The sequence below is a fragment of the Homo sapiens genome, chromosome 2, assembly GCF_000001405.40.
Source record: "Homo sapiens chromosome 2, GRCh38.p14 Primary Assembly".
NCBI lineage: Eukaryota > Metazoa > Chordata > Mammalia > Primates > Hominidae > Homo > Homo sapiens.
In genome coordinates, this window is record NC_000002.12 from 155,242,744 (window position 1) to 155,361,438 (window position 118,695).

The 118,695-nt window shown below is 35.3% G+C and overlaps 2 long non-coding RNA genes and 8 pseudogenes across 4 annotated transcripts, besides 3 other annotated features; 7 read left to right on the top strand and 3 right to left on the bottom strand.

The window, feature by feature from the left end:
* Window positions 8,204-8,323: a silencer, noted in NCBI's record as "silent region_12015". NCBI's record gives its function as "represses an Ori minimal core promoter by ATAC-STARR-seq in GM12878 lymphoblastoid cells {active_cell/tissue: GM12878}" and the evidence as "EXISTENCE:reporter gene assay evidence [ECO:0000049][PMID:35858748]".
* MTCO1P45 (MT-CO1 pseudogene 45) lies at window positions 20,715-20,981 on the bottom strand (annotated as a pseudogene).
* On the top strand, window positions 20,884-39,238 carry LOC105373698 (uncharacterized). Of its 3 annotated transcripts, none has more exons than XR_007088687.1 (4): window positions 20,895-20,957; window positions 23,505-25,140; window positions 37,805-38,039; window positions 39,201-39,238. It is a non-coding gene; the product is annotated as an uncharacterized LOC105373698 (long non-coding RNA). The 3 variants fall into 3 exon arrangements; XR_007088686.1 differs by having other exon boundaries at window positions 39,198-39,237; XR_923493.1 differs by lacking the exon at window positions 23,505-25,140 and having other exon boundaries at window positions 20,884-20,957; window positions 39,198-39,237.
* Window positions 21,154-21,448: a silencer, noted in NCBI's record as "tiled region #11721; K562 Repressive DNase unmatched - State 24:Quies". NCBI's record gives its function as "represses a minimal TATA promoter and a strong SV40 promoter by Sharpr-MPRA in K562 cells {active_cell/tissue: K562}" and the evidence as "EXISTENCE:reporter gene assay evidence [ECO:0000049][PMID:27701403]".
* Window positions 21,420-22,080, bottom strand: MTND2P20 (MT-ND2 pseudogene 20; annotated as a pseudogene).
* On the top strand, window positions 26,888-27,294 carry ATP5F1AP2 (ATP synthase F1 subunit alpha pseudogene 2; annotated as a pseudogene).
* A 27-nt stretch (window positions 39,239-39,265) lies between the features above and the next one.
* On the top strand, window positions 39,266-42,245 carry LOC124908061 (uncharacterized). The gene is made up of 2 exons (XR_007088688.1): window positions 39,266-39,608; window positions 41,839-42,245. It is a non-coding gene; the product is annotated as an uncharacterized LOC124908061 (long non-coding RNA).
* MTND4P28 (MT-ND4 pseudogene 28) lies at window positions 68,334-68,675 on the top strand (annotated as a pseudogene).
* On the top strand, window positions 68,911-70,684 carry MTND5P30 (MT-ND5 pseudogene 30; annotated as a pseudogene).
* Window positions 70,697-71,215, bottom strand: MTND6P9 (MT-ND6 pseudogene 9; annotated as a pseudogene).
* Window positions 71,323-71,625, top strand: MTCYBP9 (MT-CYB pseudogene 9; annotated as a pseudogene).
* Window positions 87,678-87,784, top strand: RNU6-546P (RNA, U6 small nuclear 546, pseudogene; annotated as a pseudogene).
* Window positions 108,152-108,653: an enhancer, noted in NCBI's record as "H3K4me1 hESC enhancer chr2:156207407-156207908 (GRCh37/hg19 assembly coordinates)". NCBI's record gives its function as "activates a minimal SCP1, AML or CMV promoter by ChIP-STARR-seq in primed H9 embryonic stem cells {active_cell/tissue: H9 hESC(primed)}" and the evidence as "EXISTENCE:reporter gene assay evidence [ECO:0000049][PMID:30033119]".

Below are 118,695 nucleotides of genomic sequence, written 5' to 3' on the forward strand. Positions count from 1 at the left end.
TGCAATGTATTAAATGTCGTATTAGTGGATAATAATTTAACAGACAAGAAAGTACAGTGTATTTATTTTCTTTTGCTTCTGTAACAGATTGCCACAATCATAGTCCCTTATAATACTTCAGAATTACACTCTTACAGTTCTGGAGATCAAAAGTCTAAAAACAAGGTGTTAGTAAGGCTGTGTTCCTTTAGGAGGCTTCATGGAAGAATCTTTTTCTTTACCTTTTCCAGCTTCTAGAAGTCTTCTCATTCTTTGGCTCATGGCTCTTCCTCCATCTCCAAAGCCTATCACTCCTACCTCTCCTTATGTCCCAACTCCTTTTGCCTTTGACCTTTTTACCTCTCTGCTATAAGGACCTTGTGATTACATTGGGTTTACCTAGACCCAGGATAATATCTTTAATTTATTCACATCTTCAATGTCCCTTTTACCATTAAAGATAACATATTCACAGGTTCTGGAAATTAAGAAGTAGACATCTTTGGTCTCAAGCTCCTGACCTCAACTGATCCATGCACCTCTGCCTCCCAAAGTGCTGGGATTACAGGTGTGAGCCACTGCACCTGGCCTAGAAGTACACATCTTTGAGAAGCCATTATTTTGTCTACCACACATCAGTCAGAGATATAAAAATCTTGCCAATGTCACCCAATTTCTTACAGAGCAGAGGTCCACAAACTCAGAACTGTAAAACTACAAATCATGTGCACCCAATCGCTACACCTTGCTGTCCTCCCAGATAGGTCTTACAGTCTCCATCCTTCTTAAAATTCCTACCTACATTGACTCCCAATAATAGTGTCACAAAACACATATACTTCATATATTGAGGACTTTAGAAATGGAATCACTGTAAGAACACCTGTTTTATTCCTTCAAGAAAATTTGGGCATATACTACTTGTCTGTAAGCCTTACTATGCTTTTTTATATTTCGAATTTTTCAGTGTCAGACACAAAAGAGGTGATAGAGCTGAGTTGTTTGATCTTGACTCTATAATAGAAAATTAAACAAAACAACACAAAATCTCTTTGTTGCTTCATGTTCTTGCTACCTGTATTTTCACCTAAAGCCAGTGTGCTATGCCCTTTTGTATTTCATATTCACATAATGGCCTTAAAAATATATCCAAAATACATTATTTATTTCAGAGTAATGGATATCCACTTTTAAGTTATTGAATGTGAAGCCTTAAAGAATTGATGTAAATACCAAAGCAAACACAACAGTCAACTACAGAACTCTTGTCAAGATAGGGTAAATTATTTTGTCACTGACTTCTTAATCTTTCTGTTTTTATATATGTTCCTTTGGTGTCATGAATATCTCCATGTGCTGAGCAGAATTTTATATCTAAGAAACGAGCATCGGTACAATATCAGATTTTTAAAAAATTGAGGAGTTGATTCTGGGAATGAGAGGGGTGTCTCCAAATACTTTTAAGAATATATTCCCAAGCTACACAGTATCTTGAAATAATATTTATTAGACATTTAAATTAGAAATTAATCTGTATAGAGTCGCAATATCTAACTATTAATAAGTTTATGAAATTCAGCTTCCTAACTCTCAGATTCTGACGGTTAATTGTTGTTATATTTTGGATATTCCCAATCTTTAACATATACTTCTGTTGTTAAAAAGAGTGGGTCCTTAAAATTAGCCTATGCAATCACATTGCACTTAAGTATAAAATTTCTATAGATCATAATGTGACCTAAAACTTCTGGATCATTTTAGTATATTCTTCCCCACAACCTTTCATTTTCAACATTGTCAAAAAATTATTTAATGTAGCAATGGTAACATTCCATAAATCTATAAATTCATGTGCATTCTGATATTCTACGCCCTAATAGCATCATTGCTCAACAATGTTGTGTAAACTCAGAACTTTTTTATGCGTAGCACTATTTTGAAATTATTTTGCTTCTTTTTCCCTTTTATTGCTTTTTCATATTTTCTTAGAACAACAAATTCTTAGTTCTCCTTTTGTATTTTCTAATTATACTTGCTAAGATATGCCATTGTAAGCTAACACAGTATGAAATGTAAGGTTCTTCATGATTTCTTTTTTTAAAATGTTAGAAAGGAAAACAATCCTATACTTTCTTTTGAATAGAATGTTAATCATTTTATCTGAAAGAATAAGAAATAAGTTTAAAATAGTATGTCAAAAAATTGACACAAATAGTCTCAAATGAACTTCATGTCATAATAGCTTTGCTCTTTATTGCATTAGTAATATTATAATTCAGTTTGGCACATTTTCTAAATTAGGTTGATTGCATCAAGACCATCAGATAGAACATGCAGCTTTTTTGCATAAAACCAGAAAATAGATAAACTGTATGTTACTCAGCGTGCTCACATTTTCCACAATTGTTGAGTTCTTAGACCTTATGTTCCAGATATAGATAAGCATGGCTATTATTATGCTAGAGTCTAAAACAGGAAAAATAAGAAAATTGTCATGCCTCAATTAAGGAAACACCGTCAGACTATTTTAAAAGATGTTTTTACTTATTATATTTTTACTTTCTGGAAGGAATGTGAAATAAAATAACTACCAAGGAGCACATGTTCAAATATAGTGTAGTTACTTATTAATCTGTTTAATACTATGCTTTTAAAGGGAAGTATATTATTGGAAGTTATTACATTAACTTTAAATGCACCACTAGGATTAAGTAATTTATACAGTATGCTGACGCAGTGCCAAAATAGAGGCCCAATTAATTTTTCTAGCACAAAATTTTTCCATATGTAGTATTTATTTATAATTCTCCCTTTTACTGTAATTTGTTGTTTGTATTTAAATAATTTAAGCATGACCCAGCTTCTATATAATAGCTCTTACCAGAAGGTCAGTTGATACTTACTTGAGGGAATATGTTATAAATGCATTTTGTAAAAATTGTGTACTTAATAATAACATAGATAGTTACCATTTTTAGTAGTTTCTATGTATTTGATATTGTAATATATGCTGGTGTTCACAATAATCCTTCAAAGTAATGGTCTCTCTGTTTCAGATTAATAAGGTGAAGATCAAGGAATTTAACCTGACTAGTAGACTGCATAAGTTATTTTAATGTGCCTAGCCTTTTTAGCAGCATGAAAAAAAATCTAGCATTTCCAAACAGTAGTGATCATGATGAAAAATCCACTTAAACTTTCATCATATAAAGACCAACTGAAAGTTTCATAATATTTAGAGTGCATTTTGTCAGTCTTACAATAATTTTAAAGGCAGACATATTGTATAAGGCTTATATTTGTTCTGAATAACTCTAGAAGATATCACAATTTAAACATATTTATGGAATATTTTGTCAGACACTATGCTCGATATTTAGTCAATTCAGGCTGCTATCACAAAGTATCATAGATTGAGTGGCTTATAAACAACAGAAATCTATTTCTCACTATTCTGGAGGCTAGAAGTCTGAGATCAGGGTGCCAGCATGGTTGGGTTCTGGTGAGGGCCCACTTCCCGATTGCAGACTGCTGTCTTCTCATTGCATTCTTATATGGTAGAAAGGGGACAGGAGAGCTCTCCAGAATCTCTTTTTACAGGCGCACCAATCACTTCAAGAAGCCTCTACGATCATTACCTAATTACTTCCCCAAATTCTCACCTCCTAAAGCTATCACATTGGGGATTACGATGTCAAAATATGCATATTGAGAGAACACAAACATTCAGTTGATAAAATTTAAATCTGTATTAATCGGGGTTCTTCAGGGAAACAGAACCTATATATATGTATAAAGTTATTCTTACCTTTCTATGCATATATTTGACATATGCATTATGGACATTAAAACCAAGATGATGATTAAACATAATAGGTAGCAGGCCTATATGAATAAGGTTTTACGTATAATTATTAATTATATTTTTGTTTGTGGTATATAAGATGTATTCTACAAGTTCACTAAACTTGTTTAATAGACATCTCATCTCTATCTTAGGACATATTTTTGATAATTTTTTATAATGTAATGATTTGACACAGCTACACAGCTGAAGAAAAAGGTAGCAGCATACCCATTTATATTACAGTATTTCCTCACCATATGATAACAGAAGTAAAATTTAAATTCTATCACAAACCGCATATTCAATATAAATTGAAGGCAGAAATTGCTGAAACCTCAAAATGACTCTAAGTAAAAAGAAAAAAATCACTAAATCCAGCACACAATCTTGCATGCTACATTCCCCGTCCCAACCCACTCTAAGACTATGCAACAAGCAAAGGCAATTAGGAAAATTGCAAAGAAGACAAAAGAAGAAACTTAGAAAAAGACAAAAGACTAAGCCCATCCTAAGTCTAAAAATACTGAAAATTAAAACAAAAATGATCAAATTACAGTATGATTAGAGCATGGGCTACAGAGAAGGAATGCCCAAGTATATGTGATGTAAAGGGGCAGGCATGGCTTAAATCAGCACTCTTGGAAACATGCAGCTTCTGAGAAACTTAAAGATGAAAAAGGAGAAATAAGCACCTTTTGGCAATTGGGTAACAAAGGGAAAAGAGAAGAAAAGGGAAGAATTTGAAATTCTTCAAGACAAAAGGCAATCATAAAAATTAGAATCATAAACCCATATGCCTACCACAAAAACAAAAAGACAATGCTGTACTCTCTCTTCAAACACACAACCTAGTCAAATTACCTGGAGTTTGCTTTGCTGGCAAACGAAGGTAACCATTAAACTAGGAACCTTGCAAAATGCTACAACATCACAAAAATGAACAGGAGAAAATTTAAGTTCATTCAGAGCTATTGCAGAAGATGATTTGGAGAAAAAAAAAATCTCAATATAAAAAGTGAATTGTAGGCTAGGCACAGCGGCTCACATCTGTAATCACAGCATTTTGGGAGGCCAAGGAAAGCAGATCGCTTGAGATCGGGAGTTCGAGACCAGCCTGACCAACATGGAGGAACGCCATCTCTACTAAAAATACAAAATTAGCCGGGCATGGTGGCACATGCCTGTAATCCCAGCTACACGGGAGGCTGAGTCAGGAGAATTGCTTGAACCCGGGAGGCAGAGGTTGCAGTGAGCTGAGATCACTCCGTTGCACTCCAGCCTGGGCAACAAGAGCAAAACTCATCTCAAAATAAATAAACAAATAATTGTAAAATTCCCAGAGGAAAATAGTTGCAAAAGTAAATTTAGTAAGAGGCATCAGAGAAAAGCAGGAAAACAATTAAGAATTAAGAGAATGATATAAAGAAATAAGTAAAAATGGAAAGCATGAAAGTACTGGAAATAGGAAACAAAGAAGAAAAATTGTTCATAATATTGCAGTCTCTGAGAAAAACTTAAGAGTACTAATATTTAAAACAATAATATAAACAAATATTCTAAAAATTTTAAAAAGACTTCAGTCTACTCATTGAAAATGCTCATTGGATACCTGGGAAAATTAACACAGAAATGTTTACCCTGAGACACATCTTACTGAAATCATTCCATTTCAAAAGATAAAGGCCTCAATCTCACCAGGCATAAAGAGTAAATGACTTACAAAGGTAAAACAAATAGACAAACATCAGTTTTTTTTAATACCAATATTCAAAGCAAGGCAATAAACTTAATAAGAGATCTAATGAGAAAATATATTTTGCACCATACATTTTATTTCCAGCCAAGTTTTCCTTCAAGTATCAAAGCTATAGCTAAACCATTTTTTAAAAAACATACAAGGCTTAGGGAATTGTGTCCCCATTAGATTTCTAGATGACAAACCTCATCCAACCCAGTGATGATGGAAAATTTACGCAAAAGGATGGGTAGTGGCAATATAGACATTATATAAATGTACATCTAAGACAAAAGCAATGGTAGACATGAGGGTGGAAGACTAATAAACAAATGTAAATATTTCGACAAAATAGAAATAAAGCAAATACAAAATGGGAGGAGAAAGGAGAAGGAAAGAGGAAAAAAATATAATAATCTGTTGTAATAAAAGAGCATAAAGTGTACCATATTTTAAAAAGAAACTAAAAGATTAAATAAACAAGCAGGAGCCTAAAGGCATTAGAAAGATTTTAAATATAAAAGTAACCACTACAACACACACACACGCACACACATGTGTATGCCACATCTCCCAGAGGAAAAATATAGTTATTATTGCCAAAGAGATATAATTATAATATTTTATGACAGAGTTGAGATCAAACATAGTCCTGCCAATAAATCTGAATTAGTGTAACTTGCCTAACGAGAGAAAAAAATTTTAATTTAAGTCTTAAATCAAGATTCAAGTATACACTCTTTACAACAGAAAACAAACCTGAAACAAAATGATCTATAAAAGCTAAAAATAAAGGTGCGGACAAATACATCTTGGAAAATGAATAAAGAGAACTACAGCAGCAATTCTACTACCAAAGTACAAATCAATCCCAAAAGCATTAAATATGAAAAGCAAGGACATTCATGAACGTTAAAAAGCCAGTATTAGAAATAAAGATAAAGTAGTAATACCTGTGCTGTGGAGAGCAGCCAGGTGTCAAGGCGGTCAAATAGAATAATAAGTAGCCAAACTGAGAACATGGGAAGTTCCAGTGGGTCAGTGCACATGACTGGGGAGGTGGCAGGCGCTGGCATACTGCTGAGAACTTAATGACAACCCTCTCTAGAGACTACAGCACTGCACAGAGTACTGTGTGGGACGGTGGCTTTCACCCATGAAATGTGCCAGGTAAATCCTTTGTTATTGTTCATGTTTGGACCTTAAAGATCCCACATAGGATTTTGGCCTGCAGCCACACTCATATGTAACAATCATGTTTATGAAGTTAAAACTCTACAGGAGGTACAAGGAGACATAGAAATAAACATTAACATATAGGATACTTTAAAGCATCATTTTAGAACAAAGGTCTAAAACCCAGTAGAAAGCAAAATGACAAAGTCATGAAAAGACAAATACACACACACATGCAATACACTCATGTTATATGAAACGTATATATTTTATATATGAAAAATATTCAAAATCTCTCATAATTAGAGAAATGTAAATTAAAACAACATCTAAATACCATTTCTCATCCATCAGCTGGCAGAAATTAAAAAGTAAAACCAGAAATTCTGTTGGTAAAGCTGTGGGAAAACAGTAATACTTCTATATTGTTGGTGGAAATGCAAACTGCTACAATTTTTCAAGAGAGGAATTTAGCAATATCCAACAAAATTACAAATGCACCTAACCCCTTTGATCCAATAACCCCACTGCTAAGAAACTTTCTTAAAGATATGCCTAAAACCATATACACCAACAGGTTAGTCATCGCAGCATTGTTCATGAAAACTATTAGACACATTCAAAATTCCAATACCTAGAAGAATGGTTGACTAAATTATGGTACATCTACACAATCAAGTACTATTTGTCTGTAGGAAACAATAAGGTAATCTCTATAAACTGACTTTATAGTGACTGGAGTCACTTTCAGGACATACAGTTAGGTAGAAAAAAGCAAAAAGCAAACAAGTATATATAGTACGCTATCCTTTGTGTAAGAAAGAAAGAGATGTAAGGAAACAACGTGTGTGTGTGTGCACACGTGCACACAAATACACTCATTTGTACAAAAGAAATGCATGAAGGTTAAACCAGAAACTAAAGAGATTTGTTAGTTACAGGGCCCAGATGGGAAGAGTGAAAACAAGGAAAAACTAGGAATTGAGTAAAAGAGATGAAAAGAAGGGGACACTGCTATGATTATAATTTGTGTAGCATTGACTCTGAACCATATTAGTGTTCACATATCCCCTAATAAATAAATAAAACCAATCAGGACGTGCTGGGAACCTGTAAAGGAGTATAAGCAGTCAAAAAAATAAACCCAACTGTATTAAGAATGAATTCTATCACCATACTGAAGAAGATAAGGAATGTTTAAGGTTAAAAAACTTTAGATAAGTCTTTGACCCAGAAGGATTTGCAGGTTCATAAAAATAGGCTCATCAGGCTCCTACTTCAACAAAAGCTGTGATTAACTGTTGTTATTCAAAACAGCACTAGACCACGTTTGTTACAGAATACACTTTTAACGAATGAATGAACAAATGAATGATAAATTTGAAAATGTAAGGGTTAGATCTTTGGTTCTCATTGGCTGGGATTTTGACCCTCAGAAGACACTGGGCATTGCTTAGAACAAAGGCTTTGATTGTCAAAACAAATCAAAGAAGGTAGTTGCTATTGCCATCTAGTGGATAGCTCCTGGCATCTAGTGGGTAGAGGCCAGGACTACTGCTAAACATCCCACAATCTAGAGGGCAGCCCCAATCAACAAAGAACTATCCAACCCCAAAGATCAAACTGCCAAGGGTGAGAAATTGATTTAGACCAAACACAGTTGTTATAACTAGTAATAGTGAGAATCTGTATGTTTCTAATATGTATATGAAAAATGAGTATTCAAGATAGTCCATGATATCACAAAAATGATTTATATAAATCTAAGAGAACAATGATAATTGCACTGATCTTGAACACTGCGGTAAAACAATCCCCTTTCTGTTGTTTTACTGTTGTGGTGAAAATCACATACATTAAGTCAGGTTTTCCCAACATTTGATCAGAGAACTATATGTTCTCTTTTTGGAAGTGAAAATATCTTTTAAAACTCATCAAACATTCTAATTACTCTATTCTTTGTTCTGCACAAAAATTAACCACAGCTTCCTGCAGAAGACAAGGATGCAGATGTTGCTTTTACATTCAGCCAGATGATTTCATTAAAATCAAATTGTAAACTCAAATATATGTTTCAATCTCTTCTCTTCCCTATGGCAACAGCATTTTAAGTCCTAGATTATCAACTTTGTATAAAACATAGGCTAACAAATCAGTTTAGAAATATCACATTAAAATCAATGCAAGAAAAGCATTATAATTTTATGAAGGGTAGTCATGTATTTTGAAATCAATTTTTCACATTTTATGCTATTAAGTATATTTCTCAAGTGGAATTTTTAAAAGTTCTGAGGACATTTTGAATTCAGGGAGCTCAGCATACTAACACGTTTAAAATCTCTTCCGATAGCAAGAAGGCTCCACTATTTTTCTAGCAGAACATTTATTCCTCATCTTCCACTTGATCCTGTTAGCCATATATATTGAGTGTGAATACTTCACAATTTATAGTTCATATGTGTTCTCTATGATCACATACCACCAGTATATTATAAACTGTCTTTTTCTTTTCTTTTCTTTTCTTTTTTGAGATAGAGTCTCGCTCTGTCACCCAGGCTGGAGAGCAGTGGCGCGATCTTGGCTCACTGCAACCTCCACCTCCCAGGTTTTAGAGATTGTCCTGCCTCAGCCTCCTGAGTAGCTGGCCCAAGAGGTGCATGCCACCATTCCCGGATAATTTTTTGTATTTTTAGTAGAGATGAAGTTTCACCGTGTTAGTCAGGATGGTCCTGATCTGACCCCGTGACCTGCCCCTCTCGGCCTCCCAAAGTTCTGGAATTATAGGTGCGAGCCACCGCACCTGGCCTCTACTGTCTTTTTTTTCTAAGTAATATAAAAGTAATTTATTGTCACAATTTGTTTTTAAGTATACAGTGATTTGCGAGTTTTCCAGAATTCTCAAGTGGCTTAGTCACAAGTGGAATGGTTTGAGAAACATTCAACTAGGCAATGCATATGATTTGGACTCAAATGGATTATTTATTTACTCGCATATTCCTGTGAAAGGAGATAAGTGGCACTACAATAGAGAATATTCAAAGGAAGTGTTTTTTACCTAAATGTTACAAGATCACTATATACATATATATATATACACATATATATATATGTGTATATATATATTTTATACTTTAAGTTCTGGGGTACATGTGCAGTTTTGTTGCATAGGTATACACGTGCAATGGTGGTTTGCTGCACCCATCAACCCGTCATCTACATTAGGTATTTCTGCTAATGCTCTCCCTCCCGGAGCCCCCTACCCCCCGACAGGCCCCAGTGTGTGATGTTCCCCTCCCTGTGTCCATGTGTTCTTATTGTTCAACTCCCACTTAAGAGTGAGAACATGCGGTGTTTCGTTTATATTTAAACTGATATTATAGTTTATAGCATTTGAACTCTAAATAGGATTAAAAAGATGCATAAAAATGATCACTGTGTTTGGGGCTAATAATCATACAAACAGCAATAGAAGCTACTATTTACTGACCATCTGCTGTAGCACTATGTTCAGAACTTTACAGATACTGTTATTACCTCAATAATATTGACAATAATTGTATGAGGTAGGTTTGAATTGCTCCATTTTACCTATGAGGAAATCGAGATTCAAAGATGGTATAAAATTTTCATGAAGTTATACATATATAAAAGCATATAAAAGGTAGTTGGAGATAAAGACAAATCTGTCAAATTTTAAATCCATATTATTGCCACCAGACTAGCCCACCAATTTGCATTCTCTGTCTTTACTACATCCAATAAGGCTTTAAGACAAGAGGATAGCCTAGAAGGTTTATAAGTGTCAACAATTCAAATTAAGACAAATCGAGGGGCAGTATTATTGTGTTTTGAAATTAGTTCTTGGACAAAATACAGTCACTTTTCTAAAGGCAGTATATAAGATGGTGACTCAAATCACATCCTTGGGTTCAAATCCCTGTTCTGCCACGTATGCTGTGACAACTGGAACATTACTTAATTCCTTAGTTCCTCAGATCTCTCATTCCCACACTCATAGAGTTACTGCACTATTAAATGTGATAGTATATGTAAAATATCTGACATATAAGGTGTATGCAATTAACAGCAGCTTCTGTTGCTGCTGCTTTCTTGTTGTTGTTGCTATTATTATTATTATTATTGCTCCAGGATAGCGTAGAACAACACATAATTCTATTTAATATCCTTTGCACACATCACTAAATATGAGCTAGAGTTATCTTGTTAATGACATTTGTACCTTTAGTTCTCACATCTTGTGATTCTCAGAAAAACTTTCCATTTCTAGTTCTTTCATTTTCTTGATACTTCGTACGTCAGGAATTCTAAAGCTATTAAAAGAATCATACTTTTTTAAGAACTTGATCTGTACCTTGTGTAACCAGGTAGGCAAGAAAAATATCAGAAAGTATCAACCAGGATTAATTTTAGGGGTAAACATTTGATTTCCCTTTCAAAAAAATCACAAAATGATAAAGTTTTCAAAATTATTAAGAATGTCAGAATTTCATGCACATGAACTCTTGTCTTCATGCACCATTTGCTTCCTTGCTGTTTTGGAGAGCAAGGAATATCTTTCTCATCAGGAATTAACATTTGTCTTACATCTTAGACATAACTTTTAAGTATTAAATTTAATTTTAGTTTATTGCTATGCTAACACCTTCTAATAATGGGTATAAAATTATATAAATTCTAATGTAACTTCAAAAATCACAAGAAAAACCTTTTTAATAAGTAAAATTATTAAAATCTGTAGATAGCACATATGTTTTGATACTTCATAAATTATTACTTAGAATTCATGCATAAAGGAATGTCTATCAAAATGTATTCTTAATTGGATTATTTACAGCAACAATTAGTTTATTATTATTCATTGTTATTCATGTTATTTGTTATTTGTTTTGCTTCTCTGACAAATTTGTATAATTGCTATACAAATAATTTTTTATATAATATAATATTTATACAATTTTATTGTATATTTTAATTTATATATTATAATTTTATTATTGTTAAACAATAATACAAATTTAATATCATAGAGTATTTAGAATATCTGAAAAGTACACACGATACTTTTATGTTTAAACCTAAGTCTGAATTTCTAACGTTTATTCACAACGTAGATATTAAGTTTTTATTCAGTATTTTCAGGATTCATGATCTATCTCAGAAAATAATAGCACACCTGAGTCCCAGCTATATTAGCCCATAACTCTTTAGTGTAAAGCTATCACCATGAGGTATGCTGTTTTCCATATATCTCTGTCATCTGGAATGAAAAATATGCTTAGATTGAATTTCTTATATTTTGGTACTGCTTTTTCTCTCTGTGTCATAATCTAGCTATGTAACATTTTTCCATAAATGCATTTGGTTGTCTAAGAAAGACTATTTCTCCTTCACTTATGAAGGATAATTTTGCTGCATATAGTCCATTTGCATGGCAGTTTATTTTTTTTTCTTTTAGCACTTTGAATATATCCAGTCTTCCTTGGCATGTGGAGTTTCTGCTGAGAAGTTCATTGTTAGTCTGATGGGGGATACTTTTTTAATTTTTAATTTTTGTGGGTACCTAGTAGATGTATATATTTATGAGGTCCATGAGATATTTTGATACAAGAATACAATGCATAATAATTACATTATGAAAGATAGGGGTATTCATTCTCTCAAACATTTATCCTTTGGGTTACAAACAATCCAATTATACTCTTTTTGTTATTTGTAAATGTATAATTAAATTATTATTGACTATGGTCACTCTGTTGTGCCAGAAAATATTAGTTCATATTCATTCATTCTAACTATTTTTTGTACCCATTAATCATCCCCACCTCCCTCTCCCTGCCCCTTCCCAGCCTCTGGTAATCATTCTATACTCTCTATCTTCATAGGTTCAATTGTTCTGACTCTTAGATCCCACAAATAAGTGAGACCTTGTAATGTTTGTCTTTCTGTGTCTGGCTTATTTCACTTAACATAATGATCTCCAGTTCCATTCATGTTGTAACAAATAACAGAATCTCATTTTTTATGGCTAAATAGTACTTCATTGTGTATAAGTACCACATTTTCTTTATCCATTTATCTGTTGATGAACACTTAGGTTGCTTCCAAATCTTAGCAATTGTGAACAGAACTGCAAAAAACATGAGAGTGCAGATATCTCTTTGATTCATTGATTTCCTTTTTAGGGGATATAGACCCAGCAGTGGGATTGCTGGATCATATGGCAGCTCTACTTTTCAATTCTTTGGAAACCTCCCACAGAAGAGAATATTTTCCTAAAGATGTTCTCTATAGTGGCTGTATTAGTTTACATTGCCATCAACAAGTATATGAGGGTTCTCTTTTCTTTACATCCTCACCAGCATTCATTATTACCAGTATTTTAGAATTAAGCCATTTCAAATGGGGTGAGATGGGGGATTTCTTATACGTAAATAGATGCTTTTATTTTGCTAATTTTAGATTTTCTCTTTGTTGTTGACTTTAGACAGTTTGACTACAATGTGCCATGGAGAAGGCTTTTTGGATTAAATCTCATTGGTGATTGCTGGGCCTCCTGTATGTAGATGTCTTAATCCCTTGCCAGTCTTGGGAAGTTTTCATCCATTATTTCATTTTCATTAAATAAGTTTTCAAACCCTTTCATTCTTTTTTCACCTTCTTGGATACCAATAATTCATATATTTGTTTGCTTTATGGTGTTCCATATATATAATGCAGACTTTATTCATTCTTTTTCCCTTATTTTTGTTTACAGGGTTATTTCAAAATTTCTGTCTTTAAGTTCTAAAATTCTCTCTTCTGTTCGGTCCAGCCTATTGGTAAGGCTTTGAAGTGTGTTCTGTATTTCATCCAAGGAATTCTTTAATTTCAGAGTTTCTGGGTTTGTTTTTTTTTAATAAGAATTATCTTTTTGGTAAATTTTTCATTCATATCCTGAATTTAAAACAAAAAAATTGTATTGTTTTTCAGAACTCTATTGAAACTTACTCAGCTGCTTTAGTATCATAATTTTGAACTCTTTTTTCAGGACTTCATGCATTTCTTTTTGGTTGGGCTATTTGTTGCTGGGGGATTATTGTGTTTGGATGTGTCTTTTTTTTTTTTTTTTTGCTTTTCCTGCTTTCTTATCCCTACATTGGTATCTGCACAACTAGTGTAGTAGTTACTTATTCCAATCTTTTGAATTTGGTTTCACAGAGGAGAGTATTTTCCTAAAGATGTATTAATGGTGTTGGTTGGGTATGGCCCTTTGTCTTTGACTCTGGGTGTATGCAGAAGTATAGTCTCTGTATGAGTTCTTCAGTTGTAAACAGCATCAGTGGCACCTGTGATTTCTTATTGGTTTAGGTGTGATTATTAGTGTAGGCTATGGTGAAGGTTTGATTGGGGCAGGGATGTTGGAAGGCTTTGTCTTAGGACCCAGTGGTGGCAGCAGTGAGCAGATCACGCCTGACCTTGGACTCCAGGTATGCGTACCCCGGCATTGTTGTTAGCAGGAACAAGCGGGTTGGTTCTCTAGCCACCAGATGGCTTACTCAAATGCCTGTAGTGGCGGCAGTCGGCCAGGCAAGTGAGTAGGTTCTCAGGCCCCTGGGCAACCAGTGTGGTGTAGCAATAGCTGCCCCCATGGCAGGATGACCTTCTGGGTCCCAAGTGGTGTGAGCTGATGTTGGCTGTGGCTACAGTGTGGGGTAACCACACTCAGCCCCAGCCAAGGAGTCCTCGGGCTCTCCTGCTCTCTGTGGCAGTGTCCTTAGATTTTGAATAAAATAGTCTATTAAGTCAAACCCAGAAATTAATTAAACAGAAGTGCTTTTTTTCCTTCAAAGATTTTATGTATAAAAGATGTAATATACTCTATTGCAACATTACTGACGTAAATACTTTCATGAACAGCAAGGCGTATAAAATTCTAGACAAAAACAAGGAATTCATATGAGGCTATAAGTGCAAATATATTAGTTTAATGGGATTGGGATGCTATCTTCTATCTAATTCACTATCCTTATTGTTAGTTTTCTTTGGAAAGAAAGCATGATTCATATCTGGCCTCATGTCCCCTTTTGTTCTGACAGTTTTCTGATTCTTCAATAATTCTTTCCCTTAGAACATTTTCTAAATGGTTTTATTCAAAGAGATTGATATAATTATACTCATAAATTCTAAATTGTTAAGTGGTATCATGAATATTTATTTTTTAAATCAATTCATTTGTTTAATAGTATTTCCCCTTTCTAGCCTTTCTAATAGCAAACTATTTTTTACTTTATTTGCGATTTTAATCTGTGTGCACGGTCCAAATAGCATCTAAGCTGCCTTACATTGTTCTGCACTGCTTATAACCACAGCATTCCTGGAAACATCTCAATTTAACAAAATTTGTGACTAGAAAGTTTAGTAAATAACAGAAGTTGAACTGATTAGCATTGCTCTTTGTAACACTTTGAGGCAACTCCTTTCTTTATACATATACACAGATAATAAATGAAAAAAAATTGGAAATATATGACTTTCAAAAAGAAAGTTAAATATTTCCATGCAGTTGAAACTGAACAAACTATTTTACATGAGTGATCTGTGGGGATTTTTGACACTTTAGGTCTACTTAGCTCTGTGTCTGGGTGGAAAGAGATGTGGCCAGAAGATTAGTTCCTGAAGGATAATGTGGACAACAATTGTTCATTTTGAAGTGGAAAGCAAAAGTCAGTCAGAATTGAAAGCCTGTGTCCTCTGAGGAGAGGCTGGTGATGGGGTCTCCAGTTTATGAAGATACAAAAAGAGCAGTTACCAACCACTTCTTGGGGTTCGGGTCTATAACAAAGTATGGCACCATATTCATAGAAAAAAGGACATATAATTATGCAACCAGAAATTAAAGCTATAATGTATCTGGCTGCTATTTCAAAATTCCCAAATCCATGGAGATGCAGAAGGCCTAAATCACCAATGCTGCAGTCCCAAAAATAATAATGACCACAAAACCACATGAAATTTTAAGAGCGAATATGGTTGAGGTGGGCAGCAATGGAAAACCTTCTTCAAAATATTTGGTAAATCAAATTTCCAAATGACATAAAGAAATCTATTGCTAAGAAACACAGCAAAGAAAACAATTTAGTGTAAATGAATGTAAATGTTGAATAGTCTGACAAAATAATTTAAATATTTAGAATAATTACAGAATAAATATCATGCATAAAAATACAAAAAAGATAAAATATTATGAAGAACTTTCTGCTTATAAATTTGATAACTTGGAAAAAAGGGACTAATTTTAAAAACATAAATTACCAATGTCCAGTTAAGAAGAAATAGATGAAATCATGCATATGTCAACACAAAATACACTAGTTTCCTTTTATCCTCAGTTACACTTTCCATTTTTTTTTTTTTTAACCTATGCTCAGAAATGCAATAGTAGGCTAATGCTATAACACAGCACCTACATTATTCACTTCACTTTATCTCATTATATAAGAATTTTGTGATCTCATATCATCACCAGATGGGTGAGTCCAGTACAATAAGATATTTTGAGAGACTAGGGGAGAGAGAGAGAGAGAGATGCCCACATAGCTTTTATTGTAGTATATTATTATAATTGTTCTATTTTATTATTCATTATTTTTAACCTCTTACTATGCCTATTTTATACATTACATGTTATTGTAAGTATATATACAGAAAAACAATATATATCCGCTTTGGTACTAGTCACGGTTTCAGGCATTCACTGGGGTTATTAGAATGCAGCCCCCTCTGATAAGGGGGAAACCACTGTATCTGTAGGCACATGTTTAAAGTGGCTCTATTTGTAATCACCAGAACTTAGAACATTTGTCCTTCAATTGTTTAATGGACAAATTAACTATGGTATATTTTTACAATGGAATACAAGGTTACAATAAAAAGAAACAAAGCACTGATATGGATGACGATGGATGTGGATGAATCTTAAATACATTTTGCCCAGTCATAATGCCAAACTCAAGGCTACATCCTGTATGATTCAAGTTCTATGACACTCTGAAAAAGGCAAAATTAAAGGACAGAAAATAAATCAGTGTTTGTCAGGACATGGCTTTTGTGGTAATGGATTTATTGTAAAAGGGCACAAGGGAATTTGAAAGGTGATGGAAATATTCTCTATCTTGATTGCAGTGGTGTTCATACAATTGTCTTATTGTTTTAGCTAGGACTTCCAGTGTAATGTTGTAGTGGGGATAATGGGCATTTAATCTTGTTTCTGATCTTAAAAGAAGGCTTTCAGTCTTTCATCAATGAGGGTAATAGGATTTTTGGTAAATGCCTTTCAAGATGTTAAGTTCTGTTCTATTCCTAGTTTGATGAGTGTTTTTATTATAAAAGAGTGTTAAATTCTGTTAGATGCCTTTCTGCATATATTGAGATGATTCTGTGTCTGTATGTATATGTTTGTGTGTGTGTGTTCATTCTATTGATGTAGTATAAAACATTGATTGATATCATATGTTGAACAACCTTGCATGCCTGAGATAAATTCCACTTGGTCATAGTTTATTATCATTACAATGCACTGTTGGATTAGGATTCCTAGTGTTCTGGTGAGTATTTTTTACAACTGTATTCATAAGGTATATTAGTCTGCAGTTTTCTTTTCTTGTGGTAACTATGTCTCGCCTTGATATCAGGGTAATGTTGGCATCATAGAATGTGTCAGATGTGCCCTCCACTTCTATTTTTTTGGAAGAGTTTGAGTAGGACTGATGTTAATTCTTTACATGTTTCATAGAGTTCACCATGGAATGTTTTCTGGTGGTGGGCTTTCTTTGCTTTTTATTTTGAATAAATTGATTATAGTATGTCTTGGTATAAATATCTTTGAATTTATCCTTCTTGAACTTCATTGCAATTCTTGGATATATAGCTGCCTTCCTCAAATTTAGAAAGTTTTCATTTATTATTATTTATATATGTATGTGTATGTACATACATATAGACATGTTAATGTGAAGATTATGTCTATATGTGAATATGGATATTTGTGTGTGTATATACATAATCACTATTATAATCTGTTCATTCTCAATCTCTTCTCCTTCTGGGATTTACACAATGTGTACTTTGGTAGTGCTGGTAGCGTCTCTTGGGTCTTTTAGGCCCTGTTTATTTTTTCTCATTGTTTTTTTTTCCTACAATTCTTGGAATTGACAATTTCCGTTGTCCAAATTTTAAATTCACTGAGTCTTCTGTCTCCACAGGTCTGCTGTTTGAATCCCTATAGTGAACTACTGTTTATTTCAACATTTGAGGAAAAGGAGACAGGCACAAAAGTATACATACTTCATTATTTCTTTTCACTAAAGCTTAAAAATGGGCAAAACTATTTAGTATGAGTTTCTCTTAAATAATAAAACACAATAACCAAACAAGAGCGAAGCAATTTTTTTTCAAAACCATAAAATTCAGGAGAGTGGAAACCTTTACAGAATGAGTAGAATGTGATAAGAAAGGTAAATAAGGTAGGGGAAGAGGGTTCTGAGGTGTCATCAATATCTTACTTCTTGTTCTGGACAGTAATTATATGGATATGTACCTAATATTAGATAATTAAGTTAAATATTTATATTTTATTCACCTTCTATTAATGATATATGTGTTGTACTCAAAACTCAAAAAAGTGTAAGAAATTTTATCACTACGAAATTTGAATGATTTCCCTCAGAAAATAAGGGGTAAATTTACCAGCCTGCATGTGAAAGTTTGTAAATAATAATCAACACCAATAAGGAAAATGAAATTAAATGAGGCACCCTGACTTTTCTCTGACTTTTCTTTTTCCTGACTTTTCTCAACATTTGTTAAATAAATGTGCATATTTAGCTTAAGAAATCACTGTCCTTTCAGTCTCCCTGAGTTAAGTTTAAATGACAGAGGACCTATGAACAGCTGGCCCATTTTCCATTCTATAGATGTGTTTCAAATAGGAAGTTATTCATTTCCATTACATCAGTTAATAGACTACCATATCAAACACTGCTGTGTTTCCTCTCTTGGTAACATTTCTGTGATTTACATTTCCCTTTATTGAAGGTTGTTATTCATGAACTGTGGGTCCTTCCAAAGCTGATTTTCATCAAACATGACCTTTCATGTTTTTCCGTTGTAATGTAATGCAACTTACTTAGTGTAAGATTAGCATTCATGTCAATCACAAACCTACTCACCATATCTATTTTACTCAGTCATCAACCAGAAGACACATACATTTCATTCTAAATATAAAATAATCTGTCTTGTGTATGTGAGAAAAGAAGTCCACCTCCTTTTGCACTGTCTTTCATTTTTCAGTTTCTTTAAGTTAAGATTACAGATGATGATTTTCTATAGTTTTAGGTCCATGGTAGTTTCTGATCCAATTATGCCACAGAGTATTAGGAACCCTAAACCCAATAAGCCTGGTTAAGTTTTCTAGATATGATATCGTGGTAACAATCATGATTGTCTTCCTCCAACCTCAGAACTAGTATCTAATCCAACAGAGATGAGCCATGAGTTTCAACACTTGCTAAGATTGGATCATTCAAGTTACAACAATTTATGTTCCAATCAGTCTTAAGTCTTGTTTACAGTGTGAAAAGTCACACTGCCTAGTCACTCTTAGGAACTGGTCAATCTCTGACTCGTGTCTTCTGACTAGGACCATGGCATCTGACTAGTTCCTTTTGCCACCACACTTTTTTATGAAAGCTGAATCATATCTTCTGTACATCCTACCCTCCCATCAATCCCGACCCCTGGAAGCACTGCTGTGCATGAAGATTTTGTCAGGAATGACTTTCTCTCACTTAGTTCCCAATCCACTTTTAATTAGCTAACTTCCAATTTGTTTATATCCCTAATAAATCAATGTTCTCTAGAGGGTCACAAACAAACTTGCAAAGTACAATGCAGTGGTCTATTCTAAACCTTTACTTCTTTAACCACTTCAGTGCATCTGATTTTTCAAATTCTTTTCTCTGGCTTTTCTAGCACTGAAACAATCTACCTTTGGAAATTTTGTTATCCATCTGTTGTCTACTTTTTCCCAGACTCAAGATGTGGGAATTCCATTCTTAGTTCTCTTCTCTGATCTATCTCCATACCTTGACAAACTCTTAACAATTTTAAGTCTATATGTATAACTTGAGTAAAATATCAGGTGGCAATAAACACAAGATTCAGTGGTAGATTTCATCTAAAGTTGATCTTAACTGAAAAAGCAAGAAAATGCATGTAGAATATGCAGTTAAAATATTTCATGTGACTTATATTTGAATAATAATAGTAATGATAACAGATAAAACTAACATGTAATAGCGCTAGCTGCTTTATTTAGACCTATTTACTAGATGTGTCAGTATTATTCAAATCCACAGAATAAAGGACTGAAGAACAGAGCATTTAGCTAAATTTTCCAAAGTTACTCCTATATAAGCTTTGGTACTGGGATTTAACACCTGGCATTATGGATCTAAAGTGTTGTGTTCTTGATCACATTTTCAAGTAAATACTTTTCCCTTTGGAAACTAAAAACGACGAGGGAGATAATAAAGGTTTGCTATCTAACAACTAATACCCACTTCATCTTAGTTAACTTACTAACCTCCCATCATTTGTCCACATATTAGAAGGCAATTTATAAGCGGAAATATAAAAATATAAGAGAACGATTTTCTGGGAGTCAAAAGTTTTCCATTATCATGTGTTTGTGTCTGTGTGTGTGAGAGAGAGAGAGCGACAGAGAGATAAAGAGGAGGAAGGAGAGGAGAAGAATTATAAGAGGAGAGGAAAGAAGGAAAAAAAAAACAGAAAAGAAGACAGAAGAAAGGTGAGGAGAAGCAAAGAGAGGTCCCTAACTTCTTTCATTCTGATTTGGTACAATACTGTGTACAATTGGACCCATGATAGCAATGTTCTATGACCACAGGGAGAGATGATATTATTTATGAGGGGAAATGCTATGTCGGGGGCACCAATTATTAGGGGGACCAGTCAATTGCCAAAGCCTCCAATTATGATGGGTATTACTATGAAAAATATTATGACGAATGCGTGGGCCGTGACGATAACATTATAGATATGATCATTACCTAGAAGGTTGCCGGGTTGACCTAGTTCAGCCCGCATAAGGAGGCTTAAAGCTGTGCCTAGGACCCCAGCTCAGGCACCGAACAACAGGTATAATGTTCCCATATCTTTGTGAATTAGTTGAGAACAATCAGCGGTTGGTGAATATAGGTGGGGGGCGGGGGGGCGTAAAATGGCTGAGTAAGGCATTAGACTGTAAATCTAAAGACAGAGGCTAAACCTCTTTTTACCAGCCCTGAGGTGATTATCATGTTGAATTGCAAATTCAAAGGAGCAACTTCAATCCTGCGGGGGCTTCTCCCACCTTTTTCTCCCCGCGGCGGAGAAGTAGATTGAAGCCACTTGATTAGGGTATTTAGCTGTTAACTAAATTTTTGTGGGTTTAAGTCCCGTTAATCTAGTAAGGGTTTAGCTTAATTAAAGTGGCTGATTTGCGTTCAGTTGATGCAGAGTAGGGTTTTGCAGTCCTTAGGTATTGCAGAAATTAAGTATTATTTACTTACTGAGGGCTTTGAAGGCTCTTTGTCTTGTTTAACCTAAGTTTCTAGGAGATAGATAAAGTGGGGAGATTGGTAGGAGGAAGGTGGCGAGGATGGTTAGTGGGGGGAGGAGTAGTATGGGTTTTGTGTTTTCAAATTGTCACTTTATTTTTACATTGTTGTACATGGGGAATAGTGTAATTGAAGCAGAGTAGATTAGGCGTATGTAAAAGTATAGGTTAAGGAGGTTATAATAGCTATAGCAGTAGGAATGGTAAGGTTATTATTTTTTGTAAACTCTTCATGATAATTCATTTGGGTAGAAAGCCAGTTAATGGGGGAGGGCCTCCTAGTGATAGTAGAATAGATGGGATCATGGGTGTTAGTCAGGTTAATTTGTTTCAGATGCGAGATAGTAATAGCGCTGTAGTGCTTGAGTTTAGGTTGAGTACTAGGAATGCGGTAGTTGTTAGAGTAATATATATGGCCAGGTTAAAAATGGTAATATTTGGGTTGTATATTAGCACTGCCATTATTCAGCCTGTATGAGTGATTGAGGAGTATGCTAGGATTTTACGTAGTTGTGTTTCATTAAGTGCACCTCAGCTGCCTGCCATGATAGATAAAATTGAAAGGGTAAGGAGAATATTTATGTTTACTAATCAGGAGATTTGATATATAATTGAAGTAGGGGCTAGTTTTTGTCATGTGAGGAGTAGGCCAACACACAGAGGGTGGTAGAGTGGAAGTTTATAAAAGACTTGGGCCCGTCCATGGGACCAATTATCTCTATAATTTCTAAAACATGAGGAACATAGGCTGCTGTTGTTTATAGCACCATTAATCAAGTGTCCTTTTACTTGCATCTGGAGAGACTCTAACATAGGTCTGAACACTGCTACTTTGTGCCGTCAGATACTGTGTTACAGAGACAGTGAAGAATTTAAGATGCAGAAGCAGATTGCCTTTAAAAACTTATGTGAGCATCTCAACCCACTCCTTACACTCCAGCTTCCTCAATTACAAAATGGAAATAATTATAGTAAATAATTTGTTTTTATTTTTATTATCAGCATCATATTCCTACCTTTATTTTTATTGTAATTATTCCTTTGTGGCTAAATTTTAAATATTCCTTTCTTGCCCTGATGTTTCATCTACATATTTCTAATCACCTTCACATTATACGTAACAGATTGCTGTTACATTGTCTTTAAACATTTTATATGCAAGTTAAATATGGAGACAGTTTTAAATCAGCAGATTATGGATGTCTGTTTGAAGGCACACAAGTGAAAAATTTCCACGAAAAGTCTTGATTGGAGAATCTAGAGATTGTTTAGTAAGTGATGGGATCCTGAAAACTAGCTATAAAGCCCAAAGAGAAATGACTGCTGAATAAAGATGTAGTTTCCCCAAATAGTAAGAATTAAACATCAAAGGCCACAACATTGCTATGAATAATTATATTGACTATGCAGAATTACACTGAACTAATTAAAGTACCTTGAGCCTTGACGTTTTCATTTTTGTGACAAGAAATGCTCGTCCCCTTATCTATGTTCACTAATTAGTGGTAAAATTTGCTGGTAAGAAAAATGTCATGCAATCAGTTCTGTCTGTGAAGTATTTCTCTTTGATATGGTTTTCTTCTGAACATTTTTACGTAACATCTTTTTTATCATAAAATTTAAATGGTTAAAATAAAATTGTTATTTCCACCCTAAAATAACAATAATTTAAAAATCTGACTCCTTGTCATCTACCCATTCAGTCTCGATTGCTTAGAGTCATTTAGTTTTTCTCTTCTTCATGCACCCTATCAGAATCGTTCTCAGAACTTTTCTTTTTCCTTTCAATCTCTGAATAACCTTCTTTAATTTCTACTACTACCACACTCAGATCTATATTACTTAATTCTTAAATTTACCACAAAAACCTCTACCTGCTTTTCCTTATTCTAAGCTCTGTACTCTCCAATTAAGATTATCCTTCCTAGTGTGACTTCCTCTCCTTGAAAGTCAGTTGAAACTTTCAGTCCCAGAGTTAATCTATCACAATTATAGAATACTTTAAATAGCAAACATATACCACCATATCTACCCTGACAGATGACCTCAACCTAACATCTTTCTGCTTGAATTATATAACAAAACAGGGTTGTCAGCCTCTGCACCACAGCTGATCCTCAGGAGACCCAGTCTCAGTTTCGGCCCTTCTCACTGCAGTTGCAGAATCTATTCCACCTGTGAAGTGACCTGCTGAGAAACAAGCACCCATCTGAACCAATGAGATGTGCTGGGGCTGAACAGCCTCTATGTAACAGCAGATCCTGAGGGGGACAGTCTCAGCTCTAGCCCTTCTTTCTGCAGTTGGGAAACCTCTCTGCCCCTGCAAGGAACTACTAGAAGGCACATCCATGTAGGCCATCTGGGCACACTCACTAGCTTTCATCCCACAGCACATCTTGGTGGTCCAGTCCTGGCTCAGGGTACTCTCTCTGCAGTCCCAACTGTGCAGAGTAATCCTGGGAGACACTCCAGTTTGGGCCCTGGGACAGGCTTACAGGCAAGGGTCCTGGCCAGCCTAGGTACCCTCCTTGTTCTTCCCCAGGTGATAAAACCCAGATGGAAGAACCATGCCAATCTCGGAGCCCTAGCAAGATTCACAATACACATGGGCTTAGAGCACCCTCCAGTGCTGAGACAGCTGCAGTGTCCGTGGGCTCATGGAACATAACAGTCTGCTTAGAACCTCTGGAAGACCCACCGAAGAAGGTCAGACACAAACAAAGCCAGAATATGAATATTAAAATATGGAATCCCTCCATGTGGAGAACATATTGCATGTCCATAAGCATAAAGAACTTTCAGAGAAATGTGACCTCACCAAACATACAGAATAAGGAGTCAGAGACTGACCTTAAAGGTATGAAGATATGTGATCTTGCAAACAAAGAATTCAAAATAGCTGTTTTAAAGAAGTTCAGTGAGTATCAAGGAAATACAGAGAAATTATTCAAGATTATCAGAGAAATTTATCAGAGATATTGAAATAATTTTTTTAAATTTAACAGAAATCCTGGAGTGAAAAATACAATGACTAAATAAATAATGCAATAAAGAGCATCAACAGCAGAATTGTTCAAACAAAAGAAAGAATCAGTGGGCTCAAAGACAAAATATTTGAAAATACACAGAGAAGAAAGAAAAAAGGATAAAAAAGAAGAGAAAAAGCTTATGAAATCTATGGTGCCACATCATAAAAGCAAATATCTGTGTTATTGGATTTCAAGGTGGAGCTAAGAAAGACAAAAGAGTAGAATTATTATTTCAAGAAATATTAGAAAGCTTTCCAAACCTAGAGAAATGTATAAATATCCAGGTCAGGAAAATCAAAGGTCAGTAATCAGATTTAACCCAAATAAGACTACCTTGAGACATAATCAAACGCTTAAAGATCAAAGACAAAGAGAGGGTCCCAAAATCTTCTGAGAGAAAAGAGGTAAAAAACATATAATGTAGCTCCAATACATCTGGCAGCTGACTTCTCAGCAGAAAACTTGCCAGCCAGGAGGAATCATTCAGAATGATGAAGAAGGGGAAAGAAGCTTCAACCAAGAATTCTGTACCCAACAGAGCTATCCTTCAGAAATGAAGAAAAGATAAATATTTTCCCAGACAACCAAAGTTGAAGTAATTCATTACTACTAGACATGTCATACAAGAAATAACGAAGGAGGTCTTCAAACTGAAAGAAATGCACACTAACCTGTTACAGAAAAACATTTGAAGGTAAAAAATTCACTGGCAAAACTAAGTATATAGACAAAATTAGACTTACTTTAATACTTATTCTAATACTATTTTAGTGTTATGTAAGCAATTATATAATTATATCTTTAGTTTGATGACTAAAAGACAAAATTATTAAAAATGATAATAACGACCCTAACTTATTAAGAGATAGGCATTATAAAGAGATGTAAAATGTAATATCCAAAATTCAAAATGTGGAGAGTCAATGCAATTAAAGAGGACAGGTGTTTTTGTGTGTTTGTGTGTGTGTCTGTGTGTGTGTGTGTGTGTTGGTTATTCCTAGCCTTACAATTAAAGTTAAATTGTTATCAATTTATAGTAACTTGTTATAACTATAAGATGTTTTGGTAAACTTTATGGTATGCACAAAGCAAAAAAATAACAAATACACTAAAATTAAAAAACAGCAATCAAAACACACTATTAGAAAAAACCATTTAACCAGAAAGGATGACAGACAGGGGGAAAAAAAACAATCTACAGAACAACTAGAAAATAAGAAAAAACAAAACCAGCAGGATTAAGTCCTTACCCATAACAATTATTTGAATATAAATGAATTAAATTCTATAATTAAGGAACATAGAATGGCTGAATGGATTAAAAAAATAAGACCCAGTTACATGCTTCCTATAAGAAGGTCACTTCACCTAGACACACATAAATTGCATGAATGTGATAAGATATTATGTGTAAACTGAAACCAAAAAAGGGGAAGAGTAGCTATATTTATATCCTATAAAACAGACTTTAAGTCAAAAGTAGTACAAAAGACAGAGAATGTCATTATGTAATGATAAGCATATATAATAATTTTAAGTAAACATGCATAAAACACTGAAGCACCTAAACATATAAAGCAAATATTAATAACCTACACAGAGATAAACCTCAATACAGTAATAGTAGCAGACTTTAACATCCCACTTTCAGCAATGGATGTATCATCCTGACAGAAAATCAACAAAGAATCCCCAGAGTTAAACTCTACCCTAGACCAAATGAACCTAACAGACATTTACAGAACATTCCATCTAACATCTGCAGAATATACATTCTTCTTACAGAAGATAAAACAGTCTCCAGGATAGACCATATGTTAGATCACAGAACAAGTTTCAATGAATTTTTAAAATGCAAAATTAAATTAAAATTTTTTTCTGATCACAATGGAATAAAACTACAAATCCAGAAACTGTACAAATACACTGAAAGTAAACAACATGCTCCCAAACAACCAATGTCTCAAAATTTTAACATTTCTTGAGACAAACTGAAGTGGAAACACAGCATACCAAAATCTATGGGATTACAGCAAAAGCATCTCTAAAGGAAAGTTCATAACAGTGAACTCTTACATCAAAAAGCAAGAAGAGGCCAGGTGCGGTGGCTCAGGCCTGTAATCCCAGCATTCTGAGAGGCCAAGGTGGGAGGATCACTTGAGGTCAGGAGTTTGAGTCCAGGGTGGCAACATCATGAAACACCGTCTCTACTAAAAATACAAAAATTACCTTGGCATGGTGGTGGGTGCCTGTAATCCCAGCTATTTGGGAGGCTGAGGCAGGAGAATCGCTTGAACCTGGGAGGCAGAGTTTGCAGTGAGTCGAGATCAGGCCTCTGGATTCCAACCTGGGTGACAGAGCGAGACTCCATCTCAAAAATAAAAAATAAAAATAAAAAAGTAAAAGAGCTCAAACAAACAAACTAATATTGTACTTCAAGAGTGGTGTGCGTCTAACTGAGTTGCTGAAGCAAGGACAGTATTCTCCCATGGCTATTGAAGAACAAGTGGCTGTTATCTATGTGGGTGTAAGGAGGTATCTTGATAAATTGGAGCCCAGCAAGGTTACAAAGTTTGAGAATGCTTTCTTGTCTCGTGTTGTCAGCCAGCACCAGGCCCTGTTGGGCACTATCAGGGCTGATGGAAAGATCTCAGAAGAACCAGATGCAAAGCTGAAAGAGATTGTTAACAAACTTCTTGGCTGGATTTGAAGCTTAAACTCCTGTGGATTCACATCAAATACCAGTTCAGTTTTGTCATTGTTCTAGCAAATTAGTTCCATTTGTAAAAGGGTTACTCTCATATTCGTTATGTACAGAAGTCACATGAAAAGTAAAGGTTCCATAATGGCAAAAAAAAAAAAACTAGAAAATTAAGATCAATGAAACCAAGCCCAACATTAGTAGAGGAAGAATATAATACATATCAAAGCAGAAATGAACAAAAAAAAGAAAAAAATACAATAGATTAATGAAATAAATAATTCATTTTCTAAAAGAAAAAAGAAAACTTTAGCTGGAAGCTAGACTAAGAAAAAAAGAGAGACTACTCGAGTATTAAAATCAGAGATAAAAAAATAAGACATTTCAACTAATACCACAGAAATATAAAGGATTATAAGAGACTATTATGAACAAATATACACCAACAAATTGGAAAATTCAGAAGAACTGAACAAATCACTGAACACATCCAACCTCCCAAGACCAAATTATAATGAAATAGAAAACCTTAACAGACTAATGATGAATAATTGTATTGAATCAGTAATAGAAAATCTCCCATCAAGTAAAAAAAAAAAAAACACAGGACATAATGACTTCACTGCTAAATTCTACCAAACCTGTATAGAATAACTAATACCAATTATACTCAACCTCTTCAAAAAAATTGAAGAAGAAGGAATACTTCTAAACTCATTCTACAAGGTCACTATTACCTTAATACCAAAACCAGACAAAGACATAGTAAAAAAGGCGAAACTACAAGTCAATATTCTCGACGAACACAGATGCAAAAATTCTCAACAAAAGAGTAGCAAACAGGATCCAAAAGCACACAAAAAAGATTATTCATTATGTTCAAGTGGGATTAATCCCAGGGATGCGAGGATAGTTCAAAATATGCAAACCATTAAATGTTACGTTAACAGAATGCAGGACAAAAACCACATGATTGTATCAATAAATGCAAAAAAGCCTGTGATAAAGTCCAATATTCCTTCATCATAAAATTCTCAACAAATTAAATATAAAAGGAATGTCCCTCAACACAATAAAGGCCTTATATAAGAAAAACACAGTTAGTGTCATACTAAAGAGGCAAGTGGAAAGCTTTTACTCTAAAATATGGAATAAGACAAGAATGCCCACTTTGATTACTTTTATTGAACATAGCACTAAGAGTCCTAGCCACAGAATTAGGCAAGAGAAAGAAATAAGGGACATCCAAATGAGAAAGAAGAAAATTAAATTGTTCCTGTTTGCAGGTGACATGACCTTATATATAGAAAATCCTATAGACTATACCAAAAAAAAGTTAGAACTAATGAATTCAGTAAAATTGCAGGATACAAAATTAACATACAAAAATCAATACCATTTGTACATGCTGATAATGAAAAAGAAATAAGAAAGCAACCCTATTTACAATAGTGGCCAAAAATATAAAATACCTAGGAATTAATTTAACTGAGAAGATAAAAGATCTCTACAATGAAAACTACAAAAAAATCTGTGAAATAAATAAGTAGAAAAATATTTTGTGTCATGGATTGAAAAAAAATAATATTGTTAAAATGTTCTTACTACCCAAAGTTATCTATAAATTCAGTGGAATACCTATCAAAATACCAATGAAACTCTTAACAAAAATAGGAAAAGTTATCCTAAAATTCATATAGAACCATAAAAGACCCCATATACCCAAAGTAATTTTGAGCAAAAAGAACAAAGCAGGAGGTACCACTCTACCTGACTTCAAAATATACTAAAACACTATAGTATCTATAACAGCCTGGTATTGATGTAAAAACAGACTAAAAATAGAACAAAATGAAACAAAATAAAGAGCCCAGAATTAATGCCATGTATATCCAACTGGTCTTTGACACGAGTGCCAAGAACGCACACTGGGGAAGAACAGTTTCTTCAATAAATGGTGCTGAGAAAATTGGATATCCATATGCAGAAGAATGAAACTATCTCTCGCCACTTAAAAAAATCAACTAAAATGGACTAAAGACATAAATGTAAGATCCAAAACTGTAAAACTACTAGAAGTTTTTAAGGTCTTTGCCAAAAAGCCACTTCCCAGACCAGTGTCCTAAACCGTTTCATCTAGTAGGGCAGCATCAATAATTTCTAATGGTTTTACCATCATTCTTCTTATTTCTATTTTTTCTTCTACTAGTTTCTACAACCACTGAAATCTGATTTCTATTACAATTTTACTGAAATCACTTTTGCTACAATCATTCACAATCTTCTGATTATTAATAGCCATTTTTAATTCCTTTATACTCTGTGGCCTAATTTGATGCTGATGATTTAATATCAACTTTTTCTGTATCTTTTTCTACTATTCTGGTCACTTGATTTTATTCTCCTTTATAAGCTATTTCTTCTATGCTCCATTTTACGATATGATAATTCCTAGTCTTCTTTATACCCTTTTGTTTTTAATATATCCTAGGAACTGGTGACCCACAAACATGTCAATGTACAAGAGCATTTTGTATTTCCACTCCTGTGTTTCTGATTTTCTATTAAATATATCCAAGTACATGCATCCAAAAGCTGTAACACTTGATAGTTCCAAAATGATTCCATCAATTTTTGCCAGCAGGCATGAGAAAGCAAACAATATTATAGAAAGATAAGATGGTCTATGTGGCCCATGATCCATGACTATGTGAATGTTATCTCCACTTCCTCAAATGTCAATGCCTGAAGCCTGAGCCTCCTCCTAAAACTCAAACTTTCCTCAATCTCTACAAATATAAAGTCAACAATGATTAAAAATTTTACTTCTTTTTTTGTACTTTTTTAATTTCCAACTTTTATTTTAAGATCCAGGTTACATGTGCAGGTTGTACAGGTTTGTTACATAGGTAAATGTGTGCCATGGTGGTTTGCTGCACCTATCAACCCATCACCTAGATATTAAGCCCAGCATCCATTAGCATTCTTCCTTATGCCTTCCTTTCCCCTTACCCCCGACAGGCCCCAGTATGTGTTGCTCCCCACCATGTGTCTGTATGTTCTCATTGTTCAGCTCCCACTTATGAGTGAGAACATGTGGTGTTTGGTTTTCTGTTCCTGTGTTAGTTTGCTGAGGATGATGGCTTCCAGCTTCATCCATGTCCCTGCAAAGGACATGACCTCATTCCTTTTTATGGTTGCATAGTATTCCATGGGATATATGTACAACATTTTCTTTATCCAGTCTATTGTTGATGGGCATTTGGGTTGATTCCATGTCTTGGTTATTGTGAATAGTGCTACAATGAACATACACGTGCATGTATCTTTAAAATAAAATGATTTATATTTCTTTGGGTATATACCCAGTAATGGGGTTGCTAGGTCATATGGTATTTCTTCTTCTAGATCTTTGAGGAATCACCACACTGTCTTCCACAATGGTTGAACTAATTTACATTCCCACCAACAGTGTAAAACTCTTCCTTTTTCTCCGCACCCTCACCAGCATCTGTTGTTTTTTGACTTTTTAATAATCACCACTCTGACTGGGGAAAGGTGGTATCACATTGTGGTTTTGATTTGCATTTCTGTAATGATTAGTGATGTTGTACTTTTTTTCGTATGTTTGTTGGCTGCATGACTGTCTTCTTTGGAGTAGTGTCTGTACATGTCCTTTGCTCACTTTTTCATGGGTTTTTTTTTCTTGTAAATTTGTTTAAGTTCCTGGTAGACTATGTATATTAGACTTTGCCAGATGGATAGATTGCAAATTTTTTCCCCATTCTGTAAGTTGTCTGTTCACTCTGATGATAGTTTCTTTTGCCGTGCAGAAGTTCTTTAAAAATGAATCAATATAAGCTACTTAATGCTACATTGCTGTATCTCTGCATTCCTCTGAATAGCTAACTCTTTGTAGTTTCTAATACTTTCATCTTCAGGACACCTCCCCCACCTTGTTTACCCTAGCACCTTAGCTATTATTACTTGTGTGCTATTCAAAAGGCAATTCTTCATTCGTCCTTACTTGTAATTCAGCTACAGTGAGCTGTCCCATACCTCCATTTCTCTGCTTTAGATTTTTGAAAATTAAAATTCCAATTACACACAAGAAATATCTATATCCTTCATAGGTAGCCAAGATATACACATCTATTTTTTCTTAGTTTTTATTTAAATGGCATTTCTTCCTACCTTTCCATTATAACAGATCTTGAACAATGCCCAGGGTAAGGGAAAAGCAATTATGAGTAGGATGAAAATATTAATAAACTCAAGATTGAAAATAAAACTTTTCAAGCTTCCCCATTTTTTAGATTAAATCATTTTCATTCAACAGGTATATATTTAGTAACTGACATTTACCAAGCACAGTACCAGAGCTAGGAAAAATAAATGCAAAGTGAACTGAACTGCACTTACACACAAATAAAAAAATGTAATGTAATCTGCTCTTTTTTTATGGTATCTCTTTACATACAGTCAAAACAGGCTGATATTGTAGAGTTACTTTCTTAAATTCTTATTTTTTATTTTTGTGGGTACATGGTAGGTGTATATATTTATGAAATACATGAGATACTTTGATATAGCCATGCAATGCACAACAATCATATGAGAGTAAATGGGCTATACATCACCTCAATCCTTTATCCTTTGTGTTACAAACAATCCAATTATACTCTTTTAGTCACTTTAAAATGTATAATTAAATTATTATTGACAATAGTCACCCTGCCATGCTATCAAAAATATTAGATTGTATTCATTCTTTCCATTTTTGGCATGCATTAACCATCCCCACATTCTTCACTATGCAACCCCTCCCAGCTGCTGGTAACCACCCTTCTACTCTCTATCTCCATGAGTTCAATTATTTTAATTTTTAGTTCCCATAAATAAGTCAGAACATGCAAAGTTTGTCTTTCTGTGCCTGGCTTATTTCACTTAACACAATGAACTCTAGTTCCATCCATGTTGTCGCAGATACCAGAATCGCATTTTTTATGGTACTCCATTGTGTATGTGTACACATTTTCTTTATCCATTTATCTGTTGATGGTCACAGCTTGCTTCCAAATATTGGCTATTGTGAATAGTGCTGCAATTAACATGGGACTGTAGATATCTCTTCAATATCTTAATTTCCTTTCTTTTGGGTTTATACCTAGCAGTGGGATTGTTGGGTCATATAGTAGTTATATTTTTAGTTTTTTGAGGAACTTCCGTGTTGTTCTGCACAGTGGTTGTACTAGTTTACATTCCCCCCAGTAGTGTATGAGGGTTCCTTTTTATCCATATGCTCGACAACATCTGTTATTGCTTTTGGATAAAAAACATTTTAATTGAGGTGAGATGATATCTTATTGTAGTTTTGCTTTTCATGTCTCTGATGATCAATAATGTTGAGCACCTTTTTATATACCTGTTAACTATTTGTCCTCCTTTGAGATATGTCTATTCAGATCTTTTGCCCATTTTTAAATCAGATTATTAGATCGTTTTTCTATATAATTGTTTGGGCTCCTTATATGTTCCAGTTGTTAATCCCTTGACAGATGAGTAGATTACAAATATTTTCTCCCATTCTGTGGGTTGTCTCTTCACTTTGTTGATGGTTTTCTTTGCTGTGAAGAAGCTTTTTAACTTGATATGATCCCATTTGTCCACTTTTTGTTTTGGTTGTCTGTGCTTGTGGGGAATTGCTCAAGATATTTTTGCACAGTCCAATGTCGTGGAGACTTTCTTCAGTATTTTCTTTCAGTGATTGCATAGTTTGAGGTCTTAGATTTATGTTTTTAATCCATTTTGATTTGATTTTTGTATATGGCAAGAGATAGGGGTCTAGTTGCATTCTTCTACACATGGATATCCAGTTTCCTCCTCACTATTTGTTGAAGAGACTGTCCTTTCCCCAATGTATGGCCTTGGCATTTTGTCAAAAATGAGTTCACTATAGATGCATGGATTTGTTTCTGGGTTCTCTATTCTGCTCCATCAGTTTATGTGTCTGTTTTTATGCCACTACCATGCTGTTTTCATTAATATAGCTCTGTAGCACAATTTGAAGTTAGGTAATGTGATTCTTCCAGTGTTGCTATTTTTGCTCAAGGTATGTTTGGCTATTCTGGGTCTTTTGTGTTTCCATACAAATTTTACAGGTTTTTTTTCTATTTTTGTAAAGAATATCACTGGCATTTTGATAGGGATTTCATTGAATCAGCAGATTGCTTTGGGTAGTATGGACATTTTAATAATATTGATTCTTCCAATCTATGAACATCGAGTATTTTTTCATTTTCTGGTGTCCTTGCCAATTTATTTCATCAGAGTTTTATAGTTTTCATTGTAGAGATCTTTCACTTCTTTGAATAATTTCATTCCTAAATATTTAATTTTATTTGTAGCTATTGTAAATGAGATTACATTATTGGTTTCTTTTTCAGATTGCTCACTGTTGGCATATAGAAATGCTACTGATTTTTGTATGTTGATTTTGTATATTGCAACTTTACTGAGTTTATCACTTCCAATAGTTTTTGTATGTAATCTTTAGGGTTTTTTTTAAATATAAGATCATACCATCTGCACACAAAAAAATTGGCTTCTTCCCTTCCAATTTGGATGTTCTTCATTTATTTCTCTTGTCTGATTGCTATAGCTAGAATTCCAGTAGTATGTTGAATAACAGTTGCAAAAGTGGGCATCTTTGTCATGTTTCAGATCTTAGAGAAAAGGCTGTTAGTTTTCCTCCACTCAGGATGATACTGGCTGTGGGTCTGTCATTGGTGGTTTTTATTATTTTGAGGTATGTTCCTTCTATATCCAGTTTTTGAGGGTTTCATCATGAATGGAAGTACAATTTTATCAAATGCTTTCTCAGCATCAGTTGAAATAATCATATGCTTTTTCCTTCATTCTGTTGACATGTTGAATCATATTGATTGATTTACATATGTTGAACCATCCTTGTATGTCTGGGATAAATCCCACTTGATCATGATGAAAGATCTTTTTAATGTATAGTTAAATTTTGTTTGCTCATATTTTGTAGAAAATGTTTGCATCAATGTTCATCAGGTATATTTGGCCTACTTTTTTAAAGACTGTCTGATTTTGGTATCAGAGAAATACTGGCCTTGTAGAATGAGTTTGGAAGTATTCTCTGTTTCTCTATTTTTTTAATAGTTTAAGTATGATTGATATTAGTTATTTCTTAAATGTTTGGTAAAATTCAGCAGTGAAGCCTTTGTTTCATGGGCTTCTCTTTGCTAGGCGATTTTTTATATGGTGTCAATTGTTATTCCTTATTGCTCTGTGCAGGTCCGTATTTCTTCATGTTTCAATCTTGGTAGCTTGTATGTATCTAGGAATTTGTCCATTCCATGGTATTCCAATTTATTGGCATATAGTTGCTCAAAGTAGCCTCTAATGATCTATTAAATTTCTGTGGTATTGGATGTAATGTGTTCTTTCTCATCTCTATTTGAGGCTTCTCTGTTTTGTTTGTTTGTTTGAGACGGAATTTCACTCTTGTTGCCAAGGCTGGAGTGCAATGGCGCGATCTCAGCTCACTGCAACCTCCGCCTCCTGGGTTCAAGCGATTCTCCTGCCTCAGCCTCCTGAGTAGCTGGGATTACAGGCATGTGCCACCACGCCCAACTAATTTTGTATTTTTAGTAGAGACGGGGTTTCTCCATGTTGGTCAGGCTGGTCTCGAACTCCCAACCTCAGGTGATCTGCCTGCCTCAGCTTCCCAAAGTGCTGGGGTTACAGGCATGAGCCACCACGCCCAGCCTGTTTTTTTTTCTTAGTTTGGATAAAGGTTTGCCAATTTTGTTTATCTTTTCAAAAAAGCTGCTTTGGGTTATACTGATCTTTTGCATTGTTTTCTTTTTTTCAATTTCATTTATTTCTGCTATATTTTAATTATTTCCTTTCTTCTACTAATTTTGAACTTGGTTTGCTCTTGCTTTTCTAGCTATTTAAGATGCATCATTAGGTTGTTTATTTGAAGTTTTTCTACTTTTCTTATGTAAGCACATATAGCTACAAATTTCCATCTTACTATTGCTTTTGCTGTATCCTATAAGTTTTGGTATGCTGTGTTTCCATTTTTATTTGTTTCAATACATTTTTAAATTTTTTTCTTAATTGATTCATTCACCTGTTAGTCATTCAGGAGCTTATTGCTTAATTTCCATGTATTTGTATACTTTCCAAAATTCCTCTTGTCATTGATTTATAGTTTTATTCTATCATGGTCAGAGAACATGCTTAATATTATTTCAACTTCTTTGAATGTTTTAAGACTTGTTTTGTGACCTAATATATGGTCTATCCTTGAGAAATGATTCATGGGCTGAGAAAACATCATGCATATTCTGCATCTGTTGGATAAAATGTTTTGTAAATATCTATTATGTTCACTTAGTCTAGACTGCAGAATAAGCCTGAAGTCTCTTTGTTGATTTTTTTGTCTGAAAGATCTGTCCACTGCTGTAAGTGAGGTGTTACAGCCTCCAGCTATTATTTTATTGAAGTCTATCTCTCTATTTAGCTCTAGTAATATTTTCTTTATATATCTGGGTGCTCTAGTATTGTGTGCATATGTATTTAAAATTTTCATATCTTCTAGATCACTTGAGCCCTTTATCATTATATAATGACCTTCTCTGTCTCTTTTCATAGTTTTTGTCTTGAAATCTATTAGTGATACAAATATAGCTACACTTTTTCTTTTTTGGTTTCCATTGGCATGGAATACCTTTTTCATCACTTTATTATCAGTGTATGTGTGTCTTGTTCCTATTTGGTTTTTTTTTTTAATCCATTCAGCTACTCTGTCTTTTGAATGGGTAGTTTAGTCCATTTACAGTCAATATTATTATTGATAAGTAAGGACTTACTCCTGCCATTTTTGTTATTTGTATTCTGATTGTTTTCTGGTCTTGTCTTCCTTTTTTGTTTTTCTTTCTTCCTGTCTTCCTTTTAGTGAAGGTGATTTTCTCTGGTTATGTTATTTAGTTTCTTGCTTTTTATTTTTTGTGTATCCTCTGTATTTTTTTAATTTGAGATTACCATGATACTTGCAAATAATATTCATTATTTTAATCTGATGATGATTTTACACTAACTGCACACACAAACAAACAAGAGAAAATGAATAACAACTCTACACTTTGTCTATTCACTTTTTAAGATGTTGTCCTTTGTATTTATATCTCCTTGTACTGTTTATGTCTTGAGAAGTTGTAGTTTTTATTTTCAATTGGTTCATCTTTCAGTTTTTCTACCCAGGATGTGAGTAGTTTACACATCACAATTACAGTGTTATAATATTCTGTGATAATATTCTGTGATTTTTTGCTTACCTACTATTACCTGTAAGTTTTGGACCTTCAGATGATTTATTATTGCTTATTAACATTCTGTTGTTTCAGATGGAAAAACTCCTTTTAGCATTTCTAGTAGGTCTGATGTGGTGTTGATGAAGTCTCTCAGCTTTTGTTTGTCTGAGAAATTTTTTATTTTTCCTTCTTTTTTGAAGAATATTTTCATTGAATATGCTATTCTACGGTAAAATATTTTTTTCCTTCATCATTTTAAATATGTCATGCCACCCTCTCCTGGCCTGTAAGGTTTCTACTGAAGTCTGCTGCCAGATGTGTTGGAGTTCCTTTGCATGTTATTCATTTCTTCTATCTTGCTGCTTTTAGGATCTTTTTTTTTGTCCTCAACCTTTGGGAGTTTGATTATTAAATACCTTTGGGTTAAATTTTCTTTATGTTCTATAACCTTCTTATACTTGAATATTGATATCTTGCTCTAGGTTTTGGAAATTCTATTTTATTATCTCTTTGCATGAACTTTCTGCTTCTATGTCTCTGTCTACCTCCTCTTTAAGGTTAGTAACTCTTAGATTTTCTCTTTTGAGACATTTTCTAGAACTTGTAGACATGTTTCATTCTGTTTTATTCTTTTTTCCCCTCTTCTGTCTGTGTATTTTCAAAGAGCATATCTTCAAAGTCACCAATTCTTTCTTCTGCTTGATCAGTTCTGCAGCTGAGATGCTGATGCATTCGTCAGTGTGCCAGTTGCATTTTCAGCTCCAGAATCTCTGCTTGATTCTTTTTAACTATTTCAATTGCTTTGTTAAATTCGTATGATTGGATTATGAATTCCTTCTGTATGTTATCTTGAATTTCATTGAGTTCCCTCAAAACAGCTATTTTTAATTCTCTGTCTGAAAGATCTATCTTTCCAGAATTGGTCCCTGGTGCTTTATTTAGCTTATTTGGTGAGATCATGTTTTCCTAGATGGCCTTGATGCTTTTGGATATTTGTCAGTGTCTGGGCATTGAAGAGTCAGGAATTTTTGTAGTCTTCATTGTCTGGGCTGATTTGTACCCATCCTTCTTGGGAAGGCTTTCCAGGTATTTAAAGGGATTTGGGTGAAGTGGTAACTTCAGTCACTCCAACTGTATCTGCACTACAGGGCACCTTTAGCCCAGTAATGCTTGGCTCTTGCAGACTCAGAGGTACTGCCTTGGTAGTCTTTTATAAGACCCAGAAGAATTCTCTAGATTATCAGAGAATTCTTGTTCCCTTCTCTTACATTCCCCCAAACTAATGATGTCTTTTTCTCTTTGCTGAGCTGCCTGGAGCTATGGGAGGGGCAATAAAAGGACTGCTGTGGCCACCACAACTGGGACTGCACTGTGTCAGATCTGAAGCGAGCACAGCCCTGAGTCTCATCCAGAGCCCATTATAACCATTGCTTGGCCAACATCTATGTTTGTTCAAACCTCAGCGCTCTACAGTCAGCAGATGGCAAAGCCAACAAGGCTTTTCTCTTTCCCTTTAGGGTGGAAAGTTTCCCCCCAGCCCAGGTAGGTCCAGGGAAGCCATCCAGAAGCCATGCCTGGAGTCCAGACCTTAGGAATTTACCTGGTACTCTATTCTACTGTGGTTGAGCTGACACACCAAAAGACAAAGTTATTCCCACTCTTTTTTCCCCTTTCCACAAGCAGAGGATCCTCACTCCACGGCCACTGCCACCACAGTTCCACAGGGAATACTGCCAGGCTACCACCAATGTTCAATCAAGGCCCAAGGTCCCTTCAGTCAGCTTGTGGTGAACGTTACCAGGCCTAGGTTTACCCTTCAGGGCAGTAAGCTTGCCCTCTTGTCCAGGAAAGGTCCAGAAATGTCATCCAAGAGCCAGTGCTTGGCACTGGTGACCCTAAGAGACCACTTGGTATTCTGCCCCATTGCAGCTGCCAGACAAAGTCACTTTACTCTTCTCTCTGCTTTTCTCAAGCAGAAGCAGTGCCTCCCCATAGCCACCACAGCTGTGAATATGATGAGTGACACCTGAAGTAAGCACCTCTCAGAGTGTCACCTAAGGCCCATGGCATGTACTAACTGACTAATGCTGCTGATTATTCAGGGCCCAAGGGCTCTTTAGTCAGTAAGGGATAAATTCTGTCAGAATGTGGTCTTTCCCTTCAAGGTAGTGGGTTTTCTTCTTGTCCACGGTATGTCTATAAATGTCTAGGAGCTAGGGCCTGAAATGGGTGCTTTGGGACTCAGTCCAGTGCCTCATTCTACTGTGGCTGAGCTGGTATCCAAGTTGCAAGACAAAAATCCATTTACTCTTCCTTCTCCTTTTCTCAAGCAGATGCAAGGAATCTCTTTTGGAGCTATGAGCTGTACTGCCAGGAGTTGGGAGAGGGGTGGCACAAAAGTACGCCTTTGGTCACTCCCAACTGGTGTCTCACTAGGTTACTTGTTCCCCACATCCACTGGCTCTGAGCCCCACACAGCACTAGGACTTGTCTAGGAGTTGCAGTTCTTGTGGCCTAGACTGCCTTTCTTTCTTTTTTTCTTTTTTGAGATGGAGTCACTGGACTGCAGTGGCACAATCTTGGCTCACTGCAACCTCTGCCTCCCAGGTTCAAGCAATTCTGCTGTCTCAGCCTCCCTAGTAGCTGGGATTACAGGCACAGGCCACCTTGTCTAGCTAATTTTTTTGTGTGTGTTTTTAGTAGAAATGGGGTTTCACCGTGTTGGCATGCTGGTCTCAAACTCCTGACCTCAAGTGATCCACCCGCCTTGGCCTCCCAAAGTGCTGGAATTACAGGCACAAGCTACTGCGCCCTGCCAGCCACTGCGCCCAGCCTGCCTTGCAAGTTTAATTGGAATGCCAGAGCACCTTAGCCTACGGCGGTGAGGCTTGCTGAAACTCAAGTTCCAAACAAGGAGACGGACAATTTCTCTTTGGCTAGAGGTTCTAAATGCTCCCTCTGTGGTCATCAGCTGAGTTCTGCAAAGTGTTGTTTTCCACTGTGACAGGGCAGCAGTGAATTCCAATGCAAAGTCCCATAATCACTGCACTTCTCCTCCCCCAAGCATACAGATTCTCCATATCATGCAGTTCCTGCTAAGGAATGGAAAAGGTATGGTGTCAGCAATTCAAGACTATCTCTCCTACTCTTTACAGTGTCTCTTTCAGTGATATCAAATTAAAACCAGGTGATTGCTCACCTGATTTTTGGTTCTTATGAAGGTGCTTTCTTGTGTAGGTAGTTGTTACATTTCATATTCCTGTGGGGAGGACAACTGGTGGAAGCTTATATTTGGCCTTCTTGGTAATATAATTTTTGTAGCAATAGAAGTATGTGTATTTCACAGAAATGACACATAATTTAAACTGATGCTCTCAGTAGTTTATAATCATTAGGAAAGCAGCATGAAAGAAGTGACTCCTAAGCAAAATTGCAGGAGATCAGTGGGAGTGCAAAGATTTACATAAATTGGGAATTTTAGAAACTGGAAGTAGCAAATATCAACATCAGTATGCGGATGGCTCTTTTATGATTTTGTCTCGTTTAGCACCTGATGAGTACAATAGACAAATAATATACATATTTTTATGTAAGAGAGAGAAACTGTGGTAACAGGTGAAAGGTATGACCAACATAGATTTCATAGTTATGAAAAATGACATTCTTCCTAATCCTCATATTATATAACTGAATCTGTTTTGCACTGGGACACTAGATTTTTCTATCTCTTTTATTTATTTATTTTTGAGACGGAGTCTTGCTCTGTCGCCCAGGCTGGAATGCAATGGCACAATCTTGGTTCACTGAAACCTCCACCTCCCGGGTTCAAGCAGTTCTCCGGCCTCTGCCTCCTAAGTAGCTGGGATTACAGGTGTACACCACCATGCCCGATTAATTTTTGTATTTTTAGTAGAGATGGAGTTTCACCATGTTGGCCAGGCTGGTCTCAAACTCCTGACCTCAGGTGATCTGCTGGCCTAGGCCTCCCAAAGTGCTGGGATTACAGACGTGAGCCACCGCGCCCAGACAGATTGTTCTATTTCCAATAATTATCAATATTGCCTCCTTCATTCAAATTTATAAGGTAAGTCTTTCTATGTGGCTACATCTTAATACCACTGCTTTACTCGTATATTTAAGCAGAAAGGATTGGACATCCCTTTTCTGTTTTGGTGGGCTGGTTCCAGAACACTATATAATATATTAGAGCCATGAGAGGTGTTAAAATCCTTAAAATACAGAGCCACAATCCCTCTCTAATAGGTTTGGGAAATCTCTACCTAACAGGAGATAACAAAGTAAGCAGATTCCTGAATATCACACTTGCTTCTCATATTTTCCTGAAGAATGTGGCTGAAATAAATATCACCAATGACCATTATAGGTTTCACTTTATTAGCCATCGAAATATTTGACAACTACTTAATCAATCAAGAATAGGTACCACACAAGAGAGAAACAATTTTTCTAGTTAAAGCAGAAGCTTAAAAAAAGTGTAACTCATTTCAAGAATCTCAAATTTCATGGTGCATAAGAAAATTTACCTATTCTTACATATGCTATCCTATGTCCAGGGAAAGATTCATCCAAAATATTGTACTAGTATCAAAGATTGGGAGAAAGACCCAAAAGGTAATGGTTCTTCTAATGTCTCAAATTTTAAAAAATGAGAGGGAAAATCTCTATAAAAGTTACACATTATAAATCACATTTTCCTGGAACAAAACACCACTTACCTTGGAAATTTTCTCTACAAAATATATTGTCTCTCTTACTTACAAAAAGCAAAATAATAATTACCTGACAAAGAACTACAAATATTTGATTTGCTTAATTACAAGCTCCATCTTTGGTAGAAGCTTTGAACAGGATTTATGTAAACCTTCACTTAATTTGAGAAATATGATTCAGGATTAATTTAGAGTAAGAGAATGCCAAATTAAGTCTTGGGATGAGGTCACACATGAATCTCCAAAGCTGGCTCAGTTCAAGGCATATTTTCATGAAATTGTACATTGTCTTTCATAAAAGAGGTTCTTGAAATGAATGTAACAGATTCATTCATGAATGAAAGGAAAAAATAGGAAAGCAGAAAGATTTGAAAAGAAGCTCATTAAATGTATTTATTTTAAATTAATAACATTGAACAGTTACCATATTTTTATAATCATAACATAAATAATTGAAGTCATGCAGTACAACAAAAATCAATTTGATGAAATAAGGCATCTAATGGAATATGAGTTTTGAAGCAAAATCACATTTTATAATACAAAGATAAAAGTGAAAGCAGATAATACAGAATAAATGTATATAAATGATAATTTGGATTATTTTTCAGATAATTTCACTGTCCTTTCCCTCTCATTGGGAGTGAAATAGAATTCCTTCCTTTAGTAATGTTCAGCTTGGCCATGTGACTCACTTTGGCTAATAGAAGGTAATGATGTTGCTACAAGCAGAGACATGGCTTGGATCCTATTATGATCTTACGGTTTACCAGGAGAGGAATATATCCTAGATTGTCTGAACCTCACAATGGAACATGAAGAGACCATTTGCCTTGTAGGTGCGGGTTCAAGGAAGATGAGACAAATATGGAATAAGCTTGTATCCATTCCTGGAGCCTGGAGCCTGGAGCCTGGGGCCCAGATACTGAAGCCTTGAGTCTAATTTAGTCCAGCTGATTTTCAGCTAACCCTCGCACACATAAACATGAGAATAAATGAGTTTTCTTTCAACTCAAAATAATTTGTCTCTAAGAATTTAATTTGTCTTTAAGAATTAGAAAGAAAAAGAATAAAACCAGGAAGAAAATGTAGTATTGGGATTTTTATGGACAAAATTATTTCTGTCCCAGTTTTTTATATTTATGCCTTTGTTCACTGTGATTATTCTGCAGTTGATTGGTGAAAAAGCATATCTGTATGCTTTTTCAAGATGATTGTTCATCAATGTGTTATTTTAAACAATTTTGATTTTATGTTATATTAAAGAGAATAGCTATAGGAAGCAAAGGGTTGTGTATAATGACCTAGTATTATTTAACAATGAGCTTAACATTTTTAGATAGAAACACAGCCTGATACTTTAAAGGTCTTCAAAACCTGGTACTAATATGTATAAGTTACTCAGTTAAGAAAATACAACAATTTAGGAATGAGTGACGAGGAGAATTAAGGCATATGATAAATGGAATTGCCAGTGGTTGATTTAGACATGTGCAATTGACTATAAAATCAACCATTGGTTTGTAGTTTTATTGCAATTCCATTTCTTCAGGAACAGTCTTGACATATAAAACTATTGAATATTATAGTCAGTAAGATATCATATAATATCTACTTTGTCAAAAAAAAGTATACTTTCTAAATTAATGAACAATTTCCAGGTGAAATACAAAGAGGAGAAATGTGGCATGGCTAACTTTTACTCAAATCCAAGGAGATTTGCTTGTCTTCCACACACATTGCCTTGTATTTAGAGTTATATCCTATAATTAAATCCAGAGGGAATGAGTTGAATTCTCTCTGGTAACTCATCTTTCAATGTTTTCACATAAATTTCAGGAATGTCTTGGTATAATAAAACTAATTGGTCTCCGTGGGAAATACAAAAGTGCATTTTGAAGAGGTTTGCTTTCATTTTACTATGAGTTTTGTTTGGTATATTATTAATATGTAAAATAAAGAAGTAGGTATCTATACATATGCAAAATCAGTCCTATAATCCAAATATTATAATAGATGTATTACATGAGGCCTGTTTCAAGTCAGTTCTATGGAACACAAATTGTACTTTTCAGAAAAATAATGGTATCCCCAAAGATTATTATTCTGGACAAGACTGAAAAATAACTATCTAAACTCCTAAAGCAATTTAAATCCTCCTTGGAATAAGGCAGGGGACAATAAATAAATAAGAAAAAACAAATAAAGCCTAATGTAAATGACTAATAGACTATGTATTAACAATGTTAACATGAAAAAGTAATAAAGAATTTCACTTTTATTTTCAGAAAATTAATGATCTGTACTCTAATTCAGGCATGAACTGGGAGATTCTAGTTTGAAAAGAGGTAAACAAAGTAAACATGGTATTTGACTGTAAAAATTTTAAGTATGTTAGAAGAAACTTAAATTTTCACCGAAGTAGGGCTAATGGCAAAAGTACATTATTTGAGACATTCTCTATAGTGGCAGGACAAGCTGCTGACAGCAAAATTGATCTGGTTGCAAAATGGAGCTCAAGAGAAAATTTAAGCAAGAAGAAAACCATTGGAAACTATGGAATAGGCAATATCTTGAGAGTCTATGAGTCAGGAAAGATGACAAATTCCCAGCAGCAATTAATGGACAGAAAAAGATCAACTAAGAATTTCCTGCCTATATGCCTGCTGAGATAGAAAATTAATCTGAGGGGTTTATTTAAAATATATGGGTTAATGGCTTACTCTTTGTAGCTGAATATAAATGACTTCCTTGATAAAATTAGAACAACGTATTTTTACCACAAGAATATATTTTAAAATAAGTAGTTCAATTAAGTTGACTAGAACTGTCTCCAATGCTTAGCACAGTGTTCAAATCTAGTATGTTGAGAAGAATATAATGGATCATCAATAAATATCAGATAAAAATTAATTTAATTAATATTTTGGGATTAAAAATTAAAATATTAGACATTAACATAATTGTTAATACTATTTTTGACATATTTTAACATACTTTTTAGAAATAATTCTTAGTAATTTTTATGTTGCTGTAATAAATGATATATTTATCTGAAATTCCAAAAAAACAACAACTGAGGTTTAGTGTAGTTTGGTCACAAAAAAAGAGCTAGTAGATAGCAGAGAATATATGCAGATTTAGACTGGCACCAGAGCCTGATCTTTTAGACACTATTCTATATGGGTTTTGAAAATTGAAACAAAGTCCAAATTTGAATCTCAGTCAGATTTCAGACCTGTCTGCACATAACCAGTAAAATAATGGGCAAATCCTTTGGATGTCACTTTTTAAGAAGAAGAGAATGGGAAAGTAATTTGGCAAGGGGATTAGTGGAATTGTAATGTCAGAAAGGTTTCTGCTCAATATCTTTGCCCAAAACTAATGTACCTGTGCCTGAGCTGGTCATCAGGCTAAAGCTTCATTTTCTACTCAGGAAATCAGGGCTGGAAAAAGTAAAAAATTAAGTTTTATAATCTAACTTCATTGACCAAGCATTGGTGTCAGTTGCCCTGAAAATAGAGCATAAACTTGGGTCTGCAGCTTCTTTCCAGTAAGCAATTGAGCTGTGAGTTTCAGCATTAGTCCTTGCAGAACTTTAAGAAATCTTTAATTCTATCCAAAAGGAGATATCTACAACAACTTACTAACTGAAGGGCCATTGGCCCTTGAATAACCAGCAGTGATAACACGGATACGACACTGAGGGACTTGGGTGTGGCTCTGATATTTAATGACTTCAGGTGAAACTCAGCACATTCCCAGCTGTGGCTACAGGGCAAGACTCCTGCTTGAGAAAACAGAGGTAACAGTAAAGGGGACTCTTGTCTTGCACCATACGTACCAGCTCAGCCACAGTGGAGTAGAGCACTAAGTGTCTTCTTCGGGTGCCTGATTCCAGGATTTGGCTCTTGGATGGCATTTTTGGACCTGTTTTGGGCCAGAAGGGATGCCACTGTCCCTGAAGGGTGTCACAGGCCAGGCAGCATTTAGCAGAAGCTTACTGAAGGGCCTCTGGGCCTTCAAGAAACGTCAGTGGTAGTCTCCAGTACTTCCCATGGGCCTGTGGTGGTGTTGTCCACAAGGTGAAGCTCCTCTGTCTTTGGAAAGGGGAAGGAAGAGTGGGATAGAGTGCATCTTCTGGTTTGAGTGCCAGCTCAGCCACAATATAATAGAACATCAGGTAGACTTCTAAGGCTTTTGACTCTAGTTCTTGGCTCCTGAATGGCACCTCTAGACCCAACTAGGGCCCTGGGTGACCTCATCACCCTGAAAGAAAGAACACAGATCTGGCTTACTTTGCCACCTGCTGACTGTATTTCCCAAGGGCCTTGAGCGAGCATAGGCAGTAGCCAAAGAGTAGTTACAGCAGGGTGAGACCAAGTGCTGTGCTGGCTTCAGGTCTGACCCAGCGCAGTCATAATGGTGGATGTTTGTGTTATTCCACTCCCAGGTTTAGGTGGTTCAAAACAGAGACAGAGACTCTGTTTGTTTAGGAGAAATTGAGGGAAGTGAGCAAGAGTCTCTGCCTGGTAATCCAGATAATTCAACAGATTTTGTCAAAGAACATCAAGGCAGTACCTATACAAGTCTGCAAGAACCACAGCAGTACTGGGCTGGGGTGCCACCTAAAGCATCTACAGCTTAGATCAGAGCACCAAAGTCCTTCCAAATATCACCAAAGACGGACTGGTACAAACAAGACCAGACTGCAAAGACTAAAATAAATACCTAACTCTTCAATGCCCAGACACCAAAGAACATCTTTGTTCTTTGCATCAATGCCATCAGGGAAAACAAGACCTCACCAAATGACCTAAATAAGGCACCAGGGACCAATCCTGGAGAAATAGAGATATATGACCTTTTAAGACAGAAAATTCAAAAATAACTGTTTTGAGGAAACTCAAAGAAATTCAAGATGACACAAAGAAGGAATTCAAATCTGATCTGACAAATTTAACAAAGAGATTGTAATAATTAAAAAGAACCAGGCAGAAATTCTGGAGCTGAAAAATGTAACTGGCATACTGAGGAATGCATTAGTCTTTTAACAGCAGAATTGATCAAGCAGAAGAATGAATTACTGAATTTGAAGACAGACTATTATAAAATACACAGATGAGACAAAATTTTTTAAAAAAGAAACATGCATAAAGGATTTGGGAAATGGCCTCAAAGGGGCAAATCTTATTGGTCTTATAGAGAGGTACAGAAAGAGAGGGGTAAAAAGTTCACTCAAAGAGATAATAAGAGAGAACTTTCCAAACCTAGAGAAAGATATCAATATCCAAGTACAGGAAGATTACAGAACACCAAGCAGATTCAACTCAATTAAGACTGCCTCAAGACATTTAATATTCAGACTCCAAAAGATCAAGAATAAATAAAGGATATTAAAAGCAGCAAGATAAAAGAAACAACATACAATACAGCTTCAATATGTCTGGCAACAGATGTTTTAGCGAAAATCTTACAGGCCACAAGAGAATAGCATGACATATTTAAAACACTGAAGAAAAAAAATTTTACGCTAGAATAGTATATCTGGTGAAAATATTATTCAAACTTGAGGGAGAAATAAAGACTTACAGGTTAAACAAAAACTGAGATATTTCATCATCACCAGATCTGTCTTACAAGAAATACTAGAGATAGTTATTAAATCAGAAAAAAGGACATTAATGAATAATAAATAATCACCTGAAAATAAAAACTCACTGGTAATAGTAAGTAAACAGAGAAACACAGAATATTATAACATTGTAACAGTGGTGTGCAAAATACTCTCATCCGAAGTAGAAAGACTAAATGATTAACCAATCAAAAATAATTACCAGAACAACTTTTCAAGACATAGAGAGTACAATAAGATATAACTAGAAACAACAAAAAGTTATAAAGTGGAGGCACAAAGTTAAAGCATAGTGTTTTTATTAGTTTTCTTTTTGTTTGACTGTTGATGCAAATAGCATTCAGTTGTTATCTGTTTAAAATAATTAATTGTAAGATAGTGTCTGCAAGTCTCATGGTAACCTCAAATCCAAAATCACACAAGAGATACACAAAAAATAAAAAGCAAGAAACTAAATCATATCACCAGAGAAAAATTATCTTCACTGAAAGGAATACAGGAAGGAAAGAAAGAGGATAAGACCACAAAACAACCAAAGTACAAATTAAAAAATGGCAGGAGTAAGTTCTTGCTCATCAATAATAACATTGAATATAAATACACTTAACTCTCCATTCAAAAGACAAAGACTGGATGAATGGATTAAAAAAAATGACACCCAGTGATCTTTTGCCTACAAGAAACATGGTTCACCTATGAAGACACATTTAGACTGAATTAAGGGATGGAAAATATATTCCATGCCAATGAAAACCAAAATTAATAATTTAATTGTACATTTTAAAATAACTAAAAGAGTATAATTGGATTATTTGTAGCACAGGGCATAAACACAGTTCTCCATGATGTTAGTATTATATATTGCATGTCTACATCAATACGTCTCATGTACCCCACAAATATATACACCTACTATCTAACCACAATAATTAAACCTTTTTTAAAAGGTGAGTTAAGAATAGATTGTTTCAGAAAGCCAATGGACACTTTGAAAAATAAATAAATAAAAGTGATAAACCTCAGGCAAGTTTGATCAAGACATAAAGAAAAGACAGACACACACGAACTATACAACAGGAATGGCACAGGTGAAAGAACTACATAGCTGAGACATAAACAAGACAAAAGAACGTTATGAAAATAACCCTGTTCCTGTATTGGTTTGCTGAGAATGATGGTTTCCAGCTTCATCCATGTTCCTGCAAAGGACATGAACTCATCCTTTTTTATGGCTGCATAGTATTCCATGGTGTATATGTGCCACATTTTCTTTATCCAGTCTATCATTCATAGGCATTTGGGTTGGTTCCATGTCTTTGCTATTGTGAATAGTGCCTCAATAAACATACATGTGCATCTGTCTTTATCATAGAATGTTTTATAATCCTTTGGGTATAGATCCAGTAATGGGATTGCTGGGTCAAATGGTATTTCTAGTTCTAGATCCTTGAGGAATTGCCACACTGTCTTCCACAATGGTTGAACTAATTTACACTCCCACTAACAGTGTAAAAGCATTCCTGTTTCTCCACATCCTCTCCAACATCTGTTGTTTCCTGAGTTTTTAATAATCACCATTCTAACTGGCATGAGATAGTGTCTCATTGTGGTTTTGATTTGCATTTCTCTAATGACCAGTGATGATGAGCTTTTTTTCATGTTTGTTGGCCACATAAATGTCTTTTTTTGAGAAGTGTCTGTTCATATCCTTTGCCCACTTTTTGATAAGGTTGTTTGTTTTGTTCCTTGTAAATTCTGGATATTAGCCCTTTGTCAGATGGATAGATTGCAAAAATTTTCTCCCATTCTGTAGGTTGCCTTTTCACTCTGATGATAGTTTCTTTTGATGTGCAGAAGCTCCTTAATTTAATTGGATCCCCTTTGTCAATTTTGGCTTTTGTTGCAATTGCTTTTGGTGTTTTAGTCATGAAGTCTTTGCCCATGCTTATGTCCTGAATGGTATTGCCTAGGTTTTTCTCCAGGGTTTTCATGGTTTTAGGGCTTCACTTTAAGTTTTTAATCCATCTTAAGTTAATTTTTGTATAAGGTGTAAGGAAGGGGTCTAGTTTCAGTTTTCTGCATATGGCTAGCCAGTTTTCCCAAGACCATTTATTAAATAGGGAATCCTTTTCCCATTGCTTGTTTTTGTCATGTGTGTCAAAGATCAGATGCCTGTAGATGTGTGGCATTGTTTCTGAGGCCTCTTTTCTGCTCCATTGGTCTATATATCTGTTTTGGAAGCCTTGTATCCCAAAACCATGCTTCTTTGGTTATTGTAGTCTTGTAGTATAGTTTGAAGTCACGTAACATGATGCCTCCAGCTTTGTTCTTTTTGCTTAGGATTGTCTTGGCTATACAGGCTCTTTTTTGGTTCCATATGAAATTTAAAGTAGTTTTTTCTAATTCTCTGAAGAAAGTCAATGGTAGCTCAATGGGGATAGCATTGAATCTATAAATTACTTTGGACAGTATGGCCATTTTCACGCTATTAATTCTTCCCATCCATAAGCATGGAATGTTTTACCATTTATTTGTTTCCTCTCTTATTTCCTTAAACAGTGCTTTGTAGTTCTCTTTTAAGAGGTCCTTCACATCCCTTGTAAGTTGGATTCCTAGGTATTTTATTCTCTTTGCAGCGATTGTGAATGGGGGTTCACTCATGATTTGCTTCTCTGTCTATTATCAGTATATGGGAATGCTTCTGATTTTTGCAAATTGATTTTGTATCTGAGACTTGCTGAAGTTGCTTATCAGCTTAAGGAGTGTCTGGCCTGTGATGATGGGGTTTTCTAAATATACAATCATGTCATCTGCAAACAGAGACAATTTGACTTCCCCTCTTCATATTTGAATACGCTTTATTTCTTTCTCTTTCCTGATTGCCCTGGCCAGAACTACCAATACTTTGTTGAATAATAGTGGTGAGAGAGGGCATCCTTGTCTTGTGCCGGTTTTCCAAAGGAATGCTTCCAGCTTTTGCCCATTCAGTATGATATTGGCTGTGGGTTTGTCATAAATAGCTCTTATTATTTTGAGATATATTCCATCAATACCTAGTTTATTGAGAGTTTTTAGCATGAAGGGTGTTGAATTTTATCAGACCTTTTCTGCATCTATTGAGATAATCATGTGGTTTTTGTCATTGGTTCTGTTTATGTGACGGATTACGTTTATTGATTTGTGTATGTTGAACCAGCCTTGCATCCCAAGGATGAAGCTGACTTGATCGTGGTAGATAAGCTTTTTGATGTGTTGCTAGATTCGGTTTGCTAGTATTTTATTGAGGATTTCGCATCGATGTTCATCAGGGATATTGCCCTGAAATTTTCTTTGTTGTTGTGTCTCTGCCAGGTTTTAGTATTAGGATGATGCTGGCTTCATAAAATGAGTTAGGGAGGAGTCCCTCTTCTTCTGTTGTTTGCAAGAGTTTCAGAAGGAATGGTATCAATTCCTCTTTGTACTCATAAGTGGGAGTTGAACAATGAGAACACATGGACATAGGGAGGGGAACATCACACACAAGTACCTGTTGGTGGGTGGGGGAGCTAGGGGAGGGATAACATTAAGAGAAATACCTAATGTAGATGACGGGTTGATGGGTGCAGCGAACCACCATGGCACATGTATACTTATGTAACAAACTTGCATGTTCTGCACATGTATCCCAGAATTTAAAGTATAATATAAAATAAATAAAATAAAATAAAAAAAGAAAACTGAAAAGAACGTAACTATTAGAATTAAAAATAATTTAACAAGATTACTAGATTTAAAAAAATCAACATATAAAATTCAATTTTTAAAATCATTGAACTACAAACTTATTTGTGCTCTCTTATGTATGAGTATTATAGGTCAATAAAAAGTTTAATTTCTAAAGATGTGTATTTCTAAATACCAGGAACAAATAATTTTTAAAGATTTAATCTATTTTAGTAGCATTGAAAGTATAAAATATCTAGGAATAAATCTAACAAATAATAACCAAAACTTTTTAAAAATATTATAAAACTTTATAGAATTACATTCAAGAAGACTCAAATAAAGAAAACCTAAATTAATAAACTATGCTCATTGATTTTAAAACTAAATATTTGAATAAACTATTTTTGACTTATTCAGTATAGATCCAAATGCAATTTGAAAACAATGGTATTTTTGTAGCAATGTAGAAACTGAATCTGTAAATGCACATGGAAAAAAATGAACTGAGAATAACAGACACTCATGAAGAAAAGGAACAACATAAATGACTTCACCTTACCATATACTGAATATCATTATAAAACTAAAAATTAAATTGTAGTATTGCCAAAGGCAAGACAGAGAGATTCGTGGACACAGAATAAAGATCAGTAATAGATATTTGTAAATATACACTTGAGAACTTGATTAAAACAGAGCTGATTTTGCAGACTACTGTGTAATGGATAGAATCTTTGATAACTGTCGCTAGAACAATTAGTTGTCCATATAGAAAAAAAAATAAAGCCAGACTAATACCTCATATCAGAGACAAAAGTAAACATTATCTTAACTACAAAATTACATGTGAACAACTAAATTATAAAGCTTTGAGAAGACAATAGAGGAATATGTACTTATTACTTCAGGACTAAGAAGAATTTCTTTAAAAATATATAAACCAAAAACCATTTAGGTCATTGTTTGGGAATTAAGGACTTCTGCTCACACCGAGACAGCAAAACAAACCAAAAAACAAGCAACAAATGAGAAAAACATATTTTCAGTTATATAAGGGATATAAATGTTTGTGTGCATGTATCATAATATATATATTATAAATAAAGAATGACTAAACAAGGAAAAGATAAGTGATCCAATTAAAAAACAGGGAAAAATATTGTGAAGACACTATATAGGAAGAAACAACTAGTAACTATTAGGTTGGTGCATTAAAAGTAATGACAAAAACCGCAATTACTTTTGCACCAACATAATTTTTAAAGATTTACTTTAATCAAATTGAAAATTAGAAGAATCAAAAATAAAACCACAATAAGATGTCATTTCACACATATACTAGATAGGCAAGAATATTAAAATCTGAAAATGTCAATTATTAGAAAAGATGTGGAACATTCAGAAGAACAAATAGCTTATGATAATGTAATATAGAACAACAAGCCTGGAATGACATTACATAATAAATTTGAAGATATGCAAAACACTTCCATTCCTGAGAATACACCCTAGAGGAATTCTTGCTATTTATATGCTCCAAGAGTCCTGCTCAAGAATATCAATGGGCATACATTAGAGACACCTGGGAAGAACATTACTGAGCACTGAAAGAGGAATGACCTAAAGGTTCCACCTGTATTTACAGGCTAGAATGTGAGACAACACTGAAAATGAATGCATTACAGCTACGCACACCAACAAAAACATGTTTAAAATCTTAGCTATGACCGAGAAACACAAGTTATAGGAGAATACAGGAAGCCTAATTCCTTCATATACATATAAAATTGAACTATATAAAGTATAGGAAAAGAGCACATAGAATTATGATGAAAGGCAAGGGAATCTTAAACACAACATTCAGAACAGTGGTGTGGCTTTTCACCTGACTGAGAAAAGAAAGGAATGGACGAGGCAAGGAAGAGAGGAAATTTTAAAACAAGTAATATTATGTTTCTAAACCTGGATTATATTAATTGAATCACTGTGATTTATACTACTTACATTTTAGAGTTTTTTGCGCCTACAGATAATTTAAGCAAAATAAAAGAGTTTTTATTTCACTCTCATCTCAATCTCAAAGCATTGTCTGGTGCTCCCACTTGGAGGATGCCTACAACAGAATAAATAAGGAAGATGCTTACCCATCTTCACCGGAATTCCTGTTGGCTCCCTGAAGGCATATGTTTAAACAGATTGTGGAGTCTTATTGCACTATGTTCTTTCTTTCTCTACTTTCTTGTATAATTGATTAATGCTGATTAGTCCCCCTTCAAAGGTATTTATTTCTTTCCCTCCTCTTTAGCTCTCATAAAGGACACAAACTGACATGAGACACACAAATGTACTCAGCGCTAATCCATTTCCTTTTATCCTTCCCTAATAACTTCCTAAAATTTTATTTGTTCAATTTCATATATCCTCCTTTTTACCACCTGCTTTAACTGTTGTTTATAAAAACATACATGCTCAAAACCAATTCAATTAGGGGTTAGCCTTTCCACACATGGTGCTGGAGTAATTTACATCTATTGGCAAAGAAAAAAAAAAACTTTGACATAAATCTCACGTCCTGTACAAAAATTAATTCAAAATGCATAATAGACTTAAACATAAAACTATAAAACCTTCTGTAGAGGACCTTCAAGATCTGGGGCCAGACAAAGAGTTCTTATACTTTACAACAAAGGCACAATTCATAAAAAGAAAAATTGCTAAGTTAAGCATCATCAAAATTAAAAACTGTTGACTTGGATAAGACCCCGTTAATAGAATAAAAAGATAAATTACAGAGTGGAAGAAAATATTTACATACTAGGTATTATACAGAGGACTATTATGTAGAATATGTATACAATTTTTTAAACCAACAATAGAAAAGTAAGCAATCCACTTAGAACATTGGAAGGACAGGAAGGAAGTGGGTATAGCTATCTTTACTATATCAATGTCAATATCCTAGCTGTGATATTTTATTGTACTTTTGTGAGATACTACCCTTGGGGGAACTGGGATAAAAGTACACGGAATCTCTGTTTCCTTTCTTACAACCGCCTGTGAATCTACAATAATCTAAAAAATAACAAATTTTAAGCTTGGTGCACTTGGTGCATGACTATAGTCCCAGCTACTCAGGAGGCTGAGGTGAAAATTTGAGGCTTATACCCGGGAATTTGAGGCCAGTCTGGGCAATACAGGAAGAACTTGTCTCTCAAAATAAGAAAAATTTAATTAAGGAAGAAGAGCATGTGCTTTCAGAAGGTAATCGAATTAGTCCTAACAATTAAAATGTATACATTCTGATATTAGAACACCTTCTTGTTGAAAGAATAGTTTTATCTTTTTATGCCTCTGACACATTAAAATGTAACTCAATCGGGAAGATGATAAAATCACATTAATTTTATTACAGTTATTCATCATCATTCATCGTCACTATTCCCTTCCTTATTCACTTATAATTAATAAGCCATTTAACTTAACTGCTGAAAGTGACTTCAGTCAGAAATACAGTCTAATCCCTCATTTCAAATGGGGTATCTAAAGCAGAGCATCTCAAACTTTAGGGGCATGAGAATCATCTGGACAGTGTGTGTTAACTTACAGGTTGCTAGGTCTCACCCACAGAATATATAGTTCAGCAGTTCTGGGCATCCCTTGAGAATCTGCACTTCTATTAAGTTTCCAGGTGTTGCTGGTGCTGCTGATGCAGGTGATGAAGGCATTGGTCCACAGACCTCATTTTGAGTGGTACTCTTTCTGAGACCAGAGGACTTAAGTATTTGTCTAAAGGCTGCACAATTCACAATAGCTAAGCACTAGTACATTCTTTACCACTACTTTATTTTGAAATTTTGCTTATTTTATTATTTAAAAAAAATTATAAGGAAAATCCTTTTTTATCTCCACTGATTGGAATAATACGTCATAAACTAGAATTCCCACTTCTACAGCACATGTATATCTCACTAAGTGTTGGCCAAATTTTATAAAAAATCACAAAGGTTGAAGTCACCGTTTGAACTGTAGTTTAAAAAGATAGAAGTACTTGAGGTTTTGTGTAAGATGTATAAACTTGTCATAAAATGGCTTTCAAGCACAGCATGTTTAGCCCCACACAGCAGCATTGTCTTGCACACAGTCATCCTTAAACTATAAGGTAGCATCCATCATAAATCTTATTTTAGAACTATGAAAATAAAAAAGCAGCACTATTTCTCTCAGCATTGCATAGAAGTAGATTCAAAATTCCAAATATATATTATAATATTGCCATCTAATGGATAATCCACAAAGAAAATATAAAGTTCATAATTAAATGTGCTGCTGCTGTTGAAATTCTGCTATAATCCAGCATAAAACCTTAGATTACAAGATCAAAGATTGCTAAAAAAAAAAAGCATACTAATTTTTCTCTGATATGGAAAATAGTGACGTAAGTCACGAACCAATGCATGTGACAAAACATTTTCTTCTTTTTTCAATAAACATAATATTTCCTATTTTCCAGGAAACAAACGGGAATAAAATTTTCATTTTTTATTATTTCTAAAACTAAAAGGTCATTCTCCTTCAAAATATTTAATCACTAATTGTATTTTTTAATAAGATAGTTTGTAGAATTTTTTTATAAATTAGAGAAAACATCATAAATAAGGGAAGGAAATTTACAGTGACTGCCTTGGTCTTTGTAAAATAAGCAAGGGGTGGAGATCACAGTCAAGAGCACAGAACCAGCCGATAGTTATTATCTGACTTAAGCAAATAGACTACTGTTTTATCACTCACAAAATAAAGATTTGAGATCAAATAATCTTTAAGAACTTTCCTGATTTAACATTCATGATGAAATACTTTTATTTGAGTTTCAGTTCCCTTTCTTATGGAAGGTAAAAGTTGATTGCAGTTGAAAAATTACTTTCAAGCAAAGTTGAAGCCACAATCACATTTGCTTTCTCAGGGATTTCCTAACTGCTTTTCAAGGCTCTGGGGTTAAATATATATATTGTTTTCATTTTTCACACACCAGAGTTACATGTAATGTGAAAATGTGTTTTCCCACCCAGAGTCACCAAGGCCTTAGGAAATAAAGCCTTCCAAGTATGATTTCCTCTTAGTATAAATTTTCAGCAGCATATACCAAAGATAAAATCAGAGTGTCTAAAATTATATTACGTGTAAGCTTTCCTAGGGTTACTTACCTAGGGTTCCTCATATGTTTTAAAAGTTTTTGTTTTTTCTTTATCAAAAAACAAATGCAGAACAACAGAAGTAAGACAGAAGGAGAGGAAAAAAGGAGAAAGGGAGAAAGACTTCTTACAAAACCAAACTGCAAATGTAATGGAAATACTTTGGGACAATATTATTTGTGTGTGCTATATGTCAAATCATAAATGTTACAAAATTTGTGCCTAAATACATAAATATTTTCATAGTATATGTTCTTAGAAGTGAAATTGGTAATTTAGAGAATAGGCAATATTTACATTTTGATTGATACTGCCAAAATAATCTAGCTACAAAAAATAATAATGCAGTTTTTGTTTTCTTTCATTTTGTTTTTGAGACAGAGTCTCATTCTATTGCCAAGGCTAGAGCACAATGTCACGATCTTGGCTCACTGCAGTTTCCACCTCCCAGGTTCAAGGGATTCTCATGCCTCAGCCTCCTGAGTAGCTGGTATTACAGGTGTGTGTCACCACACCTGGCTAATTTTTGTAGAGACAGGGTTTCACCATGTTGGCCAGGCTGGTCTCGAACTCCTGACCTCAAGTGATCCACCCACAACCTCCCAAAGTGCTGGGATTACAGGCATGAGCCACCACAGCTGGCCAATGCTGCAGTTTTGATTGCTGTTGCTGAAAATGGAAAATACAGAGGCCACAGAAGCTAGATTGCCTTTATTAAGAAAAAGTTCATACTTTTGGACCTAGATGTAGCCCCCATCTCTACTACCATGATCACATACCTCTGCCTATTGTAACAGATTGGCATGGCCAATGATGAAGCCTGGCTAACTTTATCTGGCTGAATAATTTTGTCTACTTGGTTGTTTAGTGATTCTTCCATGTTAGATACTTTCTGAGAAGTAATACAAAATCTTCAAAATTCACATATACTATCATGTGTTCATAGACATGCTTCTACCTTAGATCTCTGTCTGATATCTACTAATTATTTTGTTGTCATGTCCCTGAGAAATTGACCAGGCCAGTGGCCACTGCTCAGGTATTTGTATACACTCTTGATTCAGGGCCCCATGTCTCCTCTGCCCTAATTGCCTGACCAGGTCACCACTCACATCTCCACTCATCTGTTATTGGTTTTCATCCACATAGTAGCTGACACATCTGTAAAACAAACTTGAGCTTTCCTTTCTCAGTTGGTGATACATGACCCTCATATGTCCATGGTTGCAAGCTGAGGAAAGTGTGCCTATGCACATGTAGAGTAATACATGGATTTTATTTACCTGATCACGCAGCTTACTTGTGCTATCAAGTCCTATCTAGATTCAATCTTAGATGTTCCATTTAAAATGTACAAGTATGTGTAAATTTACAACTTGATAGGGCTGACAGAACCCAGCTCATTACTATCAGTTTAGATGCATAGTTACTTGGTTCTGTTATCAAGTGTTTAGTCTCTACCAATAACATGCCAAGAGAGATTTCTCAAAGTCCCTACAGTTCTCTGTTGAGGTTGACCTAGCTTTGCTGTGGAATCACAAATTTCTGCATTTTCACTATAGAACTGGGCTTTGTCATAAGTTCCATGTAGCATCTTTTTCTATCACCACCACTTCTAATACCATAGACTCTTTTGGAATGTATGATTTTATCGGCATTGCTTCTTGCAGTGTGACCTGGATCTGCTACAAAACACTTTCTTGCTTCAGGTTCAATTCTAAACTTGCAGCTTATTTCTTCCAGGTGTGAGATGGTTTACCACCAGGATCCAAAGAGGCTCACCTGGTTCAGTGGTTTTTCATTTTGGTAATGGATGCAAAATGCAACTGTTTGTCTCTGACTTTGGAGAAGTTATACTAGATTATTATTGATCACAAGATCCCTAAATTCTACCAATGTGGCAAGTGCTTGTATCTTCATAGTGATTATCTTTCAGCCTGTAAAATACATGTGTTTTCCTAAGGCCCCTCCAGTGAACTAGCCACCTATTTATCATCCTGTCTAATCAGCATAATGTCACCAATGTAATGGATCTATGAAATGGCAAGGTGTGCCAGATAGTCTTGTATAATATTAGTACATGCTGGTTGCAGTAGTTCACTCCTGTTATCCCAGCACTTTGGGAGGCTGAGGTGAAAGAATCACTTGAGGAAAGAAGTTCAAAATCAGCCTGGGCAACATAGTGAGACCTGGTCACTACAGTTTTTTTTAATTAATGGGTCACTGTGGTGTGCACCTGCAGTCCCAGCTACTCCAGCTACTCAGGACGCTGAGGCCAGATAATTGTTTAAGCCCAGGAGTTCGAGGGTACGGTGAGCTATGATAGTACCAATGCACTCCAGCCTGGGCAACAGAGTGAGACCTGGTCTCTAAAAGATAGATGAATAAATAGAAAGATAGATAGGTAGGTAGGTAGATAGATAGATACATACATACATACATACATACATACATACATACATACATACTTATATATATAATTACAGTGGGCAGGAAAGTTAACATAACTCTGAGGAAAGCCTGAATAATTGTGTCTATCCCATGTAAATGTGAAAAATTTCTGATCCCTTTTTAAACTTGAAATAAGGAAGTGATTCACCAAATCAATGGCCACATATCATGTAGGTGAGGCCTTATTTTTCTTCTCTAGCAGTGATACCACATTTGCCTCAGTGACTGGGATTGGGTTTACTACTTGGTTAAGCCTGCAATAGGCTACAATAATTATCCAAGAGTTACTTACCATATTTTTTCAGGGGCCAGACTAGAGAATTAATCAGATATATGACAGTGACCACCATTGCTTTATCCTATAAGTCTACAATAATCTTACTAAACTTGATCACCCCATCCCCCACCACCATCCTCCAGGATATGATACTGTTTTTTGTTTTTACCTTGGCAGGCAGAAGGAAGTTTGAGAGGTTACACTTAGCCTTACTCATCATGTATCATAACTTATTCCACAGGCCAGGAAACCTGAAAATCTCTGTAGGTTTACTGACATTATCTAACACTCCATGGATCTCTGAACCATTGAATACAAGACTTTTCTCACTCTCCATGGTGCTTATAAAAGGTAATATGGGCAGGGTGTGGTGGCTCATGCCTGTAATCCCAGCACTTTGGGAGGCCAAGGTGGGCAAATCACCTGAGGTTGGGAGTTCGAGACCAGCCTGACCCACATGAAGAAACCCCGTCTCTACTAAAAATAAAAAATTAACCAGGTATGGTGGTGCATGCCTGTAATCCCAGCTACTTGGGAGGCTGAGGTAGGAGAATTGCTTGAACCTGAGAGGCAGAGGTTGCGGTGGCCTGAGATCACACCATTGCACTCCAGCTTGGGCAACAAAAGTGAAACTCAGTCTCAAAATGTAATAATAATAATAATAATATGAAGAGGACTGAGGATAGAAAAAGCTATTCCAGAAATCCCCCTTGAGTAGTTAAGCTTTCAGATATCATAATGAGGCTCACTTTTTCTTCTGTTTTTAATCAAGTTATCTCTTAGGGGAAAATAGGAGCCCAAAATCGTAGTAGCTAATAGGTTTTTGTTTTGTTTTGTTTTGTTTTGTTTTGAGCCATAAATATAATACTAGTCACTGGAGTCTATCCAGTGACCTGTTCTTGGTCATGTCATCCTGGTCCCCACTACAACATATTAACCAGGTCCTGAATATCTTTTGGTAAATATTCCATTTTTGTTTATATCAAGAACACTCTGAGCCCTTCCTAGGTCATGCTGAGATCTGAACCTAGTTATTTAAGAAGTTCGAGGATTACATTTTGAAGCATCTGCCCAAAGCAAGGTCTTTGTTGAGTCTCCAAGAAATAGGATGCCTTATCTCTAATTAGGGAATCTGCTAGCTTATTAGATACCAGAGGGAACAGGCAATCTACAAATTCAAAAATTTTATATGTATCTCCCCAAATGTCCTCAGCACAGTTCTCAGAATTGCTCTTCTTTCCTACTAGGGTCGTGATTAAAGTCAGGCCTACATTAAATTATAGGATGGGAATCATTAAATATTTTTTGGAAAGGGCTAGATAATTAATATTTTTACCTTTGCAGGCCATATGGTGTCTGTTGTAACTATTCAATTCTGTAGAGTGTTGAGTGAAAGCAGTCATAAAAAACAGGCTAATGAATGGTAATGGTTGTACTCCCATAAAATTTTATTAAAAAAAAAAGTGGTAGGCTGAATTTGACCTAAGGGCCATAATTGTCTGACCCCTACATTAGATCCTTGCCAGGACTATGAATATAAATTCCTTTGTTACTATGACACTTTATGATCAAATCTTCATTTTTATTACCAATACAAATCTGCCTTCTAGCTACAGAAAATGAGAGTTCTGTCTTTTCCAGCATGCCCTGAGTTGGTAGTTGACTAATCAAATCCTCTTTTTTTTTTCTTCAAGGTCTGTTTGGTGGATAACAAAAGTCAATCCAGTCCCTAACTGTATATCTAGTTGTCATAATTATTAATGTCCTTTTATCTTTCGAGTTTTAGAGCTATTTCTTAAGGTATATATTACATCCCAATATGCTCCAAATGATGAAAGTTTTAGTAATTATACCAAGCTAGAGATCTCAGCAGCAACTGATTCCTTGTTGCCATCTGTTTTGTTTGTTTTTAATTTTTTTTAATAAAAATAATTTCATTAAGGAAAAAATGAAAAGTAACAGTTTAAAGATTTTTTTAAAGAGGCGCATGAAAAATTAGGCTTATCCATTCTTTGACCTTTGTTTTGATTTTACACAAATGGTCTAAAACATCAAAATAAGCCTTAGTTGAGTTTAACTGAGTAGAATAAGACAATTATATTCTTTACATAAATCACAACATAATCAATGAATCTCTATTTGACTAAACCATGTAAATATAATTTCAAGACTTAGCTTCTCTATATTCCATGAAATCATGGATAAGAACTTGTCAAGCTAATTCTGAGTTCCCCAAATGCAGACTTTATATTTTACTATAAAAACAACTTCAGTAATCATACAGAAACAAAGCTCACATTGTTATAATAATTAACAAGGAACCAATTTATTTTTACTATCCAAACAACTAATTATTTAGCCTTTAAGATTTTTTTCTGTATTATCTCATTACAGTAAAAATGCATTTGGTTCAGAAATTATAAAAACAAGACCTTATCTTTCTTAAGTATACATATCTACTTGATTTCTTGTTGCCATATGAACAGTGACCGAATTAGAGGTTTTCAAGTGTTATGTCTGCTCACTGAGTTCTTTCCAAAGCATTTAGGTGAATGTAATTTAATCAGTGAGTGAACATAGAGGGCATATGAGGTGAGGAAGTGAGGAAGTAAGACAAAAAAAGATAAGAAGCTCAATAAAGGAAGCATTGACGATGAGCAGGTAGGAACTGCAGCTAAATTCTGATAAGAGCCCTCTGAATGACTAAAGAGAATACATTTCAGAATTGTCTCAATGAAGGAGAAAAAGTTGTGATCACCTACCAGCTCCCATCCGTCGTTTGTGGGAGGTTGCATCTTTGCACTAATAGCCCACCTCTACCCAGCCCCTCCAGACAGCTCTGGGACTCCCTGGGCATTATCTAGTGGAAGAAGAACACCCTCAGGCAGGAAGACGCAGGAAGCTATTGCTGTGTGTAGGAACTGTCTACTGAAAACCTCCAGGTGAACTGGGCTAATGTGTTCAGAGACCAACAAGATCTCTTACAAACGTATTTCAATGGATTTGTCTGGAGAAACCACAACGAGGAGTTTAACATCTGAGTAGTGACTGATCCACAGAAACACACTGTAAGAACAATAAAATAATTTCGAAAGGTTACTGTCACTTATTTTTTTAGTTAACAAAAATACATAGTGAATAAATTAAAATGGAATTTGGGGTAGGTGGCTATACAATCATTTGCATGTATTCAGGTATCTTGGTGATCTAGTCAGGGTGTCAATGCCCTCTATCCAAAGACCACTAGGAACACACTTGTATTTGAACAAGTTGTGATTATTGCTCCTTGAAGCAAAGGAGAAGACACACCGTGAAAAACCGTGGGCCATCAAAGCAACAGTGTGTTAGAAAGGACTGGTTATAAAATTTGGGTATGTGTTAGGTAATTTTGGGAAATATTTCAAGAAGCACACTTTGCTCTGGACGAAATGCTATCAGGAAGCAGGAGTAATATTATGACTGCATATTTGAATAAATCTTAGCTAGGAGGGCGGTAGACTAGAACAATTTTTTTTTTTTAGGCGGAATCTCACTGTGTCGTCCAGGCTGGAGTGCAGTGGCACAATCTCAGCTCACTGCAACCTCCACTTCTCAGGTTCAAGCGATTCTCCTGCCTCAGCACCCCAAGTAGCTGGGACTATAGGCACGTGACACCACGCCCAGCTAATTTTTTTTTTGTATTTTTAGTAGAGACAGGGTTTCATTGTGTTAGCCAGGATGGTCTCGATCTCCTGACCTTGTGATCTGCCCGCCTGAGCCTCCCAAAGTGCTGGGATTACAGGTGTCAGCCACCACGCCCAGCCCAGAACAATTTTAAAACTGTAGTTAGTAAAGCAACAGTCACTCACACTAGTTATGAGTGGGGGAATAGTTGGTCCTTTGTGGCAGAGGCAATGGCCACGTGTTGTCTGTGTTCAGATATGATTATGGAATGTTTTTGTCTTGACCCGTCAGATCATAGAATGGCCTTATCTGATGTTGATATTTTGTGAAATTGTTTATGTTTAACAGAACACCAAGGCACATCTCTGAATAGAAGGCCAGCTCATATCAGCAACAAGGCCCAGCTGATAGAAAAAGGCCAGATCCTGGATATCAGGGCATGCTTTCTTTCTCAAAGGCACAAACATAGTGGTACAGATTGCAAAACAGCTCATTCAAATCCATTTCATTTTATGAAACGACATGTGTTTTTTGAAACAAAAGTCATTAACTGATATGGTTTCACTGTGTCTCCACCCAAATCTTACCTTGAATTGTAGGTCACATAATGCCCATGTGTTGTGGGAGGGACCCAGTGGGAGGTAATTGAATTATAGGGGATGTTACCCTCATGCTGCAGTTCTTGTGATGGTGAGTGACTTCTCACAACAGCTGATGGTTTTATAAGGGGCTTTTCCCCCTTTTGCTTGGCACTTCTCCTTCCTGTTGCTATGAGAAGGACGTGTTTGCTTCCCTTTCCATCATGATGGTAAGTTTTCTGAGGTCTCCCCAACCATGCTGAACTGTGAGCCAATTAAACCTCTTTCCTTTATAAATTGCCTGGTCTGAGATATGTCTGTATTAGCAGCATGAGAATGGATTAATGTATTTACAAATGAGTGTGAATGGTAGATTTAAATTATTTGGTTGAGAATTGATAAGCAAGAATTGTTGTTTGTGTTTACATTTCTAAATCTTTTCAGTTTATGATATGATTATTTTTCATATTTAGAAACATCCACACATTTAAAATCTAAAATTATTATATTAATTTAATATAGTCTTTAATCATTTAGCATGTATAAATTAATATAAAAGTTCTCTAAGATAGGTCATTTTTAAAAGTCTTTATTTACTACCACCTTTAGTATCCACTTACTTGTTTATAAAAAATGTTGCTGAATTTCAGAAAAAAAAATTTATTTAGAATTTTTTACAGTTTGACCATACTGGGCATATTTTTTTCTACTGAAGATGAAAAGAGACTTCTATATGTATTCTGGAAAGCATCTTTACTTTTGTATTCAGTGTTATTGTGAAAATGAAAATACTGCTAAATAAAGATGAGTTTCTCACCATATGAAATACTTATCTTTACTTTCAAAATAATAAAATAGTGTAGGCAAAGTCATATTTGACATTTTCTTATTCTATGCCATCAAAATATAAAGAAAATGATAACAAAAATTATATAAAAATAAATTATACTGCTCAGAAATTAAGTCTCTTAAAAACATGAAATCATTTTCTTCCTACATTTCAGCGAGATTAGATAACTGACCATACAAGTTATAATTTTTATTTTCAAAAGTTTAAATTACTAAATGTGAAGTTGATCAGAAACACAACAAATTATAATTACTGAATCAGATAAGATCAGTTAATTTCTCTATTTTGTTTACAAACTGTATAAAATAATACATTCTGAAACATTTTAATTTGAAATATGTTAAGAATACAAATTCTTGGAAATATGATGCTTGAAATGTATTTTAAACTAATCAGATTAAACTATTCCCCAATTATTCCAGTTACATAAGATTTGGCTCTAGCACAGAGGAACCAAATAAGAGGTACAGGTTAATAATATAGAAAGGTGAGCAGAAATCATTTGTCAGTTTTCTATGACATGTCATCCTGGAGTGCCACTCAGAGGGGAAATACTGATATTTGTTATAGCTCAGTTATACCCTTGTTTTATATAAACATATTTTGTTACCTCTATTAATATTCCTGACAGATGAGTAAAGTGTACAGCTGTCTGTTTCTTATGGCTCTGGCTGCTGCACCTGGACAGCCTTTGTAATTAGCTAGGGAATGCCTCTTTTCCATCTGTCACTGCCATGATAACCAAATTTAGTGCTCAGTAGAAATTTGTTGTAAAAAAGAAATGATAAACAACTAAAAGAAAATGTACATATAAAACTATATTTTACTCTTCCACTTAAATCATTATACGAACACGCTGTTAAAAATAATTCTGCAAATCACATATTTAAGTAACCAAAGAATAAAATCTTGGTGTACATATACACACACTATCTATATATTATAGAAAAAGTTAAAGGCCTTTGTTTTACGTGAAGACCTGAGATTAGCATATCCTTAAAATTATTTCTAGGTCTACTATTCCATAATTCTAATATAGAATATTCTAACAAGGATAATGTCTAGTGGAGTCATATAGACTAAGAGGGACTCACATGTCTCAGAAATACTACCTCTTATTTGTATACACAAACCATAGCCTACCTCACGATGGGAAATCCTGGGGTAGTAGAAAAAATACAAGAGTACAAGCTTATTCCCAAATATTCTAGGAAGCAGTTAGCAGTAAGCTCCCCTCTTTATGCCCCTGAAAAATAGAGAACACATGTGTCACAACATTTAAGAACCTCACAGCAAAGAGAAAATATTTTAGCAATTTTTATTCTGGAAGTTGCAGTAAGACTGAAGTTGAGACTGAAAGTCTTTTTGCTGTGTTTTATGTCTAGATCAGAATTACATCATCACCTTTAATAGTGATTAGCAAAATTACTTATAATGAAATTTTATTTCTTAGAATCCTACTACCTAACTGGAGTCATTTCTCTTATTTGAATTTCATTCCATGGTTCATGTGAATTTTTTTGTTGTTTTGAGCATTTTTCTATAATTCCAAAGCTAAGAAGCTTATTAAATGGGGCCAAATATTCCCTGACACCAATAATATTAATTCCAAAATTCACTTTATTTCAAGTTTTTTTCTGATTTAAACATTCCCAAATAAATGTTCATATTGGCGGAAATTAAGGGCAGAATAGCTCTCTCAGGAGATCCTTGTCTACTGCTGAGAAAATAGTTTTCTTTAAGTCAATACAAGGGATTCATAGTCTTTTTATTTAAAGAAAACTTCTATCCATATAAAAATGTATATTATTATTATACTTTTCCTTAATATTAATTTTATAATGCTTAAAATAAAGTTAGTTAATTGCATTATTCACTCATTAATCTTTAGCAAATATCTTTTAATTTTTACACATCTTCCCCATTTTCCTTAAATTATTACATCAGCGAAATATTCTCCAACATGTTTTCATCTATTTGCATACACAAGCATTTTATATATTGTATATATTCTATATAAAACCAATTCTAAATAAAAGTATTTTATATATATTTCTTTTACTAATACATATTTTCTGAAAGAAAGTATACCATCTGTATCAGTTTTTGCAGTGTAAGAAAACCACTTCAAAGTCACATCTAAAGTTGGTTGGGCAGGTTTTACTGTCTTGCCTGGGCTCAAATATGTATCTTAGGTTAGATAGAGGTCTGTAGTTCTGCTAATATTTGCTCAGCTCTCTAATATGTTTGCGAGTGGGCTGACTAATATCTGCTCTAGTATGGCTTCATCAGAAGGGTTGGGATGACTTGCTGCTTTACCAAATGGTCTCTTATCATGGAGCCTAGGATAGTCTTATCCTAGCTTTCTCTTCATGGAAGTGCCAGGGTTCTGAGAAAGGGCAGAAGCACACAGGGAATCTTGAGGCCTAAGTCTGAAACCCACACATCACTTTCACTATATCTATTTGCCAAAGCAGTTCACAGGACAGCCAAGAGTCAAGAAATGAGAAATAGATTCCACTTCCTTAAAGGAAGAGCTTTAAAGTCACACTATCTTTGAAGCATTGGGTGAAAGATTAGAGCCATTTTGTAATTAATCTACCCTATTATCTAATATTATGTGCAATATAATTCAATTTCATTCACCATTGTATGTTTAGCACCTGGAAGACTACCTGGAACATATAAGAAATAAATATTTGTAAGACAAAAGAATGTAAAATCCCACCCCACTTGGAGGACTACTACTTATATGGAAAATAATATTGATTGTCTTGCCCAGCATTTATTCCAACAAGTGACCACCATGCTTTTCCAGAATGCCAATGTTTGAAAACTAAACCCTTTATTCCACAAGCAGTTTAGTACTTAGTTTCTTGATGGAGGCTTGGTTTTGCAAAACAAGCATCTCCGAGAGTTGACAGAAGAAAATAGTGTGAGGCGGTGCCCACTCTAGGAAATGATTCTTCTTTAAGCAACTCTGATGTATACTTTTCACTTCTTCTTCTTCTGAGACATACCTAAAAGTTTCTGGTGTCTTGTTCTTAGGATCATATTGAAGCAGTAGCAGTTAGGTTTCTACATTTGAATCTCTGATTTGTTTCAACTTTTTTCCCTTTCAAACAAAAATTAAAAAAATAAATTATAAATGCCTGTGCAAATAAGTAATTCACTTTTATCTTTTACATTTTTAAAGCCATTAAAAATACATTTTATATTTGTTCTGATTATTTGTTCCAAAATGAATCACCAGGAGTGGGTAGCAATTAATGAGCATTGAGAGGTTCTACATCACTTGTGAAATGCAAGCTTCAGGAAGACAGAATGTCACCTAATTAGTCATGTTAGCGCTAACTAAGGCCTCCTCTCAGCACTTCAAGAGAGACAGACAGTCACCCAACAACCACTATGTATTCACAACTCATGAAAGTACTAACAGCTATGAAACCTCTGCAATTTGAATTGCCAATGAAGAATCTTAATTTTCCACCACAATATGTTGTTCATGTGACTACATTAGTTGAGATTCTCCAACCCAAATTCACAAAGTCCTAGAGTCTGCACATTAAGGCTCAAGAACATTTACACAGATTTGGATCCATAGAATGTGTTGAGTTATACTTGGTGATTGCATGAGATAATTTTTCAAGGAAGAAGTATATCAGTCCTAATCTCGCTGAAAAAAAAAGTGGATAGATATTTACCTATGAGAATGAAAAGTAAATCATGAAAGGCTTGGTTTCTTAGAAACATACAGTCTGTGTCTCTTGGAAAATTTGCTTCAAAAGTAAAGTTTAATCTTCCAAATTACTGTATTGTTCAACTAATATTCCTCCCTGCCAAATTGAGAAAAGTCTATTTGAGTTTCCATCGTTAGAAATTAATAATAAAACCTGATTTTGTAAACAGGAAAGTTAAAATTTAGACCTTTTCTCTAACAGCAAATTTTATGACAATAATCAAATTTTATTTTTAATTAATATTATACTTGTTGACATTTTAATAATTTTAAATGACATTTTAAGTCATTCACTTTTATTTTTTACATTTTTAAAGCCATTAAAAATACATTTTAGATTTGTTCTGATTATTTGTTCCAAAAATGAATCACCAAGAGTGGGTAGCAATTAATGAGCATTGAGAGGTTCTACATCACATCTGAAATGCAAGCTTCAGGAACATAGAATGCCAAAATTCCCACTGAGGAGCCAACAACTTGCTGCAATATTTCTTTATCTATGTTTTCACAGTTTTCATAACCTAACATATATACAAGTATACATTAACATCAATTCATTTTCATTTCAGAATACTCAAAACTACAGAAAATGTATGACAGAGCAAAGTTGAGTATTGTTATAAATTTAAGGAAGACTGTATTCTTCAGCCCTCTCATGAATAAAACTTAAAACTGAAGTTTTAAAACAAATTCTCGTTAACTTCTCCAAACTAAGAGATGGAACAGAGCTTACGAAATCTATTTTCTAGGTTAGAGCTCCTCTCAGTGGCTTTATTTAGAATTTCACATGGCATATACGTAGAATACTCTTAAATTTATGGTCCCACAAAAGTTTACAGAAATAAAGTAGGAAAAAGGCTCACTTCAATACTCTGAGAGATATTGAGGGACAACTATTTAGGTTTCTTTTGTATATCTATAAAATGTTAAAACAAGGCTACTTAGAATAATATAAAGTACTCCAGATTTTTCAGATTACCCAATCATGATCACGGTCTTTTCACATCAGAGATATAAAAACAAATATCCTTCAAACTCTGCTTCCACTAATAGCCTCTTGATGACTTCTAGCAAATCTCACCAACCTTGCCCTACCCCCTACCATTAATCTAAGAGGAGAACTCTTTGAAACTAGAGTTTCATTCTCCTAATCAAATATCACTACAGTGCTTATAGGACTTAATATACTAATTACAGCCCTTTACGTCCTGCATATGCTAATCACAACACAACAAGGGACACTTACATATTATTTTAACAGTATGAAACCTTCCTTTACATGAGAAAATACATTAATATTTACACATTTTGCACCTATCTTCCTATTATCCTTATACCCTAAAATTTTTATGTGATTTTCATGCGGTAGCTATAGTTTAACCAAAACATTAGATGTGAATCTAATAATAGAAGCATGCAACTTCTTATCTACAGAGAAAGTATGCAAGAATTGCTAAGTCATGCACCAATGCCTAACAACATGGCTCTCTCAACTTTTGAAGGATTAGAGTCATCCTTTGGTCTTAGGAACCAAAAACACTGATGCAACTCCAAATAAAAGTAACAAACATGTATTTTTCCACTACTGTAATAGCCCTAATTCCCTTAATCTTACCGACTATTACTACCTTAGCCAATCCCTGCAAAAAAAGGTTCATACCCATTTTACCTAAAAATATCTATTGCATGCGCCTTCATCATTAGCCTCATCACTACAATGTTTATATGTACAGATCAAGAAGTTATTATCTCAAACTGACATTGAATGACAATCCAAACTCTTAAACTTTCACTAAGCTTAAAACTATACTACTTCTCCACAATATTTATCGCAGTAACATTATTCATTACCTGATCTATTGAAGACTTTTCAATATGATATATAAATTCAGATCCTAACATTAATCAATTTTTCAAATACCTACTTATCCTCATCACGATATTAATTCTGGTTACTGTCAACAATCTCTTTCAGCTCTTTATCGTATGAGAAGGTGTAGGAATTATATCTTTTTTACTAATTAGCTGATGGCACGGCCGAGCAGATGCTAATACAGCAGCCCTCCAAGCAATTCTGTACAACCGCATCAGCGGTATTGGCTTTATTTTAGCTATAGCATGATTCCTCTTATTCTCCAACACATGAGACTTTCAACAAGCATTTATTCTAAATCTTATCCATGACTCCCTTACATTAATTAGCCTACTCTTAGCAGCAGCAGGAAAGTCAGCTCAATTCAGTCTCCATCCCTGACTTCCATCTGCTGTATAAGGCCCAACCGCAGTCTCAGCTCTACTCCACTCTAGCACTATAGTTGCAGAAGTTTTCCTGCTCATCCACTTCTACCCTTTAATAGAAAATAACCCATTAATGCAAACCTTTACATTATTCCTAGGGGCTATTACCATCTTATTTACAGCGATCTGCCCTTTAAAACAAAATGATATCAAAAAAATGGTAGCATTTTCCACCTCAAGCCAGCTGGGCCTTATAATAGTCACAGTTGTCATTAATCAGCCACACGTAACATTCCTTCACATCTGCACCCATGCCTTTTTAAAGCTATATTATTTATATATTCAGGGTCCATCACCCATAATCTCAATGATGAACAAGACATTTGAAAAATAGGAGGGTTATTCAAGACTTTACCTTTCACTTCCTCCTCCCTTATTATTGGTAGCCTCTCACTTACAGGTGTGTTTTCCTCACAGGCTTTTACTCTAAAGACCTTATTATCGAAGGTCTTTAGAGTAACTATGTCATAGACCAACACCTGAGCCCTTTCTATTATTCTTATCACCACCTCATTGACACCTGTTTATAGTACCCAAATTATTTTCTTCACTCTGATAGGGCAACCTCGCTTCTCAGTTCTGATTATTATTAACGAAAATAATCCCTTCCTAATTAACTCAATTAAATGCCTAACAATTGGCAGTATCTTCCCTGGATTCCTTATGCTCAACGGTATTATTCCTACTTCAGCTCCCCCAACAGCTATACCACTCCATCTAAAACTCACAGCCCTAGGTGTGACCACCTTAGGGCTCTTATTAACAATGGAGTTTAATCTCATAACTAATAACCTTAAACTAAAGCACCCATTACAGATATTCAATTTCTCCAACATACTAGGTTTTTATTCAGCCACAATTCACTGTTCAACCCCCCACTCAAGCCTGTCCACAAGCCAAAATCTGGCTTCACTTCTACTAGACCTAATTTGACTAGAAAAATCTATACCAAGGACCGACCGTTTCACAAACCCAAATTTCAGCCTCCATTACCGTATCTACTCAGAAAGGCCTAATTAAACTCTATTTTCTCTCTTTTTTTATTCCATCCATTCTAACCCTACTATTAATTATCTAATCTATTACCCCGAGCAATTTCAATTGCAACATAAATACTAACAAACAGTGATCAACCAGCAACTACCACTAATCAACACCCGTAACTATATAAGGCAGCCACACCCACAGAATCCTCATGCAACAACCCTGCCCCCTCACCCTCAAAATTTATTCAGCTCCCTATGCTTTTAAAATCAATGGTGATCCCTACCCCATCGCACTCAACTATTCACCAAACCAACAGCAACTCTATTAATAACCCTAATAATAAAGCCCCTCAAATGTCAATACTTGACCCTCATGTTTCAGGATACTCCTCAATAGCCATTGCCGCAGTATAACCAAAAACAACCATCATACCACCCAAATAAATCAAAAAGACTATTAAACCCACAAAAGCTCTACCAAGATTCAACACGATGCCACAGTCCACAGCACCACCAACAATTAGCCCCAGGCCTCCACAAAGAGGAGAAGATTTTGAAGAAAAACCTACAAACCCTATAACCAAAAGAATACTCAATAAAAATAAAGCATAAGCCATTATTCCCACATGGATTATAACCATGACTAATAATATGAAAAACCATAGTTGTATATCAACTATAAAAACACTAATGACCAACACCCGCAAAACACATCCACTAATAAAAAATTATTAACTATTCATTCATTGATCTTCCCACACCATCTAATATTACTACATGATGCAACTATGGCTCGCTTCTTGGCACCTGCCTAATTCTCCAGATCATTACAGGATTATTTTTGGCCATACACTATATACCAGACACCTCAAATGCCTTCTCTTCATTCACCCATATTAGCTGAGATGTAAATTACAGCTGAATGGTTGGCTATTTTCATGTTGATGGCGCCTCAATATTTTTCATCTGCCTCTTCCTACATGTTGGCCGAGGCTTATACTATGGATCATTTATATTCCTAGAAACCTGAAATATTGATTTTTTATATACCGAGTTAAGTTTTTAAATTATATTTAATGATACAGTGATAAATAACTGGGTGGCGTTTAGAGTAATATGCTGCCTAATGAAGCAAGGAAGCCATCATGATTTAAATTAGATGTACATATAAAGCATAAAGAAATAAGGTAAAAATCAAAAGAATCCACTATGAAAGAAACAATTATTCTTTCAGGACTTACCACAAGGTAGCATTTTCGATTTCCAAGACTTAAAATACTATATACAATCTAGTGAAGAGCAGTCAATTAAAAGACTAAAATTGAAATACTATATACAACTATATATATAAAATACTATATAACATTAATATTATATTAATACTATATAACATTAATATTATATTATATTAATACTATATAATATTAATATTATATATAAAATACTATATACAGTTAGTGAAGAACAATTAAAAGACTAAAATTGAAGACTAACAAAATCAAGTGTTGATGAAGATGTAGAAAAACTCAGATTTTCATACACTGTGAATTTGAATGTAAAGTATTGCAACCACTTTATAATATATTTCAGCCATTTCTTAAAGAGTTAAACATATGTCTGCCATATAACCAGCTATTTTACTTTTAGGGATATAAAAGTATATACCCATACAAAGGTTTGTACATACATGGTTATTTCAGCTTTGTTTATAATAAGAAAAGCTTAACTCAATTGTCCATCATCAGATGAACAAACCTTAAACTATAGCATACTATAAAGTAAAATCCTAATCCTCAATAAAAAGAAATTGACTAATACATATGACAACATGGAAAAATCTCAAAACCAGTATTCTGAGGGAAAAAAAGCTAGACACAGTAAATACTGTATGAGTCCATTAAAAAGTCAAACTAAATTGACAATATAAAATTATTAATTTTGATAGCTAGCTAGCTACATAGATAATTTTTAACATCTCTGTCATCTTAGAAAGTTCAGATACAGCCTTTTAATAATAAAAGGCTACCATCTAAAAATATTAAAATACCATTTTTAAGTTAAATATATAGAGCTCTTGAAAAAATAGCTAATTAAGGTCTAGGGCAGGAAATGTAAAAGATGGTGCAATAATATTTTGTCATGCCAGATCATGAAGAAGAATCAGCTGTCAAAACTGCCAACCTCATTTGAAATAAAATTACAAGCTAAATTAGAGAGACTATCACTGTTAAAAAATTGAATAACTTGAGCTTCAACAATGATAACAATTGCAATGGATTGTTACCCATAAAACTTGCTTAAATCTATGAGCCCATAGTATTTTTATGAAAAAACAAAATTATCAATTTTAGAGGATAATAAGAAATTTATCCATCATCTTGAAAGCTGAGGAATAATGGGAAATGATAGTTTTTAACCTCCTTTTCCTTTATAAATTGTATTATCACATAATGAAATAAAAGCACATCTTTATGAAAATATAATGATTGGAAAAGAAATGGTAGAATTATAATACCACCATTTTATAACCCCTTCCACAATGAATTAGTAAATCTGCACATTAAGCCTCAACATTACAAATGTTGTAATGCTAACGTTACAAATAGGGAGGTGGCCGGACTTTTTATGTTACCTGTAGTCTTGCCCAACATGCCCTTTAGTCTTGACAAAAGGATCTGAGTCTGATTAAACTTCTGGATCCAGTTGCCAACTTTTAGAAAACACAAAAGACAGAGAATCATATTGAAATGCACTGTGACTGTGCAGCCAGCAAAATCCAGACAGTGGAAAACTTTCTAGGTCAAACACCAGGGTCCTTCAAGAGATAAATTGTAAGACAAAGAGATGACGGATACACTGAATAAGACAAAAAATATATCAGTTTGTAAAAATTGACATGATTAAGTGATATTGTCTAGTGATGTGCATTTGTGTAATAAAACTTTTTTTAGTAGGAAATTATTGTAACTTAAAAGGATTAAGTTGTTTTGGAAAGAGAGAAGAATTTATTCTGGATTAGGACATTTAGAAGGGCTTCTGGGGCACTTGACAATGCTTTATTGTATGAACTGGTGGTTATTTCCCTTCTAACAATTCTTTATACATTGGTTTTGTGGGTTTTTCTGTCTTTTTCATTTTATTGTAGTAATATTTTTACAAAGAGGAAGAAGAAAGAAGATTCACACATGAGATTCACAAATACAGAATCTGTCTCTTTCATCAAAAGTTGATTTTAAATTAAACTGTAATATTAAAATTAAATTACTGAACTGGCTTCTAATGAAGGATTGAAAGTGAATTCAATCATTTCAAAATGAAGTCCCTTTGCTTCATTTTGTAGAAAAACAAAACCCAACATTATGAGGTTCATGGAATTGCATTAAAATCTCTTTAAGTCCTTACAACATAATTTTGTGAGATGGGTTTCTTTTTCATTAAAATGAAATGAAAAACATGTTTATTTATGTATATTTGCAACACATGTAGCACTGTTATTTATGTAATTTAGATTAGATAAATTAAATACAGCAACAAAAAATCTCATTTGATACAAAAAAATTTAAATATGGATATAAGCAGTATTTATTCAAAGTGTCTTACATAAGCATTTAATTTGAGCAATTGCTATATCACTCATTTATTTATATGTGTGGAACAAAAAGTTATAATATAAAATTAACTATGCTAATCACCTATACACAGGTTTTCAGCACATAGTAGCCACAGTTTTACAACTCTTGTACTTGCCTATATATGATGTCTTTGTTTTTACTTAATTCAAATATTGTATCTGTTGTATCTACTAATAAAATTTAGACTTGCATTTCATATAATTTGGCTTTTACATTTTCTTTTAATCCATTTTACTGTGTTTTGAAAGAATTACTCTACAATAAATTGGAGTTTAAATAGCCTAGTCCATCATTATAGATAATTTGGGAAGTACTGCCTTTCAACATTGAGCAGAACATCTTTTATTCATTTAGAAATGAATATATATTAAGTTGAATTTTTAAATTCAAACTCACCAGATTTTACTGCTTGATATTGCTTCTTAGATCTTAACATCTTCTTACCTCACATTTTAATTTGTACTATGTAACAATATTTCAGTACAGGGCATACTTAGCTAATTTAATTCAGCGAAATTCAGTTTAGTTCTACTAAATTCCTGCCATGTGAAACATGCAGAGTTAGGCAATAAAGGGATAAAGGAATCATTAATAAATTGTCCCAAGCCTTAAGCAGTTTAGAGTCCAACATGAAGTATAAGAAAGATATACAATTCCTTTTTTTTTTACTTTTATTTTAAGTTCAGAGGTACAAGTGCAGGTTTGTTACCTAGGTAAATTCATGTCTTTGCAATTGTGAATACTGCTGCAATTAACATTACTTTTATATAAATCAAATAGAAAGTGTGACAAGCATTTTATCAGGTAGGGAGAAATCATATTTTATTTAAGAGATCAAGGGATCTCTTAACTAATTAATTAAGATAAGTTTGAAAGGTATTAGTAGAGAGAAAGAGAAAAAAGCATCAATAAAATAATTAAATGAAAATACATTGTTCTATATTTTCACATAAAAAAGCACTTGAATTAATGGAAATATAAATGTAATAGTAGATAGCATTTGAAAGCTATATTATTGAGGACATCAAATACTCAGGCTAAATAACATTTATTATTTCAACAACCAATCGCATTGTTACACAGGTCCATGTCACAGTCTACATGTTAGAAAATAGTGGGTGGGAGAGGACAAGATGAAAAATACAAAGATAAATTAACCAAATGATCTTGTAAAAAGATACTTATAACATGGTGATAAATTCTGTGACAGAAATTATAAGGTCTAAGAGCATAAAGATGAAAAAAGTCTTGTCTTTAAGCTATGATTTGGGGCTTGAAGTATGTGTAAGGGAAGACTAGACAAAGCAAACGAATATTATAGGCTTAGGGGAGAGCATTCATTTATTCAGCTATATAATTAAAATTCATTGAATTTCTACTAACTTTTAGGTTTTAAGTACTTACAACTTTACATATAAATGGAAATACACAGTACCTAATCTTTTGCATCTGATTTCCATTACTTAATATCATGTTTGTGAGACTCATCTATGCTATGGCATAAAGACTCGTCTGTGCTATGCCACCTATGCTATGTGAGACTCATCTGTGCTATGCAGTTTATTTGCTTCCACTGATGGATAGTATTATTTTGCATGAATATACCACAATATATTTATCCACTCTTCTTTGGAGCTATGACTTATGCTGCAATAAACCTTCTTGTAATAATTTTTGTCAAGCATATTATCACGAGTTCCTGTTGGGTATAAGCATGGGAGTGTAATTTCTGGGTCAAAAGTTGTGAATGGTGCCAAGAGTAACTACCTTATAATATCAAACTATTTTTCAAACCCATATCAATTTATACTCCTACCAGCTCATATGAGAGTTGTCATTAATTTTTGTTCAATTAGACCTTGCTGATATTTAATTTGAGCTATCTTAACATGTCAATATTAGGATGTTGTCACATTTCATTAATTATTAATAACATGTATTAGCACTGTTTATATGATTATTAGCTATTTGGATTCCTTCTTTGGGAAAGTGGCTGTTCAAGTAATGCTATGTTCTCAGAAAGAGAAGCGTCTAGTGAAAAATCGATTTGAGGTTGTGAGGAAGATGATGAGCTTTATTTCAAACATCCCAATTTGAGCTACTAGTGAAACTTACAGGTGAAGATGTTTAGCAGAGTGTTGAAAAGTGATTTGGAGCTTGCAAGGAAAGATAGAAACGATTCCTAAATCTCCATCTTTGCAAAGACAGGAAGAAAAAAGGCAACAACACGAGTGGAGAGAAGTTAGAACAGAAATATTATTTTCGATAAAACAAGAACAAAGGAAGACGCCACAGGCAGATTTTGTGATAGAAAAGATATTGATGGAGTTAATGTCAAATGATCTCTGTCTTATCGGACAGGAAATTGATGTGGACTCAGCTAGTGCCAAACTATTTCCAGTGTTCTAAAATCCTGTGCAAATAAAATCCTTTCTCTGTTGCTTTATCTGTCAGAGGGAACTTAATTTCTTCCAGGTTTCTTTCTCTGAAATCTTGTAGTTCTGAGTCTCTTTTAGTTGCTATAAATCTAATCCCTCTTGAGACAGAGTCTCTCTACACAGCTGCTTATATTTGTCACTTCCTAGATGTCTGTCAAGGGCTCCATGACCTCCAAGGTCCCTGGAGTGCCAAACTTCTATAAACTATTAAATAATTTCCTCCAGTGAAATAATCCTTTCCAACAGGGATTTTATGGACTCATCCTGCCTTCCAATCATTTTTTCATAGATTCTATGTAGTAAAACTTTTGCAAAGTTTCTCATGCTTTAACCAATGTATCCTGCAAAAGACTTTTGGACAAATGAAGCATTACTCTCAAATTTATGAATCTCTCTTATTGTTATATCCTTAATCTGTTGCTCAATAATTGTAGGATAGTAGACTTGGAGCAGACATCTTCTAAGTGAAAAAATAAGTAACATGGAATGAAGGTTTCTTTAAATTCCAAACGACTTCTCCAATTTTGACTATACCAAAAATTTCTGTATCTCTGAAATATCTGGAGGAACTTCTCTTTCTTCTTTTTTTCCCTCCAAACAACATTATAATGTAAAATTTGGTTTAAAAATGAATAAAATAAAAAAGTGTATCAAATATAAAAACGTATGTAGCCTTATATAGTAAGACAAAAGGAGCACATAAAACAAAGTTTGCTTTGTTGCAAGGGTAAAGTTGTAAGTGAATGCTTATTTTGTATATTAGACACCATTTTAATGTATCAAAAATGCTGGTTATATAATAAAAATATGTTACCTGATTTTAAATCCAAGCAAGGATTTAGCTTCAACATCTTAGAGTTAGAAATATGAGATCAGAGCCATTTTTTAAAAATTGAGACAGCAGGATAAAAATAATTTATTCATAGGACCATGTTCAATCACTGTTATCATCCCATACTCTTATATAATACTCTAGTTTTTAAAAATCTAACATTATTATCTAATTTGATGACATCATGTTTTATTTCTGCCACCTACTTCTTCCTGTTCTGATAATTCTACCAGGCTGAATTTAATTTGCCAATATAAAAAAATAAGAAAACACACGTTAATCACAAATGCCTCATTTGTGCAACAAAATGAACATATTTCTATAATAAAGTTTCCCATGTCAATATAGATATTGTTAGTACAGCTTAATTATTTCTTATTTTCAGATTACATAATTAACACAAATTGAAGCTCTAGTTTTTTCTGTGTTCCCAAAGGATCATTTTTTTCTTATATAGAGATTCATCAAACACTTTGGAGTTTGTTTTTAATATAAACACTATCACTGGGAAAAATATTATGTCTGGTGAATAAGGCTTACATTTGCTTTCCGTGGTAGTAATAGGCATTTTATTAGACTGTTTTTAAGGAACTATCTGAAGAGAGAAGTATAAGCAACTATAAAGGAAAATCCTACCGTGGTAAGGAGAATTATTACTCCTAAGGATAAACCAAGAAAAAATGCAAAGTGCTTCATGAAAATACCAAAATAATCATTCTTAGAATTATTTAGTAGATAAGATGAACATCATAGCTATTACTCTAGGGAAAACACATTTTTTAATAGCGCAGTGTCTAAAGCCATTTTATAAAGGCTTAGGCTGGGAACTCTGTAGTTCAAAATCTAAACTGACACAAGCAACTCTTCCCGTATTTTGTAACTTTCCTTTTATTCTTTTTGGTTCTCTTTATAGGCCATTTATTTTACTATTTGATAGAAGAAGTAATATTCACTTATGAAATAGTTTTCAGTACCATTTGAAGTCATTAAAGAAAAAAATGTTTAAAAAATAGAGCTATAACCAGTCTCTTATTTTGCTGCAGTGTATTGTGCACAATTAGTGATTATTTATGTTCTCTCTAATTGTTAAACACTGTTAAGGATCTTGATGAAATAATATAAAACACCCTACCAATCTTTTATAAAGGGTATTTTCACCTGTTGTTTAATGACTATATGATTAATTTAATCCGTATTTTTATAAAAGATTCCCGAAGATTTCTTGTGTTTTTCTGGAATGCAGGAAGGAAAGAAAGTTAGAAGACAACAGAAGATTAGATGATCACCTCTCAAGGGATGAAGTCAGACTTCATTTTTTTCATGTCATACCTGATTCTTTAATGACTCTGCCATGGTGGATCTTAGAAGAGTGTCCCTAAATGATGAGTTCTCACTTATTTCTGCTAAAAACACTGAGTATATTTTATACGTATCTACTGTTGACTTTTCTCAGTGCCATCATTAAATGTCATGCATGCATTTTTGGAATTAAAAAGGCAAAATTATTCTGTGCATATAAAGGATGTTTTAGCTTGCTGATTATAGCAGAATGAGGGGCCTTTTAAAATTCGTATCACCACACAGGCAAGAAGTGAGTGTTTGGCACATGAGAGTAGAAAATACAAAAAGGAAGAGCTCAACTTCAAATCTGAAAAAAAAAATGATGAAAGCACATCATACCTTAAATTTGACTCCATAGTCCAAAAAACTACCAAAAAATAGCATAGCGTATTAGAATTAATTATGCTTTCAGAAGGTGCAACAGAAAGAATAAAAGTATGGTTAAACAAGTTTATAAAGAATACAGTGGTAAAACCCAAGGACCAAGTAGAAATTTTCCAGAATAACATTGGTTCTCATTGTACATATTTCTTTTTCTCAAACATTCTTTTTTTTGTCAATAGTGTCACAATCAAACCAATTGTTTTGGTCAAAACCCTAGACATCTTCTGTGAATTTATCTTTCTCTGTCTTTCAATATATAACCCCGTAGCCTATTTTATCTGCCTTACCTCCAAAATACATATCAAATCTTGCCTCTTCTTTAAATTTCACCTACTACCAACTTTTTCTAAACCCCATCCTCTCTCACCTCAGCTACTGCAAAGTTATCTGTGATAAAGCCTTTTAAATTCCAACATCCCCAATATCTATTCATAGTTTAGAGGTGTTACCTTCCCACAAATCTGTTGTTTACGATACCCATAAAGTAAGTATCATTAACTGGAAGTTGAGGTGAATGGGCTATACACAGACCAGTAAATTGAAAAGTGTAATCCTTGGAGTTAAGAACTATGTGAAGATAAGCTTTTTTGATGTGGTTACTATCACATGAAAAGGAGTGGAAGCATACAGAGTGAAAGTCCAATAAGATCTTGGAAAAATTCTGTTGCCAAAAAAATCATCAGTTTGACCTGTCAAAGTCCATGTCTATTTGACTCTTAAAGGCAGCCCTGGATCTCCAAGCCCACAGTAGCAGAAACAGTCATCAAAAGTGTGTGGACACTAACAGCATACTGCATGATGCCACTACAGATATGGTCACAGAGGATAATACACGAGAGAGTTTCTCCCTGACAGCAAATTTTATTGTGAGAGCATGGGGGCCATGAGGCATAATAAAAAAGAAAAGCTTTTATTTTTTCTGTCTAAAAAATGTATCCTGCTCTCAAGGCTGAAAGTCTCTGGAGTTTCTGAACAGCAGATTTTTAACATTGACATGTAACTGTGACAACTGTATGTATTCTATTCTTACCTTTCTGAAATAGAATATAAAATACAGTTTGTCATGTTTCTTACTGCATCATTATATATTGAGTTGACTCAAGACTACATATAACTTTTTTTTAGTTTATTGGTCACTTGATCATGAGAAAATACATCTTGGACTTGAAACTAAATGCAAATATTATATGGAACACTGATAATTCCTCCTTTCATAATTTGTGAATACCTTTTGTCTGATATTTTCTCCTTTCATAATTTGTGAATACCTTTCATGTGGGGAATAAAGGGTGAGTATGGATATTTAGTCAGGAAAAGACAGACCATGGTGATGACTAATAAGGTGTCCTGCTTGCATCCATTCTGTCTTATGTCTGTATTAAGTTTCCAGGGTATTTGGTTCCCAGTTAAAAACCATAATGTTCTGTATCCTTTGCAGCTAAGTATGGTCGCATAAATCAATTCTATCTACCAAGATGCAAGAAGAAACAGATCTAACTTTTGGGTTGGGCCTTTAAAATGAAAGGTATTTACATTCCCTCTGGTCCTTCTCCCTTCCTGTTAGCTAGGATTTATTCATGAACTAGGAGGAAGAAAGCCATTTTGAATCGAGAGATAGAAACAAAAAATTTATGATGATAGATCAAGAAGAGAAGTTAAATCTGTTTCCCCAATACTATGGTTCTTAATTATTGGAGAATAATATTTAATCTAAAAATGTTAAAAGTAAATATATATATTGTTGACTCTCCTATGATATATAGACCTTCAAAAATAGCATCTTATAACATAAATCCAAAATAATAGGCCTCCAACTTAATTTTTCCAATCTACACTTGCCTCACTAAAATCGATTCTCTTCACTGCAGCAAAAGGTAATATTTTCAAATAAAAATTAGAGTTCTCCATCTACATTAGATGTTGGAAGCTGAAAACAAAATTATCGCAATAAGAAAAAAAACATTTAATTTACAAAATCCTAATTCTTTTTGGAAACATTGGAGATCTGAAGCTACAAGAACCTAAGTGAACTGGATTCCAAAGAGTGAAACGTCCCTCCAAATAGAGATGGGACACAGAAACCATTTCACCTTTGACGAAGCACAAAAGGAAGTTATTAGTTAAGAATAAATAAAAGCGGAGTGGAGTTCACATCCACTCAAAAGTTATTTTCCACAGGCCACTTTCAGGTGCTCAAAACAAGGCAGGAAAAGTGCTTCCCTAGGTGGCACAGACATGCCTGTAGTGAACACGTCTGACTGACTCTAGAACAAACATAAAACACTGCCCATTCCCTCGATACTTCTTTTTCATATAAAGCCAAAACTTACGCCACTGAGAGAAGGAACAACAAGAAACCTTGTCCCCTGGGCCCAGGAAATGCTTCACTACTTCTGAGAGAGTCTCTAAGTCCCACGCTAAGCACAAAGTAAGAGCAGTTCACCACTGGAGGAATCTGAAGCCTGCAGTGGACTGAAGGTAATGATAGCAACAAGAAAAATATCAATCCAACTCAATTACTAATTAGATTCACTCAACCCTCCCACAACACACACACATAGGCTAACAGCCTGAGACAATATGAGGAGCACCTGCTTCTGGACATAAGCACTGTTTTTTACACAATATCAGGCATTTAGTTTAAAAATAATCAAAAGACACACAAAAAAGGCAAGAGAGAAAGCAATTAACACAACTAAACTCAATGATGACTCCGATGTAAGAATTGTCAAGCAAGGAATTTAAAATACCCACAAAAACATATTTTTAAATCTAGAAAGGTGGACAAAAGGCATGAGCTGTTAAATAATTTCAGCAGAAAGATAAAAACTATAAAGAAAATTTAGGTCAAGATGGAGTGAGTACAACTTCCATCTCCCAGTGATTACAACTGAAACTGTAGACAAAATATTTTAAAATTATATGAGTACTCTAAAACATATAAAACAATAAAATCATAACAGATAAATTGGGAACTAAAGTCAAAAATTTAGTACTAAACTCTAGTAAGTATGAGTTTTCTCAGGAGGCAGAGGCCATTCTAACTTTGCCTCTCTGTTTTGACCCAAGGGTGGGCTGAATCCAGTAACTGTCCAGTAAAAGCTGATAGCAAAACTCTCAGAGATACCATGTATTTCTAGTTATAATATTGGGGAAGAAAAGGATTGGTGCCTGTGGAAGTTTGAAAGGAGAATCTATGTGTTTTGTTTCTTTTTTGTTGTTGTTGTTTTCCCTTTTCTTTATTGGTTCTAAGCAAGGCTGGCTATATTTGGTTCTAACCAATTACAGAATTGCACCACCACAGCAAAAACGATCAGGTGCTCAAAATGCTGAGAAAATAATTTTCTGAGACCAGAGAAACCAGGAAATAGGACCTGTGTTGTCCAGAGTGTGAAGTGAATACTCATTATTTTTTCTTTCATTTTCTCTTGTCATTTTATCCCAAAGTTGGCCAAGGTACGTGGAACCACACAATATCACAGAAGACTGAAACAATAAGACAACTCCAAACTCTGTCCAGAAGAACTGGGCAAAGGGTTCTCTGGGAGCCAGAAAGTGTGAGAGAAATCCTGGATTATGGTATTAAATCAAGCAAAGTTGCAAAAAGTAACTGCCTCAAACTTCAGGGAAGCTCTGAAGACTACAATTCATAGCTCAGCATTTTACCCATCAATGGGGTAGAGGAGACAAATAATTTACTTTCCTGCACCTTTTAGTTATAAAAACATGACTGCACCCAAAAAGATATATATTTCCAAGGACTTCTGACGCTTTCAGTGTGTAGGAAAAGTGGGTTCCAGAAGCCTGAGGGCATTCCTCCAAAAAGAGATGCAGATGCTAGCAGTAGGGACAGAAAACACACTGGGTACCAGACTGTAAGAAAATGATAAAGGAATCAAGAGAAGATGTCAGTGGAATAGTAATATTTGCTACACTCCCATAGCTTTATCTGTTTGGCTTGAACTAATTCTTGCCCAAATATTTTCCTAAATGAACAAGAAAGCATTACACTTACCTAGAGAATTCAGTTGTACCAGACATCTCTTTTTCCCTTAAAGTTGAAGAAACTACAGCCATATATATACATATGTACACACACACACACACACACCTATATCTATATCTATTACAGCCATATTTAGAGAACACATTTAATTGCCTTGATGAAAATTAAATGTGTGGGATTGGGTGCAGTGGCTCACACCTGTAATCCTAGCATTCTGGGACGCCGAGGCAGATGAATTTCTTGAGCCCAGGAATTTGAGGCCAGCCTGGGCAACATGGTGAAACCCTGTCTCTACAAACAGTACAAAAAATTCGCTAGGCATAGTTATGCGTACCTGTAGTCCCAGCTACCATAGGGCCTGAGGTGGGAGGATCACTTGAGGCAGGGAGGTCGAGTCTGCAATGAGCCATGATTGTGCAACTGCACTCTAGCCTGGGTGGCAGAGTGAGATCCTGTCTCACAAAAAAGAAAATGGAAGAAAATGTATAAATTTGAAGTGCATATTTATACGTTATTGAAAAATTGATAAACCTATCTGAGCTGGATTGGTGACTTTGGAGAAAGAAATGGAATCTTCCAATTTAGGTCTGAGCCAGGACTCAGGTAATCAATTCAAAATCATTAATAAATTGATAGAGGGCTACGGCTCTACAGAAAAAAAATACATTTCAATCAACATTTTATTGGTATATCTTCCTACATGCTAGTAGGAATTGGTTAGAGAGTGCTTCACACATTATGAACAAAGTTTCACTGGCAGTACATGCTGTTTATAGTTTCATGCTACTTATTCAATTTTATGATTCAGCTTCTGGCATGATTGTTATCAACAATGCCATTTTTACTAACCTGTGCAGATGCTTCTGCTCACAACATACCATTCACCAAGCACCATCATCCCAGAGCAACCTCACACCTGCTCTGATGTGGTCACTGAATACCACTTCTAATTTGCGTTGTTACTTCTACTGGTTCCACTGCTCCTAAAACTGGCTTTGCCATCGCTGGATGTTACCACCATGTTTTAGGGGCACTACTGTCATTTCTTCCAGTGGTCACCAGTTCCATGGCTGCAATTCTTCTCTTACAAGCCCTTGTTAAACTTTTTGAACATCTCTACCAATCTTGGGCATCTCTGACTTAAACTTACCACATTCATTGCACCAGACTCACAATGTACCATACCTGTACAATGTTCTGTGGCCAAATGTGGGGAAATGTTTCTCTCTCTTTTTTTTAATATCACTCTCTATTGGAAACTTGGTTTTTGTTTTACTCATATTCTTATATCTATTTTATATCTTTACTATTTAATAACTGTTATGATGAATACTGTTATCCTAAAAACATACAAAATATGTTTTAAGATTTAATAAAAATGCTGTTAGAGAGAACTTTAAGAATTTCTGTATACTAGAAATAAAAATTTTAAGAAAAAAAAACACTAATACTGAAACTATAGCCCGCAACTTAGGCAGGAGAAAATGGATCCATTTATACCAAATCAAACTATACTTAAGTTTCAGAACAAACAGTAAAAACAGACCTATTAAGACTGTCATGGACATGATATAATTCTATATAAAATTTAAAGACTCTGCCAAAAGGCTCCTAGAGCTGATAAACAACTTCAGTAAAGTTTCAGGATATAAAACCAATGTACAAAAATCAGTAGTGTTGCTATGTACCAGTAGCAGTCAAGCTGGGAGCCAAATCAAGAATGCAATTCAACTTAAAACAGCCAGAAAAAAATAGCTAGTAATACATTTAACTGAGGATGCGAAGGATCCTACATGTAGAACTACAAAACACTGCTGAAAGAAATCATAGATGACACAAACAAATTGAAAAACATGCCATCCTCATAGACTGAAAGAACCAATATCATGAAAATAAGTATACTACCCAAAGCGATCTGTAGATTTAATGCTATCTCTATCAAAATATCAACATTATTTTTCACAGAATTAGAAGAAACTATTCTAAAATTCACATGGAAACAAAAAAAAAGAGCTCAAATAGCCAAAGTAATCCTAAGCAAAAATAACAAAGCCAGAGCCATTATATTACTTGACTTCAAATTATACCATAAGGCTACAGTAAACCAAACAGGTTTTTTCTTTACTAATATAAAAGTAGACACATAGAACAATGGAATAAGATATAGAACCCAGAAGTAAAGCCACACACCTACAGCCATCTGATCTTTGACAAAATTGACAAAAAGTGAGCAATGGGGAAATTATTTCCTATTCATTAAATGGTGCTGGGATAGCTGGCTAGTCAAATGTAGAGGAATGAAAGTGGATCTCCACTTTTAACTTTATACAAAAATTAACTCAAGATGAATTAAAGATTTAAATGTAAGACTTCAATCTATAAGAATCCTAGAAGAAAACCTAGAAAATATCATTCTGGACATTGGCTTTGGGAAGGAATTTATGACTAAGTTCTCAAAAGAAATTTCAACAGAAACCAAAATCGACAAATGGGACCTAATGAATCTCAAGAGCTCTTGCACAGCAAGAGAAACTATACAGAGTAAACAGGCAACCTACAGAATGGAAGAAAACTATGCATCCCATAAAGGTCTAACATCCGGAATCTGTAAGAAACTTAAACGATTCAACAAGCAAAAAAACAAATAAGCCCTTTAACAAGTGTACAAAAGGCATGAACAAACATTTCTCAAGAGAAAATATATAAGTGGCCAACAGACATGTGAAAAAAATGTTCAACATCACTAATCATCAGAGAAATGCAATTAAAACCACAATGAGATATCATCTCACACCAATCAGAATGGCTATTACTAAAAAGTCAAACAATTATAGATGCTGGCAAGGCTGCATTGAAAGGGAATACCTATACACTGTTGGTGGAATGTAAATTACTCCAGCCACTGTGGAAAGCAAGTTGAAGATTTCTCAAAGAACTAAAAATAGAGTTATCATTCAACCTAGCAATATCATTGCTGGGTATATATCCAAAGGAAACTAAATCATTCCACCTGTATTTTCATCACCGATGTTCACAATCACAATAGCAAGGATGTGGAATCAGCTTAGATTCCCATCAACATTGGATTGGATAAAGAAAATTTGGTACATATACACCACAGAATACTATGCAGCCATAAAGAAGAATGACATAATTTATTTTGCAGCAACATGGGATGCAGCTGGAGGCTATTATCCTAAGCAAATTAATGCAGGAACAGAAAACCAAACACCAAATTTTCTCACTTATAATTGGGACCTAAGTGTTTGGTACACATGGACATAAAGACGGGAATGACAGAGGGCTACCTGAGTCGAGGAGGAAGGAGGGGGCAAAACTCTGAAAAACTACCTATTGGGTACTATGCTTACTACCTGAGTGATGGGGTTATTTGTACCCCAAACTTCAGTATCACACAATATACCCATCTAACAAACCTGAACCTATATCATCAGAATTGAAAATAAGAGTTGAAATTATATTTTAAAAATTAACTGTCATGGGCATTATAATACTGCATTCATTCTAATTGCTTAGCATCTCTGCTCCACCTCTCCAACTCATACTGAGCAGTCAGCAGTCAAAGAGTTTCGTTCCGGCTTAAACTAGTTATACACTACTTAAATAAACTGATGTGTCTTATGAAGATGGTGCCCAACATAAGTGGAGTGAGAAAGAGTTGCAGAGAAAATTCAGAAGTAACTTTAGATTTTCACAGGCTACAGAATATTGCAAAGAAGGAAAAAGAGCAGCTCACTCTGACATTTGGCTTCAGGATATTACCCACTGTTACATTTAACAGAATGAATGTCTACGCCCCAAAATAAGGTAGCAAACTCAGGAACCTGAGAATCCTGAATAAAAGCTACCCACACCATTTTCCTAGTACCTGTCACACTACTTTAACTGTCCCAAAGGGAAGATATCTTCAAAGTTCTGAAAGAAAAAACAATCTGTCAATTTAAAATTTTATAACCACTGAAAATACATTTCAAAAATGAAGACAAAATACCACATTTCCAGACATCTGAAATCTGAAATAATTTCTCACTAGCAGATTTACACTATAAGAAATATTAAAGAATGTCTTCAGTCAGAAGAAAAATATCACTCTCTTATCTGAATGTATTAATTAAATTAGAAGTCAATTGCAAAATAAAATACTTAAATATTTGGAAATTTAAAAGTTTTAAAATTAAATAATTTTAAATAATTTATCATTCAATAAATATATCAATAGATTGAATACAAACTATTTAGATCTGAGAGATAAAAACACTAAAAAGCAACGTTTATGTGATGTAGCTAAAACAGTACTCAGAGAAAAAGTAATAGCTCTTAACATTTGTATTGCAAAAGATAAATGGTCTCAATGAATGACTTCTGATCTCCCATTTGAAATAGAGAAAAAGAGAATATCAAACACAAAGTCAAGAAAAGAAAGGGGTGCTCGCTTTGGCAGCATAAATACTATAATTGGAACGACACTGAGTAGATTAGCATGGGCCCTGCGCAAGGATGACACTTAAATTCGTGAAGTGTTCCATATTTCTGGAGCTTCTAACTAGAATGAACAGTTTAGAGAGGAACTTAAATGACCCAGGGAGCTGAAAAACCAGCATGAGAACTTTGTGAAGCATACACAAGTATCAATAGCTGAATCGATCAAGCAGGAGAAAAAGTGTTAGAGTTTGAAGCCCATCTTGCTGAAATAAGTCAGGCAGACAAGATTAGAGAAAAAAATAATGAAAAGGAAGAAATAAAACCTCCGAGAAATATGGGACTATGTAAAATTACTAAACTTACAATTGATTGGAGTACTTGAAAAAGATGGGGAGAATGGAACCAAGTTGGAAAACACACTTAAAGATATTACTCAGGAGAATTTCTGCAACCTAGCAAGACAGGCCAACATTCAAATTCAGGAAATACAAAGAACATTACTAAGATACTACACAAGATATCAACCCCAAGACACATAATCATCAGATTCTCCATGGTTGAAATGAAGGAAAAAATGTTAAGGGCATCCAGAGAAAGGCCAAGTCACCTACAAAGGGAAGTTCATCAGACTAACAGCAGATCTCTCAGCAGAAGCTCTACAAGTCACAAGAAAGTGGGGGACAATAGTCAACATTCTTTTTTTTATTATTATTATTTTTTATACTTTAAGTTTTAGGGTACATGTGCACAATGTGCAGGTTAGTTACATATGTATACATGTGCCATGTTGATGTGCTGCACCCATTAACTCGTCATTTAACATTAGGTATATCTCCTAATGCTATCCCTCTCCCCTCCCCCCACCCCACAACAGGCCCCAGTGTGTGATGTTCCCCTTCCTGTGTCCGTGTTCAATTCCTGTGTCCATTGTTCAATTCCCACCTATGACTGAGAACATGCAGTGTTTGGTTTTTTGTCCTTGCGATAGTTTGCTGAGAATGATGTTTTTTTTTGTTTTGTTTTGTTTTGTTTTTGAGACAGAGTCTTGCTCAGTCGCCCAGGCTGGAGGGCAGTGGCGCAATCTCAGTTCACTGCAAGCTCTGCCTCCCGGGTTCATGCCATTCTCCTGCCTCAGCCTCCTGAGTAGCTGGGACTACAGGCGCCCGCCACTACACCCAGCTAATTTTTTTTTTTTTTTTTTTTTTTTTTTTTTTTTTTTTTTTTTTTTTTTTGAGACGGAGTCTCGCTGTCGCCCAGGTTGGAGTGCAGTGGCGCGATCTCGGCTCACTGCAGGCTCCGCCTCCCGGGTTCACGCCATTCTCCTGCCTCAGCCTCCCGAGTAGCTGGGACTACAGGTGCCCGCATTTTTTTTTTATTTTTAGTAGAGATGGGGTTTCACCATGTTAGTCAGGATGGTCTTGATCTCCTGACCTTGTGATCCACCCGTCTCGGCCTCCCAAAGTGCTGGGATTACAGGCGTGAGCCACCGCGCCCGGCCTATTGTAGAGATCTTTCACTTCCCTAATTAACTGTATTCCTATGTATTTTATTATTTTTGTAGTAATTGTGTTGGGGTTGTTTTCCTGATTTGGCTCTCAGTTTGAAAGTTGGTGGTGTATAGGAATGCTACTGACTTTTGTACATTAATTTTGTACCCTGAAACTTTGATCACATCGTGCATCAGATCTAGAGGCTTTTCAGCAGATACTATGGGGTTTTCCAGGTTTACAATCAGACCATCTGCAAACAGGAATAGTTTGAGTTCCGCTCTTCCTATTTGGATGCCTGTAGTTCTTTCTCTTGCCTAATTGCCCTGGCCAGAACTTCCAATATTACATTGAATAGGAGTGGTGAGAAAGGCATCCTTGTCTTGTGTTGGTTTTCAAGGGGAATTTTTTCAGCTTTTGCCTATTCAGTATGATGTTCCCTGTGGGTTTTTCAAGATGTTCCATATTATTTTGAAGAATGTTCCTTCACTGCCTAGTTTTGTTTAAAACATGTTGAAATTCATGGAAAGCCTTTTCTGCATCTGTTGAGATGATCATGTGGTTTTTGTTTTCAGTTATGTTTATGTGGTAAATCACATTTATTGATTTGTATATGTTGAACCAAACTTGCATTCCAGGAGTAAAGCGTACTTGATCATGGTGGATTAGCTTTTTTGATATACTGTTGGATTTGCTTGACTGCTATTTTGCTGAGGATTTTTTGCATCTATGTTCATCAAGGATATTGCCCTGAAGTTTTCTTTTATTGTTGTGCCTCTGCCAGGTTTTGGTATCTAGATAATGCTGGCCTCATAGAATGAGTTAGGAAGGAGTACCTCCTCCTCAATTTTTTGGAATAGTTTCAGGAGGAATGGTACCAACATTTCCTTTTACATCTGGTAGAATTAGAGTGTGATCTGCCTAGTGCTGGGCTTTTTCTGATTGGCAGGCTTTTTATTACTGACTCAATTTTGGAACATTTTATTGGTCTGTTCAGGATTCAAACTCTTCCTGGGTCAGTGTTTGGATCAGCTACTTGAGAGGCCGAGTCAGCCATGCTGGAGTGCAGTGGCCCAATCTCAGCTCACTGAAATCTCCACCTCCTGGGTTCAAAGAGATTCTCTTGCCTCAGCCTCACGAGTAGCTGGGGTTACAGGTGTACACCCCGCCCAGCTAATTTGGCTAATTTTTGTATTTTTAGTAGAGATGGGGTTTCACCATGTTGACCAGGCTGGTCTCGAACTCCTGACCTCAGGTGACCCACCCACCTTAGCCTCCCAAAGTGTGGGATTACAGGTGTGAGCTACCATGCCTGATCTCTTTCTAACTTTTTGATGTGGGTATTTAGTAATATAACACAGTTTTGACTGTAGCAGAAATTCTGATATGTTGCATATTTTTCTCACTAATTTCAAAGAATTTATTGATTTCTGCCTTAATTTCATTATCAGCTCAGATGTCATTCAGGAGCAGGTTGTTTGATTTCCATTTATTTGTATTGTTTTCATTGATTTTCTTAGCATTGATTTCTATTTTTATTGCACTGTCATTCAAGAGTGTGGTTGTTATGATTTCAGTTTTTTTGTATTTGCTGAGGGTTGTTTCATGCCCAATCGTGTGGTCAGTTTCAGAGTTTGCACCGTATGCAATGAGAAGAGTGTATATCCTGTTGTTTTGGGGTGGGTATTAAGGTGGATTGTGCCCAAAAATATTATACCCAGTAAATATACCTGTGGTGCTTATCAGTGGAGTGCAGCATATAACTACACAGCTCTATTTTGTGGTAATTCAAGAAAAAATTTGGCCGGGCACAGTGGCTCATGCTTGTAATCCCAGCAATTTGGGAGGCCAAGGTGGGCAGATCACTTGAGGTCAGGAGTTCAAGACCAGCCTGGGCAACACAGTGAAAACCCATTTGTACTAAAAATACAAAAATTGACTGGGCATGGTAGCAGATGCCTGTAATCCCAGCTACTTGGGAGGCTGAGGCACGAGAATCACTTGAACCTGGGAGGCAGAAATTGCAGTGAGCCAAGATTGTGCCACTGCACTCCAGCCTGGGCAGCAAAGACAGGCCTTGTTTAAAAGAAAAAAAAGAAAAAGAAAGAAAGAGAGAAACAGAGAAAGAAAGAAAGAAAGAAAGAAAGAAAGAAAGAAAGAAAGAAAGAAAGAAAGAAAGAAAGAAAGAAAGAAAGAGAAAAGAAAGAAAGAAAGAAAGAAAGAAAGAAAGAAAGAAAGAAAGAAAGAGAGAGAGAGGAAGGAAGGAAGGAATGATTCAAGGAGAGTAACAAATTCTTTAGTAATAGATAGAAGGAGACCTGTACTCAGTTACTCATTCGTTTATCTGAAACAACCAAAAAAAAAAAATCACAAATAAGGCAAGAAAAATAGAAACATGCAGAAAGTGACACAGTTCTGCTTCTAATTACATTTCCTCCAATGCCTTTGCTATCTTTTGGCTAAATTTGCTGTTCGTGTTCTCCAGGTTCCACAAGCATTGCCACACACATCACCTTCCAATATTTAGTATTTTATTTAAAAAATGTGCATGTACAAAAATTTAAAAAGGATTAAGTGTGTATTATATAGAATTACAGTAAAATTAATACAACTATGTAATCACTTTGCAGCTATGATGGATGCTGTATGTGCCACTGAAATTACCTTTCTCTAATAATGAGACTTCATTTTCTCAGTTGCCAAGAGTTTTGGCTTTTCACAACTCATGGTTAATACTTTTATAGAAACTGCTTTTGGACAAAAGCTGTTGGCTTTTCCAAAGTCACAGTACTTCCCTGGGACAGAACTCATTCAATTACAGGTTTACAGGTGAGTACAAATGCTCAACACCATTGCCTTGAATAAGACAAATTTTAAATGAAATCTGAGCTTCAGAGCTCACCATTGAGTCAGCTGAGCCTCCTGCGTTTTTTCTATAGTTCAATTTCTTTTTCTGTCTAACCTTACTTCTCTCACACCTTTACAGGTATTTTTTTCACAAGAGCACTGCCTAGCAAGGTCCATGAATGCAAATTTCTGCCTCAAAGTCTGTTTCCCAAGGAATCTAACCTATAGGGTTGATAACAATGTTGATCCTAGAAAGCAGAATTTAAAATGGGATTTTAGAAATGCACTATTCACTGGGCTCCTGGCAATGAGGACCCTAATTAAAAGTAGCAGATAGAATACTAATAGCTGTGACATGGCATAGAAGTGCAATTGTTAAAACGTACACTGGTGATTAACTGGTCTGGAATACTAGTCAAAATGAATGCATTTGGTGGGCACACTATCTGAAGTATTTGAGACATATGGAAAAATAATAAGTACTATGGAATTGGATGGGGTTAACCATGCATTGAAGAAAAACACTGAAAGGTTTACAGTGATTAATCACCAATTTAAGGTGACATGTTTGGAAGTATATAAAGAAACTCATTTGCTGTGGTAAGAAGGCAGAAAAAGATCATCAGGTACAGGATTTAATTACAGTGGTAGCAGAGATCCAGAAAAGGATAATGTTCAGTTACAGCATGTCTGGTCAGCTAACTAAGATCAGTGCCTTATTGGGAAGGCATGGGACTCTAGACTCAGGATAGGGACATCTAAGTCAATGTACTTGAAAAATTCAATTCCTAGTTTACCCTGAGCTCTCTGCACCTGAAGAATTGGTCCACTCCTTGTTAGAGGGTAATGGTCCCTTTTGCTGGAATATGATGCAGAACCTCTCCCTTAAAAGACATCATGTGAATGACCTCGGGATTTGCTGCCCTCTCTCATCTTGAATACCAAAACAATAAGTACAGTCACGTTACAACAGAAATTAGCTGGAAAAATACTGGCATTGTGAAAGGTTAAAAGGGAATTTGCAGAAGTTGCTGCAGAACCTAGCCACATACATACACCAACAAGAGGCACAGGAGTATGTAGAATTGAATTCTGATGGTACCAGATAGGTGTGTAGGAATGGGTTTGTGGCAGAAATTTGGATAAGGGAATGCTTGTTCATATGGAAAGTCTGTCCATGATAAAAGATTTAAAACATTGACAAGGATCCCAGGAAATATTACTAACAAGTTGCTAAGATAATTCTTAGAAGTTCAGAAAAAATATGACACATAATATGGGATAAAGAAATTCCAAAATTTCCATAGAAGACACTAGAGAAAAAAACAAAAAGCTCAAATAAGTGGCTAAGTGGCCATGCTAGAAAATCCACCTATTCTAGAAGATACTCTATTAACAAAGCAATAAAAATTTCACTTTTGACAAGGGCAGCAGAATTGTTGAAAAAGTTGATGTTGTCTGTTCTTTGGGCCTAGGGCTGATGGCAAGAGATACTCTTAAATGCTAATTTATTTGATAGCAATGGAGATGAAAGTAATTCAAGGTAAATTCCTATTGACAGCAAGAAGAGCCTGACTCACCGAGATCTCTATAGATAGTGACTTGAGCATTATGTTTCTGGAGGCAAAATAGATGGACATCAACAATGGTATAGATTAGTTTATGCAAACAAAATAAATCAAGGATGAATATTGAGAAGCCTAGGGACACAATTCTCATAAAAATTCACGGCATCTTGCTCAGTTTATGGAACTGATCTAGTTCTCAGGTGTAGAATGACTGAGTCTCTAAGAGAAAGAATCCTACAATATTACAAATATTTACAGGACTGATTTCCCCAGACCTCTCTCCAAATTAACCTAAGGCCATTTCTCAGGTTATTGTGAGAGGATAACTGAACTTTTCAAGGACTGTTGCATACAGTGCCTCAGATGATATTTAAACCAGGCCCTAAGTATCGTTACATCGTCCCATTAGATTGAATATGTATGAGAGACTTGGCTTAGTCTGGTTCACAGTGTGTTCATGTGGTCCATGGATCCACATGATGATAATATTCCTGGATGACAAATGTATAATTTACTCGTATATTTGTTATTATCATTATCTTTCAGAAAGAGTCTTGCTGTGTCACCCAGGCTGGAGTACAGTGGCATAATCATGGCTCACTGTAACCTCAAACTCCTGGGCCCAAGTGATCCTCCTGCCTCAAGCTCTCAAGTAGCTGTAACTATAGGTGCAGGCAACTGTGACTGGCCAATTGTATTTTTGTTTTTGTTTTTGTTTTGTTTTTTACTGATGAGGTTTGCTATGTTGTCCAAGCTTCTTGGAAACTCCTGGACTCAAATGTTTTTCCTGCCTTGACCTCCTAAAGGGTTGGGATTATAGATGTGAGAGACCAAGCCTGGTTTATAAATATATAATTAGAATAAAGATACTTAATAGTTATCAGAATACACAGATTTATTCCTTTGCCAGTGGGTTAAGAGCTATTATAATCAGAAAAAGGCAAATGGTGGATTCTGAAACTGCTCCCCACTGGGCAAGATAGTAATGTAAAAATAGTATAACCTCCCCCAGGAATGAGAAAGGCCAAGATAGTGCCGCTTCAAAAAATACTGTAGGGATGGTCTCCATAATACACCATTTAATTTGCCAGTCTGTCCCCTACAAAAACCAGAAGTATGCTGGCAAATGCCAATGGATTACAAAAAACTCAACCATGTAGTAGTTCTAATTGCAACTGCTAGAGTAGATCAACATAGGCTCAGCTACATGGCATGTGGCCATTGATCTGGCAAGGGAGTTCATTTCTATCCTGGTCATAACAAAATTAGTTCTCATTCATATTAGTCAGGCAAAGATATTCATCTACTGTCCTGTCCCAAGAACATGTTAATCTCTTGCCCTCCATTATAATATAAGCCAAAGGTATTGGACTGTCTGGACTTTCTGCAGAACACTTTTGTTCACTATACCACTGACATCATGTGATTTGTAACAGATGAACAAGAATTTGCAGGCATGTTAGTGACCTTTGTAAGAAACGTACACTAAAGAAGGTGGAAAATAAATCCTATAAAAAACTTAGCAACATGACATATAAGTAAAATGTTTAGGGGTTTAGTGGTCTGAGGCCTGCCAAAAAAGCTATTTTAAATTAAATAATGGTTTTTTAATCTATATTATAATTTTGCCCCTTTCTCTACTAAGATGGAAACACAATGCCTGGTAGACTTCTTTAGATTCTAGAAGCAACATATCACATGTGTGAACATCTTTCTCTAGTCGATATTCCTGGTGATGTAAAAGGCTGCTAGTTTTTAGTGGGGCTTTGTATAAGAAAGAGCTCCTTAGGACATCCAGATTGCAGTGAAGCTGTCCTAATGCTTGGACCATAAGACTTACCAGTTTTTATTCTATCTTTGATGGAATAAGATGCTAAACAACATAAGTGAAGTTCATGGCCAGCCACAAAAGGAGAATCTTCTGGGGTTATAGTGTATGGTCATGCCTTCTATTCAGCATTAAAAATAGCCCCTAGCAAGGTACTATGCCCTGATAGAGGCAGAGTATCTGATTTTGGGACCTCAAGTGATTGTGAAGCTATAACTGGAAGTTTGTCATAAGCTAAAGTCTCCCAGATCCACTAAGTCATAAAACCTGATGGGCCCTACAGCAACCAAGTGCAAAACTGAATATATCTGGGATTAGGCACAAGCCAGACCAAAGGCACAAATAATTTACAAGATCAGAAATTCGAGACCCCACATTAGCCACTACTGTCATGTTAGTTCTCCTTGGCTCTTACCTATTGCTGCATGGGTTGGGGATGCCCCTCATTTTCAGCAGAAGGAAGAGAAAAAGTGCTAGTTTAGTTCGTAGATAAGATGGCATAATATATGGGTCCAAGACAAAAATAAACTTCTGCTTTGTGTCAGACTCATTCAAGGTGTTCTGGAAATCTACTTGTGATAGAAGTTTAGCACTGCACCTTATCATTCACTTTGTGTAGAAAGAAAAGTCGTGAAGTAAGAACATTCATGAAATTGCAGGTAGTGGGAAACAAAGGACAGATTTGCCAGGACCCTGCAAGCAGAAATAGTGAAAGGTGAAGAATGAGAAAAATGTAAGAAACAGGCATATTGATGGACTCATAAGGGTTGGAATAAACTGTTAAGACCTTTACACTAAAAGAAAAAGAAATAGAAAGAAGCACCTACCATGGAAGAAGTTATTTGATTTGACTTTTCTGACCATCAGGCTTCTGTAAACACCACGCTCTGGAACATACTGAGTGATCTAACAATAAGGGGTTGTGCATAACAACACTTCAGGAAAAAAGCAGCTTTTTTTCTGTAAATAATGCACTTTACAGTAAAAGAGTTGTAGCAATAGACACAAAACCTTGGAAAACACTGGCTCTGTCACATATTGGATCACCCAGAAGCTGCTAGCCAGTTAAAAATTGGAACAGCCTTATGACAGTGTAGCTAAGACAGTTGCTTGGAATTGTATCCTGGTAGAATAAGACGTCATAATCTAGAACAAGAATATATTCTAAATCAATAATCATTTTATAGTGCAGTGTTTCAGGAGGTTGAATACATTGGGTGTGGAACCCAAAAGATGGAAATAGAAATAAACCCACTTTTCACTTGCAGTGAGTGTCTTGGAGAATGAGTACTTCCCATTTCTACAATTCTGTGCACTTTGGGTCTATAAACCCTGCTTCTCAGAGGGAGGACATTTCCACCAGAGGACACTAGTAAATGTTCATTAAGAAGTTCTATGGCTGCTCTGTCTCCTTGGGCTTCTTGTGCCCAAAGAGCCTACTTAAATAAATAAGTCAATATAATGACAGCTTAAATTGGCCCCCATTATTAAGAGGAAATAGGCGCTACTGTCAAAAATAGGGAAGGGGAAGAATATGTTTGACAATTATATAGTTCAATATGGTACCTCTTGCTTCTTTTTTTTTTTTTTTTTTTATATTTTTTGAGACTGAGTCTAGCTCTGTAGCCCAGGCTGGAGTGCAGCGCAGGATCTCAGCTCATTGCAGGCTCCGCCTCCCAGGTTCATGCCATTCTTCTGCCTCAGCCTCCCGATTAGCTGGGACTACAAGCGCCCGCCACTACACCTGGCTAATTTTTTGAATTTTTAGTAGAGACAGGGTTTCACTGTGTTAGCCAGGATGGTCTCGATCTCCTGACCTCGTGATCCACCTGCCTTGGCCTCCCAAAGTGCTGGGATTACAGGCGTGAGCCTCCGCACCTGGCCACCTCTTGCTACTTTTTGACCAACTTTGATGATAAATGAAAGATGTGCAACAGCAATCTGAGAATGCATGGTGACCAGTGGTGCAGATCCCTGACCAAATAAGCCTTATCGACCACAAGAGATGCTATCTAAGGGAGACGCGTATCTAAAATAGTTACAGAGAAGGAAAATATTGACACCAGTTGTCCTCTAGATTAGCTGCTGCCATGGGCCTGTGGTTCATCTCATTCTTTCTTCTTTTAAGTTTCTTCAAGAAAAAAAGACAAACTAGAGTCCCAGAGAAACGATTTGCAAATGGGGAGAACTTTCTACACAAAGTAGATAAAAACACAGCAAAAAGTTGGCAGTAGTAAATTCTCTGGTGTTTCGTCCAGATTCCCCTTTCACAATTGTTTGCTAGAGATGCCATAACAAAATACCCAAAACTGGGAGACTTAAACAACATAAATCTATTTTCTCATACTTTTGGAGCCTAGAAGTCCAAGATCAAGGTGTCAGCAGATTTGGTATCTTTTGAGGCTTTTCTCCTTAACTCGCAGTTGGCTGCCTTCTTGCTGTGTCCTCATGTGGTCTTTCCTCTGTGCCCCTGATGTCTCTTTGTAGGTCCAAATTTTCTCTTCTTATAAGAACACCAGTCACATTGTATTAGGACCCTCCCTTACAGGCTAATTTTAATTTAATCACCTCTGTAAAGGGCCTATCTCAAAGTATACTCACATTTTGAAATACTGGGGAGTTAGGGTTTCAACACATAAATTTGGGGAGAACACAATTCAGGCCAAAACAATGATTGTTATGGCTCTCAATGAGGCTCTCATTCCCAAAAGTTTATGGGACTTTTGTCTGTTGAGGCCTTCTACAGGAAATGCTCTTAACTAAAGAGACACCTGACCCAAGTCATGTCTCTTGTTGTGGACATTTTGCAATCAATGACTTGTCACTGCAAGACTACAAGGGCATAGAACACTTATCTCAATTTGGGTAAATTTTAAAGAGTTATCTTAGCTTCTAAATGTTCCGAAGGTGTTAGGCTGAGGCTTTTTTTTTTTTTTAATTTGCAAATATATTACACTTCAACCACTATCTGGCCAATTGGGCCTCTGTCACTCCCTTAACGATTATATCCTTGAGACCACTCCCCTAAAACTCCTATATGCAATGTGGCTTGGTACGCTCAGTCAATAAAAGAAAAAGAGAGTCATTACCAGAACCTCGGATTCTCTCCAAATATGGTTTCCAGTCAATTACCATCTCCATAGATGGTTTTTACTTGTTTGTGAACTTTATAAAAACAGTTTTCATTAATATATTCCTTTTTGCCTGGATGTTTACTCTCGACATTATGATTTAAAAATGTATTGATGTTGTAGAATGAGGCAGTAGTTTAAACTAATATGTAATAGTCAATTGTATGAATATACCATGATATATTTTCTACTGGTTATGAATATTTGAATTATTTTAAGTTTGGGTCTACTATGAATGATTCTACCATTAACATTCTTTCGTGTGTCTTTTGTGTGTCATAAGTGTGCATGCATTTGTATTATGTATACATAGACATAAAAAGCATATGTATTAACTATATAACTCAGAATGTATTTTCTGAGTCAGAGGATATGTATTTATTTATCTTTAGTAAATACCATCAAAAAATTTTAGACATTACATAAATATTTGTCAACCTCCCCAGCAATATAAGACAGCGTATCTTTCTTCACATTTGCCAGAACTTGCTATAATGAGTCTTCTTAATTTCACCCATTCTGGTATGTGTAGAGATATTCATTAAAAGATTAACAATTTCTCTATTGTAGAATGCCTATTCTAGTGTTCCCAGTTTTCTTTGGATTGTCTATATTATTGCTTTTAGGAATACTTTACATAATCTGGACACAAGATTTTTGTTGATTATATGCAGTATATGTATTTATTCATCTTTTTTTAGTGTATGGGCTGCCTTGTACTCTCTTGGTTGTATCTTTTTATGAACAAAAACTCCTTAGTAATTATTTCATTTATAATTTGTGTTTTTTACATACTCATTGATTCTTCCATTTTATTGAGATGTTTTATTTTGTTATTTTTTCTGGAGGTTTTCCTGATATATCTTAGAAAATCAGATTTCAATGTCTGTAATTGATTTTTTGTTTGCTATGAGGGAAGGGGTAAAGATTCATTTTTTTCCTATATGTATGTTTAATTGATCCTAGACCATTTATAGAAAAGACTGGCAATTCCTCAATGCTCTGCAGTTTCAACTTTGTCTCACATCAAGTGTTCATATATTGTGAATCTGTTTCTGATCTATATTCTGCTAGAATGGCCTATTTGTCTCTACTCGTACCTTCATCAAGCTGTCTAAATTACTGTAGTTTTCAAGTTTTAATATCTGATAGTGTAAATTATTCAACTTGACTATATATTAACTAAAGCAAAATGTTAAACAGATGGAACTGAAATAAAAGTTATACTTAATTTAATTTTGAACTTTCAGAATTTTAATATTAGCAGAGGAGGTGAAATCTATTTGAAAATCCAAATGATATTTCTTGGCAATAGGGCAGACAAGTCAGTCAGTGAAATTCTTTCCCAGTGCCGTTCACTTCAAAATGCTGAATAAAATTATTACAACCTTTTTCTGCATATTTGACTTGGTCATAAAGTTTATGAACTACTCAAAGGCCAGAAATGACAAGAAAGAAATGACAATGACAAACCTATGGTGGCAATAACCAGTTTTGAGAATAATATCTGTTGCGAGTGTTTTCTGAGGATTTCTGATTGAAGACACACTTACATAAAGCCTTATTTTCAAGATAATATCTCAATAGGTAATCTAGGTGGAGGAAAGCAAATCCGAAGTATGGGGTGGTATAGACATTGGTCTTTGCTTTAGTTATGGGAATAACAAAAAATAAATTTAAAAAATTATTGAAATCTTTTGCCATACGTGTTAATTAAATGGGTTAAACACTGAATTTCACATTATCAGAACAGCACCCAAACTTCGTTGCTAAAAAATTTAAAGAGATGCTTGGAATTAATTTAAAAGTATATTATCTTATTTTAACTTTTTTGTTCATGGTAACTATTGACATTAAGCATCTTTTCAACTTATTGGTGCTTACTATACAGTGAGGACTAAAGTCTCACCTTTTTAAAATTTATTCTCTTGCCCAAATTCTTGACAAAGGGGTCTGGGGAGTCACCCCCTACAAAATCATAAAGTCTCATCAGAAGGGTTTTATTTAACCCTATATAACATGGCCTGCTTTCCAACCTGACTCTGGCATAGCATCACATAACAAATAAGGAAATAAATAAAAATATTTTAGCCCTAAATATATTTCCTTGTCATATATTGAAACTGCCCTGCAAAATTGTCTCTTGTGGGAAAAATCTACATTCTGTAGAGAGTCTCCTTTTCCCTTTTTTCATCTTTCCAGATCCACGAGATACTCAACTAAGAGTCAGTCACCCCTTTAAGTCCAATAAAGAAACGCTTCACCACCTTGGGCACATGTTCTCAGAATCTCCTGAGGGCTGTGTCACAGGCCATGCTCACTCATATTTGGCTCAGAATAAATCTCTTCAAATATTTTACAGAGTGTGACTCTTTTCATCAATAAGAAATAAAGATATGGATATATTATATATATAATCTAATATATATAGATTAGACATATATACAGATACTTCTTGACTTATGGCGTAGTTATGTTCTGATAAACTGATTATAATTTGAAAATATTATGAATTGAATGAATTTAATACACCTAACCTACAGAACATTATAGCTTAGCTTAGCCTACCTTAAACATGCTTAGAACACATACTTTAGACCGGGCATGGTGGCTCACGCCTATAATCCCACCACTTTGAGAGGCTGAGGTGAGTGGATCACCTAAGGTCAGGAGTTCAAGACCAGCCTGGCCAACATGGCAAAAATAAAAAATTATCTACTAAAAATAAAAAAATTAGCCCAGCGTGGTGGTGGGCACCTGTAATCCCAGCTACTTGGGAGGCTGATGCAGGAGAATCGCTTGAACCCGAGAGGTGGAGGTTTCCATGAGCCAAGATCATGCGACTGCACTGCAGCCTGGGTGACAGAGCAAGACTCTGTCTCAAAAAAAAAAAAGAAAAAAAAAAGAATACATACTGTAGCCTATAGTTGGGTGAAATATCTAACATAAAACCTATTTTAGAATAAAATGTTAAATGTTTTATGTAATTTATTGAAAAGTACACTGTAGACATTGGTTATTAATCCTAGTGATGATGTGGTTGACTGGGAGCTGAGGCTCACTGCTTCTGCCCAGCATCCCAATAGAGTATTGCATTCCATTTCATTACCCCAAGAAAAGATCAAGATTCAAAATGTAAATTATGGTTTCTACTGAATATCTATTACTTTTGCACTATCAAAAAGTAAAAAAAATATATAAACTAAACCACTGTAAGTGGGGATCATCTGTATATGGCTAGATATATGGACAGAGAACAAAAGAGATAGAACAAGAGAGAGAGAGATTTAAATGTCTTGTCAAAACATTTGCCCATTTTCATTTAGTGTTTGTTTTCTGTATTAATCTACAGTTATTCTTTAAACTTTATATTATGAATACAAATATTTTGAAGATGAATACATTGCACATATTTTATACAAGTCAGTTGCTTCCATTTCAAAAAATTGTCCTTTCCTTAATGTCATTTTAATATCAAAATATATTAATATGGATAAACTCAAGTGTATCACTTTTTTAAGGTTAATTTTTTTGTACATTCAAAAAATCCTGGCCTACCTGAAAGTTGCAGACTTTTTTTCCTATATTTTCTTGTAGAAATTTTGCCATTTATGTCTTAAGTTTAGATTTGTGCTTCTCAAAAATTTTACCATTGCATGTAAGTTGTTGAATTTATTGAAATAATTGCTTCTATTATCTCATTTTTATTTTAGTGTTCTTTTTTATTTGTGATATTAACAAATTGTGATTTTTTTCTGAATCAATCTCGCTGTTTTAATAATTTTATTCTTTTCAAAAAACTCAATTTATATTATATTGATTTGTCTCCATTATTTTTGTTATATTCTATTTAACTGAATTATGCTTCCAGCTTTATTATTCTTTCCTTCTAGTTATTTATTTATTTATTTTTGTCTAGACTAAAGTAAAATCAGAGTTTTTGATGTTAGGTCTTCATTTTGTCAATATAAATGTTAAAATTATAAATTTTCCTCTAAGCACTGCTTTAGCTCCATCAAAAAAACTTGACATGTTATGACAATACCATTAAGTGAAAATATGTCTAATTCCCTTTATTCTTTCACTCATGGATTATTTATAAGTGTAGGGTTCACTTTTCAATTATTTGGGATTTTAAAAATTAATGTATCTTTCCTACAGATTTATAAATATAATCAGTTTTTATAAGACAGCATATTATGTTTATTTTAATCATTTAAACTTACTCATTTTTTAATTTTAAGTTTTGGGATACATGTGCAGAACACGCAGGTTTGTTATATAGATATACATGTGTCATGGTGGTTTGCTGCACCTATCAACCCTTCATCTAGGTTTTAAGTCCCACATGCATTACAAATTTGTCTTAATGCTCTCCCTCCCCTTGCTCCACACACCCCAACAGGCTCCAGCGTGTGATGTTCCCCTCCCTGTGTCCATGCGTTCTCATTGTTCAACTCCCACTTATGAGTGAGAACATGCAGTGTTTGGTTCTCTCTTCCTGTGATGGTCTGCTGAGAATGATGTTTCCAGCTTCATCCATGTCCCTGCAAAGGACATGAACGCATCCTTTTTTATGGCTGCCTAGTATTCCATGGTGTATATGTGCCACATTTCCTTTATCCAGTCTATCACTGATGGGCATTTGGTTGGTTCCATGTCTTTGCTATTGTAAATAATGCTGCAATAAACATACGTGTGCATGTGTCTTTATAGAAGAATGATTTCTAATCCTTAGGGTATATACCCAGTCATGGCATTTCTGGGTAAAATGGTATTTCTGGTTCTAGATCCTTGAGGAATCACCACACTGTCTTCCACAATGGTTGAACTAATTTACACCTTCACCAACAGTGTAAAAGCGTTCCCATTTCTCCACAGACTCGCCAGCATCTGTTGTTTCCTAACTTTTTAATGATCAACATTTTAAACAATGTGAGATGTTATCTCATTGTGGTTTTTATTTGCACTTCTCTAATGGCCAGTGATGAAGAGCTTTTTTTCTTATGTTTCTTGGCTGCATAAATGTCTTCTTTTGAGAAGTGTCTGTTCATATCCTTCACCCACTTTTTGATGGGGTTGTTTTTTTCTTGTAAATTTATTTAAGTTCCTTGTGGATTTGGGATATTAGACCTTTGTCAGATGGATAGATTTCAAAAATTTTCTCCCATTCTGTAGGTTGCCTGTTCACTCTGATGATAGTTTCTGTTGCTGTGCAAAAGCTCTTTAGTTTAATTGCATGCCATTTGTCAATTTTGGCTTTTGTTGCAATTGCTTTTGGTATTCTAGTCACGAAGTCTTTGCCCATGCTTATGTCCTCAATGATATTGCCTAGGTTTTCTTCTAGAGTTTTTATGATTTTAGGTATTACTTTTAAGTCTTTAATCCATCTTGAGTTAATTTTTGTATAAGGTGTAAGGAAGGGGTCCAGTTTCTGTTTTCTGTATATGGTTAGCCAGTTTTCCCAGCACCCTTTATTAAACAGGGAATCCTTTTCCCATTGCTTGTTTTTGTCAGGTTTGTCAAAGATCAGATGGTTGTAGATGTGTGGTGTTTTTTTTTCTGAGGCCTCTGTTCTGTTTTATTGGTCTAAATATCTGTTTAGGTACCAGTACCATGCTGTTTTGGTTACTGCAGCCTTGTAGTATAGTTTGAAGTAAAGTAGCATGATACCTTCAGCTTTGTTCTTTTTGCTTAGGATTGTCTTGGCTATATGAGTTCTTTTTTGGTTTCATATGAAATTGAAAGCAGTTTTTTCTAATTATTTGAATAAAGTCAGTGGTAGCTTGATGGGAATAGCACTGAATCTACAAACTACTTTGGGCAGTATGACCATTTTCGTGACATTGATTCTTCCTATCCATGAGCATGGAATTTTTTTGTGTGAAAAAAAAATCTTGAATTTGTCTGTGTCCTCTCTTATTTCCTTGAGCAGTGGTTTGTAGTTCTCCTTGAAGAGGCCCTACATGTCCCTTGGAAGTTGTATTCCTAGGTATTGTATTCTCTTTGTAGCAACTGTGAATGGGAGTTCACTCATGATTTCACTCTCTGCTTGTCTGTTATTGATGTACAGGAATGCTTGTGATTTTTGCACATTGATTTTGTATCCTGAGACCTTGATGAAGTTGCTTATCAGCTTAAGGAGTTTCTGGGCTGAGACAATGGGGTTTTCTAAATATACAATCATGTCATCTGCAAACAGAGACAATTTGACTTCCTCTTTTCCTATTTGAATATCCTTTATTTTTTTCTCTTGCCTGATTGCCCTGGCCAGAACTTCCAATATGTTGAATAGGAGTGGTAAGAGAGAGCATCCTTGTCTTGTACTGGTTTTCAAAGCGAATGCTTCCAGCTTTTGCCCACTCAGTATGATATTGGCTATGGGTTTGTCATTATTATTATTATTTTGAGATATATTCCATCAACACCTAGTTTATTGAGAGATTTTGGCATGAAGGAGTGTTGAATTTTATTAAATGTCTTTTCTGCATCTGTTGAGATAATCATTTGGTTTAGTCATTAGTTCTGTTTATTTGATAGATTACATTTATTGATTTGTGTATGTTGAACCAGCCTTGAATCCCAGGGATGAAGCCAACTTGGTCGTGGTGGATAAGCTTTTTGATGTGCTGGTGGATTCGGTTTGCCAGTATTTTACTGAGGATTTTTGCATTTTTGTTCATCAGGAATATAGGCCTGAAATCTTTTTTTGTTGTGTCTCTGCCAGGTTTTGCTATCAGGATGATGCTGGCCTCATAAAATGAGTTAGGGAGGGGTCCCTATTTTTCTATTGTTTGGAATAGTTTCAGAAGGCATGGTACCAGCTCCCCTTTGTACCTCTGGTAGAATTTGGCTGTGAATCCATCTGATTCTGGGCTTTTTTTGGTTGGTAAGCTATTAATTACTCCCTCAATTTCAGAACTTGTTATTGGTCTATTCAGGGATTCGATTTCTTCCTGGTTTAGCCTTGGGAGGGTGTATGTGTCCAGGAATTTATCCATTTCTTCTAGATTTTCTAGTTTATTTGTGTAGAGGTGTTTATAGTATTATCTAATGGTAATTTGTTTTTCTGTGGGATCAGTGGTGATATCTCCTTTATCATTTTTTATTGTGTCTATTTGAGTCTTCTCTCTTCTCTTTTTTATTAGTCTGGGTAGCAGTCTATCTATTTTGTTAATCTTTTCAAAAACCAGCTCCTGGATTCATTGATTTTTTTTGAAGCGTTTTTCATGTCTCTATCTCCTTCAGTTCTGCTCTGATCTTAGTTATTTCTCATCTTCTGCTAGCTTTTGAATTTATTTGCTCTTGCTTCTCTAGTTCTTTTAATTGTGATATTAAGGTATTAATTTCAGATCTTTCCCACTTTCTGATGTGGGCATTTAGTCCTATCAGTTTCCATCTTAACACTGCTTTAACTGTGTTCCAGAGATTCTGGTACGTTGTCTCTTTTTTCTCATCCATTTCAAAGAACTTCTTTATTTCCACCTTAATTTTGTTATTTACCCAGTAGTTATTCAGGAGCAGGTTGTTCAGTTTCCATGTAGTTGTGTGGTTTTGAGTGAGTTTCTTAATCCTGAGTTCTGATTTGAGTGCACTGTGATCTGAGAGACTGTTATGATTTCAGTTCTTTTGCATTTGCTGAGGAGTGTTTTATTTCCAATTATGTGGTTGATTTTAGAATAAGTGCTATGTGGCACTGAGAAGAATATATATTCTGTTGATTTGGGGTGGAGAGTTCTGTAGATGTCTATTAGGTCCCCTTGGTCCAGAGCTGAGTTCGAGTCCTGAATATCGTTGTTAAATTTCTCTCTAGTTGATCTAACATTGACAGTGGGGTGTTAAAGTCTCCCACTATTATTGTGTGGGAGTCCAGGTATCTTTGTAGGTCTCTAAGAACTTGTTTTATGAATCTGGGTCCTTCTGTATTGGGTGCATATATATTTAGAATAGTTAGCTCTTCTTGTATTGATCCCTTTACCATTATATAATGTCCTTTGTCTCTTTTGATGTTTCTTGGTTTAAAAACTGTTTTATCAGAGACAAGGATTACAACCCCTGTTTTTTTTCTTTCCATTTGTTTGGTAAATATTCTTTCATCCCTTTATTTTGAGCCTATGTGTGTCTTTGAACATGAGATGGGTCTTCTGAATACAGCACGCCAATGGGTCTTGACTCTTTATCCAATTTGTCATTCTGTGTCTTTTAATTGGGACATTTAGCCCTTTTACATTTAAAGTTAATATTGTTATGTGTGAATTTCATTCTGTCATCATGATGCTAGCTGGTTGTTTTGCACATTAGTTGATGCAGTTTCTTCGTAGTGTTGTTGGTCTTTATAATTTTGTGTGCTTTTACAGTGGCTGGTACCAGTTTTTCCTTCCCATATTTAGTGCTTCCTTCAGAAGCTCTTGTAAGGCAGGCCTGATGGTGACAAAATCCCTCAGCATCTGCTTGTCTGTAAAGAATTTTAATTCTTCTTCACTTATGAAGCTTAGTTTGACTGGATATGAAATTCTGGGTTGAAAATTCTTTTCTTTAAGAATGTTGAATATTTGCCCCCACTCTCTTCTGACTTGCAGGGTTTCTGCAGAGAGATCCACTGTTAGTCTGATGGGCTTCCCTTTATAAGTAACCTGTCCTTTCTCTCTGGCTGCCTTTAACATTTTTTTCCTTCGTTTTAACCTTGGAGAATCTGATGATTATTTGTGTTGGGGCTGTTCTTCTCGAGGAGTATTTTAGTGACGTTCTCTGTATCTCCTGAATTTGAGTGTTGGTCTGTCTTGCTAGGTTAGGGATGTTCTCCTGGATAATATCCTGAAGTGTGTTTTCCAGCATGGTTCCATTCTCCCCATCACTTTAAGGTACACCAATCAATCGTAGGTTTGGTCTTTTCACATAGTCCCATATTTCTTGGAGGCTTTGTTCATTCCTTTTCATTCTTTTTTCTCTAATCTTGTCTTCACACTTTATTTCATTAAGTTGATCTTCAATCTGTGATATTGTTTCTTCCGTTTGATTGATTTGGCTATTGATACTTGTGTATACTTCATGAAGTTCTTGTGCTGTGTTTTTCAGCTCCATCAGGTCATTTGTGTTCTTCTCTAAACTGGCTATTCTAGTTAGCAGTTCCTGTAACCTTTTATCAAGGCTCTTCGCTTCCTTGCATTGGGTTAGAACATGTTCCTTTAGCTGGGAGGAGTTTGTTATTACCCACATTCTGAAGTATACTTCTGTCAACTCATTAATCTCATTCTTCATTCAATTTTGTGCCCTTGCTAGAGAAGAATTGCAATCATTTGGATGAGAAGAGGTGTTCTGGTTTTTGGAAGTTTTGGCTTTTTTGCGCTGGTTTTTCCTCATCTTTGTGGATTTTTCTACCTTTTTTTTTTGAGACTGATGACTTTTGGATGGGGTTTTTGTCGGGGGGAGGGGACTCCTTTTTGTTGATGTTGATGATGTTGCTTTCTGTTTGTTAGTTTTTCTTCTAACAGTCAGGCCCCTCTTTTGCAGGTCTGCTGCAGTTTGCTGGGGGTCCACTCTAGACCCCCAGGTGTCACCTGCGGTATCACCAGTGGAGCCTGCAAACAGCAAAAATTGCTTTCTGCTCCTTCCTCTGGAAGCTTCGTCCCAGACAGGCACCAGCCTGATGCCAGCGGGCGCTCTCCTGTATCAGGTGAATGTCGACCCCTGCTGGGAGGTCTCTCCCAGTCGGGAGGCACAGGGCTAAGGGACCCACTTGAGGAGGCAGTCTGTCCCTTAGCAGAGCTTGAACACTGTGCTGGGGGAATCCTCCTTGTTAGGATCCGCTGCTCTCTTCAGAGCTGGAAGGCAGGAGTGTTTAAATCTGCTGAAGCTGCTCCCACAGCCACCCCTTCCCCCAGGTGCTCTGACCCAGGGAGCTGGGAGTTTTATCTATAAGCCCCTGACTGGGGCTGCTACCTTTCAGAGATGCCCTGCCCAGTGAGGAGAAACCTAGAGAGGCAGTCTGGCCAAAGCCACTTTGCTGCACTGCGGTGAGTTCCGCCCAGTCCAAACTTCCTGGCCTCCTTAGCAATGTCAGGGGAAAACCGCCTACTCAAGCCTCAGTCATGGTGGACGCCCCTCCCCCAACCAAGCTGGAACGTCCAAGATGGACTTTAGACTGCTACAATTGCTACGCTAGTGGAGAGAATTTAAAGCCAGTGGTTCTTAGCTTGCTGGGCTCCACGGGAGTGGGACCCGCTGAGTGAGACCACTTGGCTCCCTGGCTTCAGCGCTTTTCCAGGGGAGTGAACGGTTCTGACTTGCTGGGGTTCCAGGCACTACTTGGGTACGAAAAAAAAAAACTCCTGCAGCTAGCTTGGTGTCTGACCAAACAGCCACCCAGTTTTGTGGTTGAAACCCAGGGCCTTGGTGGTGTAGGCACATGAGGGAATCTCCTGCTCTATGGATTGCAAAAACCATGGAAAAAGCGTAGTATCTGGGCTGGATAGCACAATCCTTCATGGCTTCCCTTGACTGTGGGAGGGAGGTCCCTGGCCCCTTGCACTTCTTAGGTGAGGCAACGTCCCACCCTGCTTCTGCTTGCCCTCTGTGGGCTGCACCCACTGCCTAACCAGTCCCAGTGAGATCAACTGGGCACCTCAGTTGGAAATGCAGAAATCACCCACCTTCTGCATTGGTCTCACTGGGAGCTGCAGACTGGAGCTGTTCCTATTCAGCCATCTTGCCAGATATATTTACTCAATATTGTTTACGGTCATCATATAGTCCCTTTTGTGCAATGTTTTATTTATACTTTGAAAGAATATGAATTCTGCTGTTATTAGTTGTGGTGCTCTGTGAGACCAATTTTCATAAAAATATTCAAGTCTTCCATAATTTACTGGTTTTATAAATATGTTTTTTATTAATTACTGAGAAAGTAATTTTGAAATATTTACATATAAATGTATTTCTTGTGTTTTTTTCTTTTCCATTCTGTGTTCATATTTTATGTAAGTATACACTTATCACTTTTATGTAAGTATACAAATAGTATTTTCATATCTTCTTGAAGAATTGACCCTTTTATTATTATAAAGGGTTGCTCTTTATCACTGGTAATATTATTTCTTGTGAAGTCTTCTTTGTTTTATATTAACACAACCATTCCAGCCTTCGTTAGTATTGTTGACTGCATGGTATATTATTCTTCCATATGGCAGCCCCCCATCTGTGGTTTTACTTTCCATGATTTTAGTTACATATGATCAACTACAGTTCAAAAATAGATAAGTACATTACCATAATAGATTTTAAAAGGGAAAGATAGAGACAGCACATTTATCTAACTTTTATTATAGTATATTATTATAATTGTTCTAACTTATTAAGTATCATTGTTAATCTCTTACTGTGCCATACTTATAAATGAAAGTTTATCATAGGTATGCATAGGTAGAAAAAGAAAACAGTAATATAAGCTTCGGTACTATCCGCTGTTTCACACACCCACTGAAGGTCTTGAAATATATTCCCTGCAGATAAGGGAGGACAACCGTACATTCAACCTTTGTTTAAGAGGCATCTCAAAGTGGAGACTATGTGTTTGCCTATTATGTATTTATTCATTATTACATTTAATGCTTTATGATCAGAGTGTTTAGATACTTATATTTAATGCTATTGCAAATATGATAGGCTTTACTGGTACTATATGGCTATTATTTTCTATGTGTTTACATCTGTTGTTTGATTATTTAATTGGGCATATATAAATTCCATTGCTTTTTCTCTTCCATTAACTTAGAAGTCATAGATCTTTGTTTTATTTGTTTTATTGTGGCTATTAAAATATCACTCCATGTTTATAAGAACTTGCAATGAATATATTTCCCTTCCTGTTCTTTGTGCTAGTATTTTCACACACCTAACTACTGCATATTTTACAAATCATCCTATTCTTTGTTATTATTTTTGTTTTGAAGCAATAAAAATAAAAACAGAGATAAAACCTTTCATGTCTATCCATGGTTCCTCATGTAAGGAACTTGGAAGTCATCACTCATAAGTACAAAGGTGAACAGACTGAAAAACCAGCAATTATTCTTAAATTCATAAATGAAGTAGGAACATGGAATGAAAATATCTCCAAGATTGGAGAGACAGACAGATGAATACAAGGAGTCACAGCATACCAGAGCAAAGACTCACTAGCAGGAGCTGCCTCAGGATTAGAGAAGCCTAAACTGTAATTAATAAACTGCTGGAGGGTTAGTATGGGCAAGTCCTAAGAGTTTAAACCTTCAGGGGTAGCCATTCATAAGCCACCTTCCCTCCACACGTACTTTTGTGAATTTTACCTCCAGAAGCTCAACGAGGATCTCTCAGTAAATATAGGAGAAAAATCCTCTTCTGTTTCTGGGGGGCTGGGGTGGGGGATATAAACCCTTTGAAATATGCCAGAGTACTTTGTTCTTTTTAGCAAGCCCTGACCTCAGGAGAAGCTAGTTAATCTGAGCTTATCCTGCGGGGAAATTATCATGGTCTAACTAACCTGGGAAAACGGAAATACCCAACTCCAGCCAGCTCTAAACTTCCCATGCGACGTAAGTGAGAAACCTAAATCCAGACCGCTCTGGCCATCCTGCCCCACTTAAGGAGGAAGAGAAAACCTGAGAAATACTTACGAAGTTCATAGACCTGAGGCATGGGTCCACTGTACGTCTGAGAAATGAGGACTATAGAATGCTTACACTCCCCTGACATCATCACATTATTAAAGGCCTATTTACACTGTTTCCTTTTACCCAGGACATCATGATCAGCTATCAAGGAAAAATACAATAAGATATAGTATAAAGCAAAAATAGCATTTGAACAACAGCATGAGCATAAGAGCCAGACTTGGCAGGGATGTTGGAATTATCTGACTAATAATTGAAAACAACTACAATTAATATGCTAAGGGCTCCAGTGGACAGACAACATGCAAGAACAGACAGACAACATGAACAGAAATGGAAATCCTAAGAAAGATCTGAAAAAAACGCTAGAGATCAAAAGCACTGTAACAGAAATGAAAATGTCTTTGATGAGTTAATTAAACTGAACAAGGCTGAGAAAAAAAGTCTCTGAACTTGAGAATATATCAATAGAAACTTTTAGAACTGAAAAGCAAAAAGAACAGACTGGAAAAAAATAGACTATCCAAGGACTGTAGGAAAACTAAAAAAGATGTAACACATGTGTAATGGTAATACCAGAAGGAGAAGAAACAGAGAAATAAACAGAAGACATATTTGAAACAATGACAGAATTTCATCAAATTAATGTCAGATACCAAACCCCAGATTTAGGAAGCTCAAAGATCACCAAGCAAGATAAATGCCAAAATAAGTACTGTTTTCAAACTGTAGAAAGTTAAAAATAAAATAAAATATTGAAAGAATGCAGAGGAAACAAAAGCCACCTTACCTATAGATAAACACCTTTCTTTGTCTTTTTTTTTTTTTTTACTGTTGTTGGTTTCACGTCTATTTTATCTTTTATAAGAATTACTACTGCTGCTAGTTTCTTTTTTCCATTTGTGTGATAAATCTTTTTCTATCCTTTTGCTTTGAGATTGCAGGTGTCTTTAGCCATTGTGGGAGACTCTTGCAGGTAGTAGACAGTTTTCCAATTTATGTCTTTTAAGAAGAATATTTAGGCCATTTATATTCAAGGTTAAATTGATATATGAGACTTTTTTCCTGTCATAGTCATGTTAGCTAGTTGCCTTGGAGTCTCAATTGTGTTATTGCTTTATAGGTTATATGAGCTTTCTATTCTCATGTGCTTTAATGATGGCAGGTATCATCATTTTGTTTCTATGTTTAGAAGTCCTTTGAGCAGTTCTTACAGGGACTGTATAGTGGTCATGAATTCCCTTAGTGTTTCCTTTTCTGGGAAATACTTTATTTCTGCTCCATTTAAGAATCTTAGTTTTTCAGGATATAAAATTCTCTACTGTCATATTACTTTTTCTTTAAGAAGGCTAAAAATAGGCCTCAAATCTCTTCTGTCTTGTAAAGTTTCTGTGGAGAAGTCTGCCTAGTCTAATGGGATTCCCTTTATAGGTGATTTGACTTCTCTCTCTGGATGTCTTTGAATTTTGTTCTTTCACATTGACCTTGTATAGTCTGATCACTGTACGTGTTGATGATATTCATCGTGTATAGTATCAACTAGATGTTCTCTGAATTTCTTGTATCTTATTGTCTGCATTTCTAGTAAAATCAAGAAAATTTTCCTGAATTATTCCCTCAAATATCTTTTCCAAATATCTAATTTTTTCTTCTTCCTCAGGATGCCTGGAAATCATGGGTGTGATCACTTTACATAATCCCGTATTTCTCAAAGGCTTTTTTTCATTTTCTAAATTATTTTTTATTTGTTTTTGTCTGTGGCTAATTAAAAAGAATACACTTCAAGCTCTGAATTTATTTCTTCTGCTTTCTAGTCTATTGTTAAAGTTTAATATTGTATTTTGAAATTTCTTCTTTTTTTATTTCCAGAAATTATGGTTTAAATGTATCGCTATTTCATCACCTTGATTATTTTGTACGGTTTCTTTGTGTTTTCATTCAACTTTCTCTTGCATCTCATTGAGTTTCCTTATAATCCATATCCTGAATTCTTTATCTGTCATTTCATAGTTTTCATTTTGGTTAGGATTCATTGTTATACTGTTGTCCTTTGGGGATGTCACAATATTCTGTTTCTTCATAGTTCTGGGGTTGTTGTGCTGCTGCCTTCTTATCTGTAGAAGCAATAACTTCTTATTTGGGGGTGTACTTTAATTTGGTAGGGTTTCCCCAGCCCCTTCAGGATATAACTGTTGTGTATATTGGGTAATGGACTTTGGATTTGACCCTATATGCTTTTAGAAGGCAAAGGCTCTGTATGAATTTCTTGGTTATAGATAGTTTTAGTGTGGTGGTTTCCTCAAATGCTTGTTGTTTGTAGGTTGTAGTAGTGGTGTGCTGCGTGTGTGTTCAGACTCACTCTCACAGAGATGGGGAAGTAGAGCTCTCAGGAGGCTTACCTCATCCCACAATGCTGTCCACTTCTTTCAGGAGGAATTATATTGGATTTTTCAGTACACCCTACACCCCAGTAGGTTGTGCTTGCAGATAAGAGCCAACTGAGTGCAGTACAATGATGACAGCAGAAGTTGTGATAGGCCCTGCAGTTTGACCTCCTGCCCAGTAGGTGAGGCTTGCAGGTGAGAGGCAGTTGCAGTGATGGCAGTGGAATTTTTACTTGGCCTTAGTTGATGAGAGAAGTACCATGGAGTTCCTGGTGATGGGCAGAGTCTAGGGCTTTCTGAGGCCCTGTTCTGTGTTCTGCCTGTGAAGTGTCAGAAAGAGGCAAAGCTGAGCAGAGTTGGGTCCAGTGCAACCAGGTTCTTTGAGGTGAATTAGACCTTAGTATTATTCTAGGAGAAGTTCTCAGGCTGCTGAGACAACCCTTCCCCTACACCAGAGAGCCCACTCAGGGGAAAAAGAGCCATCTGGTGTTTTCAGCCCAGCAGGTGTTCATTTGGCCCACTCAGCTCTCCTATCCCCAAATCTGTGGTCTCCCTCCAGCATCTGGCTCAGACAACAGGCCCAACCTGTTAAGCTAGTCCCAAGCCACCTGCTCCCAGATCACCATGCCATTCCAGGTGTTCTGGACCATAAGGCACCCTGCATCAGAAACTGCAGCTATCAGGCCACACTCTTCTCGATCTTGTCTCACAAAGAGAGGGGCACCTAGGTCCCACACCATCACAAAAACCCATGCCACACTCTTCTCTGTGTTCTGCCAGTGGGGCCTCTTCCCCTCCTTGAGATCAGGCCACAGATCTCAACTCCTTACCCCTGGGTGGTCTGTTCAACCCAGGGGTAAGGGGATGAATCTTGGGAAATTGAGACCATGCCACCTGATTTATCCTTTGCCCCTCTTGGTCAAGCACTATCTGTGATAGAGGGGTGAACTACTCCCTGGCTGCCAATAAACCACTCAGGTGGAACAATGGAGGCTATGCTATGGGCCCCACCCTGTGGAAACAATTTGGCAAACAGTCTTGGGAAGTACCAATAAGCATGGGAGTGTCTGGTTCAGACGTACCTCTGTCCTGTGGCAATGGTGGTGGGGACTGTCTTGATCATGCTCACATGCCCAGGCCTTGCTCTTTCTTTGCCCAGCAGACAGCAGGAGCTGTAGCCATTCATGGCAGGATTCAGAGCCTTGGCAGGTGGCCACCCAGAGTTACATTTTGCTACAGCTGCTCAGAGTCCAGAGGCTAGTGCTGGTGCCCAGCAATGTTAAGCAGGCAACCTTGCTTCCTCCTTCCTCAACCACGGTGTCTTCCATTGCCTAGCTGTTAAATTTCAGTGTTTTCTCTCAAAAGTGCTTTTTGGAGTGTTTAGATTTACTTGATATTTTGGTTCCTCTCCATGGAAGAGGCACATCACAGTTACCACTAGTCAGCCATCTTTAATCCTCCTCCAAATCCTAATTTTTTTGGATATTAGTGTAGTTTGTGTTATGGTGTGGGAGCTTCTTTTGCTCTTTTAGGGTTATTATTTACGGAAAGATCTTTTTTAAAATTCTTTTACTTTCAATCTACGTGTTTGTTTGGATTTAAAGTTAGTCTCTTGCAGACAGCGTATGGTTTGGTTATGTTGGTTTTTAAAAAGTCAATCCTGCCAATCTCTGTCTTTTGATTGGAGAGTTTACCAGCATAACTTCAATAACACAAAAAAACTCTTCTCTTTTAGCAACTTAATCTCCATCCCTTTTTGTTGATGATGTCACAAAATTACATCTTTATACATTATGTGCTAAAAAATATATATTAATCTCTTAGGTTGTGTGGAAAACAAAACATAGAATTACGAAGACTCTATTCATTTCTCTTCAATCTTTATGCTTTCTGTTCCTCAGACCCAATAATTCTCATTGTCCAATCTTCAAATTTGCTGATTTTTTTTTGCCTGCTTACATCTACCTTTGAATCTTCTAGTAAATTTTCAACTCAGTTACTGTAGTTTTCAGCTCCAGAACTTTGTTTTGTTTCTTGCTTAGATTTTCTATTTATTTATATCATATTTTTTTCATACTTTAAATTTTCTCAACATTTTCTTATAGTCCCTTGGTTATATTTAAGACAGTAATTTTAAAGTTTTTGTCTAGTAAATCTGCCATCACATTTTTTTTTCCAGGACAGGTTCTGTTTATTTTTTTCCTTTGAATAGGTCATATTTTTCTGTTTCTTTATATACCCTGTGATTTGTTGTTTTCATTGGTTTTGTTGAAAACCGAATATTTGAATCTAACAATATTTTAACTCTTAAAATTAGATTCTCCCTTGTCCCCAAGGTTTGCTGTTTTTATTGTTGTTGTTACTGCTTTCATTTTTTGTTTTTGTTTGTTTTAAAATTGTTTTAGACCTTGTACTAAGGATTATACTGAGGTATAACTTGAGTGTCATCGTCTCTTTTTGGAACCTGCACTTTTCTCTAGACAGGCACAATCACTTTCTGATTTTCCCTGTATGCACACTTGTTTTTGAATCTCTTAGTCTTTATTGTCTGGCTCCCAAAAGAGGAAAAGGAAAAAGGTAAAAGACAGGAGGTAAGTATCAGCCCCTTAAATTTCCTAAAAGGGGCCTGGCATGCAACAATGTGGAGAGGTGCAACAATGGCCACCTGCTTCTTTGCCTGCATGTATGTGATCAGAAGCAGCAATCAGCAAAGCATAGATCTCTGAGGTTTGGAGGAGAAGGTCCTTTTTGCCCACTATAACTCCCACAGGTTGTGTATAGGTTTCTCTAGGAACACATTCACAGGCCTGGGGTGAGAAATGGGTTGCTGCCAATATGCTAGGAGTTGAAATTAACTACAACTTACTTTCAAAGCCTTACCTGGGAAGAAATGCAAGCCTTCAGTATACTCCAGTATACTCCAGAGTTTCATGAATAGTTATGCCAGGTAGATTTTGCTTGTTCAGTTGTTGTCTAAATGGGGAGACAGATTATGGGTTCTTACTACTCTATCAACTTCAAAGAATGTTTTCCTTTCATTACCTAATTTTTGAGGCATATATTTGTAAGATTACATTTGACTTTTTAAATTTAAACCTTTAAAGATGACAATTTTCTTCTGGCTTGCATTGTTTTCTGGTGTAAAAAATGTCCATGGTTATTTTTTATTTTCTCATTGTAGGGAATGTGGCACTTTTTCTGTCTGCTTTTATGATTTTCAACAAGTTGATTATAGTGAGTCTTGGCATTTTTAATTTTTTTCTATATGCTTATCTTGCTTTAAGTTTGTCACATTTCTTGAACCTCTGAGCTTATGGTTTTCATTGAATTGAAAAAATATTTGGCCGTGATTTTGTCAATAATTTTGTGTCACCCCCTTATGGGGCTCAATCTATTGAGTAAATTTTTTACTTCGTCAGTTTATACAGATTTTTTAGTGTTGGGTTTTTTTTGTTGTTGTTTTTACCATTTTTGCTATCTTTAAACTTACTTATCTTTATGCAATATCTAAATTGCTATTAATTACATCGATTGAAATATTTTCTTTCAATATTAATTTCTTAGCTCAACATTTTACATTTGTTTCTTTTCTATAGTTTCCATATTTCTCGTAATGTTCATATTTTTCTTTAAATTTGTGAAAAGAATTGTTGTAAAGTATTTTTTTGATAATGCTCTTAACCATTATTATTTCAGAATCTCCTTCTATTGACTTGTTTCTCTCCTAGTGATTAGTTACCTGTTTGTGCTTTATTCCATTTCTAGTAATTCTTATTGTATGGTAGGGCAATTTTGATTATTATATTCTCATGTGTCTGGATTTTATTGTCTTCTTTTAAAGAGTATTGAAAAGTAACTTTAAAAGCAAGTTCTTTTAAACATGTTTTGGCAGAGAGTTGATTTATTTCCAAATCAGCTTGAAACTTTTTTTTTTTTTTTGAGACGGAGTCTCGCTCTTTCACTCAGGCTGGAGTGCAGTGGCGCGATCTCGGCTCACTGCAAGCTCCGCCTCCTGGGTTCACGCCATTCTCCTGCCTCAGCCCCGGAGTAGCTGGGACTACAGGCGCCCGCCACCACGCCCAGCTAATTTTTTGTATTTTTAGTAGAGATGGGGTTTCACCGTGTTAGCCAGGATGGTCTCCATCTCCTGACCTCGTGATCCGCCCGCCTCGGCCTCCCAAAGTAAGCTTGAAACTTTTGAAAGTTATTTTTGTTTTTCTAGGGCTAGTCTAGTGAAATATTTATTCATGTGATTGTTTAGCCCTACTATTCATGCCAAAGCTTTTCTGTGAGGTCTCTCCATTCTGGTTGATAGGAATTCTTACATCTGCTATTTCTCTATAAGCTCTGAAAATTGTTTAGCTTGTATCTCTGAGTACATGTTCTTTGCCAGGCCTGTGGGAACTTCGCTCCATGAAGACGTCTTTTTATCATTCAGCAAAGACTCAAAGTGACGCAAATGCAGATATCTGGAGCTCTTTCTTTAGGTAGTTGCCTCATTCCTGGTATTCTGTCCCATAAATTCCATCTGTCTCAGTTACTCTAACGTCTGGTCTCCATCTCCTCAACTCAGTAAGATTTTTTGTCATTTAAGGTTTCTTCTCCAGTACTGTCATTGAAAATAGTCTCTAGGCAGAAAATTCAGGTGAACATAGATGTTATCTAGCTTATTTTCTTTTCTCAGAGATTACAGTCCTATACTATCGGTTGTCTAATGTCTGAAAGCAATTATTTTATATAGCTAGTCAAGTTTTATAGTTGCATATTGTGGGTAGGTATGTCTTCATTCAGTTAATTTGTCAAGGCCATAAATTATGAGGAACATATATGCAGAGTAAAAATAAGTTCAAATACAACACAATAAGCTGGAGTTAGCAAATATTTATAGGATGATATATATTATAAATATGTGTGTATATAGATGTTTGTGTCAGTCCCATAAATACCATATAAAAATAAAGCTACAAGAATTTAAGAAACTAACAAGCATATATTATTGAAATCATAAAAAAGAGAAGCCTATGAAAACAAACAGGAATAATTCAAAAAATAGAACTTCTAGAAATTAAAACACAAAAGAAGAAAAGTATATAAGTTGAACGGGATAAGGCAGAGATGGGAAATAATTG